General features: G+C 34.8%; 1 protein-coding gene and 1 long non-coding RNA gene across 2 annotated transcripts; both read left to right on the forward strand.

Annotated features, from left to right (window-relative positions):
* The first annotated feature begins 51,877 nt into the window (after positions 1-51,877).
* LOC149786926 (uncharacterized) lies at positions 51,878-90,395 on the forward strand. Its single transcript, XR_016425039.1, has 5 exons — positions 51,878-51,995; positions 54,179-54,292; positions 54,823-55,009; positions 77,411-77,546; positions 81,453-90,395. It is a non-coding gene; the product is annotated as an uncharacterized LOC149786926 (long non-coding RNA).
* A 6,299-nt stretch (positions 90,396-96,694) lies between these two features.
* LOC149786927 (complement C1q-like protein 2) lies at positions 96,695-104,627 on the forward strand. Its single transcript, XM_089978299.1, has 2 exons — positions 96,695-96,896; positions 104,116-104,627. The coding sequence occupies exons 1-2, from the start codon at positions 96,698-96,700 to the stop codon at positions 104,550-104,552; spliced, it is 636 nt and encodes a 211-aa protein (XP_089834425.1). The 5' UTR covers positions 96,695-96,697; the 3' UTR covers positions 104,553-104,627.
* Positions 104,628-123,948: the final 19,321 nt, after the last annotated feature.

The following is a 123,948-nucleotide window of genomic DNA, read 5'->3' on the forward strand; positions in this document are numbered from 1 at the left end:
AAAGTAAAGCCTTTATTATTATTATTATTATTATTATTATTATTATTATTGTTGTTGTTGTTGTTATTCATAATTATTTTCATTGTCAAAAGTAAAGTTCAAAATTTTATTTTGAATATTATCTAAGTAACTTTTTGTGTAAGTTGTAAAAATTTGTTGCACAATGTGATTGAATTTTATTTAGTACTCCACTTGCGCTGTCATAAAAAACGGTTTCAAATGTATTAAAATATCAGCAGGGTCTGCAACAGTTATTCTTACAGCTTTTATATAGTGTTTAAGAAGTATCATTTATAGCTTATTAGAGTTTAAATTTATCATACCGGTGTTTGTCTTTGGAATTTACACTTAATTGTTTTTAAATGATATAACAAGATGACATAAATTAGAAATTTGTTTTTGCACCCTGTGATCTTTGCTGTGGTCTCTTTTGGATACAAACAGATTTAATCTATTCCATAAAGAATTTTAGAAGTATAAATACAGCGTTCTTTGGTTCAGACCTATTTATTATGCTGCTATTAGTCATATTAAAGATTATATGAATCACTTAATGAATTATATGTACCAATCTTTGTCATATAAATATAGTTTACTCTGAATATTTCTTTTTCAAATTTTTAGATTACTTGCGTTGCTATGCAAAAATGAGAGATAGAGGTAGAGAGAGAGAGAGCAGTTAGCCATACAAGTTTGTTTTATACAAATGTTTAATCATCATAGGAAGAGATTAGTGACACTTTTAAACTTTTGTATATGCTAAGCGGAGTAAGACTTTCTTATGTCCATCCTTCTGTCCATCTCATCATACCACTGTATTTTTAAAAATATCAAAATTTACTTAAAACAACTGGATTAATTTCCCTACTAGCGTAATGTCATTACCTGTATTTACTGAGATGACTTATCATGAGGAATTAATGCTTTAGTAGTACCAACTTATGATGCAACTAATTTTTAATAACAAAATCCCGGTAACTTATTTGATTCTCCTTGTTTCAGGTCAGCACCGAATACAATCTAGCTGGCATAGTTTCTACCTCATCCAAATACAAATCAGCAATTACAGAGAGTGAAATGTCTGCTTACCTAACTAAAAGGGACATCATAAAGCAGATGTCTGAATACTTCACTGCCCCAAGGAGCAAGTTTGAGGTATTTGAAACAATTAATCTATAGTGTAGTATCGTTTTTTCTCGTGAAGCTCAATTTGTGGATTATTTTAAAGACTATTTTCCCGGGTACTTAATTTTGTGTTTTTTCTGTCAAAGTTTACATATTAGTACTCCTCTCCCTCGATAACTCATGGACAAAGAGGTCCACAAACATAGACCGCACTATAAGCTAGGTGCGAGTTACCGAGGGACTTGTAAAAAACATCGCTTTGACATCGAGACAACAAGGGGGGGAGGGCAATGGCGTTAGGGAGCTGAGCTGTTTATTGACTGAATCCTCACTTTACAATCACGTTGACACTATATTTTAATAACACCCTTTTTCTAATGAAGTTGTTCGTTATTCTTTTTAAATAACATTTATTTTCAAAATGTCCAACATCTGAAAGATCGTTCCAATTGGTTTTAACAACCTTCACCTGTACATCAAAAAATCTGTCTATTACATCACTGCTTTTTGTTTTCTTGATGAGTCTGGTTCCCGTAGTGGTTTTTAATATTATCCTACCAAATCGGGAGCCCACAGATCAGGGAACTAAACTAGCTGTTGACACACCACCAAACAAGATTCCTTTTTTCAAAATCACGCGACATTTATTTTGTGTGACAATCGTCAGTCGAAACTCAATTTTTGTATTGTTCACTTAGTACAATATTGATGTCGTGATTTCATTGGAAGTAATTATGAAACTTCTTATCATCATTGAGGATATCTCTAAGTGTCAGTTGAAGAAGTATATGAAAATTGCTTGCCCACTATAGACCGTATCTGTCAAATCAAGCTCTTTAATTTACGAAGTATTCATTTTACTTGGCTGCCTTGTTTTCTTTGATCACAGTTATGAAAAAGTCGGTTAATTTAAGGTAGTTTATGTAACATGCACTGTAACATTTATAAGTGTTCGATTGATCAAATGAGGTGTGTTCACCCGACATACGACCGGGGCCGCTATATTTTAAGTTTGTTGGATTTTCTTTCCTTTTAACTTCTCTTTTATTCCACCTCCTTTATTTGATTCAAAAGACAAAATCAACGTGATAATACATAGGAGGCCAGCTTTTAATTAAGTGCAACAATACAACAAATACTTTCGCAAGTCAATTATCAAAACACGGTTGGCACTTAATGACGTTCTCAGAGAAACGCTCGCGGACATAGCTGCTATGGTAGAATGATGCATTTTATGTTTAATTTCAGCAGGACACATTGCATTTTTGACGATTACACTAAAAAGGAACTAAAAGATAGAACTAGAACACAAATTTCAATTGATACATTTTTTTTTAAAGTTGTGTTTATTAAAGTACTGCCTCCACTCGGCGTGAGTGACATTTTCATTGATCAAAAGTTCCTTACACATCGTTAATTGCGGTATATTAGGAATGTTGTCTGAAAAGAAAATGTAAAAAATGGTATGACCTATTTCTAAATTTGATATTTCATAGTGTTGATTCCAATTTCCAGGTAATATCTACTGTTTCCGACAATGAAACGATCGATACATCAAAGTTTCCGTTACGTATTTTGATAGCGATTTTCTTCAGCTTCAAACAAATAGGGATAAATTTTGGGGGTACTTTTTTTTGTTTAAAAAAATGGGATCCACGCCTGACCCCGCATTATAAGCTGGTTCGCGAGTTATCAGGGCGCGAGTTATCGAAGGAGTCGTGTATATGTTGAATTCATGGTTTAGTCCCAACAGATATCCCCAAAGAATATAAAAGAATAAAACTATGCCAACACAAACGTCAGACTCCTAATGTTAAAATCCATACTACCCAACCTGCACTGGTACAAATCAAAGACCCAACAGGTTGAATACTTACTCTTTGCCTTGGCACATGTGAAAAACAATACTTAAAACCAATGCATCGAATCACAATAAAACAATGCTACCATCTCTGTAAGAAAAAATATACACCTGTCAATATCATTAATTTACACTGTGTTTTCGTCTGCATTTCTCAACATGGCTGATCCATTGAATGCAAGCTCCCCCATGAGAAATAGAAAGATGAAGCGAAACCCACCGACCCACCTGATACAGGATTGAGATTAACAAACCGTCGTTTTCAGGGCAACTACTTAGTTAATTGCCATAGGATTTTAATTTTGGCCAGAACGCTCTGTTAGATAAAACTTCCCATGATTTTAACAAGATCTATTCAGCCATCTGTTCAAAAGTATACCAATTAATTACCTAACATGAAGTATAAATTCAGTTAATCACTTTTACCTAAATTACATTCAATTGAGCTTTTTTGGAAGTTTAAAATTATACTCTGTATACACAATTTCTAAATGTAAGATTCCACATGAAAATTTGCACGACTCTAGTTACGATTGTGGCTAATACAGCACTGTTAATATGCACTGTTAATATGTAGCAGCGCAATTTAACCAACTGGACAAAATTTGACTATAGAATCACACCTTAGCATTTTAGACAAAAAATGGCAGACGCTTCCTGCCTAGCCATTTGACTCCATACCACCCATGAGTATGCAAGAGATGAGTGTGTGGGCCAGTTCCCAATCTTCTGCATCACCACATACCCTAAAGATACAGAACACAGAACCGAGGTGTCGTCAAACGTGAGCTATATTCCCACCAGGTCATTCACATTTACAATACTGATATCCGATTGCCATACAAATGCGTGTTCCAATTCTCACTCATTCCTAATACCAACGATATGCTGGCTATTAAAACCTAGTATGATGGTATCATCATGAGCATGGTTTTATCCCACCTGATCCTTAAGTAATGCAAATTTAATTGACGGGTGATTGCTTTAATGTAACGTCACCCATTGAAATATTAAGTAGTCAGCATTACATGCATAACTTAGTCGCACATACCCAAACGGTTAACGCAATATTATTTCAAAAGAAGACAAAAACATTTCCTATATTTTACAGGCTTCTTGTTCTTTTCGATTAAAAACGCATGGTTCAAATGAAATATGCTTTTAGGAAGATTCAAGTTTTTCAACATGAATATAAGGTCGATTTGAATAAATATTAAATTAAAAGTGTTATATTTGTTATTATTCTATATATTATTTCAGTATTCTTCTTCCCATTTCTCTCTATTCTGATTGCATCCATCAATTTAAGGCAGCAATTATAAATTACAGATATCAGGTGTTTTATAACTTTTTTCAGATGGTTAGAATAAAGCAAACACGTGTACAACCTAATATTTTATTGTGAGTTTTTGGTATTAATTTTGACTGATTAGATACTATTAGCATTGTTTATCTCTAGGAATAAAACACAGTAAGGAAATGGGTGTATGGCAGATTATCCTCATCCAATTCAAATTTTACTTTGGAGACATAAATTCATGGTTTAGAGCACCAACAAAGACCACAAAAGTGTCCCCCCCCACGAACAGTTCTGATAGTGCAATGCTCACCAAAATGCTAGTCTGGGTTTGGGCAGCACATGTAGGTTATTTGTTGCAGAAGTAATCAGAGTTTGATACTGTCATTCTAGTGCCTGTGCCAATGCAGCTCCTTCCTGCCAACAGCATGATATATATTTTAATCTTTTGTTCATCTGTTATCTTTCTTATTTCTCAAGAACATCTTTTATGTTACATCAACTACCTTTGCCATACTTAGTGGATGCCTAGCACTCAATTAGAAATACTAATTTTGATTTTGGGTCAAAAGGTCAAATGTCAAGGTCATTTCAAGAAGCAAAATGGAAACCACGCAATAATATTTCCACATTAAATTTTTTTTCCAAAGTTAATAGTTCACAATTACTGTGATTGAAATTAGAACAGTAATTATGTACAAAAATATAATTTACTTCTAACTTACTGATATAAGAGTTTAAATACCCATTAGATTTATGAAGGTGTTATCAGGAAATGTATTGCTGTTTAATTGTTAATATTAAATGACATACCAATTAGATTGATTAATAGAGGACTTCAAGGTAGATTAGTTTTCATTTGTAACCGAGTCATTCTCTGAAAGTAAAATCTTTATTATTATTATTCATAATTATTTTCATTGTCAATAGTAAAGTTCAGCATTTTATTTTGAATATTACCTTTGTAGCTGTTTGTGTAAATTGTAAAAATGTGTTGCACACTGTGATTGAATTTTATTTAGTACTCCACTTTCATTGTCATAAAAGATGGTTTCAAATATGTTAAAATGTCAGCAGGGTCTACAATAGTTATTCTTACAGTTTTTATATAGTGTTTAAGAAGTATCATTTATAGCGTGTTACAGTTTAAATTTATGATACTGGTGTTTGTAATTGGAATTTCTAATCAATTTTGTAAATGATATAGCAAGATGACATAAATGAGAAATTTATTTTTGCACCCTGTGATCTTTGCTGTGGCCTCTTTTGGATTTAATCTTTTCCATAAAGTATTATAGAAATATAAATACAGTGTTCTTTGGTTCAGACCTATTTATTATGCTGCTATTAGTCATATTAAAGATTATATGAATCACTTAATGAATTATATGTACCAATCTTTGTCATATAAATATAGTTTACTCTGGATATTTCTGTTTCAAATTTCTAGATTACTTGCGTTGTTATGCAACATGAGAAATATAGGCGGGGGGGGGGATAGAGATAGAGCAGTTAGCCATACCGGTTTGTTTTATACCAATGGTTAATCATCATAGGAAGACCTTGGTGACACTTTTAAACTTTTGGATATGCTAAGCAGAGGATGACCTTCTTATGTCCATTCTTCTGTCCGTCTAATCATACCAATGTATTTTTAAAAATATCAAAATTTACTTAGAAAAATTCGATTCAGTTCCCTGATGTTGCATCATGGACTGTATTTATTGAGATGACTTATCATGAAGAGACAATGCTTGAGTAGTATCAACTTATGATCCAAACAATATTTAATAAGAAAATCCCAGTAACTTATTTGATTCTTCTTATTTACAGTTCAGCACTGAATACGAGTCAGCTGATATATTTTCTACCTTATACTCATACAGTTCAACAAATGTACAGAGTGAAGAGTCTGAATACCTACCTGAAAGGGACATTAGAAAACAGCCTTCTGAATATATTACATACCCAAAGAGCACATTTCAGGTATTGGAAACAATTAATCTATAGTGTAGTATCGTTTTATTCGTGAAGCTCAATTTATGTGGATTATTTTAAAGACTATTTTCCCGGGTACTTAATTTTGTGTTTTTTCTGTCAAAGTTTACATATTAGTATATGTTTAATTTATGGTTTAGTCTCTCCAGAAATCCCCAAAGGATATAAAAGAATAAAAATATGCCAACACAAACGTCAGACTCCCTAATGTTAAAATCTATGCTACCCAACCTGCACTGGCACAAATCAAAGACCCAACAAGTTGAATACTTACTCTGTGCCTTGGCACATGTGCAAAACATTAATTAAAACCAGTGCATCTAATAACAGTAAGACATTGCTACCATCTATATAAGAACAAATATACACCTGTCAAGATCATTTACTTATACTTTGTTTTCATCTGCATTTCTCAACATGGCTGATCCATTGAATTCAAGCTCCCCCAGGATAAATAGAAAGATGAAGCAAAACCCACTGACCCACCTGATGCAGGATTGAGATTAACAAACCGTCGTTTTCAGGGCAACTACTTAGCTAATTGCCATAGGATTTTAATTTTGGCCAGAAAGCTCTTTTAGATAAAACTTATTATGATTTTAACAAGATCTATTTAGCCACCTGTTCAAAAGTATCCCAATTAATTGCCTAACATGCATTATAAATCCAGTTAGTCACTTTGGCCTAAATTACATTCAGTAGAGCTTTTGTGGACGTTTAAAATTATACTCTGTATACACAATTTCTAAATGTTAGATTCCACAGGACAATTTGCATGACTCTAGTTACGACTGTGGCTAACACAGCATTTTTAATAAGTAGCAGCGCCATTTAAGCAACTGGACAAGATTTGACTACAGAATCACACCTTAGCATTTTAGACAAAAGCCGCTAGACGTTTGCAGTTTGACTCCATACCACCCATGAGTATGTAATAGATGAGTGTGTGGGCCAGTTCCCAATCTTCTGCATCACCACATACCCCAAAGATACAGAACACAGAACCGAGGTGTCTTCAAACGTGAGCTATATTCCCACCAGGTCATTCACATTTACAATACTGATATCCGATTGCCATACAAATTTTGTGTTCCAATTCTCACTCTTTCCTAATACCAACGATATGCAGGCTATTATAACCTAGTATGGTGGTATCATTATATGCATGGCTCTTATCCCACCTGATCGTTAAGTAGTGCACATTTGTTTGACGGGTGATTGCTTTAATTGAATGCCACCCGTTGAAATATTAAATAGTCAGCGTATCAGACATACCTTAGTTGTACATACCCAAATGGCTAACGCAGTTTTATTTCAAAACAGGAGAAAAACATTTCCTATATTTTACAGGCTTCTTGTTCTTTTCGATTAAAACGCATGGTTCAAATGAATTACGCTTTTAGGAAGATTTAAGTTTTTCAACATGAATATAAGGTCGATTTGAAGAAATTTCAAATTACAAGTGTTATATTTGTTATTATTCTGTATTTTATTTCCATATTATCTGTGTTTGACTACCTTAATCTTCTTCCCATTTCTCTCTATTCTGAGCGCATCCATCAGTTTAAGGCAACAAGTATAAATTACAGATATCGGGTGTTTTATAACCTTTTTTCAGATGGTTAAAATAAAGCCAACACATGTACAAGCTAATCTTTTATTGTGAGTTTTTGGTATTAATTTTGACTGATTAGATAATATTAGCATTGTTTATCTCTAGGAATAAAACACAGCAAGAAAATGGGTGTATGGAAGATTATCATCATCCAATTGTAATTTTACTTTGGAGACATAAATTCATGGTTTAGTGCACCAACAAAGACCACAAAAGTGTCCCCCCCACGAACAGTTCTGATACTGCAATGCTCACCAAAATGCTAGTCTGGGTTTGGGCAGCACATGTAGGTTATTTGTTGCAGACGTAATCAGAGTTTGATACTGTCATTCTAGTGCCTGTGCCAATGCAGCTCCTTCCTTCCAACAGCATGCTATATATTTTAATCTTTTGTTCATCTATTATCTTTCTTATTTCTCAACAACATGATTCATGTTACACCAACTACTTTTGCCACACTTAGTGGATGCCTAGCACTCAATTAGAAATACTAATTTTAATTGTGGGTCAAAAGGTCAAAGGTCAAGGTCATTTCAATAAGTAAAATGGAAACCACAAAATAATATTTCCACATTAAATTTGGTTTATAAAGTTAATAGGTCACAATTACCGTGATTGAAATTACAACAATAATTATGTACAAAAATATAATTTAATTATAACTTACTGGTATGAGAGTTTAAATACTCATTAGATTTATGAAGGTGTTATCAGGAAATGTATTGTTTTTTAATTGTTAATAATAAATGACATACCAGTTAGATTGATGATGACATTATCCAGATGTTTATTCTAGTTTAAGTATTAATATGAAGTGATATGCCCATGATATTCATGAAGACACTATCTAGATCTGTATTCTAGTTCAATATGAACTGACTTGTCCATTAGATGTTGTATACACTATCTATATCTGTATACTGGGTCAATATGATTTGACAGATCCATTAGATGCTGTATACACTATCTAGATATGTATTCTAGTTCAATATGAATTGACATACCCATTCGATGTTGTATATACTATCTAGATATGTATTCTGGGTCAGTATGAATTTACATACCCATTAGATGTTGTATACACTATCTAGACCTGTATTCTAGTTCAATATGAATTGACATACCCATTAGATGTTGTATACACTATCTAGATCTGTATTCTGGGTCAGTATGAATTGACATACCCATTAGATATATACACTATCTAAATCTGTATTCTGGATCAATATGAATTAACATATCCATTAGATGTTGTATACACTATCTAGATCTGTATTCTAGTTCAATATCAATTGACATACGCATTAAATGATGAATGCACTATCCAGACCTGCATTCTAGTTTAAATAATATCTTATCATTTCATCCATTTAATATAAGTTTTCCTGTCTCCTGCTTGGTTGGACTTTTATTCCACCAATTGATGGCCATCATTGGCAGTATAATCAGATGGTGGTGATAAATCTCTTGATTACTAATATCTCAATCATTCACATGTTTGAACATACTTAAAAAAGAAACAAATATGTAAACACATTTGAATCTTGATTGGCAATTATTGCAACATAAATCGATCTAGCAAAATGGATGACTCAATCAGTTCTCTCTGTGTATATGTGCACTGCAACCTTTTAACATTGCTTTTCATACACTGTTACAACTGCTACACGTCAGATGCCAAAAAATTAAAACAATTTCATAATAAATTGACTTCTGTGCTTATCTGGCTGTCGAAAATTTCCCACCAAGCAATTTGTTTCTTCAATTCCTGGGGTCAGCTATTGTCTAATTGCTCTAACAATGTATGTCTTCTTCAGAGAATCAACACTTTATGTTCAATAGTATTGGAAGCTGGATTTATTTAGTCTTTGTTTCCACTTTTTGATGCTGTTTATAAGTTTTATATGTGGACCCCTCACAACTCCCTAGCTCCATTAATAACCGTCGAGTGAGGCGCCCCCACCATCTTGTGCTGAAATCTTTAAAGGCTTTTATATTTATATGTTGCCCCCCACATTTCTGTTAGAGTGTATTTATCAGTAATGGGTCTGTAAAGTTTTTGATTAAAAAAATGTATTTATATATATTTTTATTTGAACTGGCATACAATCAAATTCATCAGAGTTGTTTAATATTTAAAAGGAAGCCAGAGTTGTTTTTGCTGTTTATAAGTGAATATTGCTTCAGAGACGGTCAGAGTTGTTAGTATGCATGCAGTAAGCAATGACGCTAAAAGAACAATAAGAAACCATCAACATGCATTTCTGGAATTTTCATCACAAGTTTCTTTCAAACCATACTGGAATAATAGGATTGATACCTTCATTAAATGCAAAACTGTTATCTCGGAAAATCCAGTCAGTTCAATGTCAGGTAGAGGCCACAACATTAACATGTATGTACATTCATGTGCTCCAAGTATGGTAGGCATTTATCACATTAAAGAAAACTGGCAGGGTGGCACAAGGTTATGTCATCCAAAACAATGACTTCGTGGAAGTAATCAGTATTACAGAGAGCATGATGTTCATATTCCATTCTGAATCATTGGATGTCCTTGAGAATGCTGTTGGTATTGGATTAACGTCATCTTTCTGTCATATAAAATGCACTACTACACATATGTCTCTAAATTAATTTCCGACTAGATACAGGATCTCATTGATGTTGTCGGTGTATTTAAATGCTTTTAATGGCAGGGTCCCCATTCTAAAGCACAAATTGATCAAAAACATTTTCATGCCGACAGCCACTGCTAAAGTGCCAAGCAGATACTGGAACATTTTAAACGATATTCGTAATTGCCTCATAAATGCTGACATAATACAATTTAATCTTGCATCAGAGTGTTGATTGCAATGCAGGAGATCACGCATGTGCATTATATTTGATAAGCTTGATAGCACTGAGATATCTTCACATGTCGATGCTCAATTCAACCACTATCAGATGCTGCACCAGCCATGTGCATAATGACATGTGCATTGTTGTAGCAAACATATTTGATGTCCGTCAACAATCTACGGTCACAGATGATACTTCAGAATAAGGTTTTCTTCTATAGTGCTTTTATTATTATTCTGGTGCTTACATACACACTGTCGAATATGGTTTCTTTCAAGTATGTCCGAAGGGCAGTCCTTTCCACAAGATAAATGCAAGGATATGGATTAACTGGATTAGTCACTCTGGCTTTATTGTTTGCGTATGTAAATAAAAACTTTATATATTTTGCAGTTTAGCCACAGCTGACGAGAATATGAAAAAGGGGCTTGTCCTGGAGGAATAATAAGGCATATCACAGGGAGAAATGGCTCTTCCCATGGGTGGAACTTTGGCCTCTTTTTTAAATTTCTACTATTGAAACTGCCCAAGGGAGAGATTTACGTCAATTCCAATCATTACAGATTACTATTTTTACATACATGTAACAGGCATTGACTGAAGGTGGTTTTTTTTTTAGATTTTATTAATATAAAGATTACAGAAAACTGTATTTTCTCGAAACATGATAAGTTTAGGATCTTATTTTTAGCAGAGCTACCATTTGATTAAAATCAGATTTCAATTTCACCTAGGACAGTGGTGATTTGATTTAGATTGTGGCGTGTTAAGGCATGTATGTCAACATCTTGAAAATACATTTTCTCGTTTCACCAGCACGATCAAAGTTTTCTCAGGCAAATAGTTTTTGTTTCGAGAAGCCCGACGGGCACCTATCTTTAAAAATTGGATGGCTCAATCTAAAATCATAGGGGTCCTGGGTGTCGGGCTATCATATTTTTATAGCACTGCTGGTGTTGATAAAAGATATGTGAATTGATTGTTGCATTTTGTGGTTACCTACTCTGCCTTTGCCTATTTACGTAACGCACACGTTTAACACTTTTCCCAGGATTTAAAATATCCAATGTTATGTCTGGAAAAGCACCAAGTTTTAGTCCAGGCATTGCATTTGCGTATCCTAGAGCTGCCATTTTGTCAGGATCTCTCTTATAACATTCCTTTGCGAAATGTAATGAGCACAAAGTGCTGTATGGTGTTGTTTTAAAATCGACTTGATTGTAATAATGTATCCATACTTTTTTATGCCTTTATCTTTTGGCTGTCTTTTACTCTGGCAACTCCCACTTGGGTTGCTGGATATTATTACGTCACATCTTGAAATTAACTGAATAGGTGCAGACATTTTGCATACGAGGCTATAGAAATTCAGCTCCTAGAAGATATGCCAATATTTAAATATTGGCACTACGGTCACAGATGATACTTCAGAATAAGGTTTTCTCCTATAGTGCTTTTATTATTATTCTATATTTCCATTTGTTTGTGGTCTTCTTTAAGAATTATCTTGATGAGCATCAAGTCAAAACCTTGGAAAATGCTGCTCGTGCTGCGGATGAGTATTCCTTAGCTCACAAAGTTCCTTTTGTAGGCAAGTCTTCCACTCATCTGTATTCAGGTAGAAAGGTATTTTAGCCTAATACGAGCCCTTCTAAATCTCAACCTGACACACAATTTCAAAGTCAAGCTTCTGATAAGGTCGATTAAAAATCATTGTCTCTTCCTACATGTACATATTGCAAGAAGAAAGGACACATTATTTCTGATTACTACAAATTGAAAAATTAGCATCGGAATCTGGACAGATCTATTCCAAATGCTCTTATTTGGAAGAGGTCAGGGTGATGGTCATGTATTGAAAGCAATATATTTGTTGGGTCTAATAAACCCCATTTTGATTTTATTATGGAGAAGTACGAACCATTCATATCAAAGGGTTCTATATCACTCTTGGGTGATTCAGCGAATCCCGTCCCTATTACAACTTGAAGGGACACTGGAGTTGTTAGTATGCATGCAGTGAGCATTGATGTTAAGAGAACAATAGCATTTCCGGAATTTTCATCGTGACCAACTAAACCACTTCCACATGCTGCACTAGAAAAATGATTAGTAAGACGCATGACCACAAAATTAATTGTACCAGTTATCACTGGGGCCAGTGCATCATAATTAAGCTCATTCATCACCTCAGTGTTAATTGTATTGATTCGTTGGCAGAGAATGTATCCTGCTGGAAAAGATTTTTCCCTGTTTGTGTTTAATGGTTTATACCTGTATATATAGTACGCGTACGTTGTTTACATAGGATAAATCTTTCATAACAGGATACATCCTTTCATTAATGGGACCATATACAAACACTTTCATTCGTGCATCCCGCCGCTGCTTTTTCAGTATCCAAGTGACCTTAATGTAGTTCTTGGAATAGTTGATTTATTTTAATCAAACTTAATATCACTATGTTTATGTGTAAGTTGCTCCTATGGCAATAAAGTGATGTCTTGAGTAAGTGAAAATTCTATTTCATTGTTCTGGAACTGTACTGCAAATGTGTTATTTAAATATTATAGGAATGTATGCTAGGAAATGCATTAGTAAAATTGATTCCCAAATGCAGCTTCTTTAGAATGGCTTGACTTGCATAGAAACCATATGGAGAATATATTTGCAACAACTTTGTCGGAGCTAATTTTCATCAGACTTGGAAGCAACATTTATTGGGACATTCTTCAGCAAAGCCTTTTCCAATGTTGCAACTGCTATCAACCTTGCGATTTCATTAGCATCCAGATGATATAACTATTGGTTCTGAGATGGTGCGCTTAGCAATTCTTTGACATTTATATCAAATGATGATCATTTCTATTCTTTTCATCTTCCTTTGCAATTCTACTATTGTTATTAATGTTGCTACAGTAATATTGTTACTAATATTTCAAACCCGATGTTTTATGCAAAACTACCTATCGATCCAAATCAGACAAAATTAAATATGTAGAGTCCTAACATAAAAACCGTTTGCATTCATAAAAAATATGTGAGTGGAGCATTTAGCATGCTTAATTGGCTAAAGTTAAAACATATATCAGCACAAAGCATGTCAATCAGAAACATTTTCTGCTATCAAGCTGGAAATTATCATGGCATGCATGTCTTTCAAGTCAAAGGCACTTATTTTATTACGTCATTAGTCTTCTAAACCAGTATATGCCAGGTGAGCAATATTTGAAAAACGTTTGGCATGATATTTAATCCTTCTTCTGTTGTCAAGTCCTTCATCACAAATAACTTGATAAAATATTTTTTAAATTTTACTTTACAATATTGCTGACAAAATATTGTATGGAGGATCTGAAATAGTAAATGCACTTATTGTTCATGTGCACTGTAGAATAACAAACTGCAAATGGTAAACCTCTCCTGGATTAACCCTTTCTGCATAGACATCCTTATTTCTTCTTTGGAAGCAGGATAATTGAAAACTGCTTTTTATGGAAAGGAGAAGATGAAGATATGTTGTTATTAGTTTTACCTTTCTTTGTAGAAGAAGATCGATTCATCTGAGGAAATACATTCAAAGTTATCAGAGCTGACTATCCATGAAGGAACCCAAATGTCTTTACAGGAAAGAACTTTGCCACCAGGTAACAAATACCATGCATTTTCAGTTTCTCTAGTACATACATACAGTGCGTAATATAAACCCCTGAGAGACTCGGAAATGACCACTGGCTTGTTTGCAGTCAATATAATGGAAACAATACTCCAGGAACATCATTATTGCAATTTGGTGGTGATAGTAACACAAATGCATACAAGGCTTGTAGTGATCACCAGAGAAGCATTTCGGAGCACTTTTGTTTTACATGAAATTCAAATGTCTTTCAGTCAGGGTTTTAATGAAAGCTGAAATTGTGTTGTCCCAATATTTAAGAAACGTAAAGTTGTAGACACGAAAAATGTAAAGACAAAATTGGCGAGAGCAACACAGGTCACACAGCAACGACTAACTCTTTTGATAAGCACATCTATAAAATTGTCTGAACTATATGATTTTTTAATAATCATTTTCATGTGCACATTTTTATTCTCATTTCTCCAACATAAACTCAAGAAAGGCAAATAATGACTTCATAATTTGCGGAATTATTTATGTTTACCATCTAGACCGAGCTGTAATATAATGTATAGTACTTAGTTTAAGTCGTGCTAAGCATGACCTATTTACTTATTTATTCCCCAAAACATATTAGATGAATAGTTTTCGTTATTAATTGTTTCTACCAAATTTCATTCTTCTTGATCGGATCTCCACTAGACGCACATAGCTATTTCATTTACGTTCATCCATGCTCTCATGAGTTACTCTTTTTTAATGATAAAATGAATGTGAAAAATTGAGGTAATTTGGATAAAAAAATAAATAAGCTTAATTACACAAGGTCAATAACCAGCATATATTCACATACCTGTCACATATTCATGAAAGAATAATACTAATAAACACTAAAATCTAAATATAGATCGACTAACGGCTAATACTTACAATATTACAATACTTTTTGAAGTATTATTTCAGAAATTTCATTATTGTATTGGAGATATTAGTTACGTTTAGTGTAGTGGTGTCTGTCATTTGAATACAAGCTAAGAACTTCATTCAGCGCGAGTTGAAGTCTTCATTGTTCATGTGGTGATGCCATTATGGAAATATGTTCACTAACCTATATGCGAGCTTTGAACGAAACCTTATTGTTGTTCATTGTTGTCATACTGGGATCACATTGCAATGAGTTAGGTATTTACAACTTCCAGGCAAAATCAGAATGTAAGTACTGGTACATTGAAATAAAATTCCTATGCAATAATGCATAAACACAAAATAATGGAGTGGCACTGTTATTGTTACCCGCGAATGCTCAATTCTTATCATCGTCCAATGAAATTATACACACATCTCAATTAAGTAGAAACACTATGAAAACAAACAAATAAATTGATTGATGTTTAAAACAAATTATACTAACTTATAACATTTACATGGAAGAATCATAAATACCATCCCCGAAGGTGGTGTACACGTATTGTTTGCTAAAATCAGTTTGCCTAAATAAATGCATTTTTAACTTACAGCGTGCATCTTGTGATGTCGTCTCAGACATGTCTCTTGGCTTATGCATGGGTCATGAACTGTCAAATGTTTTACCTATTCAGTTTAGGGGGTTGGCTATTTGCGAACAAGCTTCAATGCGATCATATAATGCAGTTACCACAGCTACTTGAACTATATTGATCGGGATACTACGAGGAGAGATATCTTGTGACCCACACCATAGAGTTGATAAGTCAATGTGAGCATGTATTTTGCAAGTGTTAAAAGTTTTTAAAATATTATTGGGGATGACAGGGTCACATTTTATATGAAGGGGCTTGTTCAAGAGTTGTGATGTCATAAATGATCTTCATAATTTCTTAACAAAAATGTACGTTCATATATGCTTTTCCTCTATACTGCAAATATAGTGGTATCTGAAAATATTGTCAACCCAGTGACACTCCTTGGTATACTTTAAAAAACTACAGTCAGTTACTTTTTATAACCAAGTGACACACGTGTGTCTACTGTATCACTGTAATAGACATGTACCTTTTATATTTGTTGAATGTGCCAGATATCCAAGGGAGGAAGAGGGTCTTTTAAGAATGGTATTCTGCCTGACATATTTATTCCAAAAATGAAATGGACTTGTAAGACCTGGATGACTAATTATTGATAATCAAACACAGGCACAGTTAGCTGCATTTAATTACCGATGATAAAGTAGAACAAATTGTACAATATCATATGCATTTGCATTACATGGAAAATATTATTTAATCAAACATAACATAACATAAACATGACGTAAATCTCGGTACATATATATAGTCTGTCATTAATTATTCATTTCACATGAAAACGAGGATGACTACAATCTTATTATCAGGTAATATGGCAGGAAGTGAAAAACAGCGAAACAAATTAACTGATTTCCTGAAAGATATGTTCTTATCCAAATCAAGTTATTGAATGATTTCCTGAAAGATGTGTTCCTTGCCTAAACAAGTTATTAAATGATTGTTTGAAGATGTATTCTTTGCCAAACTAACTAATTAAATGATTTCCTGAAATATGTATTCTTTGCTAAACCAAGTTATTAAATGATTTTCTGAAGATGTGTTCTTTGTCAAAGAAGTTATTCAATTATTTCCTGACAGATATATTCCTTGCCAAAGCAAGTTATTAAATGATTTCCTGAAGACGTGTTCTTTGCCAACACAAGTTATTGAACGCTTTCCTGAAAGATGTATTCCTTTCCAAAACAAGTTATTAAATGATTGTCTGAAGACGTGTTCTTTGCCAACAAAAGTTATTGAACGCTTTCCTAAAAGATGTATTCCTTATCAAAACAAGTTATTAAATGATTTCTTGAAGATGTGTTCTTTGCCAAAACAAGTTATTCAATAATTTCATGACAGATATATTCCTTGCCAAAGTAAGTTATTAAATGATTTCCTGAAGACGTGTTTTTTGCCAACACAAGTTATTGAACGATTTCCTGACAGATGTATTCCTTGCAAAACAAGTTATTAAATTGATTTCGTGAAGACGTGTTCTTTAGCAACACAAGTAATTATACGCTTTCTTGAAAGATTTATTCCTTGCCAAAATAAGTTATTGAACGATTTCCTGAAAGATGTATTCTGTGCCAAAACAACTTATTGAATGACTTTCTGAAGCTGTAATCTTTGCCAAAACAAGTTACTGAATGATTTCCTGAATATGTGTTCTTTGCCAAAACAAGTTATTGAATGATTTCCTGAAAGATATATTCCTTGCCAAAACAAGCTATTGAATGATTTCCGGAAAGATGTATTCCATGCCAGAGCAAGTCAATAAACTATTTCCTGAAAGATGTATCCTTTGCCATAACAAGTTATTAAATGATTTCCTGAAAGATGTATTCTTTGCCAAAACAAGTTTTTGAATGATTTCGAGAAAGATGTCTTCTTTTGTCAAAAGTTTTTTAATGATTTCCTAACAGATGTATTCTTTTCCAAAACCAAATATTACATGATTTCCTGAAAGATATGTTCTTTGCCAAAACAAGTAAAACAAGTTATTAAATAATTTCCTCAAATATGTGTTCTTTGTCAAAACGTTATAGAATGATTTTATGAAAGACGTGTTCTTTGCCAAAACAAGTTATTGAACGGTTTCCTGAAGCATGTATTCTTTTCCAAAACAAGATATTAAAATATTTTCTGAAAGATGTATTCTTAGCCAAAACAAGTTATTAAATGATTTCCTGAAAGATGTATTCTTTGATTAAACAAGTTATTGATTTCCTGAAAGATGTGTCCTTTGCCAAAACTAGTTGTTGGTGTTGTAGGGTTTAACGCCTTTTTTCAGCACACGATAGGCTATACATGGCGGCGAGTATTAATGGTGGAAGAAGAACCCGGAAAATCCCCAGAAAGAACCACCGACCCATGCGAAGCTACTGGCAAGCTTCCTCACATACCCACATTGACAGAATCCGAGATACGATCCTGCGCAGGCAGGGGTGAGCTGGCAATGATCCGTAAGGGAGTACGCTTCAGACCATTCGGCCACTTGGGGCCCCGCATAAACAAGTTATTAAATGGTTGTATATTGGTGCTTTCTTTCCTGATTTGTAAGCAGGAAAATCTACATGTTTTAGTTGGCATGGTTGTACCATCATCCCAAGCAGCAGTTCTGAAATTGTAAATTAATTTTCTTTAATAATATTTAAGAGTATTTTGGCTTTTACACGTATTATTTAATGTAACTGGCATACAGAACAAGATATCTCATCTTTGTGATTAGAGAACTTTTATGAGATTGATGATTCCAAGCAAGGCCTCTTAATGACCATTAATGTTAACTTCTGGCAAGGACTGCCACCATCTGGGTTAAGTACGATTTGCTACCAGGAAAGCAAGTCAATTGACAAATGTGATATATGAAATGTTTTAAAATGTTAATTGTGCAGTGGAAGATGGCAGAGGGGTGTCAAAGGGGGAGCAAACGGCCTGTGTGCCTCTAGTTCTTTCTGGTTGGATCACAACTTTTGCTCTGTTCATTTCAATGTTCATCACAAAACAATTTATAAATATTTATCCAGTATTATTGAATAAAACATTTAGCACATTATTAATTTTCTTTCTTAGTACATGGTTGACATTTCCCCAGAGAAAACTCTGCAGAATGCCAATTTTGCAGTAATAATTAATTGTATTGTTCAAACTGAGTAAATATATAACTAAATGTAAGTGTCAGTTAATAAACTGATATAATAATAGGTTTATTTAGCTTTCAAACAAATGGCTTTAGGAATAGCTCAAATATCTTATTTTCAGAATTGTCACCACCTCCTTCAAAAATGTAATTGTGTTTGTATAGTACATTCATTTTGTTTCGATAAATTTATTTAACGCTGATATTGTTGTAACACATTTACTTGTATAGAAGAAACTATATGAATATTAGATGTTATGGGGTCCATTTAATATTATAGAAAAGCTATAGAAATAGTACATTTATATAGTACATTTAATTGTATGCAAATGTATTTGCCTGCATTTAATTTTTAACGTACTTTTACATCGTGTCAGTCATATCGCTATGATGTCTGCAGTGTGTCAGTTTTTTGTGATGTATAGCATTGGGGCATAATACCGCAGGTATGTAACACAATGTCCCACCCAGACACATTATCCTGACACCAGGCTGACCATTTCTAACACAAACATCTTAATGCTGAGTGCGAATCGAGGCACCTGCTAGCATAATTTGTAGAAGTGTCTGGTCTGACTCGGTCTTGTCTCGAATCCACGACCTTCCGCATCCGAGGCAGATGTGCTAATCCCATAGACCACCTGAGTGAACTAATTATATGGAAGAAACTATAAATATTATAGTTTATGTGGTACATTTAATTGTGTGGACGTAACTAAAAATTGATATTCCCATTTTTGTTTTAATTTGATATAAATATGTGTGGCATCAAAAGTCTCTCAACTTTATGCAAGTTATTATTATCTGCCTTAAATATTGTAAATAGAAATAAATCTTACAGCAATATCAATATATTTTTTGCATATTGCATAACCAGTTTTTATGGAAACCACTCTGGTATCAAAGCCCTCCAAGATAAATAGGTTACTGAATATGGAACCACCAATAATACTAAATAAACATCTGAGTCCTACACAAAGGAATTTGATTCAATTTCAGATATTTCTCATCACATAAGTTGTACTAAAACATGTTTGACGTAAAATATTATGCAACAATGATAAATATATCTTGATTGATCAATATGAGGAAAATAAACGACCTTATCAAAAGCCTAACCAATATATCTGTCACCCAAAGGAAACTTTCCTGATCAATATCATTTTCATGAGATTTTCAACAGGGTCGACTTTCTGATCAACATTAGTCTTGTCTGTTACAAGTGGATTACATACTAACTTTGTTCTAGCTTGCTAATAATAAATGAAAACCCTTGATGGGTGAAGGTTCCACTGTTCTGCTGTCACGGGTCATGACACAAATATACAAAATGGAGATGAATATTAATAAATGAGTACGCTACTCCCACAAAAAAGAACAAAGCACCTGATAATTAAAGACTATGTGAAGCTCTTGTGTCCCTTAAAAGTTTAACAGGATATGTTGGCAGAATCCCGGTTAGTGATAAACGGACTTTTGATATGAATGGTTCATTAATCTCTATACTAAAATCAGACTGCGATTTGTTTGACCCAATTAATGCGTTGCTTCCAATATTTGACTGCTTAAACATAACATCATTTGGAATTAGCTCTGTCTTGATTAAATTGCTTTTTTAGCAATCTGTAATAAGGTGCCCTTTTCTCGTGCAATAGCTGCACATACTAAAAGATAATGATTTCTGATCAGTCTTATCACAAATTCGATTTTTGAAAGTTGTGCTATATCGAGATTTGGAAGTATTTTTTAACCAAACATTTGCTGAGAAGAAGACTTATGAGAGAATCTTGTTGAATCAAGCAATAATTATAGCTGTACGAGCAGCATTTTCTAAAGTTTCATCGACGTAGGTTTTGAGGTCACTGTATGCAAGTCTTGAACTCTTCAATTAAGCTGTATGTACAATAACCTCTATTGGTGTCTTCACCAACCTTCATGGCTGATAATGACCTACAAATATATTTTTTTGTCTTGCAAATTCTACAGGGGTCCATCCAGTTTCTTTTCTCTTTTAGTTCTTAAACCTTTGTCAGTATGATTCGGGAACCAAGTCATAACCCTTCAAAAGATACATTCCTTAACCATATCATCACCAACACTTTGCTCTATCGAATGGGAAGTGTACACCTCATGTACTTTACTGATAAGTATATTTGTAACAATAGAGTCCAATACTTTCTTGCCTACTTCAGTTGTTGTGCATCGTGGTTTTGTTTTTCTTCTTCAACTGACTCAAACAATGACATCATCTCCAGTATATTCCTGCCACATATCTCGACATGATGAAGGATTCAATTATTTACTGCAGAAAAGTACAAGATTTGTCATGACGATTAATGGATTTAACAATTGATTTGTGAGACTTGTTATCCTGATATATCCCATGAACTACGAATGTCCCAACATACTCATTGTCACCTCCATGCAGAAAAAATAAACGACATTCTCCAGAAAAAACAGTACAAGTCAATCAAAACATAAATACTCCTAGATTCTTTCTAGACTTTTCCTGGTCCAAAATGCAAATAACAGCACTCTGCACCCTGTCATCGACCTACGCTGGCTCAGTCAGTTAAATCACACTCCTTGGTTCTTGACGGAAACACCACAGCACATTTTGAATTCCGTACAAAAGGAGGACTTCTACAATATCTGTGGACCTATACGATGCATCTATTTATGTCCTTATTCACATTTCTGAAGTTCCTGAGATTTGCCTACAATATCATTGTTTGCCAATTCATAGCTCTCCCATTTGGACACTAGCAAACAAAATCTTCTGATGAACTGAGTAATGGCTCATGTCGAAACTACGTGTTCAGCAGTAACGTCGTTACTGGTACAACATCCAGCAAACAAATCAGGTGAGTTATATCTGAGAAGATGCCATGTTAACCCTTATTACCATGCTTATGAATCTGAGCTTTCTTGTCAATCAGGATAAATCCTGCCTAGTTCCATATTAGCAATGTGTTAATCTAGAATTATGGACAATTTGAATGGGAAAAGTCATGGACCAACAACCTTATCAATCTTATAACGACAATTGCACAGAAAATCAAGATATTCAATCATCTGCTCTGACGATCAAGACTGCAGTTGTTTCATCACAAACAAGAGCTAAATAGCCTGCAAGTCTGGATCAGATTAAAAAGTCCCTAAAAATAAACAGTTCTCACAACCAGTTATCAACAGATTTGCTCAAGCAAGAAGGCACTCCACTCTGAAATCACACGAAGGTAAATGGCATGTTTTCACACATTGTTGTACAAAAGAGTACATCATACCTCTCCATGCATCTATACCTCAAATAACTATTTTATTCATCTGGCTCTTTCAAGAGAGAACATTAGCATCAATACGATAAAAGGTCGATCGCTGTTACCTTTCGTCGCAATGAAGAGACTGTATTTATTGGAGAAAGAAAGAATTATAGGATGTTCTCGCCAACTGTGATTAATCACGTCCAAAACATTTGACTTTGTGTCCAAATTGGAACCTATGTTAGGTACTAGCTTGTTGAACAGGGTACGATTTGAACCACTTCCTTATTGACGGCTTGCAGAAGTGGTGAAATGCATGCTGTATTAGTGGACCCAGTTTGCATGCAATTCCGAAAAGATGGGTCAGTTTAACACATGATCGCAACCTCATTCATTGCTAAGAACAGGACAAAATGGGTAAACAGGTGTTTTTCATGAAACCATTGTTTATTATGGACACTTCAACTCAAGACCACCTAGAAGACCCAGTGCGATCTTTGCCGTGGTAGCCTGTACATCAAGGGAGTTCATGCCTATTTTTATCTCTCAAACAAGAACAGAAAGATCTATCAGCAGAGATTCTTTCATTCTGGATAAAGTGAGTTATTCGCTTTACATCTCAATAAACAATCCCAGCTCAAAACATATTATTATGTATTTCGGAATATGAGGTTAGAGCACTTGCCACCAGCATAGCATTTGACCGGAAATGTTCACTGACCTTATTCAGGTTGTGGGATTGAGACAGGAATCCACTTTTGCCAGCATTATATCACATATCTTTCATTCCAGAGGGCTCACATCGATCTAGTGTTACTGGCATCCAATGCACAACAGGTTATTTAACAGCCTCATAAGATGGGGCATTGCCACTTCTACTATATATGTTAGGGGTGTGTGTGATTCTCTATCTAAAGCCGATCCCTAACAGAATGAGTCTTCTCCAGTCAGATTATCTAGAGCTGTCTCATATACCTTAGCTGACCGAGATGGCATCTCCGGGTTAAAATGATGTATATCCCTCGACCTCTTACCTATTTTAAACCTTTATGATTGAGTAACCGTTTTAAGGAAGAAAGCAATTTGTTCTAGTAAAGTAAATTTCTTCAAAAATACTTAACTTCACCTAATACAGATACACATACACCCTCACAGCAGTTGCATCCAGATAGAGAGAGCATGTCATTTGTTTCCTTAGTAACTGAAACTTTCATGGGATTTGCTGCCAATCCCTATACCAAGGGGAGATCATTTTTATCAACCACCACGTACGTTAGCAGTAAACTTTTAATTTAGCTTAAAGTTATATCTGGTATGTCTGGATTTGCAAGGCAGTAGTAGTCCTTCTTTGGTATTATTGGTAAATATTATTGATCAAGCATATAACACTATACCAAATTGTTTTATATTATTGCATTACAATAAACATAATTTAACATTTAAAGCAGCATAATATTAGTAATGAAACTGCAAGGAACATTTTCTTGCATAGATGCTGATAACAGCATCTTCTATTTAAAAGCACAATCAACAAATAGAAAACTCTGAGTTTATTACTAATTCTCAGATGTATAATCATTCAAATTCCAGTTGACACCACTTCCAATTAAAAACAAAAAGGAAAACAATATGTAAGACACTGAATTTATGATCAAATGCAAGCCACGTGTTTAGACAGTAAGCAGCAATGATACAGTTACGAAATTGAATACACATATACAAAACAATAAACAAGTTCAGTGCTGACTGCCTTCGTTCTGAAAGGGAATGGCCATTTAACTTATGGGGCTAAATTATTATTTCCAAATGTCATATTTGTTATTCTTTCATTTAACATATGATACGTCTGCTTCAAATAAAACAAGGACTGGTATAGTGTCCTTTTATAATACAAAAACAAGAATCTTTGTTTCTCTCACTGAATCCACAAAACGCAAGCTTGCAAGGGTCATACATGGTAAATCTCACCCAACTTACAGAGACCACGTTGGCTCTGATGTGGTCATCCACGACGTCTCTGCCATTAAAGCATTGTGTGCTGAGTATTATCCATGAGCCTCCTTGACAATTCTGCATTGTGAGATGGATAAATCCTCTCCTTTCTCTCTCTCTCTCTCTCTCTCTCTCTCTCTCTCTCTCTCTCTCTCTCTCTCTCTCTCTCTCTCTCTCTCTTCATCCCCATGTTGATGTGTGGCTCCAAAAAGTACATGTGAGCTGTACTTATATCACTAGTAAGTCAGATAATTCAGTTTTATTAGGAAGGATCATATCCATGGGGGTGGCGCAATTTGTCATTAGTCAAGGTTACCGTGACTGTGTGAAGAAAAATGGTTTATGCACAAATACTTCTCTTGATCAAGAACCTTCATCAATGTTTATAATGACATGCATATTTGATAGAACACAAGTCCTCTGATTTTAGGTCAAAAGTTCAGAACGTAATGTTACTGTGATTGAAAGAAGAATTTTTTTCTTCTGCATAATAACTTAGTTTCAGAACATGTGCCTTGAACTTTTAGTGGAGTGCTTGCACTTTGGTATGGATCAGGCCAATCTATTCTGGGGAAAAAGGTCAAATGTTTAGGTCATTGTGTCTGAAAGATGGATGCTGCAAAACTCTTTTTATTTCAGAATAAATTCCTCGACCAGACGTTGTTGATAGCTGGTATATACGGTAATTGTTGTTGTTGTTCTTGTAGGATTTAACGCCATTCTTCAGCACAAGATAGGCTATACATGCCAACCAGTATGGATGGTGAATGAAGAAACAACCACTGACCGACCAGAAGCTAATGCCAAGCTTTCTCACATATCCACATTGGCTGATTCCGATTCTCGAACCCATGCCGACAGAGGTGAGATGGCAGTGATCTGTAACTGAGTGCTTTAGACTACTCGGCCACTAGGGCCCTTATATAAGGTTTCAAAGAAACCCATTAAAGTCACAGTCAGTCTAGTAAGAAAATAGTTTGTTCATAGTCCCTTAAGTTAAAGTATATCGCTTGACCAAAGGTACCAAATGATTGAGAACCACTGATCCATAATTTGCAAAGTCATCTATGCCTTATTAATTCTTTTACACACTGATAGACACAAAACAAATGGATGTGCCTTACTGGTTTTTCATAGACTAATAAACACAGGACATGTGGCATGTACCTTACTTGTTTTTCATAGACTAATAAACGCAAAACAAAAGTGGAATGTGCCTTACTGGTTTTTCATAGACTAACAAACTCAAGACATGTGCAATCTCCCTCACTGGTATTTCATAGACTAATAAACACAAGACCCGTGGAATGTTCCTTACTGGTTTTTCATAGACTAATAAACATACAGACAAGTGCATAATGTACCATTATTGGTTGTTATTAATAAACTTTTCACTTTTGTTCAGAAAGAGGAAATACAAAACAAATACAAAACAGTTGACATGGAGTGATTCATCATGAAAAAGTACAATAGACAACATATATAACATTAATGAATTATATTTACTTACGTGAGTATTGGCATATTATTTGTTAATCAGTATCCCTTTATGTAATGTTTTCAGGATTCTGATATGCTTAAAATCACATGCTCTAGAAAAACTTATACCTTGGAAGACTTGTCTGGAGAAGGGCTGCTGATGTAGTTACAGACCTAGATTTGCACCATTTATCAACCATAAATATAACTTGACAAGTAAACATTATGGTAATTCAACATTTAATCTTATGTAAGAATATATGTACACCTACATATTTCATTTTGATTGCATAAATTAATTGGTTTTTAAAAGCAAAACATACCACATATGTTGATAGCGATAAATCACATATTTTCCTTAAGATATTAAGACCTATTTATTTTACAGAAATGACAACTGAATGGCATTTCACCGTACAAGACCTCCAGGATGCATGGCAATCACTTGAAGTCTATCTTTCAGAAGAGCTTTATCCAAAATGTCTTTTGATTTTATTTGAAAAGGAAAGATTATTGTCTGCAGAAGAGTGTGAAGAAATGTACAAATTGAGGAGAAGACAAGTTGTAAAAGAACTCCTCCAAAGGATCAAGGCAAAGCTTCCTGAAGCATTTTCATCTTTTCTGCATGCCCTGAATGAAACTAAACAACAAGTAGTTGTGCAAGGGTTGAGGCAGCAAATTGAAGGGATATATGTCCGACAACCTTCAACCCATGGTCAAGAAACTAATGGTATGTTCATACTTGCGGCTAAATTATAAAGTTTCTAGCATGCATACTTCGAGAATTTCATGCTTACCGAGTGTAATTATTTAATCAATACTTCTAACTGTATGATTTTCACTGTTGTCGCCCTTAGACATCGTCTGTACAGCAATTTTTAAGAGCTCTCCCATAGTGTGGCTTTTTATATTGTATTTCTGGTACTGGTATAGGGGCATGTTTCCTTGCTATACACCTTTAGTTTTGTGGTATCGCAGTACCTATTTCAAATGATGATAACTACTTGAAGTGGTACTTTTGATTTTCCCTTAAAGTCAGTATTTTCATAATAATGAAAATACATTGTACACCACATCACAAACAGACATGAGACAGTTGATTTATATTAACTACTTAGCAAATGATATGCATGTCGTACATGAGCAAAATGACATCAGTATTTAAATATTATTCATAAAGATTTAGGGATTCAAACTATATTTCAGCAGTGGACTATTATACCCTTAATATGGAGCTGCTTAGGGATGGAAATACATTGCATGAGGCCGAGTCCAAAACTAGAGCTTACATGGATATAGGTTGCATGGTTTTCGACTTTGAAATGCGGTCACAGTGTTTCAAGTGGGAATGTGGAAGTATCATTGTATATCTGCGGCCAATGGGGAAGCTTACAAAGGAGAGATTAGACCTTTTCTGTCAGCACGGTGGAATGAAAAATTTTCTGTTGGATTTATTAAAGAAGAAGGATATATTCCCATCTCTTCCTGGTGGTGAAATATCTATACACATACAAGTATGCTGTTACGACAAAGACACCGGTTCAGAAGGTAATATCAAAACTAAAAATATATCTGATTTACACAGTTGTCATGTTATCATTTAATATTTATGGGCACCTTCAGACATTTTTTCTAATGCATACAAGGGACAATTGCAGGAAAGATAATTATCGTTTTAAAAGCAGTATAGATTAACTGGTAGTAATTGTGGCTTCATTGTTTTATAAAGAGAAAACAAAACACTAATTAATGTTCTTAATATGAGAAATCATAAGAATATTAAGATTAAAAGGTCCATTAATTTTTTGGCAATAATTTTATCATATAGCTTCTTCCAAGATGTTGTAACTTTATGTGTAATTATGGCAAATATTAATAACTGTAGGTTTAGTAATCTGCATATAGTTCAGCATTTTTTTAACGAGTTCCTCTTTAGAAATAGGGAAAAATTTGCCTTAACTAGTTTTAATAAGAGTTTGATTGAAGTGATACTTAGAAAAGTTTTCTTCTAAACATCAATTTGGAATATGAAATTATATTCATGATTTTTTTTAGATTCAGATGGAGATACGCAGATGATCAATGAACATTCTGTCATTCATGATAGCTTTAGAGTCACCGATAGCTTTATAGTTACAGATAAAACGGAAGTGATTAAACAAAATCTGATTAATCAGTATGAATACATGATTGAAGAAATTGAGCCATTGAATTTCAAGGACACATTTGTAAGCAGAGGAATTTTGGATGTGATTTTTTTTGAGAAACTCAAAATGCGGAGAAGAAAAGAAAGAGCAACTGACTTCCTGAATGAAGTTTTGGTTAAAGGCAATCCAGCACTTGAAGCTCTTGTACATGATCTGAGGGACAGTGGACTTGATGACCATGTTAGAAGACTCTGTATTGCCCCAGAGAAAGATAAAGGTTAGAGGCCTTTAAAAATGCAAAATGTGTATTAGAATATTTAAAAGATTCAATGTAGAAAGAGTCTCACAACCTTAATTCTTTCTTCTCGCTTCTGTTATTTGATTTAAGATAAATATTTGGTTGATTACATGCATCACCGAAATGGGATCTCTGATACAATACAGTAATGTTCATTAGGGGATATGATAGATAAACGTAGCATAATTCTTTCAGATCCAATGACAGGACAACACATAGGACATGTTTGTGTGGGGCATGATTTTTAAATACAGTTGTCCTCCTCCTATAAAGTCAACCCTTCTGCAACGTGAAATTGGTATTTTAAGACCGGTAACCTTTCTAGATGGTGATCACACATTCGGGAATAATAATTTCATGTAAAATATGATTGGCATAACTAATTTATAATTTATAAAATCGTTCAAATGTAATCAAACTGATGTACATGTAATAAAGCTTAATACAACAATTTTCATTTTAAAAGAAAATTTAAATAATCTTATATCATGGTTGCATAACCACCTTATCAACAAAATTCGTATATTATTTAGATGAAACTGCCATTATCTGTCAATTTCATTTTTCTCTCTGCTATAAGATGTATAACTGACGATGCTTATTTGAATCTTTGTGTCATATAATTTCACAGTGGTGATCAAAGGATCCTCTCCATTTTCGTTTAGTATGAATGTAATTTCCGTAAAATGTTTACGCATCACTATTAGATAGCTTACCAATTCCTGAATCGAAGAACCCACATCCATGCAGATGTAACAACTTTATTTTCCATAAAGTTGTTAGAACCGGCACATCCACGCAGTCTCACTAAACATGATAGGCTCATGCACAACTATATCTCTTCTCTTTTTAAGGATCAGAATTTTGTCTATAGTTACAAATTCTCACTTAAAGGTAAACTTAAGCATATGTGTTATCAGAGGCTTACACCTTGTGTATCCGCGAAAACAAAGAGTTCTAGTGGGCTGACCAAATTGTTTTGATTATTTTCCATATATTTGATTCCAGTTTAAGTGTTTACATTTACTACAAGGGTAAGTTTTGAGTTTTATTACAGCTGATTAATATAGTAAGCATTATTAATAACTATTAGTCACAACAGTATAAATTATGCATTCCTTCATTCATTATTTACTGTTTGTGGCACACATTTAACTTCATGGCTCCTTCTTTATCTTTCTTATATCTCCAACAGCATATTACTTTGAGTTTATTCTCATGGGTAAGGGGTCAAGATTTTAAATCCGCTAAGGCCAACATTTTCTCTTATAAAGCTTCATCTTTGTTGTGATGATAAAATATAATGTTCTGAATTTTTATTTCAAAATGCCAAGAAGTGTAGGTAAGTAGAGGCGAAAAGGGCACATGAAACATGCACTCTCTTTGCATGTCCTTGATTTACAAATTGTGTATATATGCACTGATGTGTAATTTGTTATATATGTTCCAACAGTATATTGGATCATTGCTAAAACCATGAATATTTATAACAGAAGGATAGAAGTGTAGTGTTCCATCTGTCCTTCTGAAACCCCAAAGAGCTCTGAGTGTACGATTTAATAATATGATCTAGTGTGTTCCTCGAATAAATAAAGAAGCGACAGTACCCTCCTTGAGACAGTTGCTGTTAACATTAATTGGAAGGTTGCAGCTTTTTCTCTGCATGATATTGTGATAGAGTGTGATTCCCCAATAAATATCATATCTTCTCGGAAGAAGGCTGCAACACTAGGGGCTGTAGTCTCAAAGCTGGAACCCCTAGGTACATAAAAAAGTGGCAGCACCTTCCTGTATATGAGAAAAGATCTATATTCGGTGGTAGTCTAGCAGCACTCTATTATGAAGATAAATATGCTCCCAACCCAGTATTTTCCAGGTATTGGATCCCTTCAATGATAATGATCAGTTTCCAAAACGGGTTATGTCACCTTCTGGATTTCTAACCCATGGTGTGTTTTAGCCACCCATTTCTCCCCAGCTCGAGTTGTCATTGTGTTCAGTTGACTAGTCACTGATCAACATTCAGACCTCAAGAGATATTGGACAGCAATTACCACCACTCACCACTAGTGACTGCTCATCATTCATGGGGTTAGGTACCAGTCATTGATGATGGACATTCATTCACCGGTGTTACGCCTATTTAATTTGCATTGTTTTTTAGCTTTCTCCATGATTGAATGGATGTATATTTGTATTTTTAATTGACGCTAATCCAAACTCAAGTTCATGGTCTACCTGGATAATGGCATTTATATTTTATGCTACTTAATACTGTACATAGATAATATCCCTCTATGGTTGGAGATTAAATACTGTACATAGATAATATCCCTCTATGGTTGGAGATTAAATATTCAGGTTATTATTAATCAAAGTATATATATGTATCTCAGTGTAGGACATCATATTTTCACTTGGAAATCCTTCACTTCTGACAGCCTTGAATGTTTTAGAACGTTAGCCGACATAGATATGCATCCTAGTTCTTTTAGTATGTCTTAGCTTTTTTACCAATGCTGTTTACTGGAAAATTTACTTATTCCCCCACATCATAATATCCAAGGTGAAACTGTATTATTTTTGTGTTCAGACTTTTATTTGTGTGAATTTATTTTTTTCAATTATTCTCTTGAATTACAAAGTGTTCATTAATACTTCTTGGACTAAATTGTTAATTTGGAATTATAATGAATTCATTCAAGGAGATTTGGGATTATATTTTTGTGATGCATCTAAACAAAAACTGCTAAGGCATCTCAATATTCCAGGCATTGCCACATGAGCAAATTCAAGACTAAAATCACATCGACACAATCAGTAGTGGAAAACCATTCTAATTCAAATGGAACATCTTACATTTGGACTTGAGATAGAAATGTTTGGACTATTAGAAATATAATTCACAATACTGTAAGATCTTTGTAAACTTTTACTTTCTATTCTGGGAAATACTAATTTGTTAATTTTGTTGTTGGTTTTCGCTTGTTTATGCTACTTAGTTTATTGGGGCCCCGAGTGGCCGAGTGGTCTAAATCGCTTTCCGTTACGGATCACTTTCATCTCACCTCTGTCTGCGTGAGTTCGAGTCTCAGATTCGGCTAATGTGGGTATGTGAGAAAGCTTGCCAGTAGCTTCTTGTGGGTCGGTGGTTCTTTCTTGGGTTTTCCCGGGTTATTCCTCCACCATTAATACTGGCCGCCATGCATATTCTATCGTGTGCTGCGAAATGGCATTAAACCGTACAACAACAATTTAGTTTATCATAGTGTTGAACAATAAACAATATGTATCAGTCACTGATCAGCAAGTTTTGTTAGTTGTACACCAGTTCAAAGGTTAATACATGTCAATATATATATATATATATATATATATATATATATATATATATATATATATATATATATATATATATATATATATATATATATATATATATAGAGTCAGGGATACCCACCCACCCACGTCCTTTTCCACACAAGTGAACTGTTCGGTGGCAGGGATATTCTGTATTTATGCAATCTTGTGTGAAATGGGATATAATCAATGTCCCCTCCTTACGATGTTATCATTAAATCTCTGCGATATCGAGCTTCCCGTTTCAAGTGAGGAAGCTTTTTCATCATTATGTAGCATCATGGAATACCACCTACTGTGCCCCCTCCCAGTGAATAGCCTGCTCATCTTGTATGGGCAGTGTCAGATCACCTTTTCCCATGGCATGGACCGGAAGAATTGTTATCATTCAGAAATGGTAATCACAAGGAACAATTCAGTCATGTTTTATTCGGAGTCACACAATGACATTGTCATATCTTCCCAGTCTGCCTTGTGTCCCCTCGAAGCAGTTATCAGGACTATGATATACTGTCTCTCTGATTTATTCTAATTAAAATAATAGCCTTCTTACGATCCCATATTCCTTCCCATCAGGCATCACTGCTTTCGTGAGACCTTTAGACTTGCCTCTGTTTATAAAAGTTTACTGCCTCACTTGGCCCGTATTAAGTTCTTTCCACCATCACCCCACCCATCTTTAGACACTGGAGGTTTGCAAGTCATGAGTTCATTGGGAATATTCTCTAACCATCCTGTAAATACCGTAGAGGCTTTTGAGACTAAGGCCAGGTTGGTTGTGAGTATAGCTGTTCTCTGTGACTACCATTAGTAATTTGGAGGGAGGAAGAATCTTCATCAGATATTGCTTTGCTACATTGACAGGAAACAATCATCAAGTCACCAAGACCTGGCTTCTCTTTGACCATGTTGCTCTCACCCAAGTTACTCCACCTCTGTAGAGATGTAGATTTTTGGACACCTTGAAGACATTCCTAGACCATAGCAAGGACTTCCTTAGGGTTGTTTCACTGGAGACAGATGTCTTTATCGCTGCCCTATAACTTCTATTGCCTCTCATTATCTGAGAGATTATCATCTTAGGTCTCTCACTTTGGCTCCAGTTCCTTAGAAAATAGCCAGGCATTGTCCTCAGCCTGATCAAGCGATGGGCACATCTAGGAATTTCGTACTGATTCTACAGTGTGAGCCTGATTAACTCTCTTGACAGAGACCTGCTCAAGCATCATCACAAGTTAATGGTTCCTTCCGATATTAAATGAGCGTTAGTATCTTACATAACTCACTTGTTTACTTGGACCATTATCTTGTTTCAGCAGTGACAAATAACCAGACTAAAAAAAAGAGATTTTCATTGTGCACTCCAAGCAGGAAGGAAATTGAGGCTCAGTACCGATATTTCTACCCCCACCCTACCCTATTAAATTCCTGGAAGAGGAACCTGTGAAGATGGGGATTGTAGCATCACTATAAAATACTCATCTATATCAGAGACGGTTCAGTTACCATCAATTTTCTGGATGCATATTACCACATCGTTGCCCAAGAAATACTTCCTTTCTTGAGTTCTCTATGCATGGCAATTATGACATGTTTGTTCCAGCATCAGCGTCTAGAGTCTTTGCTAAGGTGAATGGAGTAGTTATTGGTCACATCTTAGGGTGTCTAACAATCCCACTTATCAATTACTTCATTGACTGGCTGCTGCACAATAGCTGTAAATTATCTTTGTTGCATCATATTAATCCCGCTGTTGGTTGACACAACTTGTACCCACCTGGACAGAGATGACTGTCCTTTTCAGGATTTCATTTATGCAAGAATAAATTTGCTCACCTGATAAAGGAAGTATTGGATCTATTTGAGAACTAGATAGGGCAAAACAGCTGACATTGCTTATCTTTTCTTGAATGCTTTAACTTTGCAAAAGACCAGGTACTCATAGGAAGATTTCATTTATATCCTCCAGTTTCTTCTGTTGGCAATCTGGAAACCACACAAAGATTATATACCAGCCTAAATTTATTTAATATCAGCATTACGATACTACCTTGAATAGTGGTAAAACTGAAGATACATTCTGACTGGAGTTCCACTGACAGCACCTATATGTTCATTGACCTGTCAGATGCAGGATCGAACACAACAGGTCAGAATCAATATTTTTCCAGGCCATTGGTACCAGGAAAAGGTCTCCCCTGCATAAATGATTTGGAAATAAATGATGTTTCCTTCACATGAAAGGGTACATTGATCCTTTGGGCTATTGCATGACGATCTCCATAGACAACACATTTGTGATTGCATACCGCAGATGACAAGGAGGCACTAGTGCTTCTTCTCTCTGCATGGAAGTCTGGGACCTTCAGTGCTGTGAAAAGTGAGAAGGAATTAAACAATGTTTTTACATTTGGGAAAGAGAAACATGTTTAGACAAACTTTGTCTAGAAAAGGCTAATGACCTCCTTGACAAATTCATTGACTTTAGTGATACCTTACTGAAAACAATCTACTGTAGCAACGGGACTTTTTCAAAAGAGTCCACCGGTTATCCACCTTACGCCAAGTGATTTATCTACCAGGTGAATTTTTTGCACGCTACCTGAGTATATTTTGCAGATCTAAAGATGATCTACCTTTTAGGTTATTACTTGAATGTGAATAGACTCTTTTATTTAGTTTGCTAGGACATTTGTTTTTCTTTCTGCAGTAGCAAATTTGTTATTCTTCCTCTGTGAAGAGAGGTAATGCTTGACATACACAAATAAATGGGATGGGGCAGCTCTTTCAAACACATTTAAATTCTCCAATTGTCTGGCCATTGACCTAGATCCTCATTTAGTGTAAATTATTTAGTACATAAAGCTGTCACGATTGGTATATCGCTCTATCATGCTCCGTTTGAATCTTGCATGAAGTTTCATTTCACTGAAAAATGTTTTTTAACTATTGATTCGGAAAGTAGAATAAGAAAACTGCATAACCTCACTATAGAGATGGGATGTCTGTTTCATTGAGAAGTATTACTTACTAAAAACAAACTTCCTTTTGTACTGCCATCTCTGATAAATGTCTCCAAACTCAATTCCGTCATGTGCTTAGACGATCATTGTACACAGTTTTGCCAAGTCTGGATACTCGCATTATATTTGATATCTTTCAGAAGGGAGAAAATGGGTAGGAATGGCGTTTCGTTCCTTCTAGGGTGATCTTTCATCATTCATCACTTCCTTGGATTTCGCTCGCTGTCAAGAGGGTTTATCGGGCCCTCAATGTGAAAAGCCTTTCATTCATGAGAATAAAAACCCACATAGTAAGGCTATCACCATTCCTTTAGCTTATCTCAATCATATATCATTGACTAGGCTTTATCTCTGGGTCAAACATCTGCAGCAAAATCAATGACCCAGTCTACTGCTATTTAACAGCAGTGAACGCTGCTTCTTGTGGTACATAATTTTGTTCCATTTGAGGTCATCAGCCTCGCTCCTAACTGACAACGTAGTGACAAAATAATGATGAGTAAACATATTGCTAAAATCAAAATGTAGGATTCAGAGGAGAGGGGCACAGTTCTCAATAATTTTATTTAATAATGCTTAACAGCCGCTATTGCCTGATGTCCTCATCCCACTTCGAGGCCCTAAAATAGAATGAAGATATGCTATTGCACATTTAGTTAGTATAGAACTTTCTTTAAAAGGAGTATGGTACATCGTGATTTTTCAGTTACAGAAAGGATACAATACACAGAAGTGCTAAATAAGTATACATAGTTAAAATAAGTTTTCTCTGCTTATTAAATATAAGTAATAAAATACTTAACATTAATGTTAAGCTCACTTTTCTATAATGGAAAATCCTTGCCATTCCTGGATAAACTATCTTTCATGTTTCCGAAATAGTCCGCCCTCACTCTTTCTTTTGGACAACATCTTCAGTCAGACATGGAAACACATTAACTTGAAGAGAAACTACATATAGTGATAGTTGTACTAAATTTGGTACTTTATATTAATATTGTTTAGTGAAATCTTATAACTCTGTCAATATTCATGAACAGTATCGTTTGATATTCCTGGAGAATTTATTGATTGCATTTTACTCATCACTCGTGGGTTTGGGAATACTTCAGGAAAATATTTATAATGGTTCTAAATTGTCCATCCAGAATTTATATGGGGTTCGTCTATTAGTCATTGTCATTGTTGCAATGAGCGTTATTAGCAGCGGTTAATATCTTAATTATACTTCGTGGAAATCATACATTCCTCCATTTTAAACGAATGTTTTTAGCATTTATATGATTCATACATTATCTTTCAATATTCATAATTTGTTTCATATAATTCAAATAGCTGATGCTACCCTTGTCGTTATGATATATCAACAGTTGCTTCTGGTCATCAACAACATTTCTTGTTTCAGTAACGTCTTAAGATATTACAAGTGTTGGTAAATAAAGGCATAATAAAATCCCCATGGAACACTGATATCACATGTATTTTGTGTCTAAAGCGTATGTGAATGGATTGATATCCAATGTTGTCAAACAGAATTGTTGATACAACACTTGCAGATACGAAAAGGAGGAAAGAAGTGCTTTCTTCTTTTCCCAATGAATCATTTTGATTCTTGACATGTACATGACATAACAGGCACTTACTGTATCTCCCCATATATAAAAGGGAAAGACAATATTCGAGGAGAATACCACTGTATGACCCTTCAAAATGTGACAACTATTTCTCAGTGGATTGATTGCACTCCCGAAAATATAGCGGGGGAGGAGCAGCAACATCCCTGATAAAATAGTGTGTCTTCTAAGAAGAGGGCAGCACCATGGTGGTATTAAGAGCTTCCATAAAGGTCAACATCTTGCAGGTGTCTGAATTAACAGAGCATATAAACCCAAGAGATCAATACATTGTTCTAGCTTTTTCTTGTTTGTTCTGTGGATGGATATTTCCACAGATGTACGTTGCCACTGACTTTAGGTTGGATGGCTACTGATCATTGGATATAGACCACTGCATAGCTGGTTAAAGTTATCAGTCGCTAATCACTTCACAATAGTCATGATGCCTGTCAGTGGGTATCAAGAACACATGTCAAATCTATGGATAAGGTCAGGGAGCGAATTGAACATCTCCATTCCTTCTCATTACTTAATTACAATGACTGAGCATGCATAAATGAGCATGCTGCATGTATGCTACACGGAAATGAGACTGACCTGAATTCCCCTCCTCCCTTACTCATATTTCCTTATTGGATGTGGCATGTGAGAGATTATCCTGTAGCATCATTGATGTCATCTATATTACACTGTGCTGATATGATTTGAAAATCACCATGTTACTTAGCTGAGGTCATCATAGAAAGAATGGATTACTCAGCGTTTCTCAAAGATGCACAGGAGGGACATGATAATTTACTCTCCTTCCGACAAAGTTCCAATTAATGACTGTTCAGTCAATTCCCATGAAAACATCACAAAACATCTATGTCCGTATTTCCGAGTTTAAAGCTCCTATATTGGAACCAAGATTGGAATAGAAAGATGACAATGTATTGTCCATCATAGATTTTCAATAATGTTCTGATGATCTAGATAAAAGGGTACATGTATGTACTGTCTGTGACCTTGGAATTGTCAGTGGAGCTCTTTCATCTCCACAGAGGTCATATTTTACACATCATCAGGCTGAGAGAAATTAAACATACTGTTGCTAACATTTTACTTCCTGTTATCCCTGGCTCCCAAAATGGGTGGGAAAATGTATAGTGCAGATCGTTCTGAAAGTTCAATTGTGGCCATCACACATGACCTTCTCACTTTAATATCTGTCCTTATCATACCAGAGCCCACATCATTTTCTCTGAGTACAATTGTTGTTCCACTAAGAGTCATCCATACTGCTCATAAAAAAACAATGGAGTGGATTGGCAACCAAGTGAGAAATTGTTTCTCCTTTTATGCCCTGACAATCCACCGGCCTCTGTCTTTACTGACAAATTCAGTTTAACAATAGTGGCAGATAACTTATTACTGATATTAAAATGTAGCTTTTAGGAACAGTTAAACTAATTAGAATTATGTAATACAATATAAACTGTACTTAAAGATCACCCTTCTGCCGAAACATTATGGCCTCCTAGTATAGGTGGTCCATCACAGCAGGTCAAAATACTGTATAATAAGTTAAGTCGTGTATTAAGAATATGGTCGTTTAAAGCAGGTGGTTTAAAATAGCAGTAGTCTTTCATGATCAGTTTCACCGTACATACCTGTCCCTAGTGGATATCCTCCTCCATTAAAATATGTATCTCATTTGCCAGTTTTCTAAAATGAGAATACAGATGTGCTATTGTGCATGGGACGATGTTGTAGATCAAACTGGGATGATGCACATGTTCCGTGAACATCAATACAAGGAGCATGATGCATCTAGTGTGGAAAGAATGAGGTTTTTCCATTAGGGAAAGAGTGAACTTAACAACAGTGACAGCTAAGTATTACATTAAATACTTTACAACTCCACCAATATTTAACTGTTATTTGTCTGTAAACTACATTATGCATTCACTCACATGGGGTAAAGTTTAGTTTTGCACTAATCAGATGGCTGCTTTAGTAACAATTTATTTTTCAATACATGCTCGTAAGTGCCATGGAATTCTGATGTTATAAAGTGGGTAGCCACTGGTTGTATCTGTGAGCTCAGAATCAAACACAAAACATTTTAAAACAATACAACAGAATCCGATTGATATCAGTACAACTTAGTCTATTATTTTCATTATTATAGGTCAGGTGGATGATAGCTTGATTGAAGTTGTACGAGAGGATTCAGCATCCCCTGAGTCTATGGTGTTTATAGTGAGAAAAAATGAAGATGGTAAAGTAAACCTTTCATTGTATTAGTGCACAACTAAAAATAATATGTTAAAAGCAGGCATACATAAGGAATGAGGAATGTAACTGTGCTCCAAAGAATTTGTACCATCTGTATAACCTTTCAACTATTGTTAGTAAGTTTACTATATTTTTATACCACACAGTAAATCAAGGTGTATTACAGGCAAATAGAAGTGTCTCTACTTTGAAATCGAAATTAATTTGTGTGCGTGTGTGTGTGATTTGGATTTTTAACTTAGCTTTAAAAAATGTTCAGTCACATTGCTACGATGTCTGCAGTGTGACAGTTTATAGTAATGTCTAGCACTGGGGCATCATGCTGCAGACATGTAGCATGATGTCCTACCCAGTCACATTATCCTGACACCATGCTGACCAGTCCTAACACTAACCTCTTAATGCTGAGCGCCAAGTGAGGCAGCTGTTAGTACCATTTTTGTAAGCCTTTGGTATGACCCGACCGGGAATCGAACGCATGTTCTTTCGCACCTGAGGCGGACACTCTAACCGCTAGGCCACCGGAGCATTTGAAATTAATTTGTCTTTGCACATTGACACATATTCTTTCAACTCTAGTTGTCGGTTATTCAGTGTAAGAGAGATTGAATATGATATAAAAGAGTCATTTGTCTTAGTACACAAGTATTATATATATGTGTAAATCAGTTCCCTTTTGCATATTAACTCTTGTCATCGCAAAATGAAAATTAATTTAATTTCTTTGCTTACATGCTATATATGTCTCTGAAAGTGTTTACTTGTGTTGCACATTATTTAAGTCTTTTTGTGATTGCGAAACTTGCACGTACCTTCTTACCTGAGAACAAGTTGACTGCCTCAACCAAGTTTGGAAGTAAGCACTTCAGCTTCATAGGTAATATGTGATTCTCATAAAACAGAAAAGATATTTTCAAAAAGGCATAGGAAAGACGAAAATTAAATATTCCCACCATAAATTTGAATATATGTTGATAACTTTAACTTCACTCATGAAGAGATAAACCAGACAGTAATATGCTTTATTGCAACAGCAAATGTTTCACCTCAACGACTTAAATGATCATGTACCAAAGTTAGTGTGTGCGATTTGGATTACATTTTTCGTGTAGCTTTAAAAAAAATTTTCGACATATCTCTATGATGTCAACAGAGTGGCAGGTTAGAGTAATTTGATAACAAAGCTGAAATCAGCAATAACCGACATATAAGACAATAAAGAAATGACCATTGCTGAACTATTTTATAGCTAACTTTCCAAGGTATGATAATCTTTGGGGAATGGGAGGAGCAGAGTGGTAATTGTTTGAGAGACTGACTACAGCTTATCCGGACCGAATCAATATCCCTTAGCAGTTTACAATCTTTTTGTTACTCAAGGAAAGGTAGTATGTAGTGACTTTGTTAGCTGTTATGTAATTCCTGTTCTATATCATGCTGTTCATTAATTACAAATATTTTCAAGAGTATAATGACTTTGATTACATGGTGAGTTGCAACTTTAATTTCATGTGATTTAGTTGTTTTAAATTCTGTACACTAATTGGTTAAGTATTGTATTGTTCACATGCTATTTTTTGTTTTGTTTCTTTTACAAAATACCTCTAAAATCGCGTAGTAAAGAAACAAATATTATGAAAACAATTTTATATTCCAGTATTAGCAACGGTTTAATTTGAATGTGTGGCTAATCATTTGTCTTTTACTTGTTGCAAGCAATTATATTTCAAACATAAATTTACCTAAGCAGTTCCATGATCAGGCAGACAAATTATTAGTTAATTTCCTAAATTCAATGTTCCACAGGTAAGTAGGATCTCGTTTGTGTAAATGCTATATAAAACATAATGTAAATATGTGTGTTGCTTGCAATATTCTCTTAAGTGATGTACAAGGTCACATAATCAGACATTTAAGCTACAGTTAGCATTAATCCCAGCCATAAATATGCAATGCTTTGATAAATCTTCCATTCATCCTGTTTTTTACACGACTTAGTCATAAGATACCAAAACATGTACACAAACATTATAAACATCACAAAATGTGTGAGTGTAAAACAGTCATTTGTAATGTAAAAAAAATATTTACCTGCTGTAGTAGTTTAAATATCAAACGAGTTACACTTGCCCCATCAAAATAGGCGTTAGCCACTTTGAAAAATGGCAAGAGACTATTGACCCCATATTCTGAATCCTAGAGTGAGTAACATATGATAAATAGAGTGAGGAACATAATCTTACTTCTATCTGAAACAAATGTCTTTCCTATGTAAAATATTAAATAATTCTGACGTGTTCAAATATATAGTACACTAGTAGATTTTATCAACATAGAGAATCTAACACGAGTAAACAGCAACGTGTTGCATGTAATAATTTGACATGATCATCCATGGTAAAAATTCAATTAGAATAGTTAAGGTGATATTGAAGGCGAGAGTGTGGAGTTGTGATGCGTTTCAACACCGTTCGAATCGATATAGAGCACAACACATCCCATTAAATACATGATAAACTTGGGTGGTCTGCTTATATCAACTTGTTTGATGCCGCCATCACACATAGAATAGTTGATTTGTTTATGATTTACTCAGCTTTCCTCTTTGGCTATAATCGGACATAATGCAGATGCATCACTTAAATTTCTTTGCAATATCAATAAATGGACTCTTCCAGAACTCAGGACGAACATGGTTGGTTACATGTATATAGACATGTCTTTAACATCATGTTTCGATTGAATTGCGTTGCATTATGTGTCAATATGAAACAAATTCAGTAATTTTAGCTACATTTTGAGATAATAATAATAATGAGGACTTTGTATAGCACCTAATCTTTAAAAGCTCTAAGCGCTTTACAACATTAGACAACACCTATAAGATAAAAAACATATATAATGATATGATTGCAAAAACAAACACCGTGAAATTAGAAAACATAAAACTATGCTGAAAATATTTAAGGTAGAAACATTCTTAGGGCTTTAAGTTTGTTCTTGCAGTCGAAATAAGTGAGTTTTGAAAGCACTCTTGATGTGGTCACTGTGTCTTTGTGTCTAAGTTAGTAGGCAATTCATTCTACGTTGCTGGGCCTTGGTATGCAAAAGAACGCTGTCCATATGACTTTGTTTTCATAGTGGGAATAATGAGGATACGATTGTCAGAAGAGGAGCGTTAAGTATCTTGCTGGTGTGTACATATGGTTGAGGTCGGATAGGTATGTTGGACTGCAGTCTGCCAGTGAAACTCAGCACAGAGAACAAATTTTGTATTTGATTTTTGATCGATTGGATAGCCAGTGTAGGGTACAGAGCAGCGGGGAGGTGTGTTCTGATCGTGGTACTCTAAGTATGGTCCGAGCAGCTGTTTTTTGAACCTTTTGAAGTTTCTGGAGATGAGATGAACCAGACATAATTGAGTTACAATAGTCCAGTCTTGAAAATCCTAATGAACACACAAGTGTTTTAGTGGCATCAACTGAAAGATATTTGCGAATGGATCTGGTGCGTCTCAGCTCAAGATTAGCAGCCTTGCAAATGTTCATGACATGTTGGCGCAGTGTGAGAGTACTCTCCAGAGTAACACCTAGGTTTAGTACTGATAGTGTGAATTTAATGTTGGTGTTGTTGATATTTATTGTTTGAGGTACAGGATGCGAATGAGAAAGTCTTTGTGTTGTGAGATACTTATGTAAATACTCAATGAGAAACACGTGGAGAACGAGCTATATAAGTAACTCACAAACAAATATTAAATATTCTGAAGGACATTCTGGTCAATCTGCCTTTCCTGAATATAACAGGAAACATTCTCAGTTTTTATTTGAACTTATATAATATAGCAATCACTTCATTAAAAATTCCTGAGGAATTACTTGCAAATTCATTTGGTTGAAATTCGGTATTGTTTCCATGAATTATTTTTCTTTAGTGAAGCTTCATATTAGATTTGGGACATTTAAGATAATTATGAATAGTGTAAGATCAAGAAATATAAAACTTCGGGGTTTGTGGTGCATTTACAGATAACAAGATTTTGTTCTGATAATGGTATGTTCGCTCTTTTAAGACTAGTTTATAGTGCCCAATGTTGCACCATGTCAGTGCATGGATCGTATTAGTTCAGAAAGTATATAAACAATTTTGGTACAAAGTTTCCAGAAAGCCACTTAAAAAGATGTCTGATTGGCAAAATTGATACACTCACATGTTGCTCCAAAACTTAATTATTATCTTGTGTCGGTGTTGTTGAGGTACGTTGGGTTTTTCTTACATACATCCATCCATACATCCATCCATCCATATATACATACATACATACATACATACATACATACATACATGCATACATACATATGTACATACATACATACTATTATGTTTATTTACTTTGCATTATTTGTTGGCATTTGTTAATGATTATTGTTATATATAATTATATTTTACTTGACCTTTTTCACAATCAAGTTCATGCTTGACTGACCAGAAAAACATGTTTTGTAAACAACATAATACATAAATTAAATTTTCCCAAAGATTAGCTATTCTGGTCATTATTAATGATGAATATATTTATTTCTTGATTATGACTTTAGAAACTTCTAGAATGGAAAATTCCACTAACTTGAAAGAGTATTTCTAGAAAATGGTAAGTGTGCCCTAGGACAAGTAGGTGGTTATATAATCTTGTTTACTTGAACAACTATGAAAACTTGCCTTATCATTTTTCAGCAGAAACATTTTTATTGTTATGGTCATTTTTTATTTTGGTGGAAGTATTTATTCAAGTTATTATTAAATGGAATTACAAATTGCTCAATACTATTCCTGGAGAGAGACATAGATTTGCAGTTATAGTGAATTCAAACAAAGACATCTTGAATTATATTATTCTGATACATCAAATGACTGGTAACATATCTTCACACTCAAGACCACTGGCACATTAGCACATTCGAGACTACAGACATCAAAAGCAGCATTATATCTTATTTGGAATACCTCTGGAATTTAATTAGAACTTTATTCACTAACACTTGTGTTATAACTTTGTATTTGGTATTTAATTCACAATATTGTAAGTTCCTTATTAAATTTTCACTTTGTGTTCTAGGCAAATACATTATTTTGTGAACTTTTCTCTTTTCTGTTACTTTATTTAAGACCTAGGAATCATAACAATACATACATACATACATACATACATACATACATACATACATGATTGGAGTGGATTTTAGCCAGGATCTGTGTTGAATCAGTTCGCTGGTCCCGAATTGATCTTTCAACGATCTGTATTCTGTCGGTTTCTTTATTCTGGGTGCCAGATGGTTATTTTCTAGTGTTTCTTGAACATTGTTAACAATATGAACAAAGTATTTGCTCTTTAGGGAAATGGCAAGCTTTACTCTTAATAAGGCACTAGCTGTTATGCATAGTTGTGCAGTTTCAATTGAAAATTGTAGCAACTTTTATGACCTTGCTGCTCGCCTCATTCCAGGTTATACGGTACATGGCCAATTCTGTCCCATAATGTTTGCGTGTTTGATAATATATTTTACTTGTCTACGTTTTAAAGAAGTTAAACATGAGGCATAGAAACCCAAGTAAAATTGACACACATTGTATTTCCAGTTAAAGATGAACTCAGCATTAACAGGCTATGGAATTAGGTTAACCGTTAAATAAAACATGATATCTGAATTGAAGGTCGATCAAGCTAAGGAAACTTTCAAATTTATATAAAACTATTTTTCTTCATCATAGCAAAAGTACCATTTCACACACATATACAAACGTATCAATTGCCAGAAGAGAATTAGCCGAACTTTAAGGTTGTTTACTAAATTAAATGGTTAAGAAATATTAAATATAAACTTTTACTTGCCGTGACGTTAGCTAAAGATGCATGGAAAACTTGATGTAATGGAAAACAAGGAAGATGATAATCGTGACTTAAATTTGATATTTCAGAAAACTTATAAATTGACATATATGCTGCCTTTATTTACACTCTTTAAATAAAAACACTATAGCATATACATAGGCCATTTCCGATCTTATATTTTGTAGAATGTTTGTAGAAAACAAAACTATCTAGCAATGGCAACTGCACAGATATATATGCCTTTTTATGATTCTCCGCGTGTGATAAAACCATGATAAATATGCATCAGCAGCCTGCTTCTTCCGTTCTCATTGATCTTTCAATGTGCAACCCGTGTGCATTTGTACTACTTACAATGTTTGTTCATCATAAGTGGGGGATTTTTTTATATTGACCAGGAAGTAAAGTATTTGGAGGTTAATGGCATATCAATACTTGCAAGATTCTTTCTCGCAGGCAACATTAGAATAATTAGAGTAACACTTCTTATATAGAGACATGCATAAGCAGCTGACCCAACTTGATTTGACTTGGACAGCATCGCCAATCAAACATCCTCTTGGATGAGCTGGGCTGTATTTCTGAAAGTTCTAATTGAGTCATGGAAGAGGCTTATCAGTTTTGGGATAAAACAAAACAAAGTCCAAAGAAACTGTGCTCAAATCATTTGTGTGTAGCCAAATTAAAAACATATATGTTGTCAGGATCTATACATATGGCGAGATTGATGAAGTATTTTTCGCCAGTTTTTTGCATCATATTTGTATGGTCAGATTGATAAAGTTATGTCTGAAGTCGATGTCGTAGATTTTACACATCACTTTAAAAGATAACCGATCAGATCCATCAGTGGCAAGATATAGTAATGTAGAAATATATCAAAACATCTGCCAAAATAAGTTCTCACTTACATTTGTTTGAAGAATTATATTTTGTCAACCATGTTTGATGATCACCATGAAACTGGATTATGTTAACCATGTTTTTTTATCAGCTTTATTGATCAGCACAAACCTGTATGATTTAAAAAAGGTTTTGGCGATCACTACAAAACTGTATCATATCAACCATGTTTTGACATCACCATGAAATTATCATGTCAACCATTTTGAAATCAGTAAAACATGTCATATTCAGAGTGTATGTGTCTGTATAGAGTTAGGTTGTGAGTGAAAGAAGAAAACCGACTTCTGCATCAAATTTAAGTTGTATACAAAGAGGACTAATTAAGCATGGCTTGGGTATAGAATGTGCCTTTCGTGCTTCTCTTGTTGCAGGTTTTAAGTAAAATTCTTTTTAAAGTCAATGTAATGATGGAGTTGCTAAAGCTAACATCATTATGTTTTCTGCACAGGAGATAAAACCACAGAAGTCACAGTGTGTGTTTGTGTCTGGATTTAAGTTGTAATTTGAAGAAGACAAATGACTTCTGCATCAAATTTCATTTATCTACAAAGAGGACTAATTAAAGATGGGTGGGGTATATAACATGCCTTTCATGGTTTTCTTGTTGTAGGTTTTAATTAATATCCTGTTCAAAGTTAGTGTAAAGATGCTAAAGCTATCATCATTTTATTTTCTGCACAGAAGACAAAACCACAAAAGGAACAGGGGATGATGAAATAAGAGAATCTGTAACTCCAGAGATATCAACACAAACAGAACAGGTAGATGTAAGTAGCCTATACCTGATTCATACAACATAGACAGTTCACAATAAATTGCAATCAGCTCATGAGAGTAGTGTAGATGTAATTTGTAAAACTCAGAGAGTACACAACCCACTACAGTCAGTAGATGTAAATAGTTCTTATCGAATTCATACAATGCAGATACAATACAATCCACTAAAATCAGTAGTTGTAAGTAGTCCTTATCCAATTCATACATTCTTCAAAATATACGTACTAACTGGATTGTTTCTTTATCAATAGTGTGATTTCTGTAGCAATCATATGGAAAATTGACTAATGATACTTACATCCCTTTACATAGCGCTATTATTGCAAGTATTAAAACAAAACAGAACGGAAGTAATACAAGTACTTTATGAGTGCCATTACCAAATCAGACCATGTAAAATAAGAAGAGTCATAGCAAGCCATTGAACACATTCATACAAAATATACCTATGCACCGTTTAGTTAAGATAAAATTACTCGAAGTAGAAAACAGCTGTAAAACAAAGCAGCATGTTAAAGTTTACTACCAAATATTTTGACTGGAAATTATTATTATCGTGATGTCGTTCAACCCAAGGGATATATAGAATTTGAATAATGAAGCACCAGATTTTGCAAGAGAATCAATCTATATTTCACTGAAGATCCTGCACCCAAGAATTATAAAACCGAAATTTGTGCTGTTTCTTGATGCTACTTGGCATGATTGTTCGATATCATGTTGTTACCAAAGTGGATGTTTCTCCATTTTTAGACAAAAACATGGTCTCGCTTAATTTCAAGAAAAAGGAATGGACTATATAACACTTGATAGGGCTAAAAACATGCTAATGGCTTCTGTGTTAATTAGGACAAAGAAATTGTGTTATATTAAGTAACATTTGTTGGCAGCCGTATGATGAATACATGTACTTTTATGCTATCCTGAATTAATTTCATAAAATCTAACACAATTGTTGGACCTTCATTATAATTGTTTATTATGTGCTTATAAACTTATTTCAGCATAGTATATCCATGTTTATGTTAGAAATAAATGTGAGAAATGAAAACAAAACATGCTTGTACAGACATCGTAATAATGTGGAGATAACTGGCTGGAAATTCCTATTACATGAAATTATGTAAACTAAAGTAACATAAACTTATGGAAAACAAATTTTTGCTTCTGAATTCACATCAGTGCCTACTATGTCTCGATTGTTCAACTCTAAGGAGAAGAAAGGCTAACTTGTTATATCCAGTATTTAATTAATGTTGTATGTCCTTACCTGTATATAGTTAGTAAATCATACTCCCATTGAAAATTAAAAGGAACATGTGTCAGAGTCACTGTGGTCAAGATAGGTCTTATTTGAATAGATTTTAATATAAACTTTAATTTAGTATTAATTGCTTTATGTTCATAATGCTTGAACAGTTGCATTTAATGCCCAGTTTGAGGTCTTAATTACAGATCTTATACTTGGTAATTGCTACTGACTATTGTAAAAGAAATGCAACGCACAAGCAACCTGTCCTATTGATACGTTTATTACATTTATGTTCTAAAACGCTTGGTTTCAAATGATATTAAATTCCATATTCAAGGTAGTTACTTCATATCCTTGTGAATTGAGTGGACACCAATAATTTGATTTAGCAAGTAATTTATTTTAAATTGTACTCAGTCACATAATGGAAAAGATAAATATATGACATGTAAGCATCTGAAAAGCAAATCCATTTTATACCTGAGGTTTAATATGTGGTTTAGAAACAAAATAAAAACTACAAAATTCCACATTTGATTAACCTTTTCCGTCAGTATCATTTTGGGAAGGGGGTGTGATTTTCGTTATAATTAAAATTGTTTCATTTGACCAAAAGAGACGTTGTTTTCAACTAATATAATATATATGGTTAGGTGCTTGTTCTACAAATCATAATGTAAAATTCCTTTTACAAAATAATGCAGATTCTGCTCCTACAAAACATATGACCTGTTTATAGATGTTGTTATATCCTTCTTTCTTACTTTTTTTTAAAATCAAATATACATCCATTTTCAGGATTGAACAATTTTTAATATTACTTATTTTGTAGATGAGAGATTCTGTTGGTGAAGTAACTTCAAGGGTAACAGATCAGCCTACACGTAATAAATATCCAAAGCCTTTGCCAGAAGGAAAGAGATACCATGCTTTTTTCAGTTACTCTAGCTCAGATATACATTGGGTAAAGCAAATTGTAGAGAGACTAGAAAATGACTATGGATTTGTTTGTTGTGAGTATGATCGAGACAATACTCCTGGTACATCATTATTGCGATTTGCTGATGATAGCATCAGAAAGTCCTATAAAACAGTTGTTGTTATGACCAAGGAAGCTTTCCAGAGCGATTTTGTTTTACATGAAATCGAAATGGCCATTATTCAAGGTTTTGAGGAGAGGAGAAAATGTGTTGTCCCAGTTTTATTGGAGGACTGTGAAGTTCCACGTCACCTCGGGATCCTTAATTATGTTGATGCTCGAGGTACTGAAAAGATCAAAATCTGGTTGCCCAAGTTAGTGATGGAGCTAGAACCTTAAGGTGAGCAATCACTTTACTAGATTTCCAGTCATAACTATCTAATTGAGTGAGCCAAAGGAACTGTTTGTATGAACGAACTTGCTCAGGAGTTTTGATATGATTTTTAATTTGACAATGTAATTTACATTCATATTTTTCTTATATTCTTTTATAATGTAGATGGAGTCATGCATCCGATTATAGTGTACCTGACACTGTAGTAAACATATTTTTGTTACAACCCAGAGACCCTCCTGTGTGTGCTGTAACATTCATACCTATTTACTATTTATATTTATTGTATGTGTCACATATGCAAGGTGAGATGGTTTTTTTTAAGAATGGAGGTCTATTTTAGGTAATTATTCCAAAAATAAATAGACCTTTAAGACCCAGTGACTACTTGTTAAATAAAACATGACAGTGTGAGTTTAGTAGCATGTATAATGTTGAGTTTTCATTTTCTATTTTATATTGGATGTAATACCAGGGTTCTTCCTCCGCCAGTTATACTGGCCGCCATGTATAGCCTATCTTGTGCTGAAAAATGGCGTTAAACCCTATAACAACAACATATAAACAACATTGGATGTAATATGACATTTTCTATTTTTTATTATATCTAGCATGTCGTTGTACGGAATTTTCCTTTAATAATTTATATTGCATGCGATATGTCTTTATATGGACTTTTACTCTTAATAGAAGTGTTGTCCTCATAGTAATGTTTTTTCTGTATGACATATAAATGTTTTTATATGTGATTAATATGTCTTGATCAATTATATCTGCATACATGGTCATCAAAATTCCAATAGTTTATGGTTTTACATATGTTCTCAGGACAATAAAGACTCTAGTAGCAAAATGACATGGAGAAGAGAGTGTCATTTAGCTCTGAGAAGGACCAAGTAATGGAAAGTGAATGCTACACCTAAGAGAATGTGAAAAAGAACATGAACAGGAACGTGGATGTTTTTATGTCCATTAAACAAGTTTACAGCAACAATTTGTCTGTGTAATGCACTGACAGCTTTATGTTCTGATGATTTAAGGGAGACTCTTGTCAATCAAGTGCATGTACGTTATGCCACAGGTGCTCGACGCGAGATCGATGTTAAGAATAAAAAAACAATCATCTAAAGGAAAAAAATCAAACAAAGTGACGAAAATACCATAGATTACCCCGATGACCCGTTCTGACATAGGACCCTCTCTATCGTAATATATAAGAGAGAAGGTACGGAACTTCCAAATACTTCACTCCACCCATGACCCTCGATTTCCTTCTGCTATTTCTGTCTTTAAAGGCACACGACCATAATATATGGCTTGTTTTACTTCTGAGATATTTTTCTATCCATCAAGCCATGATTGAATTTTCTGCATTGTACCAAACTGAAGTTACAGGCTCCGAAACGTGCAATTTTCGCGACGTTTTTCATTGTGGACACTTCTGTGCTCATCTGAAAACCGGTGACAAGAGCGATATGGACAATGTTTTCAACTCTATGTAAGTTTTCTACTTGCCATTAACTCGATTCAACTTTAGAAATCCTGTTCCATGCAAGAATTATACATTGTCTTCTTCACTGCACAACACATCGTATACATGCATGTTTATTTTCAAAATAGGCAGCACTAACGTCAACGCCGAAATATGACTGGCTCAAAAGGTTATACTTGTTATCATAGAAGCACGAAAGTGTCCACAATGATACACTTCGCGAAAATCGCACGTTTCGGAGCCAATAACGTCAGTTTGGTACAATACAAAAAAGTCAATGATGACTTGATGGAGAGAAAAATATCTCAGAAGTAAAACAAGCCATATATTATGGTCATGTGCCTTTAAAGATGGCAAAAGCAGAAGGAAATTGAGGGTCATGGGTGGAGCGAAGTATTTGGAAGTTCCGTACCTTCTCTCTTATATATTATGATAGAGAGGATCTTATGTCAGAACGGGTCATCAGGGTAATAAAAGGTATTTTTGTCACTCTGTATGATTTTTTTTCCAATAGATGACTGTCTTTTTTTTTCTTAACATAAAGCTCGCGTTGAGCACCTGTGTATTATGTTAACAATTACAAAGCATCCTGGCAAACAAAGCCCATTTTGTTAGTAAATGAGTGTTGAAACCAAAGACATGTTGTTTTCCCATTTCTTGGGAATATGTATGTCTGGAATTTCGTTGCTGTATAATATAATCCGAAATGTAACTTCATTTTCTTGTCCAACAGGAGGCCATGAAAATCCTGCAAAAGTCAAAATAGAGAAACATCTTTAGAGGCCAGTGTGAAAAGGGTACGATTATCTAGGACAAATATTAGTCATTGTGTAGATAGAAAGGTTAGAGTTCAAGGATTACTCGCAGGATACTGATGACGTGATTCATTGACAAGGAAAGTGTTAATTGGTGTCCAGAAGTATCGAATATAATTAGAGAAGCATACCATTTAGGACATCACCTCGCATCATGCCCTTCAACCCTTCAGCTTTAGAAACAATGCAGAATTATAGAAAAACCAAGTTTGAGGTAACGTTCAATAATATTTCATGTATGTTTTATATAGATACATGACCACTTTCAACAGGTGTCAATAACTAATTTAATTTTAATCTTCAATACATTTCATATTTATCATGAGAAAACGTGTGAAAGTTGATGCCATGGTTTTTAAAATGGTGACTTTAGACTAAAATATTTCACACATAATCTGTCCAATACTTAGATGCCCACAGCGTATCTGTTTAAAATACTTTGTAATGGTCTGGGTGAACATTTGCGATTTGAGTTTCCCATTATCATTCTTCTTCTATAAGAAGCTCTTATTTTCTCTTTTAACTCATTTTGATAGGTTACATATATATATAGGCAATCTTAGCTACTGGAAGTGTCATTTCAACTGAGGATCTATGATCACTTTTCTGTAGAATAGCCTGTCTCGTAACTTTAAACATATGTAAATAGGTCACATAGGTCATATAATCTTGTTTAAAATGAAATATGTGTATAATATATCTGTATATAATATATGTGTATATAGGATATATGCACATTTAAACTGTGAAGTTGGAAAGTTACAAAAAGTAAAAAGACAACATCTTTAAAACAAAATTATTTTTCAAAGCTTTCGTGAAAAATTATGTTGATGTGTTAATGATTAGTTTTTCACCATTATTGGGATCATAAATGTCAAAGAAACAGTCGTTAAATGGAATTCTCTTTCTCAGATGCAAACACGAGGAATGTTGGTTGACCATGGAAGCTGTTCATGTGGTGTTTCTTGATAGAGCGGATGTAGTCAGCAGTCATACACAATGAAAGTCTCTCCACACATGGACAAGGCCATTCTTACCACAAAGAAGGTATTCGAGTACAGTGATAATTTTTATTTTGTGGTTTATGTACCGTGATGTTGTATACAAACTACTATTTACTGCTTAGCTAATAAGACTTTAAACACGTAAGACAAAATTCTGAGTATATTGTTATGCAATTGTGTTATCTTCAGTTGAATATTTAGTCAGACCCTTTGTGCCATAGGAAAATAATAGTCATGGTTAAATTACCATCTTACTCTAGTTCTGAACGAGACACTTTTTTCCCATTTTGTGCAAAACAAATGGATGGACATGTGAACATTCAACTATTAGCATAGTGCATAACATTATTGTTTATCTAGCTGATTCATTGATTGTATCGCTCGCCCTTTCTTTCTACCCTGATTTATTGTATACCTTGATTATATAGTCAGTCTTATCAAGTACTCGTTTTCTTTTCTGAATTGAATGTTAAGTTGGTCTCAAATTTACACCTATTGATAAATCTATATGGCCTAAGTTTCTTTAAATATTTAAACACTTTTGAAAATACTAACTCTTGCAATACAAACGGGTTTCTTAGTTTCTGGTCACCACCAACTTATGTATTTCATGATATTTATGCCAACAGGGGGCAGTTTACCAACGATTCATGTTGCTTACGTCTAAATATATGATTGCATTATACTGTTTACAAAGGCTTCAAGATACAACTAGCCTTTATACAAGTGAACTGTATAAAGCATGATTGTATCTTGTTTTACAAGTTTATGTATGTGGCTCAAATGAACAGTCAAGAAGAACTTATGAGATGGGTTTACGGCTGGTATCCATCGTATGTCATCTGTCTGCCTGTTGGCACAGATATGTATATTTCTTGGAGGCTTGCCATAAAACATTAAACACACAATCATCCCCTGCTTTAGTTTTTTGCCAAAATAAAAAAATGAATAAATTGTAAACTAAACTTGATGTTTTCACTCAACAACTTCATGGTGTCTGGCTGGTCCTAAATGAAACTGGGGATGATCATATGAGAGTGGCACTCAGTGCAGTAATATTGAAAACCATTGCAAATCTTCCATAATGAGTGTTATATTATCTTGATGTTTTACCAGAAGAGTTATTATGATGTTTGCTTTGACCTCAGTGGAACCTTTGATATTTACACATTCAATACAGATGTTGTTCTGTCTATCTTGATAATTTTGTTATTGCTATTCATTATAAATGGATTGTTGTCAGACCATGTTGTTTTACCAAAAGACGTTTTCTGAAGCCCTGATGGTCTTTAATGGGAATACTTAGACATACAACATGGCTGCAACAATGACTGTCTTGCAAACGCATTCTTTCCAAATTATTGAGGATATACAAATAAGGTTGAAAACTCCTTATGATGTTATGTTGGTTGTAAAAGAAAATGGTATCAATATGACCACCAATATGTCCACCGCAATAGCTATCTAGGAAACATTTTTATTGCTATTTCTCCTAGATATCTGGCCATATCAACAATGTGCTTTTGACATACATTCGTCCAATATGGAAATGTAGCACTTTTGATATCCAGTATTATTACACACACATTTCATATTACATGGCCGACATATCGCAAACCTAAAATTTCAGTATGGATCCCCGAGCCTAGAATTAATTTCACATCAATTATTCAGAAACATTAATTTAAAACATATATGGGAAGTTTTCTTTGTTGTACATTGTATATTATTTATAAAGTTCAAATGTCGTTTGTAATGTTATGAAATGTCGTTCTATTCTGTAAATGGCTGCTCTTTCTGCTTTTTGGGTAATGAAGGAGTACTGTAAGTAGTAACGAGCAGCTGCTAAGTATTTGACTTTTGCTGAAATATTATAATTCATTGAGGTTAACAATATTGGATAACGGGTTAACAGATGATTCTGATGTGAAAAGTGACTTTATTTGGAATGTGCAGTATCATAAAAAATATATTGAATGATGCATGATGCCAGATCAATAACTTTACACTTAAAAAATATAAATTAATTTAAATTGAACAGTACTTAGTATGTGGGTATATCTTGACATTGTTTGAAATTAATTCAATGATCTTCTATCTATGGAATCATTTTCAAGGTCAAATGATATGACAAAGGATCCTGGTACTGCATTGACAATTATTTTTTAGGTATCTTAACCACTCATATATGAAAGCAATATTGTTACTAACTTTGGTATGATACAGCTTCTTAGAGCATTTGATGCTTGGCAGTAAAACGAAATGCGAAAACAACTGACACAGACATATTGTGGATCACTGGAAATTAGTTTTGGCCAGGAGGTCATATGTCCATTCGAGGTACTCTTGCTTATTATAGTTATGATTGTTTGTTATATGTATCTTTGGCAACCAATTATAATAACAACATTTAAAACATGTTGAATGTTGTGATTATATTTTAAGTTAGATTGTCTTACTTCCCATATTATGGATGAACTTCAGTCACACAGTACAAAATTAGATTTATATTAAAAGAATATCTGAATGAGCTCTGGAAAATAAGATTTGCATGATCTATTTTGCTGATGGCAAATTGCAATAATTGTAATAATCCTATTCCTGTTAAATTATTTGCATGCACACTATATAATTGGTTGGTTGTCAGGACAAGTCACTGTTGTAGAGACTGGTTCATGGTAACGTATTCGCAAGACACTGTTAATTTTTATGTAATAGTTATAGCCACATTTATGTCATATGTACCTGTATATAATTTGCATATGTATGGAATATGTACTGGTATCAAGCATGTATAATTATATGCAATTTGTTTTAATAATCAAACTCATTTTATGACAAAGTTCTTGTTCTCCTTCAAATTAATGTAGGCACTCAAATGCAGGGTACCATTAAAACAGGATTGAAGATACTTACCCAGGAGTACATCAACTATCCTAACTTGTTTCATGCAATGACAACTGCTGGTGCTTATGTTCATCCTTACCCACATATATGTGCCACACAAATAACAATGGAATCGTGGCCAACCACCTGAACTTAACCAGAAAAAGATAGGTAAGGTCAGGTCAGTGCCATAACACTACCAAAATACTCTTGATTAATTTCATTAATTTATAGATTTGTCACTGAGGGACCATAGAATTCTAAAATTAGGACTAGGGGAAAATATATGAAATAATTTGTTAGCTCAATGAGACATAGTTAATAGTATTTTTCCAATATCCTTCACATTGCTAAAACAGATAAACAGGGCATATCTAACATCGGTTACATGATGTAACCGTCCTCAGTATTTCACTACCCCTAATTTAAAGCAATTATTTTGTTATGTCACACAAATATTAACAAATACATTATAATACTATTCTTTGATTATGTTTTATTTCTGAATAAATACAATGTTTCATGTCATTCACTTTTCCGCGGTTAACGCTCCTGCAAACATGAAGAACGGGTGGTCGTAGATTCGGACCCCCTTCTGAGTATTACAAAAGACTTACAAAACTGGTGTTAACAGTTGCCTCGTTAGGCGCTCAACATTTATTTAGGAGTTCGTATTAGGACTGGTTGGCCTGGTGTCATGTTAATGCAGCTAGGTGGGACATCACGCCACATGTCTGCGGCATGGTGCGTCAGTGCTAGACATCACTATAAACTTCCACTCTGCAGACATCATATCAATATGACTGAATTTTTGGTAAAAGCTTCAATAAAAATACAAACCAAACAGCACATAATACATATAAGACTTAACGGCAAACGTGTAATAATATTGGGGTTATGAATGGAGAGGTACGCTCCCTATATAAGGGTGTATGTGTATTTAAATAGGGCCATTATTCTCCAAGATACATGTTTTACAAAGGAAAATTGGTTTCTTCTTTAGAATCCGTTACCCAATCAAAGTTCTTTGGAAAATAGGTAAGAGATGGAGGGAGGTACATCTCCTTATCTCAGATCTAACCTGCACTATTCAAAGAGTCAGAGAAGGAAGTGTGCTATCTATGATATCGAGGCATATTTTCGTTTGAGCTCAACTGGTTGAAACTGCCATTGACTTCATATATGTTCAGAGTGGTGGGCTGTGACGTCTGAGCATATCTGTCCACTTTGACTGGTTGCGAAAATTATTCAAGTTTGAGGGTCTTCTTGAGAAGTTACAGACATGCATGTTAGAAGCTTCGGCAAGAGAGAAACAATATCAATTGTGGTTGTTCAAGTAGGCGAAGGACTACCCGAATTTCCCGAGGGGTTTCTGAAGCAAGATTGATGAGATTATTGATCACTACTCCTCCCACAGGCAAAATGCTAATCCACTTGCTTTATGTGTCAAATTTGGGATCAGAGGTGTTAGAGGATAAGTGTATGCATTCAGATGGTCCAATACAATGATAGGGCATCGACTGCCCAAGGTGTTGGGTCGAGGAAGGGAGGGGCATAAGATGGGATAGAGACATTTCCTACTATAACAAAGGTGGCGCTCTATAGTTTCGTATATAACATAGGGTTAGGATTTTAAAGAAAAAGAATTTCCTTGGTTTTCCTCACTGATTATAATGGCTATTTAAAAAGACCTTGTATACCGTAGGTATAATTAAAAGAACCTTTAATTCCCTTTATTTTGGCATATGATTGATGGTTGTAATTTGGGTTATAGAGTATACAGCTTGGCCTTATTCCAGATGTGCATCTTTCAAAAAAGTGCAAGCTCCACTTGGTCATTTTGTATAAAAAAGAGCCGATAACTTTTTTGTTATATTTTATATATCTGGTAACTAATTCATAGCACCATCAGCAGCTGGTATTGTCTAGTCTGGCACAATTCATTTCCCTATTTTAATAGCTGCTATGGATAGTGAATGTTAGACTAATTTAGGCTGATTTGTTAACACAATGGATCAGTCATTTTAGTTAGCTTTTTTTAAATCATGGACAAAAGTACATTATTCAATGAAATAGTATCCGATTTACATTAATGTAGTATAGAGGAATGGCAACATTTTCCCCATTATGCATATTTTAAATGCAAACAACTTCATCTTACATACGTCACTGTATCAAAAGTACGTAATAACTGGTGAGCACCCCCACAAAGATAATATAGGTATTATTATTGTATGATTTAATTATGACTTTAGGGCTGAAACATTTATGTCGCAAGATGCAAAACAATTGTTTTAAATAATTATCCTGCATTTCCACCACAGAACAGTATTTATGAGTGTCTGAGTCTCTAAGAAGTCCACCCACCCCCTTATGAGTAAAAGTGAGCTATTTTAAGAATGTATATTACATTTTGTAAACCTAGCAACCAATGTTATGCTGAATCATATGAACATGAAACAAGCACGAATTATTTCTGAGATATCAACGATGAAATTTACACTTTGAAAAGGGATGGAAAACATCAGATTCATCAAGGTCAAAGGTCAAAGTGTAGAATATTTGCCTATTGTTTAATATGTTTGAAGCGAATATACTTTCTTATCATAATTTTAATTTCATTGCAAATAAATGAAAAGAAAACTTGTCGCTAAATATTTATTTAACTTATTGCAATTGTTTTACAGTTTTAAAATTAAGTTGACTATATTCCTATATTCTAAAACTTCTAATTTCTTCATAACTAATGTCACTACACACACATACATGCCTCCTATCATATTATTTAAGCAAAGGCAAAATGAGCATAATTAGCTAATTTTCCTGCTTAACATCAATATGAATGTACCATTTTATTTAGAACATCATAGATAATTATATGAACAGTTAAATAAAATGGATACATTTTTATATTTACGTTAAGGTGACGCTCTACAGTTTCGTTTTTGCATAGGACTAGGATTTTTTAAAAACAAAGAATTTACCCGGCTTTCCTCACTGGTTATACTGGCTATTTAAGCAAGACCTTGTATATCTTAGGTGTAATTCAAAGAACCTTTAATTCCCTTTATTTTGGTGTATGATTGATGGGTATAATTAGGGTTATATAGTATACAGCTTGGCTTTGCACCAGATGTGCATCTTGTAAAAAGTGCTAGCTCTACTTGGTCATTTTCAATTCCTGAACCTAAGAGGTAATTTTAAAAAAAATGAGCCAATAATTTTTAATACATTTTTATATATTTGGTAATTAATTCATTGCACCTTCAGCAGCTGACACTGTCTAGTCTGGCAAAATTCAATTTCCCTATTTTAATAGCTGCTATGGATAGTGTACTTTAGACTAATTCAGGCAGTTCTTTAGCACAAGGGAGCAGTCATTTTAGTTAGCAGTGTGTTTAAATCATGTACAAGTTCCAAAGGTACAATATTCAAAGAAATATCATCCACATTACATTAATGTAGCATTGAGGTATGCCAATACTCTCTCCATTGTGCGCATTTTAAATGCAAACAGCTTCACTTTACATACATCACTCTCTCTCTAAAGTACGTAATAACTGGTGAGCGCCTCCAAAGAGGCCCAGCAATGGTCGGTTCCACTGGGTACAGATCTGAATGAGATCCCAGGGATGAATAGCCCATTTCTTCTTTACTAGTTGATTGGATTGTGACAAAGGTTCAATCATTGCATTGATGAGTCAAGGTATATGACGGACGCGTATGTGGCTTTGTTGATGACAACACACTTATGAAAGTCCCACACCATGTTTCGAAGGTATGAGAACTATAACACTCCTTTATGGAGATAAATCACCACTTTAGGATTGCGATCCTTCTTGTTGTTAAAGCTACGTCCCACATTATGATGCCAAGGTCTGCGGACTGGAGATAAATCACCATTATAGGACTGAATTATTCCTTGTTATGTCAGATAAATCCCACACCATGATGTAAAAGTCTGGGCTCTGGGGTAATGCTTGTTGTTGACGATAAATCACAATTATAGGATTGTCAAATATAATAACTCCCTTGTCATCTGAATATTATTGCACCCAACGATAGACTTTCTTAGTGGACATCCTCTCCAGGATCATTGATATGAAGATGTCCTTCTTGGGGACAGCATGCACCGCTGGGTTTCCAAAATGATAGTAGTGGGTTTGTTTCCCAGCCTTCCGTACTTGCATCGATACAGACTGTAAACTCGAGCAGATGGACGAGTCGATGTGTATCCCCCAGTGTGAGAATGTAAGTTGCTCCCAATTACGCTATTGGTGCCTCAGTTGGGTACTGATGTTGAGAGGATGGTCCAGTCGTCAAACGTGATAATTCCATTTGTGCAGTTAAAACAGTAGCAATGCAATAATAGGCAACCTAGGAAAATGTGTATGTTGTCACGTTGACGAATTCCGTGTAGAAAAGATTTCCACGAAAGTAAGGGGCTACCATTGTTCGTTTTAATGCCCAATCCTGAGGAAGACGAAATACAGTGCGTTTGTATAGAACAGCAAACGTAGATGAACGAATCGTTGACATGCTACTAGGTCGGACTATTCCGTGATATAGAATTCCAGATTGGTAACAAGGACTTTCATGTCTCATTAGAGCAAACTCACTGATATTGCTACAGAGCGTCGTCCAGGTAACTTGATGTTGCTGCCAATAAATGGTCTGGACATGCATGATTAATCAGCCTATGGAAGACCAAGGGAACCGCATTCAGCCGGAGTTAAAATGCACTGAATTGGTATATTTTGTTGTAGGCGACTCGCATGAACGTCATGGGAGCATTATGAATAAAAACACCAAGGTATGAACTGACTAAAACCACTGAAGGCAAAATTCATCCTGTTCGATAGCATTCAAAACGCATTGCGGTGATTTCAGTGAGAACCAAGGGGTTTCGATGAATGGATTAGGATGCTTAGGCCAATGACAACATGTAGAGAGTTATTTCCCTTTGTGACCTTGTAAAGGTGTGATAAAACTAGTTTGATTGGTTGAGCTTGAAAGGATGGCCTTCAGACGTTATTTACCATGAGGTGCACTAGATTCGTTTGTTGGTTTTCGGCACTATCCCTTTATCGACACTGTGGTTACGGAAGTCGGCGAGAGGTATGTCTGCTTTATGGCTTCTTTGTGTACTTCATCCATCGGGACATTGAAAGGATAAAGGCTGTACTGGGATAGTAGTCCATCAGGTGAGTGCAAGCAGATGGCACCGAGTTTTGTCCGCCTATTGAACTAGTGGATGTGGTTATGTCATTGGCCTAAGTGTGCTGAGCAGCTGCGCTAAGCACTCGGGTCATTCATGAGATTGACTCCCATGCATACCCAGTGGTATTCTGATTGGGAGAAGACGAGCAATATTCCAACCATTAGAAGACGACCAGAGGGAACGAAACTCTTAACAGCGAAGTAGCGGCTACGATATAACTTACTAACTGCCAATTATCAACAAAGGTCACCCAATCCATAGGTATGGAGTGTGGCCATTTCATCGACAAAGCGGCATGATCACTGAAAACTGATGCGTTTCTGAATGAAAGACTGGTAGGTGTGCAAATATAGAATAGTCGACGAGCTAATGATAAAGATTGGCCAGAACGTCTGTATCTCTGTGAACGTAACTGAAATAGGAATCGTAAGATCAATAGATGCAAGAGCACTGGGGTATGCTGTTAATGGAGTCAGTGGACGAAATTCCATAGGCGGGAAATGTCCTCAATGGAAGCTCGGAAGGCTGAATTGTCACATTCTCTCGGATAGGATATAAGAAATGTCAGTATTGGCAGAGTAACTAACATCATCTTTGTGGTATGTGGTGAGGCTATGGTCGCTTAAGAATTAGCTGGTGAAGAATGACAAGATACTCAATAAACTGTTAGAACGACCTGAATTAGGAACCTTGACTTTGAGACGTTCATCGAGTAAATAAGCTCTCCTCATGGCAGAGTGTAGGAACTTGCAAAGTGACAACTGTTGTGTTGTGAGGATCTACTTGTGGTATCATGCCAAATGAGTATGAGTAAGACTGATCCATGCACAAGTCTGTAAAAGTCGTGTTAGACGTATTAAATGATGGGCTATGAATGCTTAAACCGTAAAATTGATGTTTCGCCCCATTATCTCTAGTATATGGTATAGGCCAGTCGCAATGTCAACAGTGTGAAGAAGATATCATTAGAGTCATACACTGGGATGGGTTATGGGATATTTGATCCATGCAACCTGTCCATATGTCTATTGAATGAGAGGGGACTTGGCCGTTTGTTATATCTGTTAAATGATCTTCTATAGGAATAATAGAGTTGGACCCACAGGAGGCAAGGCAGAGTTCCAAAATTGATAAAACAGATGGTGGTTACTTAGGTACCAGAGAGGTATCCGAGCTTGTCTATCTACGGCGCTTCGTTGCTAAAGGTTAAGTTGAATTATCTTCCCTTTTACCATAAAGATCACACAGATGAAACCTAAATCAGCATACAGATTGGTGACATCTTCGGTCTGAACTGCATGTTGTTTGCGCTTTATCCATTGTTCTACTTTGCAAGACAAAATATACAAAAATGTATCAAAATGTGGCCTTTCACCTGTCTTATAACGTAATGTCCATGCAGAAGTAACTCATTCAAAGGGTGACCCTTCCTACAAATGATAATCCATTATAGTTAAAGAATGAAGAAAGGTGAGTAATATTTTACAGTGTTTATCATTCGTTTTAAACATTATTAGAAATCTGTAAGATCTACATGATTATGTTTTAATTCAAGTATAGTATCAATATATTTGTATTCCACCTCACGAGTTATATTCTACATAGACATAGAATGTACACTTTAAGCTTTCAGTTTGTTAATTGTTCCTACTGTGGTCAACACTCATAAAATGAGTTATTGCCGCCATGACCTGTACATTGGTCGATTTGTTTATTTAGGATTAATCAGCTTTCCTCTTCAGCTATATTCAGTGAGAATGCAGTTGTCTAACTTTGATTTCTGTGCAGTATCAATAACTGGACACATCCATGCTGTTATGTATATACAGTTTTTAGTTTTTGGTAGCTATTTTAATGATTTATGTTATGTTTACTTATATTTTTCATTTGACCTTGTTCAAAATCAAGTTCATGTTTTGACAGACCAGTAAAACATCTGTTTTGTAAACAGCATTATACACATTAAATTTCCCTATGAGTGTGGATTAGCTATTCAGGTCATTATTAATGATAAACATATTTATAGTCTTGATCACGACACACAAGAGGGTCTCTGGGTCTGGTCCATGCACCTATTTTCAGATTGCAGCAATATATGAGTTCCATTCAAATATGTATAGCGAAATTGAAGAAATACGTCTTTGTAGTCTATACCATGTATACGTAAAATAGCAGAAATATATATCTGAGCTCTTGGACATATATGTTCATGGTTAGATCGAAACATTCATGTCTGAGCTCCAGATTATATGACTGTGATCAGATTGAAGAATTGTGTGTTTGATGTATGGATCACATTTATACGTCAACTTCGAGAAGCACATGTTAGTGGTCCAGACCATATGTGTATGGTAACATTGACGAAACAGATATCTGACATCCAGACTTTGTTTGTGTGAACGTATTGAAACAGTACACACCTAAAATCTGGACCATGTCTGTATCGTTCAAAACAATACTGCTATAGTTGGTTAAACATAAGCTTGTAGAAAGAAAACCACATATGTTGTGAAGTATTTTATGAAGTTATAGTCAATTTAAATGGTCCCTAATCTAAAATGTATGCAAGCTACTAGATTTGCATTGTGCGTGGTACATAAGCCAAATGCAAACATGGTACTAGAAGTGCGTGTTACATGGTCCTTCATCTGAATCCAGGCATGGTCCATCATTTGCTTTAAAAGTATATGTTAGATGGGCAATCATCTGAAAATAATGCAAGTATGGTAACAACATGTTAGTTTACATGGCCCATCATTTCAATGCATGTATGCTACAAGATATGTGATTTGCACCATTCATCTGAGATGAATGCTAGGCTAGTACTAGAACGTTTGCAATCTTTTCAATACTCCATCATTTCAATGGAAGCATTTTATTAGTAGTGTATGTTACTTGGGCCATCTTCTGAATGAAAGCGTGGTATTATAAATGTATGTGGCATGGTCCATCATCTGAAATAAATGTAAGTATGATTACAGTGTGGTATTTACATGGTCGATATATTTGAATGCATTTATGGTACTAGCTGTGCTTTTACAAGGTTAGTCATCTGAAATGAATGTAAGGAGAGAACTAGAAGACTTCCTGCATTTTAAATGACCCATACTTTGAATGAAAACAATATATTTTAAGTGTATTTACAAGGCCCATCGTCCACAAACAAGCGTAGTATTAGAAGTGAATTTATGTTTTCTAAATCTAAATGCTAGCATGATGTTACACTTGTATATTACAATGTCAATCATCTGAGAGCCATCATGGTATTATAATAACTTACGATCGGTCATCATAATGCAAGAATGGTATAAGAATTATATTTTACGTGGTATATCTTCCGAATGCAAATATTTTATTAGAACTGTATGTTACTCGTATCATCTGAAATAAAAGCAACTACGATAATATAATTGTATTTTACATGGTCCATCATTTAACCACAAGCCGTCGACTATAAGTACATTTTTCATCTTACTTCGACTGTAAAAACTTAACATCCGTCAATTGTATAGCCCGTCATTGTCAATATAATGTAGAAATATTTGGCAATGTCCACAAATATCAGTCACATTGGTTTGAAAAATTATCTTTGTCAACCATGTTTTGTTGATTACCATGAAACTGTATCATGTCAACCGTGTTTTGCAATCAATATGAAATTGTATAATGTCAACCATGATTTAACATCACCATGAAACTAGGATGTGAGAAGAAAAGACAACAACATTGCATTTCTCTGGCTTAGCATCAATTAGGTATATACTGAGCCCTTATTAAGCAGGGATTGGGTATATAGTGTGCCCGTATTAAACATGGATTCGGTATATAGTGTGCCCTTATTAAGCATGGATTCGGTATATAGTGTGCCCTTATTAAGCATGGATTGCGTATATAGTATGCTCTTATTAATTATGAATTGGATATATAGTTTTCCGTTATTAAGCATGGATTGGGTATATATTGTGCCCTCATTAAGCATGGATTGAGTATATAGTGTGCCCTCATTAAGCATGTATTGGGTATATAGTGTGCCTTTATTAAGCATGGATTGGGTATATAGTGTGCCCTTATTAAGCATGGATTGGGTATATAGTGTGCCCTCATTAAAGATGGATTGGGTATATAGTGTCCCCTCATTAAGCATGGATTGGGTATATAGTGTGCCTTTGTTAAGCATGGAATGGGTATATAGTGTGCCCTTATTAAGCATGGATTGGGTATATTGTGTGCCCTCATTAAGCATGGATTGGGTATATAGTGTGCCTTTGTTAAGCATGGATTGGATATATAGTGTGTCCTTATTAAGCATGGATTGGGTATATTGCTTGCCCTTATTAAGCATGGATTGGGTATATAGTGTGCCCTTATTAGCATGGAATATGTATATTGTTTGCCCTTATTAAGCATGGATTGGATATATAGTGTGCCCTTTATGGTTCTCTTGTTGCAGGTTTTAATTAATATCAAGGTTAAATTTAATGTAATTGCTTCTAGTCATTATCGAACTTGTTTTGCTGTGTGAGATTCCATAGTTAGCACATACACACCCATTATAATTAATAAAATAATGAGTTATATACCACCGGTCCATGTAATTACCACTTTTTTCAAAATACAATTTGTGGAATAATCAATATTTGAAACACCATAGACACCATGCAGTGGCTACATACCTTTATCCTTCCCGGACCAGGTTTGCTAGTTCACAGCAGTTCGATCACATCAGGATCTGCCAATAAAACTTCCATGCAAAGCTCGGATCAGCTTTTGGCAATTAAGAAATACTGTTTTCTTTAACACATCAGTGTTAGACACAGGCCCTTAAAACACCCAAATATGATCAATTTAACCCAGTTGGTTTTTATTTTAACCCAGAAATACACCCGCAAGTTGATTATGCGGTGGATACAAGGCTCTGACTGACATTTCGGATTCAGGAATGTGCCCTTCATTGTAGAAGGTTTGGGTTTCATAAGGTTCGCTTTCTCCACCCCCAAAAGGTCAGTTAACCCAATGCAGCTCACTCACAAACATGCATATACATATAAGACCATACTTGCACACATACTAAGAATGTTGGTGTGTGCGTGTATATCTTAAATTCTTATATGCTTACTTACCTGAATCTTCTTCATGTTGGATAGAAAAAGATGTTTAACATTTCTGCTTTTATAGACTTTTAACAATAGTCACTCATCACGTTCCTCATGGAAGTTAGGTAAAGATTTATATCAAAGGAATACTCCACTGAAAATAAAGGACAAAAGCAATGCATATTATTTTCACACTCGGTCAAGATAGGTTCTATTTAAATAGACTCTACTACAGTATATACTTCGAACCAATAATGCTGAACATTTGATTGTTGTGTGCCCCAGTTGGAGGTTTGAATTACAGACCATATTGTAGGTAACTGCTACAGTATATTATACAGTATCGTGTGCAATGCACCTATCACTTTACTACATTTATTACATTTGTATTTTAATATAATCAATGCAGGATGAGTCCTATCATGCTAAAGTTGGGCATGTTGCAATGGATATTCCATTACATATACAGGGTAGCCTTTTCATGATTTTGTACACTGTGAGGTCACAAATAATTTGACAAATATTGTATATTAAATGTTACTCAATAATATAATTAAAATTATAACTGTATAAAAATGTAAACATTTAAACGCAAATACATTTCATACCCATCGTGTAATATGGTATGTATAATACAAATTTCAAACTACAACCTCATACCCCTTATTAACCTTTCCTGTCAATATCATATGGGGATGGGTCTATGATTTTCTTTAGGACCAGAATAGCTTGTGTCATTTACCCACTAGACACGGTGTTTTCAAATAATATAATACATACGGTTATGTTTGTTATACAAATCATACTGAGACGTGCTTTTATAAAGTAAATCTTAGATTTCATTCACCTAAAGTTATGGCCACTTAGTAGGCATTGTTAGGTCTTCATTGTATTTCAGTCAGACAAACCGATAATTTGAACAACTGTTACTATTGCTTTTGTAGAAGAGAGATTATGTTGAAGAAATTCCTTCAATTGTAACAGATCAGACTGCTCGTGAGGAACGTCAAGAGCCTTTGCAGAGAAGAGCTTTGCCACCAGGAAAGAAATACCATGCCTTTTTCAGTTACTCTAGCGCCGATAAACTGTGGGTAAAGCAAACTGTAGAGAAACTAGAAAAAGACCACGGGTTTGTTTGTTGTGAGTATGATCGTGACAATGCTACTGGTACATCATTATTGCGATTTGCTGATGATAGTATCAGAAAATCCTATAAAACAGTTGTCATGACCAAAGACGCTTTTCAGAGCGGTTTTGTTTAACACGAGGTCGAACTGGCTATTATTCAAGGTTTTGAGGAGAAGAGAAAATGTTTTGTCCCAATATTATTGGAGGACTGTGAAGTTATACGTGACCTCAAGATCCTTAATTATGTTGATGCTCGAGTTACCGAGAGGATCCTCTGGTTGTCCAAGTTAGTGATGGAGCTAGAAATTTGCGGCAAGCAAGAACTTTACCAGTTTTCCAGTCAGAAACTTCTAACAGAGGAAGTAAAAGATACATTTTTGTATAAAGGACCATGGTCAAGATTTATGATGTCATTTATAATTTCAGAATAATAATTTACTCATAATTTCTTTTCATACTTTTCTATACTGATGTAAGAGTGGCATCATGATATGGTGCACTTAACACTGTTACTGCCATATACTTGTCACAATACATCACTCATAGCCATTTATTATTTATATTGTGTACATGTGCCAGATATAGAGGGTAGTTCTTTCAAGCATGGCACTTATTTATTGCAAAATGTAAATAAACCTGTAAGACACAGATGACTACGTGATGAAATATGAAAATGCTGAGTGAGTCTTGGTAGCTTGTCATTATAAGGACTTTGCATTTTCTATTTTTTATTGTATGTTTATTTCACTATATGGACGTTTCGTTTTCTATTTTATATTGCATGCAACAGGCCATTATATGGATTTTCTATTTATTATTTTTAACTGTATATTGCATGTCATTATACTGACTTGTCATCTTTTATTTTATATTGTGTGTAACATGTCATTATTTTGACTTGTTATATTCTTTTTTATATTGGCTGTAGCATATCGTCATATATCTAGCCTGTCATTTAATTGAATTTTCCTTTGTTAATCTCCATTGGATGTAGCATGATCCTTATCTGGACTTTTCAATTACTTTAATAGAAGCATTGTCGTAATATTAATATTTTTTCTGTATTAGATATAATTGTTTCTTATGTGTGATTCATATGACTTGATCAAGTATGTTTGCATAAATGGTCAACTAAATTACAGTAGTTTATGATTATACATATTTCCTACTCGATAAATAAAACTCACAGCAAGAAGACATGGAGAAGAGAGCATCGTCTAGCTTTGAGAAGGACCAAGAAAAAGAATGTGAATGCTGATATACACAGTTCCTAACATAATCTAAATATGATCGTGATCATGAAAGTGAACGATGTTATACCCATTACAGAAGATTACATCAACAATTTTGTCTGTGTAATGCAATGACAACTTTATGTTATGATGCTTTGAGGGAGATACTTGTCATTCAAGTAAATGTACGTTGTACTAACAACAACAAAGCATCCTGGCAAACAAGGCCTATTCGGTCAGTAAACGATTGTTGAAACCAAAGACATGATATTTGCCCAGATTTCTTGGTTGGGTTTACAATACCAATAGAATAGTCTGAAATTTCATTGCTGTAAATTATACTTCCAAAAGTAACTTCAGTTTCTGCTCCAACAGCAAACAATCCTCCAAATGTCAACCAAAGAAACAACGTTAGGGACCATACTGAAAAGCGTACAATTATCTAGAACACAAGTTAGTCATTCTGTAGATAGGAACATTAGATTTCAAGAATTACTGATGGGATATCGATATGGTTCGTGACAATGAAAGTGGTATTTGGTATCCAGAAGTACCGATTATAATTAAAGAAACATTCCGTTAGGTCATCACAAAACATGATACCTTTCAGCTTCAGAAAAAGACAGGTGTTTAGAAAAACAAGCTTGAGATTAAGTTTAGTAAAACTGTTGATGATACTATGAATGTTTACTACTACTACTACTACTACTACTGCTACTACTACTACTACTACTACTAATAATAATAATAATAATAATAATTTATGTATAGAGGGTAACTCAATAGTCAAGGACTATTCTCCCTTGAGGCCCTTTTGGAGAGAGTATAACAATGCACCTTATAAGAAGATATCAATAATTACTGTTTCAACATGTTCAGCATTAAAATACTAAATTCCATTATATATTAGAGACACGTAGCTTGTGATAGTTCGTCTTAGATACTGTAATATGATCAGCAGATTTTACATGTAATGGTAGCTTGTTCCACAGAACTGTACCAGAGTATTGGAAGTTCTGTTCTTGGTTTTGGTGATTGAAGGTTTCTATGTGATATAAATCTCAACTGGTATTGTGTTGAAAAAGGCCTGAATAAGTCATGACGCTACTTTGGTGCAAAGTCTATCTAAAAAGTGTGAACTATTCATTTTATATTCAACCTTCAATATATTTCATATCTTTTAAGAAAAGACATTTTAAATATATCGCAATGCTTTTTTCTTTAAATTGTGAATTTAGGGCTTAAATATTGTATTCATAATATGTCTACTATTGTCAATGCCTGTATCATAGCTGTGTAAAATATTTTGTTATAGTTTGGGATTATATTTGGGTTTCGAGTGTTCCTGTTTTTCTGTCTTTCTTCCATAAGTTGCTCTCCGTTTCGTTTTAACTCATCTCGATATATGAATATATATATATATATATATATATATATATATATATATATATATATATATATATATATGAGAGAGAGAGCATCAGTCTTAGCTACTAAAGTGTCATTTAAACTGAGTTATGCTCAATATTTTGTAGGATTATATGTCTGGAAACTTTAAACATGTATAAATATGTCAAATATTCTTGCTTAAAATGAAAAGTGTTGATAGGAGTGACAGATATGAACATATAAACTGTGAAGTTGGTACATTACATAAAGGCATAACGCAACGTATTTTAAAACAAATATTTTTCAAAAGTCTTGTAAAGACATGTTGATGTAGCATTAATAATTAGGTTTCCACTGGTATTCGAATCGCAAATATCAAATAATCAATGGTGAGATATTCTTTCTCAGATGCAAACACGAGAAATGTTGGTTGCAAATAGTAGCTGTTCCAGGGCTGCCGACACAGGAACATATGACCTTGTCATTCTTTATATGGTGAATATTGTGTGCAGTCATACACCGTGAAAGTACCCCCACACATGGGTTGCAAAGTACTTTTCACTTCTTAGCTGATAGAATATAAACAAAAAAGACATATTTTGAATATATTGTTATGCATTTTTTGTGATCTAGTTATTTTGAATACCTATTAATTTACAATCTTGATTTAGTTCTGAAAGGGGAGACACTTGGCTTATTATGTGCTGCAGAAACTGATGGAAATGTAAACATTTCAACTATTATCATAGTGTATAAAATTATTTTATATCTAGTTGATTTATTAACATATTTATTCCTATCATTCCTTCTTTCATTATGTTTTTCTTATTTCCTATCTTGAATGTAAAGTTATTATTTGATAGTCTTATGTGGCCTTTACTTTAGATATTTAAATACCTTTGAAGATACTAACTCATGCAACTGAAATGGATATTTTCTGAGTTTCTGCTCATGCTTTGTGTGACTTTTATGCAGGAGTTAGCGTATCAACAGCTCATGTCGCTTAAATCTTAACCTACGTTTGCATAATAATATTTCGGAAGACTGCTTGAGACAGCTAGAATCTATACAGAAGCGAGCTGTGAAAATAATGATTATATTTTGTTTTCATCTATTTTGTGCGGCTCAAATTATCAGTCAAGAAGAAGTGAGATGGGTTTTTGTCTAATGTCCGTCGTACCTGATATGTATGCTTGTTTGCATAAGTATGTTATCACTGTTCATCGTTAAATTTTTGGGAGGATTTCCATGAAACTTTAAATACAGACATCCCATGATATAGTTCGTCCCAATAGAAAAATGAATGGCTATGAAATAGACATGAGGTTTTCACTCATAGACTTCATGCAGTCTAGTTGGTCGTAAATGGAACAGGTGCTAATCAGATATCAATTTGATAGTCAGAGCAGTAATCTTGAATACCATTACTAATGCTTCAAAATGAAAGTTATATCAACGCTGGCCTTTACAAGAAGACCTATCATAATGACTGCAAGGTTCTAAATGGAAATGGTGCTACTTACACATTCAATACAACAGACACTCTGGCCATCTTGTTATTGCTATTCATTATAAATTATGTCAACTGGCCACCATGATAGATGGCACATCCAAAGAGATATAAAGACTCCTTGAAAACGACCCTCAGCACCTGTGGCATAGATCACCGCCAGCAGAAATCCTAAGCTGCTGACTGTGAAAGCCGGAGATGTACCGTTCACCAGGCCGCTGACACTTTTGAACAAAACAGACGGGCCATATTGGAGAAACACGATGGCGAAGAATAAACCGTGAGCCATCGGCAGGACCAACCACAACCCATACATTCCCCTGCAACCTCTGTGGACAGACGTGCCTCTCACGTACTGGGCTCGTCAGCCATCAGCTCGCGTGCAATAGACATGGACATCCCCTTCCTCATCTTCGCAAGCGAAGTCAGGCAAACATAAATGGATTGTTGTATGAACATGTTGTTTTGCTAAACGATTTTATATGAAGTCTAGTTGGTCCTTAATGCGAAAGCTTAGACATACAAGATGCCCACCACAGTCACTGTCATATGAATCCCATTACTTCCAAATGATTGAGTAAATACAAATAAGGCAAATGAAGAAAGACTTATTATGATTTCAAGTTGGTTCTAAAACGAAAATGGTACCAATCTGACCACCAATATGGATAACACAGTGGTTATTATAAAAAAAATATTGTTATTGATATTTCTCCTGGATGGTTGGTCATATCATTGCGCTTTTGTTGGAAAATTTAATACGATGTTTAGTTGATACACAGATGATATTCAATAGTATTACATACCTACTTATTATGACATGGCTGATCAACCGCTTGATATCGAACACTCAGCCTGGAAATTATTTTGCAGCTTGAATTATTCAAAACTGTCTACTTATAATATATTTGGAATGATTTATTTGCTATACATTTTATATTATTCAGAAATGTTAGTTAATGTTTGTAATATTATGAAATGCAGTTTTATGTTGTGAAATGGTCAATATAGCTGTTAGGCATACTGGAGGAGTACCGTACGCAGTTACAGGCAGCTGAAGTGCATTTCACTGCATATGTTGATTATAGATTAGGGTTGATTGAGGTTGACAACAATAATTTGGACAATGTTTGATAACGAGTTCATGGCAGAATATGGCATGACATCTGGCTAGATTTTGAATTTACATTATCAGAAAACTACATCAACTTGATATTTTTTTCAACACACAATGAATCCTAAATTGAACAAAACTTAACCTATGGGTCTAACTTGATTGTGTCTGAGTTCATTGATCTTCTATCCATGGAATCATACTGAAGGTCAAAGGCAATGACAACAAATTTACAAGTATCTTTCAAACATGTTAACTCATACATTTATCAAAGAACTTTAGTTACTAAATTGGGTTATACTAAGTTCTTCAGAGATGATTTTGATGTTCAGCAGTAAAGTGAAATAAGAGGACAACTAAAAAAGATTAATTGTGGATTAATTGTGGATCCCTGGAATGTAGTATTGGCCAACAAAGCATACGTCCAATGTTATAACACTCTTCTAAAATATTCTTGCTTTATTTTCTTAAGTTTGAGATTGTCAGTGAGGCAACATTGGATCCTAAAATTAGTAATTAGGGAAAACTCATAAAATCATTCCTTAGTTCACAAGGTCATCGCTTATAGCATTGTCCTGTATCCATCATTTGTTTGCTTCATTATAAAAGCTCATATTTTATATTCATAAAAATCTCAGGTTCTTTACCATTTTAACCCACACCTGTCACGAGCAATCAGGCATATATGTGTTTCAAGTTTGGATCAATGTTTTATCATCTGTCATTAATATGACCACTTACTACAAATGGGAAACTTTTAAATAAAAACCTCTAAATATTTGCTGAATGTAATGTGAGAAAAATTGTATATGTTATCCACACATACGTATGTTTAATGTCCAGATAAATAATACAGATAAGCCACTGTATATTGCTACCTTTACAAAACATTATAAAATATTGTAAATTCTTGTCAAGGCCCACTCTATATATTGTAATCAAATTTGACAGACGAAAATCTCACAAGTTTATGTCAATGCAAATGATGATCATTTGATTTGAAATTTAGCTGTTATTACTAAAAACAGAAGGAAAAGATAGAAAATGAATTTTGATTGTAGCAGATTAGGACCAGAATCAATAGGAATATTTTTGTTCTGAAGGACTTTCATATATATATATATATATATATATATATATATATATATATATATATATATATGCAAATGGTGATATAAATAGTTATGGCCATTTTTTATAAAAAATTGAAAAAGATGTAAACAACGTTTAAAATTGTGCCAATTGGGCTAGATTCTACAAAAGGCATCACTGCTATGTCAACAGGGTTAGAGTTTTTACAACAGCATCTTTGTCATGTCAAATGGGCTAGATGTTTATAAAAATGCATCATCGATGAGGCCTTTATAATAGTTGCCATTATAAAAAGAAAACCCATTAAAGGTCAGAAAGCTTTAAACTGACCAGCATTTCATGACGCATGTCCTGGTATTTTGGCTTTTGGACAAATTATTTAGTCTAACTCTTTTAAGAAAACTCAGATGACCCTCTTATTTATCTAACCGTATATAGACAACGTATATAACCATCTTCAGTAATCCACATCCCCTATTGTAATTTGGTTATTTTGTCGTATCACCCACCCTCCAAATATCAAATAAATTATTGTACTATTTTTAATTTTGTTTTTAGTTCTGAATACATGCAATGATTTTGGATTCGTTTCCCCAGCTTAACTATCCAACAACAAAGAGCAAGTTTTCCTCTGAAATACTACATGCTGTCTTCAATGTAATTCACATAATATTCCAAATGTTTTCTTTAAAATTTCAGTGTTATTTTTGGCAGCCAACATAAAACATATACAAATTAGAAAGTACTCGCTGTTTGATTTTGCAACACTTCATAACCATATGCTGATTCTATATTGTTAATATTACATTGGCCAAATTATTTGTTGATTATAAAGCAAGTTAACATCTTGCTGAGTGCTTGCCTAGTTATAAAGCCAAGTTATATTTTAGCTGAGTCCTCACCTAGTCAAAACACCAAGTGTGATATTGTAGCTGAGTTCTAGCCTAGTTATACAGCCAAGTGAACTTATAGCTGAGTGCTTTCCTAGTAATACAAGGAAGTGAACCTGTAGCGGAGTGCTTGCCTATCCATACAGCCAAGTGAACTTGGTGAATGCTTTCCTACATATACAGCCAAGTGAACCTGTAGCTAAGTGCTCGACTAGTCATACAGCCAGGTGATATTGTAGATGAATGCTTGCCTAGTCGTACATCAAAGTAAGCATGCAGCTGAGTGCTTTCCTAGTCATACAGCCAAGTGCTATTGTAGCTGAGGGTATGCCTACTAATACAGCCAAGTGATATTGTACCTGAGTGCTAGCCTTCCCATACAGCCATGTGAACTTGTAACTGAGTTCTAGCCTAACCATACAGCAACGCGAACCTCTATCTGAGTGCATGCCAAGTCATTCAACGAAGTAATATTGTAGTTGAGTGCTTTCCTAGTCATATGGCCAAGTTAACTTGTTGGTGAGTAATTGCCTGGGCATACAGCCAAGTGACACTATAGCTGAATGTTAGCCTTCCCATACAGCAAATTGAACTTGTACCTGAGTGCTTGCCTACCCATACAAGTAAGTGTATCTGTAGTTGAATGTTTGCCTAGTCATACATCCAGATGATAGTGTAGATGAGTGCTTTCCTAGCCGTTCAGCGAAGTGATATTGTAGTTGACGGCTCTCCTAGTCATACAGCCAAGTGAACTTCATATAGGCAAGTGATATTGTATCTGAGCGCTCCCCTATCAATACAGCAAAGTTGACTTGTAACTGAGTGCTAGCCTACACATAAAGCCAACTGAACCTGTAGTTAAATGTTTGCCTAGACATATAGCCGAATGATGTTGTAGGTGAGTGGTTGTCTAGTCATTCAGGGACGTGTTTTTGTAGTTGAGGGCTGTCCTAGTCATACAGCCAAGTGAACTTGTTGGTGAGTGCTTGCCTAGGCACAAAGCCAAGTGATACTGTAGCTGAGTGCTACCCTATTCATGCAGCAGAGTGAACTTGCAGCAGAACGCTAGCCTTCCCATACAGCCAACAGAACCTGTAGCTGAGTGCCTGCCTAGTTAAACAGACAACTGATATTGCAGCTGAGTGCTTGTCTAGTCATTCAGCGAAGTGATATTGTAGTTGAGTGCTTTCCTAGTGTACAGCCAAGATAACTTGTTGGCGAATGCTTTCCTGGTCATAGGGCCAAGTGATATTGTAGATGAGTGCTTGCCTAGTCATTCAGCAAAGTGATATTGTAGTTGAGTGCTTTCTTAGTCGTACATTCAAGAGAACTTGGTGGTGAGTGCTTGCTTGGTCATACAGTCATGTGATAATATAGCTGCGTTTTAGCCTTCCCATACAGCCAGTTGAAATTGTAACTGAGTGCTTGTCTACTTATACAACTAAGTGTAGATGTAGTTGAATGTTTGCCTAGTCATGCAGCCAGATGATATTGTAGATCAGTGCTTGCCTAGTCATTAAGCGAAGTGATGTTGTAGTTGACGGCTCTCCTAGTCATACAGCCAAGTGAACTTCATACAGCCAAGTGATATTGTAGCTGAGTGCTCCCCTATCCATACAGCAAAGTGAACTTGTAACTAAACACTAGCCTAACCATACAGCAAAGTGAACTTTCAGCAAATTGCTCATTTAATCATATACCCAAGAGTACTTGTGACTGAATGCTTATAGCCAAGTGAACATTTACCTGATTTGCTCACCTAATCTCAAACCAATATTAACTTACACCATGTTGCTTTAAATACATGCATTGTTTCTATCTGATTCATTTTAAGTGTTGAAGATAATGGGATGTGTGGACAAAAGTGTGGAAATTTGATTTCCACTATCGTTACCATGGTGTACATGGGGAAGCCACTTTGCTCTTTGTAAAATACATCATTAGATCAATGTAGATTGGTGAATATCGGCAAGACACTTTATCCTTCTTGTCTATGTATGATATAGCCTTAAAAGAGTTTGTTGCCATAGTAAATATGGGATAGCAAGACATTTACACCCCTTTGTGTGATATAATCTTAAACATATTTGTTGTAGTGCTGCGAGACACTAAAGCAAAATAAACCTTTGAAAATTTGCTTCACCAATATTATGGTGGTCTCATTTATAACAGTGGTAACTTAAAAGATTCTAGTGACTCATAAAGAGGGTGTGGTGAGTAAGTACAGACATTGTGTGCTTTGCCCAGCTAGGATATGTTGATTTCACTTATAAAATAGGATTTGTTAAGGCACCACATGAACAACATTGTAATTAGAAGATGATGCTGCCGGACACATATTCATTGCACATAATTATTCGGTTAATATTGGTAAACATTGCCATTTTGAACTTAGGAAATGACAATATGGACATGGTTTTCAATTTAAAAAGAAAATAGTCATTTTCAGTGCCGTAATTTTAAATATTACTGGACATTTCAGTGTAAGGATTATATTATTTCATCATCGAAAACAAGTACATATATTTGACTGTTGAAATACATACAAGTTTTAAAGTAAATAATTAAATCATACCATAACATAATTAAGCACATTAAATGTATTGCATTCCCTTGACTTAGTACTACAGTACATGAGTAAACTAGCTCAACCACTGACTGACTTTTATCTAATCATAAGGTGAAATTGTGTCATGCACTATGATGCTATATCTGCTTCTTAAAACAAAATACATGGTGCTAAAGCTAAAATATATCTTGTTTTGCAATGCATTTTAAAGGGAGAAGAAATTGGTTTAAGCTTAATTAATTGCTTGTCCAATATTTACATATTTGATAGGTCATCATGAATTTCAATCTTCGAATGGCACCGTGTGTATCCATGTTACAATTTTGCTAAATTACCATTTTAAATGATTCCATTTAATTTGTGGAGAGTAGAACTTTATGAAGCATATTTTTTACTTACTTAATTCTTTAACATTTGCAACATTTGATCTTGACTTCAAATGTACTGCTAATTCTACTATAATACTGCCCTCACATGTACAATATAAAAATAATGCTTCAGCATATTTAAATGCAGCTGTTTATGAAATAGAGTTCATATTATCCCCGAAGCCACTCCCCAAGATTCAACACAATTTGACATAGCATACTGACAAGAATAATATTTTATTCAGTAAAAGTATGCCACCAATGTTGCTGCTCTTACCCAAGCAACAAAAATCATTAAATTTTTTCTCACAAAAACGCACTGTTGTTCGCAATGTCACTGCAGCCATTGCAGCGTTAAATATGGTAATTTAACTTCACAACTTTTTGCATGGCGACGTAACGTTCCGATAAAAAGTAAATATTTGTAATGTTGATGCTGTTTGTTAATTCTTTATCAAGGTAAACAGTTCACTAAACTACACCTTTCAAAATTGCACATGCAGTTCTACAGGTCAAGAGTGTGTTTCAATTGTAAATCCCATTTTGTGATGATGGGCATTTGCTTTTTTATAATGACTTAATCTACAAGGAAATATTGTTCAGTTGAAATCTCACTGGCTTCTTTCTTTCTATAATATATTTGTGTTTGTCATCTTGACATTGACAAATTTATTGACATTGATCTAGCAACATTAATGAATAGTTTTTACCTAGAATGCATGCTAATATTTAATTAAGAGACATTCTGGTTTGACTCCACAACAGTATACCATATTGTTGGGTGTATAATATGTACCGATGCATAAAGCATACCTTGATGCTGTACTCACCATGAGGCAAAACATGTAGTTTTGTTATATAAAGTGCACGTAGGAGGGCTCTGGCCCAATATGTTTGTGGTTGCATGCATTTACATCTTCAGTTCGCTGTTATATTTATAGTAATGGTTTCATTGTTTACATGTAGTTTCTGGAGTACAAGCGAAATACTATTCCTCGGGATCAGGACCAATCAGGACCCTTGAATTAGAGTTGAGATCATTTGGAAGGAAATATGCAAGAAAAGGGAGATTGGAAACCTAGTAGCACTTGCACTCAGAGAAGTAACTAACACTTTTGAATTATATAACCCATTTCAAACTAACTTTTGATTGTTGTATGCTTGCCCTTTGGCTGAAATTGTTTTAAGATATGACCCAGTCTGTCTGTCCATTTGTCTGCAGGTAACCCTCTTGTTTTACATCAACAACCTTGGTAAAAGTTTAGAACATGTTCTCCTTCCCAATGGAAAGAACACCCTTGATGTTAAGATCCATAGGCCATAGTCAGTATGATTGAAAGAAGAAATATATTATGTATTTACATTTAATTCCTCAGCGGTATAAAAAATAAATGTATACTAATTTGAATGAGGAATTAGATTTATGCTAATGTATGCATGAGAAGGATGATGAGCATGATAGGTCTATGCTACCAATGACTTAAACGATGATGACATATATATATATATATATATATATATATATATATATATATATATATATATATATATATATATGCTAATGTATGATTGAAAAGAATAACAAGGACGATAGATGCATGTCAATATATGACAGAGAAGAGAGACAAGGAAAAAAATATATATACTTATGTATGAATTAGACGAATGATGAGGAAATAGATACATGCTTTCTGATGTAATATAGCTTAAATAGTTTTTATTTTCACAGATTTCATTAAATTTCATGGGATTAATGTGGGTTCAGTGGTAAAGAACAAGACACAAGATACAAAAATAAAGGACTGAAAGTTTGAATCCTATCCTATTCAGTCTGAATCCATTTTCCTGATGTGTCTCGGGAATTGTATGTTCATTCCATCAGCACCAGAGGATCAGTGATGTTCTGCTTTACCATTAAACACTAACAAAGCTAAATTTCAAACTCGTTTTTCTCAGATGCAGATGTTCATATAATATCACATGACATATTCCATGTCAAATGTCAAATATATAGATACTAAATGTTTGAATAATTATTTACCGTACTTAGCAGTAGGAATAGCAATACATATTTTTGTAATGATCTGGCACAAGGAAGGATGTGTTGCTGGTTAGGCTGATTTTTTGGCGTTTGTTGAAGGAGAGGGCATGTATTGTTTGTTTTTTGTCATCATAAGATGTCTTTGATTATAATCAGCTGCATTTGTATCACTGTTGTGCACATTTTCATAATGAGGACCCACTGTATCAGATGACCTTGCTGGCAGCTTTCATTTCAGACATAGAAGAAGGTAGATCCAAATCATCCTACTAAAAGTCAGAAAGGTAGAGTAATTTAAAAACAAGTGTAACATATACCGTTATCCTCTTTTTTTCCAATATTCATAACTTCAAAAACGTATCGCTATCAAAGACATTAATTCGATAGTGTTTGAATTTTAACAAAAGAATATTTTTCCTGCATTTTAAACTCTCCATCAATCTATGTTTCTCTGTGCTATGCTTTTGAAACAAACGTTTTTGCTTATAATTGTACCAAACGTGACAAATACAGTTCATTGGCGCAAGGTTGCAGTCTTGAATAAACCCATGTTTCTGATCAGTTGGTGACCACGGTACTTATATTAGCTGACCTTGCTTATAACATGGCACACATTTATGCCTGCTGAAACAGAATTAAAGAGAGCCCATGTTACATAAGTGACCGTGTATAATTGTGTGGTTGATAGCGTGGGACCCGTCACATGGTGCACTTTTTATTCCTGTCCTAAACACCTCGTTAATGAACATTGTACATCTCTTATGTCACCCACCCTTACCAATTATATATTTGAAACAGGGGTATATTTGAAACTAAGCGTATATATGAAAATAAGCATATCTTTCTAAATAAGCATATATGTGAAAATGTTTATATATACCTTGTATATAATGAGTAGGGAGGGTCTTTCCAGCATTTGCTCATTACAATTAACTCACATACGTAAATAAATGTATGAAGTGTGTTACTCTTGTGATGATTGTGATTGTTCTCTTTCTTGTTAGCTAATTAGTTATTGTTAGCTAATTAGTTATATTTATATTTATTTACCTTGCTAAGAGTTTCTTTTCTTGTTATCTTTCTTTATTTTTCACTCAGTTATATCCAATTTCACCCAGTGGTTGTGAATGAATGTAAAATCCAAATTAATACATTAATCATTTCACTATCTATAGAGATATATACTAGTGAAAAGCATATTGTGGGTAAGTTTAACAAATATTCGTCTTGAATATTCCATCCTTTATCACAAATGTAATGTTATTCCTTTTTTTATCTAATTGCATGTCCGTTCTTCAACAAAACACATAATACCTATAATTTGCATACTGCGTGTCCAAACAGACTTAATAAATCATTTTTCATTATTTTTGTATTTTGATGATGATGGCGAGGAGAAATGTAAAATTGTGGTTCTAGTTCATTAATATATTATGGATATGAATGGCATGAAGGAAACGTTTCCTGAGCAAGATTTACTAACTTTTCACTGTGACGTTAAACAAAATCTGAGAAATCTGCAACTTTGGGCCACCAGGAGGCCCTAATAAAAAACATTATGTATATGTATATTTGTGTAACTCCTGATACATGATTTTATATAATGTTTATAATTCTTTTTCGTGGCTGTAATGGGTACGGAATGCCTTAAGTTTGGCCTAGATGACCTGAGTATATTATTGCATTTTTTCTATACATATATGCTAATGTATGTATTGAAAATTAGTAATACGATTCTAAATAATAAGACTTTAAATGGCGCCTATTTTCTCAATGACTGATGGGATATTGATGATTCGAAAATATTTATGTAGTGTCCCAATCGTTGGGCTAGGTTGCGTGAAGATGATTAATTCAACATAAAATCAATGGTGCATGCTGTCATATGAGGTAAAGTCGCAATATACCGTGCATAGAAGGAGAAAATTAAGCATTCAGTTTCATTCCGATCTTAGGAGTCATTCACACTTAATGTGTTCCTGTTGTAAGTCTACATACATAATGTATGCCGTATTTATATCTTCTGAAAATTATTTGAATTATTAAAATTAAGGTTATATTTAGGAATGAGCATAAATAGCCATTGAGTAATACAAGTCCAGTAGAAAATGCACGTCTGTGCTTTGTAGGGTGTTGAAAAACAAGGCAGGATGGTGCACCCATTGGACTAGTTGATTTGCAAGGCTGCCCAGACAGGTTGCTTCCTTTGTAAAGATGCGGATTCCCAACTTAAGACTAGGTGGTTCACCTGCACGTGTTGTGCAGATGGGCGACATTTGCAGATAAATATTGTGTGAAGTATGCCTTGTCCACTGTGGTGTTGATGTTTCATTACCTAATAAATGCCAATCCATATGCAATATAAATGGGCATGATTTCCAGATAAATTGTGTATGAATTATACACTTGACCATTCTTCTGTCTACAGTCAAACTAGCCCTAAAGTTGCTTTTGCAACTGTCCAGTTTATATCAGCTGCAACTAACTGGACACAGATCATTTGTGACACAGCCCATTATCAAAATGCAGGTAAACACTTAGCCATTTGGTATCATATTGATTGCTTCCACATGTCGTAGCCATGGTTTTATTTAATTGAATGAGTTCCACATAACCATGCTACAATACACGACATGTTGAGCCGGAGTATATTGCTATATGTATATTGTATACCTTGCCATTCCATTTGGATTCCTATCTTAATATTTAACCTGAGGTTAATGCACCCATCATTCATGCCATGCAGGGCTCATCATGCACACCTATTGATATATGTGGGCATACATGGATATATTGGTATGTTAATTGTAGGAGTTTTGACTGAATGAAACAGCAAGATAGAGATGTTCTTATATGTATTGGTTGGTTTGATTTATCATACAAACAGACAATTACTAGGCTGCTCGATGGACAATCATTTCACGTGCAATGTACTTTCTTGTTTCTCATTCTTTGTTTATATTTTAGGATGACGTATAAACACACTGGATAAATCCTGATAATCCTGCTGAAGATGGAGCTGTTCTAGACATGTGTCATGTTTTACAAACTTTAGTTTAGATGTCCTACGCTGTTTAACAGTTAGAAGACATTATACCTATAATTTAACTACACACCGAAAAGAATACATGCACTTAATAAATGTACACCTTGTTGCAATGGTTGAGATACTTTTCGTCTGACAGTCATTAAAGGTCATACTCATAATGTTTAAGTGCAAACAATGATGCTAAAAGAATGGATGACATATATATATATATATGTTGCTGTATTGTCTTTCTCACAATAACTTCATTATAAACTATTGTACATATGTCTAGGATGAAAAGAATGAACAAAGACATTCATGTCCAGTATAGAGACTGTGAAGTCACATTAAAAGCAATTGTGTGAATGATATAGATATTCTGAAATCACGAAAGATGAGGTTCCGGGAATGGAAAAGTTTGAAATTGCAATAGGTGGAGATTTGGAAAAGACAGAGATTCTTAAATTGTCATGGATTCAGTTCTCGGAATGTCACATATATTCGTAAATTGCAATAGATGCAGTTCTGAGAATGACAGCGATATTCTAAAATTGTAATAAATGCAGTTTTGGGAATGATACATTCTAAAATTGCACTAGATGCAATTAAGGGAAAGACAGAAATTCTAAACAATATGCAGTTCAAGAAATGACACAGATATTATAAAAGTCAAATGTATGCAGCTCTGGAAATGATATACATTCTGTAATTACAACAGGTGCAGTTAAGAAAATTCAATTGTTTCTGAAATTGAAATATATGCAGATCAAAGAATCACAGAGACTCTAACATTGCAATAGATTCATATAAATTCCAAAATTGCAGCAGATGCAGTTCAGGGAATGATAGAGATTCTAAATCTGCTACTGATGCAGATTTCGGAATGACATGGAGATTCTAAAATTGAAATATATGCAGTTCCGGGAATGACAGTTTCTGAAAATTATATAGATACATTTCACAGAGATTCTGAAATGGAAATATATGTTGCTCAGAGAATGACATATATTCTACAATTGCAATAGAAGTAGTTCAAGAAGTGCCACAGACGTTCCAAACTTGCAGCAGATGCAGTTCAGGGAATTAGAGAGATTCTCAAATTGCAATAGATGCAGTTGTGGTAATGATATAGATTTTTAAATTGCAATAGATGCAGTTCTGGGAATGGCGAGACATATGAGATGAGTGTAATTGTTACACTGTGTGACAAAGAAAACTTGTTAAAAAAACATGGAATTATATTTCATGCAGACATAACGGATACTATTAATAATGACTTGCTAACTCCGATATATTGGTCCGTGTGAAACACAAAACCTGAAAATAGAATGATATTGGGTTTAATATTCACTAACATAATGCAATAACTGTGTCATTATATAAGGTCATATTTTCCTACGTTTAATGATATAATATTTATATTCTTCTCTGTCAAGGACAAATATATTCTGTTTAGTTTGCTTTTGGATGCTATTTGTTAATGTATTCTGGGTCATTTAGACTGCTCCGGTGGCCTAGTGGTTAGAGCGTCCGCCTCAGATGCGGGATAGCGTGGGTTCGAACCTCTGCTGAGTCATACCAAAGTCTTACAAGAATGATTCTCCAGTGCTAGACATCACTATAAACTGCCACACTGCAGACATCTTAGCAACATGGCTGAAAATTGTTAAAGCTACGTTAAAAATTTAAATCACACACACACACTGAGCAATTTAAATGCATAATTGGGTTTCAAAATGATAGTCTTCTATGCTTGAAATACTTATTTATACTAACAGTACAATATTATATAGATCATAATGTCTTGAAAATAACAGGGTATGAAGGTGCAGGTTTCAGTGGTGATGGGATTAATGATCACAGGGTGTTTGGTCATAGGACATAATGTATTTGTATGGTGTGTAGATACTAATGTCTTTGAAACATCCAATGTATCTTAAAATAACTGTTGGAAAGTCATTGAGAGATTGTTTCACATGGACAATATATATTCATTCATATTTTGAACAAAAGGTATAGTGGGGGTAAAAATGGAACACACACAGAGATATACTAGTTTGCATATCTATAATTTTATAACTCCTGGTACATGATTTTATGTAATTTTTTTATATTTGTATTTATGACTATAAATAGTACATAATATGTTTTGTTAGAAATGTATGCATGTAACCTGACTCTGTTAAGGATTCAAATTACACAGGATATGTAAATTGACGCTTACGTACGTGTTGACAATTATTAATAATAATCTTAATATTAATACATAAATTGCGCCTATGTCCTAATTGCTCAGTGGCTGCTAGAATTTTGAAATTTTGGAAACAATCAATAACATTTCAATAGTTGGGCTCGGTCATGTTAATAAGTAAAGTCAATTTAAAGTGCGTAGTTTATTATCTCACGTAGGATCTAACGAAGTACAGTTCCATTAGAACGTAAATATATATTGGACTATACTATTATTCTGGAACTGTGATATATTAATCAAACGAATTATGGACAATGCCATCTTGATGATGTCATGGTTCTTGGAGGATCATTACCTTTCCAGTTTTGAAATAATAAGGAATTTTTCATTCATTTAGGACTTTCATAGACCTTTATAATACTGTAAGTTCATCTCACATTTTCCTTTATGACTCTGATAATAGCTTTTCTTCTTTATGTTACTTAATTTGAGTCCATACAGTCGTAACACACACACACACACACACACACACAGAGGAATAATGCTATAAACACTACTGCCTTGTCATAATGTAAATTTATAGTACAACCTGCATAATATTTCATAGTAAATATGACGATTTACTCAACTGGATACATAATATACTGATCAGTTTCAAAATTGTATGGGCGCAAGTGTTGAAAGTGCTACATACCTTCTTACACATATGAGGCAAAATAGAAAAGATATATATGGAGAAAAAAAAACTCTTTGTTAAACTGTCCCACGCAAACTGATTTTTCGGATTCTAAACATAAAAAAGTGTTTAACCTGATGAAACAATGCCATCAGACTATAGTGCATTATTATTTATAAATGACTTGTTAACATTTTTATGTATGTTCTCTAGAGTATTATTTTAACAAGATCTACATAATTATGTTCACCAATATCACTATTTGCATTATGGGTTTCATTGTTTATAAATACTTGCTAACTCATTATTCACTTTGAACTTGTTACTATGCAATATAAGAATCATTTGTAAAAATAATCTCAGACTGTATTCACTCTGAACTTTTTACTATGCAATATTTATTTGTAAAACTAATCTCAGACTGTATTCACTTTGAACTTTTTACTATGCAATATGATGTTCATTTGTTAAACGAATCTCATACTGTATTCAAGTTGAACTTCTTTCTATGCATTGAGATTCATTTGTACAAATAATCTCAGACTATATTCACTTTTAACTTATCTTTATGCATTATGGTATTCAATTGTAAAAATAATCTCAGACTGTATTCACTTTAAACTTATTGCTATGCATTATTAGTTTCGTTTGTAAAAATCACAGAATCTATATTCACTTTAAACATCTAATAATTCATTGAGTTTCATTTGTATAAATATTTCAGATTTTGTGTTCACCTTAAGCTTATTAATATGTTTGTAATTTGCTTTTTAACATAGCTTTAAAACCTTCAATAATTTCGCTACCATGTCTGCCGTGTGGCAGTTTATAGTGATATCTGTCACTAGAACATCCTGCAGCAGACATGCATGCATCATGATGTCCCACCCAGTCATACTATCCTGAGTGCAGGCTGACTAGCCCTAACACTAACCTACTAACCTCTTAATGTTGAATGCCTAGCAAGCAAACCACTAATATAATGTCTTAATAGGTCTTTGTTATAACTCGGCCGGGACCTCCCACATCTGAAGCGGATGCTCTAATCAATTATCTGTCTGTATTAATATGCATTATAAGTTCATTTTTTAAATAATCTCAGACTACTTATTCACTTTAAACTTGTTGATATCCATTATGAGTTGAAAATGATATCAGCCATTGAGCACACCTTAAGCATTATGCATTATAAGTTCATTTGTAAAATAATAAGAAACACTATATTCACTTTAAACTTAAATCTGTAATTGCTGCAATTATGTAAAATATGTTTATATTGATATATTTAAAAATATTGATAGCAATATAGTTCTTAACATTGTAACCTAGGCTAAATAATCTGTTCCTGGTGATGCTATTACATGGGGTAACGCGAGTTTCATAGGATATTATTGTCTGCTACTGATAACACTATCAAATATGTTAGTATTTTCTATTCCCGATTAAGATTGTGACAAAGGGCTAGTAATATATGTAATTAATAACAATGTCAGATCAGCTCATATTTTCTGTTCAGATAATACTGACACATAGGCTGGTATTATGCGTTCCTGATACTATTGCTATGTAGGCTAGTATTATATGTTGCTGATAACATTGTTACGTAAGCTATTATTATATGTTCCTAATATAATTTTACATATGCTAATTGTTATCTATTCATGATACTTCTGTTACAAATGGCAATAACATGTGTTGCTGATAACAGTTACAAACACTAATATTATATGTTGCTGATGACATTCTTATGTAGACTAGTATTATATGTTGCTAATATCGTTGTTAGGTAGGTTAATTTTTATCTATTCCTGATACTTTTGTTACATATGGTAATAGCATTTGCTGCTGATACCACTATTAAATTCTGTTCCTAATAGACATAACGTATTTACTCTATAATTGAAAAACATTTCCTTCATTCAGCATGTATATATTAACGTTTGGTCAGGAATTTTTAAATTCATGCATGAAGATCTCATTTTAGATTTTAAAAATGTGTCTTACAGCAAATTTCTTTAGTAAGGCAATGCACATGCATATTGAATTAATATGTGCAAACTGAGAATAGACTATTTGGTACATGCTAACTGGTATTTAGTTGTTGAATATAATTGGCTGTTAAGGTATGCAGCATAATCTAGACATATCATATCTTACTATAATGATATTGATAGTATTGCTGACAATATATCTCCACAACAAGTCATATTCATGGAAAACATTTGCTTTAATTACGTTTAAAAAGTAGACAGCGATGCACAGTAAGAAATATTTTTTCGTCTTGTAGAAATGTCATGGGACTAATTTCCTCCATGATGAAATGACCCCAACCACGTCTTACAATAATTAGTAATGGAAACAAATTGTGAGACTGTTGAAGATAGTTGCTGTACGATGCCAGTGTACATACCTCGAGATGTTGCTGTTTTTATTTGAACATGATTTTACCAACATTACTGTATGCATCGGAGCAAAATAAAAAGACAAACTACTGTATTTGACCATTAGCCATTATCAGTAAAGTATATGATATATATTTAGAGTTGAATCATTAGTCATTGTCAGTAGATTATTCGATGTATATAGTCTTGATCAATAGCCATTGTCATTAAATTATATGATGATTATATCAAAGCCACTACCAGAAAATTGTATGAAGCATATATTGTTACACCATTATCCATTGTCAATTATTTGATCTATAAAGTCTTGGATAAATTGCCATTGTCAGTAACTTATACGATGATTATATTATTAGTCATTGCTGGTAAATTACATGATGTATATTTTCTTGATCAATAGTCTTTGTCAATTATATGATGATTGTAGATATAGCCATTATCAGTATATTATATAATGGATATAATGTTGGACCATTAGTCTTTGTCAGCAAATTATATGATGTATATAGTCATGGCCATTTAGCCATTATCAGTAAATTGTATGATGATTGTATTAATATTCATTGTCAGTAAATTATATGATGTATATAGTTTATGGATCATTAACCATTGTCAGTAAATTGTATGATGATTATATTATTTGTCATTCTCAGTAAATCATATGATGTATATAGTTTTTGATCATTATCCATTGTCAGTCAATTATATGATGGTTGTATTATCAGTCATTCTCAGTAAATCATATGATGTATATAGTTTTGATCAATAGCCATTGTAATTAAATTGTATGACGAGATGTATAAAGTATTTGATAATTGGATATGTCTAATTATATATATTTAGTATATTTACCATTGTAAATTAAACATTTATCTTGACAAATTATTTTAAAGCATTGTTTTTCCGTTCTTTTGTATTGTGTATGTTTTTAATGAATTTCATAAGGTATTATTTCTTTGAGAGTTCTGATGATGTTATCACATTGAGAGTGCTTGGGCCCAGATACTTTCTGAACAAATATTTTAATCATTTACTTATCCTTTATTTCATTTGCATCCATTCTTGTTATTTTACCAGATAATTTCTTATCAGCTGTACTGGTCATAGACCAGGGGTTTCATACACGTGGGCAACATGCGGCCTGCTTAGCCATATACTGTGGTTGCAAAATGATTCGTATTACAGGGTGTCATGAAAGATAACAAAAGTGGTGTGGCCATTATGACATCTAAAATTCACTCATGCGGCCCTCGGGGTGAATTGCGTTTGAGAGCCCTCTCATAGACCATATGGGCTTAGTGGTGTCATTTTGTCCATTGTCCACACATACACTAGATCGAGTCTTTGATCGTTCCTCTTCCGAAACTAGAACAATGCCACGAAATTTGACACACGCATTTATTCCTTGATTTTGTGGTTGCTAAATGAAAATCGAAAAAATCGTGTTCAGTGCCCACCCAGGTAAGCACAGGTTGACTGCCATGTTGCATCCTGATCTAAAGCAATTATCTCCCATGTCCTCCACATATTATATCCTATAATGTCTTAACAGTACCATATAAATACATAACAAGGCAACAAAAGCAAGTCAAAATAACACTGGTCTCATTTAGACATGCAGTATGATTGTTACAGTAGTAATTTACTATCATGCTAAGGATAACGTGTTTATCTTAAAGATCAAGTTTGAAAGTCATTCTGTTATATGAATACCACAATAATTGTAACTGTTGTTGCATTTGCTCATTTTAAGTTAATTCTTAAATTTTTCCTTGAGTTCAGAAAGCAATCCTTAATGTTATATGATTCACGTATAGTACCAATATCATACAACATTTAATTGATATGAATGATTTCTGATTTACTTCTTTTGTATCTAATATACATCATATAGTGTAAGAATTTCTGAATTTCTACTGACATAAATTGTCAGGAGTAAATAATCCGTCTTAAATGATTTGTATCAGAAAGATTTCGTGATTGGTGTAAGGTATACTGAGATTTTTTTGCTCTATATCTGTAAATCGATGTAAATGAATCAATAATCAGCAAAGAAATTTTGGTTAGAACAGGAGTACAATCCATTACTTCGTGTGCAATTAAGTTGCGAAGACTCTTAAACCAAGAATCATGAATATGGACAATTACAATAAATGATATCTGACGTAAAAATAGTGGGCATTTTATTGATCCCAGTGTATTGCAATGCTTCGTATTTAGGTTGGGTATTGTCTTTTGTATCTAAAAATATATAGCTCCACACATTTATTGCATGGTGGAAAGAATACAGTCTGCAACTAATAGGTTGATGACCAGAACTTGCTAAAGAGAGACATTGAAAAAGATATAGAAACATCTTCAGATCAGTAGCAGTGATTTGGGAATGACTGGTAGCATCAGGTGATGCTGTAATGCTGCAATTTGAGTTCGATCTGTCACTCGATTATACAATGAAATTTGTTATTTCAGTACAACAGAACAGCTAATTGAATTTTGCTTAATTTGGTAACTCTATTTCTGAAACAGTGATTCATTAACATGGCATGTTGGATTTCATTTTCGTAATGTAGTTCATTAAATGAATATACTTTACATTCGATTAGGGCAATACCACCGTGTTTCATCATAACCTACATAGAAATAACCAAAACAATAAAGGAAGGGGGAGATCACTCGTCGTCACCACTTCTGATTATATATATATATATATATATATATATATATATATATATATATATATATATATATATATATACATATATATATATATAATGATTCTATCTACATACTGTAAATAATGTTATGATATAAATAGCTTTTATCTTCTGCTATTTTTTATTTTGCTTTAATATAACTGTTGGATTCCATTTATGTTTGTCCACTCACGATCTTGATTTTTTACATGACCTAATATTAAGTGTTTAAACATGTATATCTGTCAATCCAACCATCTCTTGCCAACTTTATAACTCAAGTGGATCAACATCTACAGTTACCTTGGATGTGAGAGAAGTCTGTCAATTTTCCATGGTTAAGTTGAATGCCACTAAATGAAAGAAACTATTGTTCCTGTACAGATGTTTCAACTATCACTATTGATGACTTTTACATATGGTGGTCATATAACGTCATTTTTAGCAAATTATAGCCTTGGATCATTAATTAATGTCATCAAATTACATGATTTAAAAAGTGCTTGATCATTAATCAATGTCAGCAAATTATATGATGTATAAAGTCTTGGATCATTAATCAATGTCAGAAAATTATAAGATGTATAAATTATTGACTCATTAGTCATTGTCAGCATATTAAATGATGTATAAAGTCTTGGATCATTAACTAATGTCATCATATTGTATGAATCGATATATATTACCTTGGTTGTAAGGGTGTGCCTAATTATCTATATGAAATATTTTTATTTCACTGCAAATTGACAGAGCATTTTGACAATTTATCTACAAACATTGTTTTTCCTTTGGTGTTGTTTTTATATTAAAAAAAAATGAATTTCAGCTACTATATTTGGATATTACTGTTCTGGCTGTTTATCTTACTGCACAGAACGTGTATCTGCCTACATACATTCTAAATAAACATTTTAATTACCTATCTTAGTTACTTTTACTTCATGTACACACACTGATGGACTTATCACCAGAGTACATCTTAGTTGTGCTGGTTACAGACTATGAAACCGCCTGTGATGACATCTTGACGATCATCTTTCCATCCGCTAGCATAAGTTTCTTATTGCTACTCCTCCGAAACTATAAGGTTTCCAATGAAGGGTGACATGCATGTATGTTATGATATTGTCGGTGCTAAATCACACACATGTTCGATACCCACTCAGGCAGCCACATGTTGACTTTTTTGGTTAGTCCTTGGGAGATGCACTTGGCTCCCATGTCTTCAGCATAATATAAACAATGTGTTTACGGTGCCATGAATGTGACTGTCACATTATTCATGCATGTTATATGCTGCCAATGATTTACCGATGATCTGTTTTGCTGAATATTGAATGTGTAGTCATGCAGCTATAAAGCCGGGTACCTCAAAAACCTTTGTCCCACGGTATCTTTCAACAAAATGTGAAACGAACCGTGTTACATAATATTGTTTTATATTAGGCTCCAAACAATCAATGTTCAGGACGGGTATCTGACACTTTTTCGTCTAATTTGCAACAGTGAAAGCTGTTGTTGTTGTTGTTGTTGTTGTAGGGTTTAATGCCATTTTTCAGCACACGATAGAGTAAAAGTGGCGTCCAGTAATAATGGTGGAGGAAGAACCCGGGAAAACCCCGGAAGGAACCACCGACCCACGAGAAGCTACTGGCAGGCTTTCTCACATACCCTCATTGGCTGAATCCAGATTCGAACCCACGCAGACAGAGGTGAGATGGCACTGATCCGTAACGGTGAGCGCTTTAGACCACTCGGCCACTCGTGGCCCTATGTAAGGCTGTAAAATGTATCTTACTCTGAGTTATAGAAAAGCAACACCATATTATATCCACACTATTTTTAAGAATATATTTTAATTATCTTGCAATAAATGAAAAGAAACTATTTTAATTAAAAATAAACCCATAGCCGGCTAAGAACCCAATTCAAAGGGTCGGTACATTAGTTTAGCATGCTCTATGTATGTTAAGTGTTGAATAAGTTGCAATTCAAAATATGTAACTAAAGGTACACTATAGCTGAAACTGTGAAGGACATATTCCTGTCAGAGCCTATTGATAAAAATAGAAGGTATTGTCTCTGAAGCCCAGAATCCTTTAGCAAACCTAAACTTTGTATTGGGATGCCATCATCTGGTCAACATATTTGTCAATGATGGCCAGTAAACATTAAATGCACTTGTGCATCAAATGAATTTGCTTTAGTCGACTTGAGAATTACAAAATGTTCAGAAGGAGAACGTATGCATTCTTGCAAAATTTAGGATTATTCTTATTTTTTTAAAGGACAACATAAACTTAACACATTCGCATACACTATTAAATATATTGATCATTATGCATGTGTCATTTTAGCACAACGTTTCCTCTGAAAGTTTTGTTTTGCCTAATAAATGTTACATTCCTTTTAGCCTTTGTGATGTCATATGTCATATGTGTTAAATAGGTGATTAAAGGGACATACATAAATGCATATTTGCAATATTCACCATTTGTGACAGATATGATAATGTTGTAAAATCAAATAAATGCTGAACAATTTTGCTGAAAACACATTGTTAATATCATTCAAGCCACAAACAAAAACTTCATCGCAATGTGAATAATTTTATTTTATAACTCGACCATGCTCACACAATGTCAGAAGGTAAAAGTAAAATGCAAGTGTGAGGAAAACAAACGATGTTATGGATTGTAGGCTATGTAGTTTCTTACTTGTTATGATCATAGGTGACAACGAAGCTTCATCAGAGGCATACACAAATGGTAAATTAAAACTACTTGATATGAAATCTATGTCAGTTGATGTTGAAAGGAAGTATTGTGACCTAGCAAAACAATCCTAAGCTCAGACCAGTATGATAGCATGAATAATTTGGAACATATACAAGATGAAATATATTTTTCTAGAAGTCTTATTTTGTGGTGAGGGTTTCAAACATGTTTGTTTTCAGCAAATATGTGAAGATCTTCCAGAACAAAACCCTACATAAATGCTAAGGAAAGGTTGTATTAGTTCTCATGGCCATATACCAGAAACGAGTATGGGATAATCTTGAACTATTGTCCAAGTTTGGCACAAGTTTATTACTGCTTTGTCCTCCTAAACTACTTTGTGAATTGTATAAAACTTTACAGACACACTTATACCATCATGTGTTGCTTCTAAATTAAAATGGTGCTGCTTGGACATCTAATATGGCAGCTACAGACGTCTTCTTGAAAATGTTGTTATGCCACTCTGTTATGGATGATCATAAATACAATTTGTGCCAATATGTTGTCAATATGGTCCCCACAGTAATGTCATAAAATTCTTTGTGTTGTTACCCCTCGCACACGTAAAGTTATGCGACAAATGATACGTTCTGATGCCTAATTATTCCTAAAAGGAAATGATAATAATATCATACCCAACATGACGACCACAATGGTCATCTTGAAAATAATTTGCATCATTCCTTATCCTGCTTGACGTGTCATATATACTTGGCTTTTTACTTGAAGACTAATTATCATATATGGTTGCTTCCAACATAAAGTACGGAGACGATCTGACATAATATGTCCATAATGGAAACCATCTTGAAAATCTTGTTATTTCAACTCCACCAGAAGTGGACGGCATACTGTCATGGGGTTTGTACCAAAATATTTCTTACGATGTCCAGCTGGTTTCAAATGAAAATTGTGTCAATCGAGCATCCAATATGGCCACCACGGAGTGGCCATCTTGCAAATTATCATTGATAAACCTCTTGAATGGAGAATCATATCAACTTGAGGTTTTAGCAACAAAGAAAACAAGCAATGTATGATGTACAATTGGTCTTAAAATGAAAATGTAATTCCAATATAGTTGCTGAAATAGCCATCTTGAAAATCGTCTCATTCCTATTCCTTAACAACTGTGCATCAAGGCAGCTAATTTGAAAATATTGGTATCGCAGTAGAGTATCATGGATGGCTTCCGTACTCGGCAGTTTAAATTAAGAAATGGACCTATTTTAAAATAATATAAATTCTGTTCACCCATTTGAGCACCAATCTCTTAAATGGGTTTCTTGCTAACTCATTGAAAAAAAAATATTTAAGCTTCTGTTATAATTTTCAATAGAATAATGAATAGAACCACGAGTTTTCTCAATCAGATGTTTAATTGTAAGTACGTTTATTTAGTTGGGTTGTTTCAGCTGAATTATAATATAATGCATATAATACATCAACACCGTAACATTATTGTACTGTGTTTTGTGATTTAAGGAAAACAGTCTTAGATACAATGCGCACCCGATCCAACTTCCTGAAATTACTCGGCATTGCATGAAATCAAGTAGTGGCACTATTAATCAAAAATGTTACATGCTGAACCCGGCTACCACAGAGCAGCAGACGCAGTGGTAGCTGTTGGGACCAATGTGCCTTTCCCCAGTGCCCTACCAGAAAATCTATATATCGATCGCTATAGGATTACAAATTTGGGTGCACCAGTCCTGAGTTCAGATGCGACCAAAGCGTGATATGTTTTTGCGGTTTGTTTCAGGTGACTGCATGTAATGTCGCGAACGCTTTCAACAGAGACATATCACTGTTATCTTTCTGGCTAAGTACACTATCGAAAACGGGGAAAAGAACGTTTCATGCATGGGTCGAGGACGCCACACTGGCAAATGTTTTTTTTCTTCTTCTTCATTTACATGGGCGTTAGATTGGTTATGCGTTTATTTTAACACGAGGACCCTCCTTTATTTGTTACTACTCTGCTATTCCGTTGCCCCAAGTGGCATAGTGGCCTAAAGAGCTTTCCGTTACGGATCACTGCCATATCACCTATGTCTGCGCCTGTTCGAGTCTCGGATTCATCCAATGTGGTTATGTGAGAAAACCTGCCAGTAGCTTCTCGTGGGTCGGTGGTTCTTCCCGGGTTTTTCCCCGGGTTCTTCTTCCATAAAACTGTCCGTCATGTATAACCGATCGTGTGCTAAACATGGCGTTAAACCCCACAACAACAACAACAACAACTCTGTCTATTCCACCTGGTGAGCACCAGCATTACTTTTCACCAACGCAGAGGTACATTAATTTGGAGGAAAGCTTCGGTTGACACATGTCTCCCTCATGTCAAAGCTGCTTGATAAACATTGTATTTCCGCGGTGGTTAACTACAAAGCAGGCGCAACCTTTGGCTGCACTTGTATCATGAGGAAATAATGGTTAAAACATCAGAATATAATTGCTATCATCTACGCCACTTCCTGGAGCATCGAGTTGAGGTAATATAGCCGTAAAACGTGGAACTGCTTCAAGATGCATGTGATGCCTCTGTGTCCTTTTCCAAACTGGAAGCCTAGGACCTTAACAGGTAGATACGTCGCAAGCTCCTTGAAACCGGCACTAATAAGACTGGTGACCTGAATATTTGTTGGTTGCGGATCATACAATGTTTAGTTATGTTGATCCCCATGACAAATACACCAAACCCTACGTTGATATAGTGACCAAGTACTTAATGATTACGATATGATCCCCTAGCCCGACAATCGGTATCATCACGACTGAGGGGATGATTTATCGGCCTAGTGTAAGAGTGTCCCGGTCACCATGTATCAATTTAATTCATTGTTACTATATAATCCCACCATTAATACTGGCCGCCATGCATAGCATATCGTGTGCTGAAATATGGCGTTAAACCCAACAACAACAACAACAACTATATAATCTGGGTAATACATTCATACAGAAGATAGGCTAGAAATGAATGTATGAGAATTTAAGAGGAAAAATACCGATGATAGATGAAAATATGTGTATACGGAAAACCGATGAAAAATTATTTGTATACATAAAATAGATGGCACATGCATGTATATTTGTTCTGATTCTTTGACTACTGTTCTACTGTGTGGAACCCACATACTAAATGCCTAATAAATAAGATATATATTGTTCAGATGAGAGCTGTACGATTCACCACAAATATACAACTATATCGCCAGTGGGAATCATTCGAATCCAGCCGAACCAATGCCCAACTGACTAAGCTGTACAATGTAGCGAACAACCTAGCGGACGTAGCAGCAGAAAAATAGCTGACCCTAACATATAACCAAACAAGGGCAAACCACAGGAATAAGTTCCAATTAAAGTCAGCATCAGCATAGCTCACATTCTTCCAACGGAAAATAGGTACTTGGAATATATTAACATCAATAATTGCAGAAGCTTGTATCTCACAATCGGGAACTTTCTAAAATCACATTCTAATGAACCAGACAGCAACAAGCTAGTCTTAGTGATTATCAGTGCTATGCCGCTTTAGGTTCATTACCTCATCGCTGCTAGCCAGATTGGTCTGAATATGATTGGAAGGAAACGGACACTGACAATAGTTTACTTATTTCTGCATTGGCTATCATTACTCATTTGACTGTCCTGTCGCTACCGTCCTTACGTAATCTGTAATAGTGAATTGTGCCTGTCAACGTATTTATTTATAGACATACAGACAAACAGACAGCCAGACAGCTAGACATACAGACAGATAGACAAACAGACATATATATATATATATATATATATATATATATATATATATATATATATATATATATATATATATATATATATATATATATATATATATATATATATAGAGAGAGAGAGAGAGAGAGAGAGAGAGAGGGACAGGTAAACTATGTTTCATTATATGTTCTTTTCTCTGTCTTGTAATTTATTAAGGTATGCTAAAAGAACAATGCACAAAATAAAATAATTTAGGACAATATTAGATGTGAGCCAGGATCCAGATTGTAAAAAGAAAACACAGAATTCAGATATGTATATGGTAATAAATTTACACAAATAAAAAGTAATAAATACAAATACTAAAGATTAAAAATAACAATGGAAACAATTATATTACTGCTTGATTGTTTTGTGAAGGACCCACTGCTTGTTATATTATAACTCTTGAAAAATCCTGAACAAGTTATACATTCTTTCAGCAATGAAATTGTAATCGATAATGACTCCAGCCGATTTAGATATATAGTTTACATCGATATTTAGCTCAAGCATTCAAACACATACCGCATTTTGGTGTATATGAAAATTATAATAATCGTGTACCAGTCAAAACTGCTCATGAATATTCATGTTATTACCATGTCTTCGTTTGTCAAGGCATACCTGCAGTACTTTCATTCTAGCGTTTAACGATGCATATCATAGGAGAACTTGCATTTCTTGCAACCCTTTGTGGATTAGGTTTTATGGATGATACGGGGAAGGTCAACTTGGAAGCAGTCATGGCCCGTCTGTCGGAGGAAAAGGCCAAGAGATTTCTCTTAGAGAGTGACGTAGAGATGCTGATGCTAAAGGACCGGAAAAGGAGATGTGAAACTCGTGAAAATCAAGGTACACCTTTTCCACGTTTTATCTTGCATTCAATGATCATTCAGTAATACTTGTTCATCTAGAAGTAGTATGCATACTTCCTCCACCCTGTTTCCTGTAGCGAAATAAAAGAGAGCTTTTACCAGTACATTTGTAACAACAGGATGTGCATTGAGAACTGTGGTGTTGGATGCATTCTAAAGAATATGAAATTTCGCAAAGCATGTGAGGTTTACAAATGTTCACAATTCACCCTATTAAATAGAGATTCTTACTGACACAAACATATTCCAAACAAATCATAAAATCAAATTTTTGAAGAAAAGATTATTGTGTTATTTACATTTCTATTTATGGTAATGATTTTATAGCATTTAATATTTAACGCACACATTTACATTGATCATCTGTATGAAACTTAAAACTAAAAATGCAATACTGGAAGATGATAACACGACACGAACAGTTATGTCTATAAATACAAGATACGAATGCATTGAATTATTGAAAAAAGGAGACTGTGGACATAGGCATACATGTATTTACCAAACCATGGTGACTGTCGACAAAGGTACATCCATCATAGACACAAGAGATTTACATTATCTTGTAAAATGAAAATAAAGAAAAACGTTACTAGTCCGTGGTTCAGACACAGACAGTTGGAGCACTTTCACCTAATTGCAGTTAATTTGTATTCCTGAACAGGACCGTAAACCTTGCGATAATCATAAGACGATCGCTGTATTATTGTATTTCCTTAGGTGACGTGGATTGCTAAGTGTTAGTTCACTTATTATTGAGGTTTCTGTCTTACACACACACACACACACACACACACACACACACACACACACATATATATATATATATATATATATATATATATATATATATATATATATATATACATATACATACATACATACATACATACATACATTCATGCATGCATACATACATACATACATACAAAAGAGCGTAAATTGACAATATTTGCGCGGTTTCCACGCTATCCAATTTCAAAACACGTGAAGCCATCTAATTTAAAAATTGGTTCACAAATAAATTACAAATAAACCCAATAAAACAATTAATCGTGGAGACTCTAGGGACTCTAGTACAACGAGGACATGCAATATCCTAAGAAATGAAAATGAAACTAATTTTCAAAAAAGGTATGATTGAGGGCATCAATAAAATCATGTATCAGAATATACATATGTATTTCTCAAAGATCGTTATGTTATATAACCTCTTTTATGATACGTTTCATCATTTCAAAATTTATTTCCACTGGTTTCAGCAATACTGTTTTTTAAAACAGACAATTACATTGGGAGCAAACATAATCTTCGTGATAACATAAATCGTATTATTTTCAGCTTTCTCTTTTGCTTGTGAGTGTTCAGGATGTAGTTCTCTCCTCAACTATTACCAATATTTCTTGCATCTACTGTATTTGTAATTATATCTTATCTTCATTTGTAACGATTACATGTTTACACTCAGTATTACCCTCGCCAGCTCGTCCGTAAATAAGTCCATTCATATGATTTGTAAGATCCACTGTATTAAAACTAAATAATATCTTCTGAAATTTCTACTTGTCATTTTGTTTGGAGTTTATATAGCTCATCATTGTCGATTTCCATATGCAGATTATAAAAAGACATTCCAGAGACGTGTTTGCGTTTCAGGCGGTAAACTCTTGAATTAATTTCAAAGTTGGTATTAAAGTTTACAGAAAAAAACCTAAACATATTGTTAGAGAAGAAATTTTCGTAGAATTTTTTTCTGTATTCACATTACTCTTTGTTTCGTAGCAGTATAAAACTGAAACAGCACTAAAGGAAGGTGTCGTGGTGGACCACCATACTAAATCTCTCAAACATGGAACTACACCAAATATGTATATCGTTATGTCAAATCAAAGATGTCTGATGTTAATATGGCACGAACAACGAATTTAGACCACTGCTTTAACACGTCAACACCACGCAGCTGATACTTTTGATAACAACACACTCAAAAGTTCCTTGACATTCGTAAAAAGAAAAACAGAAAAAATTATAAAATATATAATATGCATTCTTTTCCAAAATATCTTTACAGCCGTTGACAAACATCAATCATGTCTTCATTACCTGTTTTAAAATGCAAAACCTTGATATTTAAAGTCGAGAAATGTACACAAAGAGGACTGATTGAGTGTGACAACTTCCTGATTGGCATATAGCAGTCTGAACTTGCCAGAAACGATTTTATATGCAAAAACTGACATATATTGTATATTTGGAATGACACTTATTTATTTAAAAATATAGATATGCGGTTAATTTGCAGAAAGGTTGTATGTGTACAAATATAAGTGTTATTTTGTGCTGAGTCAGTTGTAGTGTTGAAAATGTGGAACATATTGTATCTGACATTTTCTTTAAACATTCCTAAGACGATCATTGTATAAAACGCATACGACTTAATCGCAGTTAATGTAATTTGACATTTTAGACTATGACACCTAGAGGGATGGTTGATTGTAAACCCTGTAGAATATCCCTCTATGTCGTCATAATTAAAGTGACCATATTGGAAACAAAATGTAACTGCTCACTGAACTTGTAATTATTTGATCTAACCTGATTATTTAAAGTCCATAGCGATTCCGAATATTCATCAACAACATATATGCAGATTCGCTCCACAAGCAGAAAGAAATAGACGTGGTGAAGCTGCATTAGTATTACAATTAAGAACAACAGTTGATACATTATTTAAGATCAGTATTTGCACCCAGATGGCTTACACCTTATTAATGTCATCTATTTTAACCTAGGGAACTTTATCAGATGATTTCAGTTCTTTATATCTTTTATTGTCTGTATCAACTATTGTCTAACTTTTATTAAATAAATAGGTTGGGATAATGGACCACATCTAAAAAAAACATTATCAGAAAAGATGTATTACTATGCTTCAGATGCAGAGAAACAAAAGAAGAGTAATACAGTAGTTCCATTGTCTTTTGACATTTTGTTATTTTAGGACCCATTCAGTTAATGTGGCAACATTGAGAACATGCACTTGGTTTATATTATGTATTATAAACTTTACAATTTTAACAATACTATGATTTTAATAACTATTAATCAAGGCTACCTTAGTGACATTATGTCTGGTTCCCAAATACCGAAATATTCACCACTCATTACTTCCTTTCATTTGTTCCGCCACATATATATTTCATTTTCATTTTATATTTAAAATTTTCTCAGTCCCGAATATATCATCTCCTTATCGCATATAAATACGTCCTTGCAAAATGTTTCATTTTTGCTATTTCCTTTTACGTCTTCTAATGTATATACCAGTGGAACTCCAAGTTAATATCTCCGATGTTAATAATCTTTTCGTGAAATTAGGATGACAGCCGTATGTAATAATATACATCTCTATTATATGCTATGTGTGAAATATAGGAACTTGTTGGCGAAATAATTGTCTTATCGTATTAAGCCATGTTTTAAATGTGAAAATAATATTGTTATTTCTTCACATTTGAAGAATATATCCTTACCTTTTCACATGTGAAAATATAAAATTTCTCATCATGTCATTGTGTGTATCTGTAAAGGTTGTATCTGTAAGAATACATGTGTTTGAGCTGGAACAAATAAATAGAACTGCTTTACATTACGGGCACGGAAGTCAAACATTAATAAATAAATCTGAACAGATGCTGTGAGCGTCTCTCTGAAGTTATCCCCCTTTACACCTTGACAACAACGACAATCCCGCATTGCTGACTTTGAATTGCATCGTTTTGAGATGGGGTCGAATGACACAAATGTAATTTACTTCTGTATAGTAGGACAAGCCAATCATACAGCTTTCTTCAGTCGCATATAGTTATATCCCCATCATATGTAAGTAAGGCGAATTAGCAAAAAGTAATGGGGAGAATATGTTATGTCGTAGGGTGAGTTTAATCTTTTAACCTTCAAAGATGGGACTAGTGTTTTATATAACAAAAATAAGATTTTATTTTCCCACATTAACACCTAATATATTTCACCTTGATGTACAAAAACGCCACTCATTAAACTATCACGTGTTTTGTACAATGCGATGGAATATATCTAGTATTAACTTAGGAAAATAACGTATACCCTATATATTCTATATACTAAAATCCAGATATTTTAACTTATGTTAATTCTATTGGCTCCATGGACTTATGTTGAAAGATCTCCAAATATTAATTCACATTTTAGATTTATTTTCTTGCTTGCATCAATTGGCGACATGTCTTTAGGTCGATAATGTGATTATTGCAACCATCAATAAGGTTTTGTAATGTATTGATTTCTTTTTCAGTAAAATGCTTCAAACGTTCTAGTTTAAAAAGTCCGATTACTTTTTTTTTTTTGTAAATAGACGCTTCATTAATGAGTGAATGGAACAATACTAGGTACGTTCTCTCTCAAGCAATGCATTTTTTTTTGAGTGATGGAATTATTTAGCTTCATCAAACGTTATTTTGTATCTCTACTCTCTCTCTCTCTCTCTCTCTCTCTCTCTGTCTCTTCAATATTTTGTTACAGCGATGGTGTATTTCATCCCATATTGTTGCTTTGACACTGTTGAAAAGACATTTGTAATTGTTGAAATTTATTAACTTTTTTATAATGTTTTGTAAGCTACAATATGAGCTATAACTAAATCCGCTCGATTAACGTAAACCGTTCTATATAGAAATTTATATTTGATATATTTGTCTAATGTGTAAGTAGAATTTAATATTAGATAGTCTTTAGGTTCAGAATGATTATAGGACTTAAACTTTGCCATCCTGCCTAATTGTTCCACAATATATAAATAATATTGTCATTCAACCGAACTGTAAGGGTCGTATAAACATATGTGTATGTCAAGCGTATATATATATATATATGTATGTATGTATGTATGTATGTATGTATGTATGTATGTATGTATGTATGTATGGAGTTCCTATAAATGATAATGAATGGCTCAAGCGTAGGTGTGTAATCAAATAACATCTCACTTTACAACAATGATTATTCTTTTCAAACTGTAAATTTTGCCACTTTATTCTCTGTAAAACATAAATTGGTTTCTCATATTCCGTAATGTCAGCATACATGATGTAAGTGTCTAAAGCATTGATGTATCTTGTTATAAGGAAAACTCAGCATTAGATTAACAATATCAATTATCTTTTCATTAATTTTGTCAGTATAGCTTGATATGATAATATTCAAACTGTTAATATAAAATATTTCCTATGACAACTTTAAGCTTTCAGAAAAGTAATATTAGTTTTTCATTCGATTAAAAGTTATAAACATTGATTTTACGCATGGTAGTTGAACAGTTGAAATTGTACTTGATTCAATTCATGCACAACGATTTGAGAATTATATATACTTGGGAATTTATTTCTCTATTTATCTTCAAGTAATAATATTGCTTCCGCATATCTTAAGGAACACATCTCCACTATGTACCTAATAGTATCGACACCTGTCACCTCTCGCACGTCAGCAAAATGTATTACATATTTCGGATCAGTCGACGGAGTGACAACTGATGGAGAAAACAAAATGCTCTCTCTAGTTCTAACGTTTCGGCTTGGACAGTTTTCCTTTAAATAAATAATACAAAACAAAAATGTTTTCCCTGAGATATTGTGAAGACGAAAAGCTCATTACAGCTCGAACCTTTTCATAATAAATGAACAGAAAACACAAATCATTTAACGACAATTAGAACAAGCTCATACATTTTTAACGTTTTGAGGATGTTTGAAATTCAACAAATGGTCAATACAAACAAGACCGAACTCGAATATGCTGTCAGAGATTTACACAGGAGTAGCATTGATTCTTGCTTTATTTCTCTCTACATATATCATCACGTGATTATGGGAAATATGATTACTTTCTTCATCTTAAAATGAGACAGGAAACATCTATTAAATTATAGTGTTTTACAAAAGTCTTAGACATGGATATTTTATGATACAAATAATATTTGGGAAGAAATATTTCTCTTTCGCAATTTATGATACATAACAATGACTAGTGCTATTATGAAGTCATTATAGAAAGTAGATCAAAATGAAATATAGGTTCATATCAATTCTGGGAGTCACAAAACGTTCGTTATATGTAGTTTCATTTTCTCTCACTTTTTAATGTTGCTGCATTAAACACTTCGCTGTAAAGTTAACGGCTTTGCTTTGAATGAACATGTTGAAAATAACTGAAATTTGGTCAAGATATGTGTTATTCTTCTCAAATATCTCCTTGTGCATAAAATGTATAATATCATTTCTAGAGTGCGAATACAATGATTTATACCTTGTGAGTCGTCAGTTCATTAAATTTCTTTGTTGGACTTGTAATTGTATTTTTTTAAATCAATGAATTTAATTATCTGTTTAATTCATTCAATGTCTAATTGATTCAATTTGTGTTTATTCATATATTTATGTGGTGTCCCAACCTAATATGTGGCATGTTATTAAGAATAAAAAATAATTATTGTACCGAAAGAAAGCGAAATTAAGAAAACTATGAGCCATGGTAGTTGACATAAATAATGAAAACTTTTATCTTGGCGCATTTATTCAATTAGGAAAGGAATTTATTATTCTTATACCACAAAATAAGCGGATTCGGAAACGAAAATTCATACATGTATCGCTACCTCATGCTAAAATAACGGAACTAATTCAGGCCGAATTACATGTAAATGCAGGAATTACAACATCGAAACTTCAAAGTCGCAAATCTCCATGATGTTGCTTCCTAGAATGCATGCATATATTCAATAAAAGTGCAAACAAATGGCATAAACAGCAATGTATACAAATACAATTTATTTGGCACTATACATCATGAAACCAACTGGAACATCCTCGACTCTCTACCATAAACTCTGTGTTAACTGTAGTGATACTTACCAAACTGGTACGTTTTGGTGAGTGAACTTACATTCAATTGGAACAGCGAAAAAGACCACAACAAAATGATTAATTTTGAAAATAACACATGACAATATTTCAACCAGCAACCTGCATTTTTAATTTGTACTTTTATTTCTGCACCTGTTAATGGGAAAAATGAAGATATTAATAATTGTCTGCTCCATAACAACAACGGATTTTGACCTTTTGCTGTAATTATAATAACGATCGTATTAATATTTTCAGATCTCTGTCAGGCTCATTGTTTGAAAAAGAATGGCGTCGCTTTTACAGCCCAAATGTCTGAAGATCACATGCACGCCGCAAGAGAGGTAGTACGTTTTGATAAAGTCCTGGTCAACGAAGGTAACTCCTATGACCCACTGACAGGCAAATTCACAGCACCCTATCGAGGTCTTTACCTCTTCTCCGTCACTGTTATTAGTCTACCGGGGCAAACTGTACACTGTCAAGTGATGAAAGGCGATATTGAAATTGGTAGAGTGTATCAAGGTGAGATCCAGGTCAACCGGCACAAGTCAGGGTCAGTGACTGTGGTGACAGTACTAGACAAAAGCCAAGTAGTCTATGTTATGGCCTACTATGCAATTGTCGGTGTCGAAACCATTCATGGAAACAACTTTACAACATTCACTGGTATGCTACAAATGAATTATGACTAAGATGTGGCAATGTTAACTGACCAGAACATCACGTTCTTGTAGTGACAGGTTTTCAATAAATCGTAATATCTTCAAGCATGTTTGTTGTATATTATTCATAAGAGTTTATCTGATATATAGTCTCGTGTTGATACAAAATACTAAAACACCAAGTGCATAATTATATCAATCCCAAAATCAATTTTTCAGCACCAGGCTCCGTGAATCATACCCTGTCATTCCTAACAACAACGATCAGTCATGGTAACAATACAAAGCGGTATATATATATATGTGTGTGTGTGTGTGTGTGTGTGTGTGTGTGTGTGTGTGTTAAGATGTTATATAGGGGCCCCGAGTGGTCGAGTGGTCTAAAGCGCTCTCCGTTATGGATCACTGTCATCTCATCTCTGTCTGCGTAGGTTCGAGTCTGGGATTCGGCCAATGTGGGTATGTGAGAAAGCTTGCCAGTAGTTTCCCGAGGGTCGGTGGTTCTTTCCGGTGTTTTCCCGGGTTCTTCCTAAACCATTAATACTGGCCACCATGTACAGCCTATCGTGTGCTGAAAAATGGCGTTGAACCCTACAACAACAATGTTATATATGTTTGACGACATTAAGAGTTCATAAGCATAAAACATGCCCCAACAATCTTGTTGACCTTAACATGCAAACACAATGCAAATCTGTATTGTAAATGGACTAAGTGAAACACTATATTCAATATCAAAAGCTACATGCGAACAGTGGATTGAGCATCAATCCGAAACTCTCACAATCTTCAATGTTTAAAAGTGTAACTCGATATATATTAAGCATTACGAGTTGTACACCTTTATAAGCATTTAAAACTGTAGTAGTGTCCCTTTATAATTAGGTCTACCAATTAAAAGTATATTCAAGAGCAATATCATGCAGGGTTACTCACCTTTGCTAGGAAAATACAATTATTAGTGTCCCGATCGAGTAGGTATTGTTTTCTGAATTTGCATCCTTTAAGTAGAATCAGAATAAAAGGTTGGCATGCTCAATACAACGTTAGAACTAAATAAACTGATTTTAAACGTTTACAAATTTATTATGATTCCAAAATAATGAAGTTATTACATTTGGATATTATTTTATAACGGATATTTCATCTCTTAAACTTTGTCGCGTTATTACTTTCTTAGTGAATGAAATAAACTGCAATATTTATTCCAGTGCAGGTATGGGCCAGATGTTGATTTTTAAAGCCACGCGCTATGATATAAATTGTCGAATAAACCAGTTTACGGGCCGAATCTGTCCTTGGGATCGTATTTTGCCCACCTATGATCAAATGATTAATGGCCATTGTTATGGTAGTCAAGTATTTATCGTGATATGTAAAGTAGCATTATACTGATATCGTATCGCGGCAACACTGTCAGCAACAGAGAAGGCCAAAGCCTCTAATTGGCTCACACTCCTTTTCGCAAAATAAGCCTTCGTGTAAATCGCAAAGAAACAAAATAAAAAATAAAAAATCGCGATTGTCTCAGTACCTGGTATGAGACGAAACTCTAACTTACTTACCCAGCCTAGGTTTTTCTGATCGCGAAAAATCGCAAGGAAAATATGCGATCGCGTTGCTGTCAAGTTAAGAAAGGTCCCTGTCTGCTGCTATTAATTAAAAAGTGTTATATTAATAAGGATTCATCTGGAATCTTATACTGCCCGGTTAGCTCGAGAGCGACAAAAAGCAATTAAGAAATTTATCCCTGTGAGAGATTCTGTTAGAGAAAACATACAAACGAGGCAGCACGCACAAGTTGAATACGCAAAAGGTACAAAAAAGTTATTTAAACATGTTCCTAAAGTTACTGAACGAATTGCAACAGCTACTGAAAGTCTTCTTCCACTTTCCAAACAAACAGATGAGCAATTTGCAAAGCAACCTGCCGCTCTACCCCAACCCCAACCACAAGATGTTGACATTGACGACCCTGCCGCGGTTAAGATGTTGGTCAAAAAGAACATAAAAAGGACACTAATTTTACTGAAATATATACTGACGGTTTTGCACAAGAAATAACAACAATTGCAGTTAAAAAGTAAAAAGAATATAGGGGAGTTTTGTTCATTTGCTGCTGCAAGTTATTCATTAAGACATAATTTGTTAAAACCTGAATATGTTAAAAATATAAGTCGTGATACGTGGATTGAGTGGGTGCATACAATAAACAGGGGTAGTAGGCGGAAATCCAGACAAGACAATATTTATGACACTTTTGTAGATGGAGTAATATTGCATGATGGAATACAACATAAATAAACACAATAAATACAAAAGAAAAAGGAAAAGACATCGAGAACAAAATCAAAAGAAAAAGAAAAAGGAACAACAACAAAAGAATAAGGAACAAAAACGACAACAACAAACTTCCTAATAACTTCCTCCTCCATTGCAACAAACGGAAAATATGGATAATTTTGTAAATTACATGGAGAACCTACAGAAAAATAATTTTACGATGAACCTGGTGCTATTGGTAGTGGTTTGGGAATAGGTTTTGCTAACAATGCTCTTTCCGACATATCACGATTAGACGTTCTCATTGGGTAAGCGCGTGCTGATAATAATTATCCGGAAGTAATTAATTAAGCAGCTGATATTTGATATTTGTCAACGATTATTTTAAGGTGGCATCGTGTATATTGGCGCTAACCAAGAACTTATTGATGAACTTGTTGTTGATTACAGTGATTATATAAATGGTAAGTAAAAAAAGATGATCATACACATTGGTCAACATCAACCTGTACTGAGCAGAGTAGTTAACTCGCGATTACCTATTTATATAATGTATTACGGAGATGGACTTGGTCATGTTGTTCAGAGAGTGTTCAGAAGATTAGCTCCAAAAGTAGCTTATGTTGAAAAACAATTATCTATGAAAGCTATTGATGTTGTTCGTGATAAAGCTCCTGGTGCAATCGTCAATGTTGGTGGTAAGGCATTTTTGGCAATCAAAGAAAGACTAGCACAATTAACATGACGAAAATCACAGCCAGTGAAATTACCAAGCACTGAAGTTATGCCTGCAAAAGTCTGTAAAATAACAAATCGAGCTGCAAATCAGAAACTGGCAGCGCTATCCTGTCAAGAACTCGGTGAAGCAGGACATGATATTTCAAGTTTAATGCCAGGAAGCGGAATTTCCCGAAGAAGGTATTCACGTGTTAGACAATAATAATTATAAGAAAACATGTTTAAGTGCATGCCAGAAACAACACTTGACATGGACTCACCTGTCCTTAAGGACGAAAGTTTACGCGATTATCAATTTTATTCATATAACGCACGAGTACCCAACAAACGAGGAGGAATTTAATGACATGTCCATGTGATCCGGAATGATGAGAGCTTTAGACCAGTCGGCCACTGTGGGTTCCTTATAATGATTTATTTTGAACGTGATTTCTCTACATTTAGTGCAAAAACAACATAGAAATCTGGTTTAGGAATTATTAAATCTATCAGGTTCCTTCTATCCTAAATTTAGTGTCTTTAGGAATTTGTAAAAACAAATAATGATGTCTAATTTGTAATTTTAAAAACATTTGTTTGATGAGCGTCTTGACTCGTTTTAATATTTCTTTCAGCTTGTAACACATTACTTCTTATGTCACGTCCGTTAGGGGCGTTGATGGACGTTATTCAACAGTTTTCCAAGTCATCGTTCATGCGTCCACTAAGAAAAATTAGCTTACGACTAGCTAAAAACGACTAGCTTACATGCACTACGTACATCAACTCCTGGAGGTGAAATAACTGGAGCTACACTCAGGCAGGATAGTTATGCATAGAAAATCACTCATTTTAAAATGGACAAAAAGCTGGTGGTATTGATGTAATAGAAGCAGAAAAGGAGGTGAAAGAGGAGGAAAGATGATGGACCGAGTAGTGAAGACCTACGATAAGCACTGGCAGAAACAATAACAGCAGCAGCGGCAACTGCACGAAGAACCGGAGCGCTTCGTCTACAGTAAATGACGACTGGGAAAGTGAAGATAAACAGTTTAACCCCTGTAGCGAGGCACTATTGGATCATAGGTTTCACGGTTGCGGTGCCTGGTCTAGGAGAATCAGTTATTCCGGATATCAAACTAAAACTTACATCCCGCTCCATCCGTATGAATTCTTTGATGATATATTATTAGTATATGTGTGCGTATGCGCGATTTCTGTTTATTATTCTTACACCCCACTAGTAGACAGATGTGTTGGTCAGTAGGGGTGAATGCTGACCAGTCGAATGAGGCATTGGTTTGTACTTGTGGGAGTCGGTCAGTAGGTATCATTGTTTTTCACTCAGACGGCGTGTTCATCAATATAGATGGTTGGTGTTAGATGCTATCGTTGCTGATCGGCTGATTTGTGGGTACTGGTCAGTATTTATCGTTCTGGTCAATTCATGACGATAATGATGAGTAATGCCCCTATGTGCCACTTATTGCTAATTTCCATAATGCCACATATGTTTCCAAAAATGGTTATATGGAACAATCCTGCTAAAAAAAATCCATTATGCACACATTGCACATGTTGCATTAGGTATCAACTGTTAAGCACACGAGTATGAATCAGGCCAATATTGATTAAAAGTCAAATTTCTCATTAAGTGGTAGCAAATACAATTAAAATCGATTATCTGATAAGAACAATGTCGTCATCTCATTGGAATTAGATCAAATGTATTTATTGTTTAATTTTATTGTATTTTTTCTTTTAAAAAATGTGAAATATATCTATTTAAAATGGCGCTTGGAGCCGAACATATCGGCTACATAGCAGTCTTTAAACTCATATGTTGTAACACTATTCTAGTGTTCTCGCCCTTAATCGTCGATGTCACTGTAGTACAGTCTGGAAAACAGCACAAAATATCCCGTGTTGACCCTGATGTAGTTGGGGTCTTAGTAGTAATATTCCGTCAGGTATATGCTGTTGCAGTACCTGTTTAGCAACAGCGATAAATACTTTCAAAATCAATGTATGATATAGTGGACGATTTTAATGTCTTCAAACACGATAATTTTGTGCAGATCCAAATCAGGTTTCTCCACAGATTTGATCTTTTCCAGCTCGAAGATAGTATATTTATAGTTGTCTCCAGTGTTGCATGCAACACAAGAAACGTGTTTTTCCAAGAATTTGTTAAACTCGGAAAGAGTTTTGAAATTTCCTTGACACGGTTTCAGCGTAAATGATCATGCGATCGTAAATGAGCATGTTGTTCAGCTGCAGATTCAGCACCAAGTTAGTTTTGCCATGCAGCAAAGATGATGGTAGTGCTTTTTCGTCCTCGTCTTGGTAACGAAATTAATTATGGTCATTTGTTATATTAATCATGTGATACACTTCCTTTTCAGCTGTCATCAAGTCAGACGGCTCTGATACCTCCCAGGAGGAACTGGATAATCGTGCCGGTAAGTCCACGCAGGGTGATATCAACATGAGTGGACACAAAATCATGAATCTCGAAGACGTGAGTTATCCATCCGCCGTATGCCAACGTAAAATCTTGGTAGCTCTTTAATCGACTGGTACAGAGTAACTTATCCCTCACAAGAGGATATCTGACCGGCAACCTTTACATAGGAGGTAAACTATTATACGTTCTATCACCTCCTACAAAGGCTCTGATATATACTTAGGCAGTCTATTCAACGGATCTTGAGGTGGTACTTGCAACAACATACTAGAAAACAGACGGCTCGGTGTCAGGGAACGTGAACATCACGGTCATTTTTGGCGTGGGCACAGAAGTCAATTATAATTTAACGAAGGGACCACGGAGCTGTACCACAATATGAGACGTGTGGAAGTATGCTCAGGGCTCAATCATGTAGTGACTATGGTGAATTATGTTGATACCTCTTGTATGTTCTTTGGAGAGTACCAACAACCAGCATTGAAGGGTTGAGTCAATAATAGCACTTCCCAAGTACTGATGACAGTCACCAACTCTAGAATCACGTTGTTGAGACCACTGACTGGACTTCCTACCAAGTGTTCTGTCACGGATAAAACCCAGGCGATGTCGTATTCGCAGCTAAACTCTGTCAGAGGCACTAAGTTGTCGAGCATCGGCGGAACCCTAACCGGGACTCTCACATCAGTGGCGGGAGCTAAACACGTTGTGATGGATTATCTGCTTGTGACAAACAAAGAGGAAACCACGAAATTGTAAGTGGACAATCGCCCCGTAAGCAACAATACAGGGTATATTCTATCACTCACAGGAAATAACGGAAACCGATGTCATGTTGTCATCTCGATATCGTCGGAATTTTCATCTTCTTTCAGGTATTCATTTGTCCATACCAATCACATAGCACACACGTCTAAACGAATGGGCTACTGCGGAGGTCACGTGTTGGTTGCGATATAGAACTTCAACGCACTTTTGGATCAGATATTAAGCGGCATCAAGTCCGATACAACAGTGGACTTTTCTGCCAGGGTACTGCAATCATTGCCTCAAACACGGCAGGTACACCAAGTATTCCATTTCTAAATGTATGGCCTCAGGCCATAACTTCCAAGACCCGGTCTCAGTTTTTTCCCCAGTATAACCTTGGACGAGTTTATTCTAACATTACGTGCAATTTTCACCTTTCTTGTTCGAACGTCGAAAGCCACCTGAACGTGCTTATATAGATCACGGGACATTATGCAGAGATCAAGTGAGTGCGGAATATGTGTAAATCCTCGATCAGAGAAGAGAACGAGAAGTGAACCTTTGATGAGGTCAAACAGTCTCACCTTTTCAGCTGATTTCAAAATTAGCTAATCAACATAGCATCAATTTACCTTACCATCAATCACTGTTACGTAATAAGGCAAATAAATAACTTGGTTTTGCCTTAGAAATATTTGACTATTTATCGTTGTACATGCGACGTTATCTATGGTGAAGACGTATTTTTCCAGGTAAGCGACTGTACTAACATGTACCTCGCAAGAAATTACTTGTGACGAAGTAACATTGCTAATATGTTATGTACGGGTATTTTACCCTGACGTTTGCTCACTCTCCTATAGATTTAAGTAAGATCAATTTCTAAAACCGACACTATTCGTTTTGAATCACGTCACGGAGTGTACGCTCTTCATTGTTCTCCAACCATAGAGGTAGGTGTTAAATTTATATTTTAATTTGAAATGCGAAGCTTATTCGGTTTGTAATGTCTTATCGAGTAATAATGCAGTTATTACAACGCGGATTTAAACTTTGAATTACAAGTCACAGTTAGAGGTGAAAGTATTATCGCATATCTAGAGATTATACCGAAACTTATATTATGACCAATTGGATTTTATTGTAGCTCATTGTGTCTGTCGCTGTGATTGTGGCCATGATTCTGATTGTGACTGTCACTGTGATTGTGACTGTGAATGTGAATAACTGAAGCTGTCTGAAGCTGTCTGAAGTTGTTTAGAGCTATCAGGAGTTTCCAGAGTATTTAAAAATACGTGCTGTAGATACATATATATGTACGTATTTATGTGCCACGGACGTAGACGTAGCAAATTAAATAGAGTGCTTGTAAGTCCGTGTGTATACGTAGGACTGTACATGTGGTGGATCCATATAGGGTGCGAGCGGCCGATAAGAGTGTGGGCCAATCCAAGGAATCGTGTGACTGCACAAGGGGTCTAGAAGCATACATTTGGTTCAATTGTTGTTCTAATTGCACTTTTATGTTCGTGAGATTATTTTGAATATTAGCTGTTTTATTTGTGTTCATAATATCATTTGAATCTTCATTGTGTTCATAAGATTATTTTCAATCTTACTTGTGTTCATGAGATTATTTTCAATCTTAATAGGGATTAATATTCGAGATTAAGTAAACCTCTCTTGTCGTGTAAAATACTGTTTGAAGCGTATCTGCAGTCCATGAGGTTTCTTGGATCTGTACTTCAGATTGATTTAATATTTTAGTTTATTTTAATTGTGTGAATGTTGTGTAGAGTGATTTGAGTCAGTCGTATGTTGAGGGCCTGAGTGAAACATTGTATTTTTACATCACATATTTTTTCGTTTGTCTTTAATAATTAATTTCATAATATTCACATCATTCGCACATTGTGTTTGTGTTATTCATTTAGTCCAAAGACGCACTCGGTTTCTATTCATCTTGATTAACGAGGCTTCGGTTTGCTAACACGAAGTACAAACTGTTCAGATTCCCTAGGAGGAGTTGAGTAATTTACAGCTGAAAAAATTCAAACATGATATTTGCTCAGACTTTTCATATCGCACTGGATACTGGAAAACGTGGAAGCGCCTCGTGCTGATCCCTGTCGATCTTTCACAAAGGTGGAGCAGCAGCACATGCCATACGAGACCAGTTACAAAAGCTGCTCTGCCGCCGATGACAGTGTGTCGTCACCCTTTCGCCAATGTCGTGGTTAAGATTCCGGGCAGCTACTGTCCGAGCAAAAGCGTTTCACCGACATCAGGAAAACATTCAGCGCCGCAGTGACAAGAGAATTCGGCGGGTCGTTGTCACATTAGCAAAGAGTATTTCCAACCGCAAGATAAGAAAATAAGGGAGCATCGTTGTCTCACTGGGGATTATCGTGGTACCGCTCACATCAAGCGCAACCACAGTCTCAGCATATGTGCTGCCTGGCATCACCTAGATTAATTATTTGATCTAAACAGTTGAAAAGTTCCATCAACAGTTAAAAGAAGAAATATTTCGCTCGCTAGCGTTATTTCGGTAAAATTATGTTTCGTAAAAAGATAACAAACATAAAAAACGAAAATATATTAGAAATATTGCAAATGTTATAAATCAGAACTAAGACATACCAGGATCAAAACAAACAACAAAAGTGGTTTAAATATATGCCACTAGACTATACTAATGCAATTTGCTTTGGCAGACTCTTAGTCAAAAACTTGAATAGTAATATTGTCTAGGGGATTAGTACATCGCCACCTTAGTGCAAATCTCATCATTGTCGCAATAGATACGCTCAGTATTTCTAATAAATTTTAAATTTGTGAAATATGTTTCTGCAATGTTTGCTATTGTAAATATACATTATTAGCAGGAATATATGTGATAAACATGCATACTTTGCAATGATGTTTGTCTTTGACAGAATATGTGCTGTCTGATGTTGTATATAGCACATGCTAAAATAAGGTGATGCTCAGTTATGTGTAATAACGTTATTACTTAAACAACAGGTCATTGCAACAGGTCTATGATCAGGAAACAACCCAGCAGCTACACTTAAAGTCTGGACAATACCTATATCCCTAAAGTTGTAAAATAAATGATAACGAAAGCGACAGAAATAACTGATGAAGATTAGAATATAGTACAAACATGATGATATACTTATTACAGCTTCACAATATCTTGAATGCACAAGTCATCTGTTACTAAGCAGGATATATTATCACACATGAAGAACAAGGTGAACCAGACATATGCTAAGTTCAAACCTGATCGTGACCGTGATTTGTAAAGACGGTGAGGACTTTGACCTGGATATATTGATTATTCTTCCCAAAAACAGTTTCTACCGGCCAAGATTAGGTTATTGATCCTAGCCAACAAAAAACAAACTGGACCATGGAGAATACCATCGATGAAATCAGTTTCCCAAATATATGGTATAGAGCACTAGGCATTAAAGAAGGAACTGAGTGATGATCATGATATCGCACAACGGAAAAACAAGGAGTGACTCAGAGGTTTGTAATAGGTTGTGTGGAACAATAAGGGTAAATTATTCTATAGAGTAAAAAAAAAGTGTCTGGTACTAACCAGTACGCCAAGAAAACCCTACAAGATAAGATTTGAGTCTCATGTTGACAATGTTTTGTAATCTCAGTTTTTGGCTCCCAGTCAGGTTTAGATGACAAACATACATATAAAATATGTCCCTCTCTCTTCCATAATTCTTACACCGGATTGCTGTTAAGAACGAAACACTTCCTTAAAAACAGAGGTTTTAGCGCCTTTTGTTCCTTGAATAATAATCTATGTTTTAACAAATAACTGGATAAAGTGATACATCAACAAGTATGCAACTACATTCCGAATATTTTGGCTAAACTTAGAAACTGAACTTTAGAACGAATCTCCACAGATCGGACTGGCAAACCAATAAATTGGAAAGGAGCCCATTAACAGAACTGGTCACACCTCCCGACCATATGTTCAACGACTTCAACCTGTATGGGATCCTCTTTGGAATCACCAATAGCTCAAAACGAAGAAACGATATAGGAAATAATAATAATAATAATAATAATAATAATAATAATAATAATATTAATAATAAAAATAATAATGAGGACTTTATAGAGCGTAATCGTTAGAACCTATAAGCGCTTTACAACATTAGACAACACCTATACGATAAAAAACATACACTAATATTATTACAAAAACACATACCATAACATTAGAAAAACATTTAAAAAATCTTTACAAAAACATGCTGAGAATATTTCAGGTAGAAAACGTTATTAGGTCGATATGTTCTTGCAGTTGAAGTGGGTTTTGAGAGCGCTTTTGCATATGATGACTGTGTCTTTGTGTCTTTCTTCAGTGGGTAATTCATTCCACGTTGCTGGGCCCTGGTATGCAAAAGAACGCTGTCCATATGGCTTTGTTTTCATAGTGGGGATAATGAGTATACGATTCTCAATAAGTATCTTGCTAGTGTGTACACATGGGTGGGATAGGATAGGTATGTTGAATTAGAGTCGGACAGTGAAACGTAGCACAGAGAACAAATTGTGTGTTTGATTCAGGATCAAATAAATAGCCAGTGTAGAGTACAGAACAGCGGGAACGTGTGATCTGATCGTGATACTCTAAGTATGATCCGAGCAACTGTGTTTTGAACTTTTTGAAGTTTCTGGAATAGATATTGAGATGAACCAGACAGAACTGAGTTACAATAGTCCAGTCTAGAAAGTACTAATGAACACACAAGTGTTTTAGTGGCATCAACTGAAAGATTTTTGAGAACTGAGCTGATGAGTTCCAGCTCAAGATATGCAGCGTTGCATATGTTCATGACATGTTGGTGCAATGTGAGATTACTGTCCAGAGTAACACCTGTGTGTCGTATTAACTGTGAATTTATTGGTGGCGTTGCTGATATGTATTGTTTGATTGATTGATTGATTGATTTTTTTAACGGCGCATCAGCACTGTTAGGCTATTTAGCGCCAAACACAATGTAATTTGTATATTTTTTTAAATTATAAAGGTCCTATATCGACCAGCGATATAAAAGAAGAATTGGTTGAAATTAAAAACGGTAAGATGGTAACGGTGCAAAATAAAGCTTCCCGATCAACGGGAGATGTAAATGTTCTATGTTAATGAAAAACGATGAAAAGATATTAAAATGGGACGGCACATATATTGCATAAAACTGCACAAGGTGATAGCATAAAAGTCAGAGTTTTGAGTAAATATTTACGGCTTTCAGGAACTCTATAATACGAGTGATGTTTATAGTATCAAAAAGTTCTTTCATGTCATGCACAATGTAATAACAATCGCGCGTAGGTTGCAGGTAAAAGCACTCTATCATAAAGTGCTTGACAGTGAATGGTTCATTGCAAGAAACGCACTCTGGGGTGTCTTCTCCTTTTAGTATGTGGGTATGGGTGATATAAGTATGACCAATTCGGATTATTGCAATGACTACCTCCTCCCTACGAATGGTTCTGTAGGAAGGAGTCCATTCTGCTACAGTTGGCTTGATTGCATGAAGTGTGTTATTCACGGCATCATTCCATGATGCCTGCCACTTCTGACGAAAGAACTTTCTGATACAAGGTTTAAAATCAGTATACGGTATTTTAAAATCAGATGGTTTTTGAGTAAGGGCCATTTTAGCAGCGCGATCAGCTTTTTCGTTACCTTTAATACCAATGTGGCTGGGTAACCAACAGTATATTATATTGTGGGAGACACTCAGCTCGGTATTTTTGAAGAGTATGTTTTTTAATAATGGGTTCTCCAGTTTTCTATTGTGTAGTGACTAGAGTACTGATAACGAGTTGGAGAAGATTATACTGTTTAAAATATGTTTATTTTCTATATGTTGCAGAGCAAGGTCTATTGCTCTGATTTCGGCTGTAAAAATTGATGCTCCATTTGGTAAACCAACTTGCATTGTGTGAATTCCACAAACAAAGGCTGCAGCAGCCTTTTCCTCATCCTTTGATCCATCAGTGCAAATTCTGGTGTAGTTTCTAAATTCGGTGAGGAGTTCATGGTAAGAGTTGTGGAAGACAGAAGGGTTTGTTTCGGATTTTTTTCCATCGTGTAGCGTAAAACGTACTTTTGGTTGTTTAATTAGCCAGGGTGGTGTTTCGGACATAGACGTTTTCTGAATTTTAGAAAGATCTATATTTGTAGTGTAAAGGCTGGATAATATTCTAATGCCAACGGATGGTTTGGCGTTTGGTTTATTTTTGTATAAAATTTTGTATTTGGGTTGAAAAACAGCCGAAAAAGCAGGATTCAGAGGGTTTGATTTTAATTTGAGAACATACTGTGCGGAAAGCATTTCTCTACGATGCGATAACGGTGGTTCATTCGCCTCAGCTAGACTGCTTTCACACGGGGATGTTTTAAATGCTCCCAGAGCCAGTCTTATTCCCTGATGATGAATTGGATCAAGCATTTTAAGATATGACTTTCGGGCTGAGCCATACACAACACAACCATAGTCTGGTTTGGAGTGAATAAACGATCTATATAAATTCAGGATGACTTTTCTATCAGAACCCCAGCCAGTGTGCTCTACTACTTTAAGTAGGCCAAGTGCTTTTGAGTATTTAGCTTTCAAGTTCGTTAGGTGTGGAATAAAAGTCAGTCTTCTGTCAAAGATAATACCTAAACATTTGGTTTCCTCAACAACTGGAAAGGGTGTTCCGTCCAGCGTGAGGTGAGGTTCATTGTGATGTCTTCGTAACTGACAGAAATGCATGCATACTGTTTTGGACTTCGAGAATTTGAAACCGTTTGCACTGGCCCAACTTTGAATCTTGTTTATATTTTGCTGAAGTTGTCTTTCAATTGTATGCATGTACTTTGATAGATGACATGTGCGAAAATCATCATAGCGAGCAATCCACACCAGGATTCAAACACTTCGTGATGCTATTAATTTTGATATTGAAAAGTGTCACGGATAAAATACTGCCCTGTGGCACCCCCATCTCTTGCACGTACAAATTTGAGAGAGTAGAGCTCACTCATACCTTGAATTCCCTGTCTGAGAGAAAGTTGGATATGAAAGAGGGCAGACGGCCTTTTAGACCTAGCTCGTGCAGGACATTTAGTATACCGTACTTCCATGTTTACAGTATGACCAGATGATCATTGGTGCTCTGGCCATATCGAAAGCCACTTTGGAAAGGAGATATTAAATTGTTAGTTTCCAAGTACCAGACAAGCCGAGAATTGATCATTCGTTCCATTGTTTTGCACACACAGCTTGTGAGTGCAATTGGTCGATAGCTGTTGGGGTCTTCGCTCTCTTTACCGGATTTGGGGACTGGTATTACAGTTGCTTCTTTTCAGCTTTTTGTTACATTACCAGTCATCCATAAATCATTGAAAAGTTTCAAAAGAGATGTTAATGATGATTCTGGAAGGTGTTTCAAAAACTGGTAATGTATTTCGTCAGGCCCAGCGGATGTATCATTGGCCTTATCTAAAGCCTCCCTAAGCTCCGATAGTGACAACAACTGATTATAACTTTCCGAGTTTTTGAATGTGAATTTTAAACGTGACTTTTCTTTATGAGTTTTAAGTTTTAAGAAGGTTTCTGAATAATTAGATGATGATGAATTTTTGGAGAAACTGTCAGCAAGAGTATTTGCAACCTCACGTTTTGAACTAAAGTTGTTATTGTTCAGTGCCAGATGTCGGAGAGGATTTTGTTTTCTCTTTCCGTTTATTTTGCGTATAGTGTCCCAAGCTTTGTTAGCAGAGGGACGAGAGTTTAAAGATGAAACATATTTCTTCCATGATGCTGTTTTACTTTCTTTGATTGTTCGGCGAGCTTTCTCCCGGACAATGCGATATATATTTAACTTTTAAGGCGTAAGATGATTATTAAATTTTTTGAATGCTTCTCAGCGTACTAATGGCTTCCTTACATTCCTTAGTGACCCAAGGTCTTTAGGGTTCTTTTACAATACGGCGAGGACTTGCGAACGGATTCTTCTGCAATCTCTATTAAAATAGATGTAAAATGCTGAATGGAGTCGTTAACATTGAAACCTGTATCCTCATTCAGCCTAGTTTTACAGAGTGTTTCAAACTTGGCCCAGTCGGCCTTCTTTAAATTCCATTGTGGAATTACTTCATCACTTGTAGAGTTAAGATTTACAAGGGAGATTGAGAAGTGATCTCTGCTGTGAAGGTCATGAGCGACCTTCCATTCATAGTCCAAAAGCAGCGAAGGAGAACAAATTGTCAAATCTATGCATGTGTATGTACCCGTGCCTGGGTGTAAATATGTTGGTGTTTTGGTGTTATATAGACACAGATCGTGTCTAGAAATAATGTCTACAACTTTGTGACCTCTGTCACTTATATGATTTGATCCCCATAAAATGTTAAGGGCATTAAAATCCCCGGGTAAAATAAATGGCGCAGGAAGTTGTTGAACAAGGGTGTCTAATTCGTTTGAACTAGGTTAGTGTTTGGTGGTAAGTAAATAGAACAAAATGTAATCACTCGATGAAGAGTGACGCTTACAGCAATGGCTTGTAAATTTGTGTTTAAAGGGATGACGCTATGAGGGGCTGTGTTGTTCACAATAACAGAGACTCCTCCTGAGGCCCTGTCAACATTTTGAGAGCAGTTGATAACCAGGGAGGAGTTTTTAAGTGTGATGTTATCAGTAGTTTTCAAAAATGTTTCCTGAAGACATAGTACTGCAGGATCATGTTCGTTTAAAAGAAGAAGAATATTTTGGTAGTTGGCTTTAAGTCCTCTACAGTTCCATTGTAAAATGGTGTACTTCATTACAACTTTATATTGAAGATTCTGGAGCTAGGTTATACCTTTCGCGGAGGCAATCTGTTTGGTTATTTCTCTGGAGGAAGTACGGGGGTGTATTTTTTATTGTTAGGTCTGGAGCTACCTTGAGGACATGGAGCAGATTCTTCTGCATCCATGTCCTCCAAGTCTCCAAACCTATTGTGCAGCTTTATGCGGTCATCAGACCCCTTTTGCTGCCTATTTGTTTGTGACTTTTTCTTGCTATTTGTTGATCTTGGTGGTGGAGGATTGTTGAATGTTGTTTGCGTAGATGTTGAGTTTTTCTGGGGTTTGTAATGCGGAATGTTCGAGACGGAAGGGGATTCCGGTGGATCTGTTTGGGTTTTGGAGTCTTTCGTTGCTTTTTGGTTGCTCTTCAATATAGATGAGAAGGATGGGCCGGGGAGTCATGTTCTAGCTTGTACAAGCTTCCTGGCCTCTGGATATGGGATGTTAGATGCGTATTTAACCCTTTGGATTTCCGTCTCCTGTTTCCATGTATCGCATACTTTTGAATTTGCATGGTGTTCCTTGCCGCAGTTGACGCAATGCGGAGTGGCTTTGCACTCGGATTCCCAATGAGAAGGGTCCCCACATCGTCCACATACTTGGTTTCTGGAACAGCAGTCTTCATGATGACCGTATTTTTGACATTTGTAGCATCGGAGGGGATTTAGTATGTATATCTCAACCTTAACTTGTAGGAACCCAACTTTGACAATTTTAGGTACCGTTGGTTTGTTGAAGGTTAGTAGAATGGTGTTGGTGTCCTGCAGATCGTTGTTTCGTTTGATACGAATCCTACGAACTGCAGTGACACCTTCACTTTTCATCCACTCTACGATGTCTTTGTCGCTGACTACAGCCAAGTCACGGCAACGAATGACGCCTTTTGATATATTTAGAGGTGTGTGTACGAAACAAGTTACTGGGATGTCAGGAAATGCCTTAATGTTTTGAATGTTCTCAGTGTGTGCTTTACGTTCGCACTCCACAAGCAGACCACCTGATTTGATCTTTTTAATGCTTTTTGGTTTGCAGACTAATCCAAGTATAATCTTATCGATTATAAATGGCGATAGTGTGGCTAGGGATTTGGTTTCGTCTTTTGATTTGATGACCATGAAGCGAGGAAAGGATTCCACACTACATGGTTCATCATCTGAGTCAGTTCCCGTTTTGGTACGCTTATTGTGATTTTTTTTTATTTTTCATCTTGGCTTGAATAAATATTCAGCACCCGTGCTCCCCACCCACCAAGAAGCCCAACAAGGGGACACTTTTCAAGTGCCAGGGATACAAAGATGCCATACTCAGTTGACAAAATTACCTTTTATTGACCCTGAAGTCGCCAATTTCTAAGGTCGGTAAAATTATCCCCCGATCGACCCGTTAAGCCACCGCCTTCTAGGACTTGGAAAAGGGAAAGATAAAGGAATATAATATAGGGGCAAGGGTGGTATCAAGAGAGATATAAGGAGACATATAAAGAAGGTGAGAGAGTAAAAAAAGACTTCCTAGGACTCGGCGTGACCAGCCGATTTGTCGGAACCGCGTCCATCCCGACCACGCGTCTAAGAGAAGTAGAGGCCAAAGTAGTGTATTGCATGGAAAGCCTCTGCTCAACTACCAGGATCCTTTCCTCCCCAGACACGGGACGCAACCCACGGCAAACAGGTTGCCTCTACTTAGTCGCCTTTTACGACACGTAGCGAGGCACGTCGGCCCAATTCTACAACCCCGGACCGCAGGGAGATCTATTGTTTGAGGTAAAGGATGTGAATTATAAAGTGTTTGTGTTGTGATCAGAATGGCCTTAGTTTTATCATCATTCATCTGCAGCTTGTTAGATGTCATCCATGATTTCACATAAGAAATGCACATCTCTACACCTTTGATGGTAGCATCAACTGCAGTTGGGTGGTTATATGTTGTATATTTGGGTGTCATCAGCGTTCAATTGGTGAGACACTGGATGATGACCTATGACACTTGAGAGCGACTGAGTGTACATAATGAAGAGAACAGGTCCAAGACCAAATACGACTTGAACCACAGTACGGCTGTACCATAAATGCCAAATACATGCTGGAAACGGTGAAGTAATATATCGTGCTCTTTTGTGTCAAATGCTGCAGACAAATCAAGGAGGATGAGGAGTGTAATGTTTCCGCTATCCAATGCAGAGAGAATATCATTAACTACTTTTAGCAGAGTAGTTCCAGTAATGTGGCAAAGGCGATTGCAGATTGTACATTGCTAAAAAGACTGTTTGAATCTCTATGAGATAAAAGCTGCGATAGAACAACCTTTTCTAAGATTTGTGATATGAATTGGAGATTAAAAACTGGGCGGTAGTTCTTTAAATCTTTACGGTCTAGTGCTAGTTTCTTCAACAGAGCCTTTAGAATGGCAGTTCTGAAAACTGATGGGAATTACCCGGATGAGAGAGAGGTATTAATAACATGAATTCGTTAAGGCAATACTGGATCTAAGCATTCAAGCAGCAGTGATGTTGTTGTAATTGGATCAAGTTCAAATGACTTTGGTGCTCTCTTCATCACGAGTGTACGTACGAGATCCGTAGAGACAGGTTCAAATTTAGCTAATGACTGCCGCTGAAAATCTGTATCCCAGCTGTATGGTGACGACGAGTGAATGGATATTGTGGTGTCAAGCTTATCTCTAATGGTTTGCACTTTGTCAAGAAAGAAATGTGCAAACATGTCCGGAAGGTGGACTAGAGAGAAGGTAGTTGGAAGTGGTGTTGATTTGTTCCTTGACATTAGCTTGTGAGTAATCTCGAAGAGATCTTTGTAGCTGGAACTTTCCATAATCTTAGTAGTATAATGTCCTGATTTCGCTGCATGGACTATACTTGTGACATGGTTCTTATCGAATTCATAGATTTGCTTATGAATGGTGAGTCTGGTGGAAAACCAGACCCTCTCCCCTTTACGTCGGTCTATTTTAGCAGTGCGAAGCTGGTCCCTAACACTGCTGTACCATGGAGAACACTTTAGAATTGATAATCTGCACTTCGTAGCTGGGCCTTGTTTGTCAAGCAGTGAACGCAGACATTTATCGAGTTGATCTGAGATAGGAGGTACGCACGTTATTAGGTTAGCTTGGATGTCGTGCATTAGTTTGGTTCTATTTATCATACGGAGGTTTCTTTTAGTGGCATATAAAGGTGGAGGGCGAGAGACTGATACGTCGAGATGGCATATAATGCAGGTGATCTGATGCAAAATAATTCACCATAGTCAATGGAATGTTGTGGTGTAGTTACGACGTTTTAATACTAAAATATTGTTGGATTCACCGACTGCATACGATCAAACCAAGCTGGTTAAATCAGGATAGAATCGGGCATTTCTCAATGCACAGGTAACCAAGGACTTACAGGTTACTACGGTCACATTTTCTTACCATGTATTTGCTTTCTGAACCAAACACTCTACAATGATCAACCTGTGTCTTTTATTCAATTATATTTATGTATATTTAACAGAATGCAAACTTTATATAGCGCTCATGTTTTTCCATATTGTGGTTTGTGTAATTATATGTTGTCATTTTGTGTCCCTCAAAAAGGAATCGGTAGATTTAGAAACCGCAAGGGCTCGTTTTTATGGTGTCATCTTTCTGACTCCGTCATTTGATGGACAACATAGATACTGCCCAGACCGAGTAAGTATTAACATTAACTAAAAAATGAATGGATTGAATAAAATAACTCTGAGCAGAGATGTAAAATAGAATAACACGAGTCCGGTAAGTAAAATCTGATAATTCAAAGGAACTGTAATCGAACATGACATGTGAATGATTCGCCTTCTCTCAACAAACGTTACGCAATTATGCGAATATCAATGCCCTACAATTACTGATTAAACACATTTCACATGATCGAATGACTGAGCGACTCAGATTGCCGCCATGATAGTATCAAATGGTGTTTTCAGTTCTCTCCCAAATGCTGCTCCCCCTTTACCATTTCCGGCCATCAACATTCAGGCATTCATATCATTCCTCTATGCAATCATCATGGAACTATCATGATTGCCCTTCAAATAAAATATCAAACCCAACCTAAATACTGTCAGGAATTTCGATCTTCTTTTCGTGAGATGAACAAATATATACACTCTTTTGTTCAGATATCGTCTTTCAAGCTTGAACAATACTAGCCGAGATTTTAAGACTAAAACACGAAACACAACTATATTATCATACACGGATATACTGTTATTGGCTACAACATTCCTCAATGAGAACCATGACATAAAATACAATTTTGTTAACCTGGGAAAATAATTATGTACATTGGA

The sequence above is a fragment of the Sinohyriopsis cumingii genome, chromosome 12 (assembly GCF_028554795.1).
Source record: "Sinohyriopsis cumingii isolate HCF-2022 chromosome 12, ASM2855479v2, whole genome shotgun sequence".
NCBI classification, from domain to species: domain Eukaryota; kingdom Metazoa; phylum Mollusca; class Bivalvia; order Unionida; family Unionidae; genus Sinohyriopsis; species Sinohyriopsis cumingii.

What these genes read in the sequence shown, in the direction of transcription:
- LOC149786927 (XM_089978299.1), top strand. Translation starts at nt 96,698, where the DNA reads ATGCATATCATAGGAGAACTTGCATTTCTTGCAACCCTTTGTGGATTA. An exon ending in TGAAACTCGTGAAAATCAAG is followed by an intron (nt 96,897 to 104,115) that starts GTACACCTTTTC and finishes TAATATTTTCAG; the next exon opens with ATCTCTGTCAGGCTCATTGT.